This window comes from Balearica regulorum, chromosome 7, assembly GCF_011004875.1.
Source record: "Balearica regulorum gibbericeps isolate bBalReg1 chromosome 7, bBalReg1.pri, whole genome shotgun sequence".
NCBI classification, from domain to species: Eukaryota; Metazoa; Chordata; class Aves; order Gruiformes; family Gruidae; genus Balearica; species Balearica regulorum.
The window spans coordinates 19,406,543-19,550,721 of record NC_046190.1 but is presented as its reverse complement, the minus strand read 5'-3'; the positions used below and the strand labels follow the sequence as shown (position 1 = coordinate 19,550,721).

At 41.5% G+C, this 144,179-nt stretch overlaps 5 protein-coding genes and 2 long non-coding RNA genes across 18 annotated transcripts in view; 3 read left to right on the top strand and 4 right to left on the bottom strand.

Annotated features, from left to right (window-relative positions):
* The window catches only part of FAS (Fas cell surface death receptor), a 14,474-nt gene extending 3,503 nt beyond the window's left edge, over positions 1–10,971 (top strand). Inside the window, exons 2-9 of the mRNA XM_075758308.1 lie at positions 4,215–4,380; positions 4,963–5,097; positions 7,042–7,153; positions 7,651–7,715; positions 8,084–8,161; positions 8,280–8,353; positions 8,840–8,864; positions 9,694–10,971. Of these exons, the coding sequence (XP_075614423.1) occupies positions 4,215–4,380; positions 4,963–5,097; positions 7,042–7,153; positions 7,651–7,715; positions 8,084–8,161; positions 8,280–8,353; positions 8,840–8,864; positions 9,694–10,115 (1,077 nt within the window). The 3' untranslated portion in view covers positions 10,116–10,971. The remainder of the gene's footprint in view (positions 1–4,214; positions 4,381–4,962; positions 5,098–7,041; positions 7,154–7,650; positions 7,716–8,083; positions 8,162–8,279; positions 8,354–8,839; positions 8,865–9,693) is intronic.
* A 21,672-nt stretch (positions 10,972–32,643) lies between these two features.
* LOC142602604 (uncharacterized) lies at positions 32,644–40,709 on the bottom strand. The gene is made up of 3 exons (XR_012836351.1): positions 40,240–40,709; positions 37,677–37,782; positions 32,644–32,742 (listed from the first exon to the last, which is right to left on the bottom strand). It is a non-coding gene; the product is annotated as an uncharacterized LOC142602604 (long non-coding RNA).
* A 33,137-nt stretch (positions 40,710–73,846) lies between these two features.
* CH25H (cholesterol 25-hydroxylase) lies at positions 73,847–75,381 on the bottom strand. Its single transcript, XM_010306740.2, has one exon. The coding sequence runs from the start codon at positions 75,228–75,230 to the stop codon at positions 74,406–74,408; it is 825 nt and encodes a 274-aa protein (XP_010305042.1). The 5' UTR covers positions 75,231–75,381; the 3' UTR covers positions 73,847–74,405.
* A 3,222-nt stretch (positions 75,382–78,603) lies between these two features.
* On the top strand, positions 78,604–81,319 carry LOC142602603 (uncharacterized). Its single transcript, XR_012836350.1, has 3 exons — positions 78,604–78,678; positions 78,754–78,823; positions 81,226–81,319. It is a non-coding gene; the product is annotated as an uncharacterized LOC142602603 (long non-coding RNA).
* An 8-nt stretch (positions 81,320–81,327) lies between these two features.
* LIPA (lipase A, lysosomal acid type) lies at positions 81,328–95,911 on the bottom strand. 2 transcript variants are annotated; one of them, XM_075758305.1, is made up of 9 exons: positions 95,354–95,910; positions 93,527–93,647; positions 89,548–89,746; positions 89,039–89,148; positions 88,272–88,408; positions 86,460–86,606; positions 85,217–85,288; positions 84,086–84,157; positions 81,328–83,312 (listed from the first exon to the last, which is right to left on the bottom strand). In XM_075758305.1, exons 1-9 carry the CDS (start codon positions 95,456–95,458, stop codon positions 83,079–83,081), a joined length of 1,197 nt encoding a protein of 398 aa, XP_075614420.1. In that variant the 5' UTR covers positions 95,459–95,910; the 3' UTR covers positions 81,328–83,078. The 2 variants fall into 2 exon arrangements, with proteins under 2 accessions (XP_075614420.1, XP_075614421.1); XM_075758306.1 differs by lacking the exon at positions 81,328–83,312 and adding an exon at positions 83,911–83,990 and having other exon boundaries at positions 95,354–95,911.
* A 4,160-nt stretch (positions 95,912–100,071) lies between these two features.
* On the top strand, positions 100,072–103,650 carry LOC104637295 (interferon-induced protein with tetratricopeptide repeats 5). Its single transcript, XM_075758304.1, has 2 exons — positions 100,072–100,202; positions 101,672–103,650. The coding sequence occupies exons 1-2, from the start codon at positions 100,198–100,200 to the stop codon at positions 103,107–103,109; spliced, it is 1,443 nt and encodes a 480-aa protein (XP_075614419.1). The 5' UTR covers positions 100,072–100,197; the 3' UTR covers positions 103,110–103,650.
* Positions 103,651–105,407: 1,757 nt separating this feature from the next.
* On the bottom strand, positions 105,408–143,926 carry SLC16A12 (solute carrier family 16 member 12). Of its 11 annotated transcripts, XM_075758293.1 has the most exons (9): positions 139,475–141,346; positions 130,879–138,182; positions 127,776–130,318; positions 118,255–118,475; positions 116,056–116,159; positions 114,662–114,805; positions 111,671–112,262; positions 110,314–110,573; positions 105,408–109,216 (listed from the first exon to the last, which is right to left on the bottom strand). In XM_075758293.1, the coding sequence occupies exons 4-9, from the start codon at positions 118,362–118,364 to the stop codon at positions 108,954–108,956; spliced, it is 1,473 nt and encodes a 490-aa protein (XP_075614408.1). In that variant the 5' UTR covers positions 118,365–118,475; positions 127,776–130,318; positions 130,879–138,182; positions 139,475–141,346; the 3' UTR covers positions 105,408–108,953. The 11 variants fall into 11 exon arrangements, with proteins under 11 accessions (XP_075614408.1, XP_075614417.1, XP_075614411.1 ...); XM_075758302.1 differs by lacking the exons at positions 130,879–138,182; positions 139,475–141,346 and adding an exon at positions 117,486–117,654 and having other exon boundaries at positions 127,776–130,479; XM_075758296.1 differs by lacking the exons at positions 130,879–138,182; positions 139,475–141,346 and having other exon boundaries at positions 127,776–128,024; positions 130,213–130,479.
* Between the last annotated feature and the right edge of the window lie 253 nt (positions 143,927–144,179).

The following is a 144,179-nucleotide window of genomic DNA, read 5'->3' as shown; positions in this document are numbered from 1 at the left end:
AATCACACAGGTTTTCAAAGAAACTAAAGCTCCTGTCACTCTGCCCTGGGAACACAGATGAAAACAGGTTTCTAAGTCTCCTTAGCAGATGCCTGTTGGTGAACGCATTTTGGAGGACTCTGTAGGAGTGAAGGAGAAGGAGGTAGAAAGGTCTCTTAAATGGCTGGGCAATGCAAAAGGAGAGAAACCAAAAACTTTGTGCTCATTTGATAATTTTTATCAATTCTGCTAAGCATAGATATCCCCGCTTGATTGATTTTATTCCCATTGTCTGCTCAGTTCAGTCTAAGTCTTCAGTTTAGATATGACAACTGTTTTTTAGGTTAGGATGAGAAAGGTAGAATAGAGCCTCTATGAGTCATTTTAAGCTGAAAATATACAGCTGCTGTTTGAATGTACACATCACCAAAAAAGCACCTATCACCCGTGCCTCTGCGAAAGCCCCTAAAGCGTTTCCTTTCCACTAGCAGCACTCGCTGCTCAGTGATGAGGAAAGCAATTAAGGTGTGCACAGGAAGCTAAATGACTATTAAATTTTTTTTTCCTATAAGACATACCAAAATTTCTCTACGGCAAATGGATTGCTTTCAAGAGGGCGCAAATCCAGGAGAAGAAGAAAAGTTTGAAAAAAATTAGGGTGTTGCTTTGAAAGCTATAAAGTCTCCACAGTCTTCTCATTATTCCTTGTACAGGAAGATGGTGTAAGACGTCCCTGTGAGCAGAACCAACATAGGTGTTTGGTTCTGCTTAAACGTCAAATTCTGAGAAGTGATCCCCACTTCTTGTAAGTGTACCAGGAAGTTCAATGTGAGCAACAGCGGAGGGCTTCCATCAAAAAGCATTATATTTCTATCGGCATAGCTTGTTTGCATACAAGCATAAGCAAGAGGTGGAGAGACTTGCTCGCGTGAGGGAAGGCTGTTTCTGTGCATGCACTGTGATTGCAGGCATTCAGTAAACACAAAAAGAATGTCAGCTAAGTTTTACTGGTATTAGTCATTTAGAAAGATGTTTCCTTCTTTCATTATATCCCATTTTCTGCATGACTCTCTGTACACTTTCTTTCTGTGTGCGTGCTCTGTGCTGCACCAGTGCCGTTCAGTTTCTCTGTTGTGCCCAGGTACAGTTTGTGGGTGCGTTAGGGCTGTGGTTATCTTCACTTGCCCTCTTCTTACTGTTGCCCAGGGTCTTTTTTTTTCCTCCCCAAAATGGCTTGACTTCTCTGGTCTAAAAAGGGGAGATTTGGGTGCCAGAAGCAGGATGGAGAGTGTCCGCGTATGCGCGGCACTTCGCCAGGTGCGGCTGCGAGGGCGGGCGAGGAGGAGGAGGAGGAGCTGGGCCCTCGCAGCGGGTGAGCCGAGTGGGCAGCTTCATCAGAGCCTCAGCGGTGCTGCGCTCTTCACTCGCTCTGCTGAATCATAGTTCCTCCGTCAGCGCAGGGAGATGAAAGGGTCCTTTCCCCACCAACTTCCTCACCCCACAGGCAGCATTTGCATTGGCCTGCCATGTGCCCCAGCCGTGCCGCCCGCCTTCAGGGTTGGAAGCCATCTGGCGCCGTTGGCTTTCCTGGGGTGGCCAGAGATGCGTTGTGCTGCCTCAGGGCCTCCCTGCCCCGGCAACCACCTCGCTTCCGAACCCTTCTGCTGGCCAGGGCCTCGTGGTGGGCAGGCTGGTTGGGGTGTCACCATCCTCCAGCTCAGAGACCCAGCACGAAACGCGTCCCCCCAGTGTTGTTCTGTGACTGTCCCCTCGCTCAGCCCAGTCCAACATGTGGTGGGGGAGTGATGGAGGTGTGGGGCTTCACCCTGCTTCAGGGAAAGTCAAACCAGACTGAACGCATGCCTCTAAAAAATAATTACTAAGAAGTAGTCAACTGGACTTTCTATCCCAGATTTTAGTAAGACAGTTCTCCCAGGCAAAAGGAAAACAAAGCACGCTAATTTGGCACATCCAGATGACAGCTCCTGTTGTGGCCTTACATTAACTTTAACCTTTTAACATCATTACACCAGAACTTAGCGAAGAGCACCCTCACAGCTCGGGCAGCAAAGGAAGAGAGTCAGAGCACTGAACGGGGGAAGTGACGGGCTGAGCTTCCATACACACAGTTTCTCACGTGCTAAACTGCTTTTTTAGCAGCTGAACCTTCTCCTCCAGGTGCAAACAAAGGCCTTCTTAATTTCAGTCAAGTTCCTAATACTACATAATTTAAAAACAGATGGCTGCTAAGGAAAGAAGATGCTTTTCACCTTCCCATCTCTGAATAGACTAGAGGATCAAAAGAAGCGGCTACTTGTACAAGTCAGCAGACAGTGGTCATACTGGTTTCTTCAATTAATTAGCCACGGATAACGCTTCTGTCACTTAAGATCCCAGTTTGAAATCCAAAGTCATTTTTCAGTCAGTTCATATTTAAGATAATTAAAAATTTTTCTGCATCTAACTAAAGTTATGATTGGTATCCAAGCAGTTTCACACAAAATCATGAAGACTGAGTTAATCAGCCATTAAATATCACCCTCTGTCAGGAAAAAAAAACCTCGAGTGTAACAATAAGCAGTCCTCAAATTATTAGAAAGTTCCTTAAATATGTATATACCATGTCCCTTGCTGTTAAAATTAACAGATACATTCAAATTTGTATTTAGCTGCAATTCAAAAGTGTTCAAAGATAACCAACCATTCAGAATTAACCTCTTTCATATATCTAAGACAAAATTAAACATAAATTACTCAAGGTGTTTTGCATGCTGATTGAAAATGTGAGTGGATCTACAATGGGCAGGACTTTTATAGTCCATGCAGTGCACTGTTGGTATGAGGATTTGGCAGTTTCTTTGTGTTGCACCTCATTCCTCACTAATCTTTCCGAAAAAGGTACCCTGCCATCCCTCTCCTTCACAGCTTGGCCTGTTCTTTCATTTTGCCAAGGACAATAGCATTGCTTCATTTCTTCCCAGACATCATTTTCCCCCCTTCCTCAGTATCTCTCACAGTGCATATCCCCAAGTCTTTTGTAAAATACGAAACAATATTTTTTTATTTAAAGAGGAGCAAGAACAGTGAACGTAGAGATGTCAAGACTTCAAACTCATCAACACAAGGACTGTCTTAATTTTTTCTGTTACAACTCCACACAGAGAGTTAGTAAAACACAAGTAAAATAAAATGTGAAAATGTTCAAATCACTCCAAACTATCAGCAGAAACTGGGCTAAGTAAAGGCAGGCTGTCCTGCATCACATTTCTAGGAGGGAATCTAGTTGTCCAGCCAACAAGCATTACATAGCTCCATTATATTGACTTCTTCTACCTAGTGCATGCAAAGCATATACGGAATTCTCCACAAACCATTGCCAAGAGGAAGGCAAACTATAGAAGATCTGTCCTCATTTTCCCACCTTACTCCCAAAATAGGAAAAAAAGAATGGTTTGTTCTCTGGTCCATAGTGCTTTCTCATTGTCATGAAAAGAGGCAGGACAGCAATGGCTAGTAAAGTTACTACTAACAGGAAAAAAAAAAAAAAAAAAAAAAAAAAAGCACTATGCAATTTAACCTGACAGTGCATTTGGAGAAATGGATCAGGATGTAAATTAATTTGAAGGGAGAGTAGGACTTCTTTCAGGAATACGTAGGCGTCATATACTAAGGAGAAAAATAATTGAATTGGAAAACAAAGTGAGAACAAGATCATTTTAGAAATCAGGTATTTTTGGCTGAGATTAAAACATTACTTTTTTTTTCTTCAGAGATGCATTAACACTGTTCAGTTTGCAAGAAACAGTAGGGTGGCAAGAAATTAAGATATCATTGGAATTAAGGAAGTTCTCTATGAAACATTATTATTATTGGCTAAGAAAGGGCAGATTTAGGCACAGTGATCTGAGGCAGAGAAAGCTCTTCAAGAAAATAATGGGAGTTCCTTTGCTTTGCACTGTAATTAGGCATACGAGGTAATTGTTACAACTCAGATGTACGGGCCTGTTTTCAAACATTAATTTTCAAAGTGATCAGTGCCTGTAGTGGTAGGGTTGATGGCATTAAATCTGCGTCCTCATTGTCCATTAACTCTTCTGAAGTAATGAACAACTCTCATAAGGGAGTGAATATCAGTATGTTTAGTAACAAAGTAACATGTAACGCTGTACTAGTAGTAAAACACACCTATATTCCTTGACATTTTTTTTGTCTAATTCGCTATTCTTCTCTCCCAGGTGATTATCTTAATTATTGAAACACAGTGCAAAAATGATACTGCAGCTCTAAAACGCATAGTGCACAATAAATTTATTACAAGGAGGATCATTGTTAAGAGAGAAGATAGATGTCAGAAGGGTGAATACAGTTCAGGTGATCAGTGTTGCAAGAAATGTAATCGTGGTGAGTATCATAAGACTGTGTCGAAAAGTCATTAAGAGTGGAAACCACAGCTTACACAATTGCTTTCTGCTGGGATAGCTAAGTGGCACGCTGTGGTTTCCTGAATGTGATGCTTCATTCTAGCTGTATCTTTCTCTATTTGCAGGACATCAGACACTTCATAAGTATTTCTTGAGCTCAGCGTACCAATAACTTTTCACTACAGATAGTGGCTATCACATAACATGCTTGTCACAAAAGAGCTAAGCATTACATACATATCTTTGAAAGAGGTTACAGTTCAAGCACAGGCTTTTGCCTACAAAACTCTATATATTCATGGTTTTTCCTATTTTGCATGTACAGTTTTGTTTGGTGTGTTCTCCATAGTCCTAAATTGGAGGAAGAGGGGGGATAATCACATTTTATCTATACTACATTCCTGAAGAGCATATATGTATACATAAAGAATATAGATCCTGTCCATATTTGTAAATCAAAAAGTATTAGGGATTAAAAAGAAAGTCTGACATAGGTCTTAGAGCTGATGGCTTCTGTCCAAAGGTATTGCACATCTTCATTCTGGTTTTTCTGTCTCTACAGGTTTTGTTAAAAATATCAGCTGCCCAACAGATATTAACAAACACTGTGTTCCATGTAAGAATGGAAAGGAATACATACATCATGAAAATGATTTGGAGGAATGTATGAGATGCTCTTCATGTGACAGCATATTAGGTATGTCTATAGAAATAGCAACTCCAACAATGACTTTTTTGATACAGGATCTGACTGAAAAGTCACCACAATCCCTGAATAGTGGGTAGGATGCAGGTTAAAATGTTTTAGTGGTAGTACATGAAGGAATTTATGACAAAGTCATAAGTTTATCCTCCAGTTCCCTTTCATCAAGCACAAAGTAGGAAGAAGAGCAAGCTATGCTGGCCCATTGTTTTTCCTTGTATCTGTCTTTGCGCAGCAGTCCTTGCGAAGCAGACCCTATACAAACTGGTTAGAGTTAAGGAAGAAAAGCTTGCGCTCTCCTTCACGCTCTATTTAAAAGAAGAGGGGTGTTGTAAGAAGCAGGGATGGGAGAAGTCCCAATGGTTTCTTTCATAGCCTTTCATGTAATTAATAATATTATTTAAAATTGCTGGAGCTGATGGAGTGATGTCTTTTATACATGCAAGATGCCGTGTGGCATGTAGGATCAAATTATGAGACCACAAGGCATGCCCTACTAGGTCAGGCCAGCGGTCCGCCTACCCCAGTATTCTACCGTCAGCAGTGGAGGCAAGAGATGCTATTTAGAAAAAACACAAACAAACCTGTCTACTTTCTGTGGTCTGTTCCCTGCAAAGTCTACCAGCATCCACAGTTGTGGGAAAGGACATTAGAAGGTCCATCCCTACCTAGTCATTTTGTGAGCCCTTTGTGCATGAACCTGCTGGGGGACACCAGGTTCCAGAAATTCACTACCTGTTGCATAAATATCCATCATATTTTTTTAAAATCCATTGAACTGATCTCCTACCAGTTCCGCCAGGTGTCCTGTACTTCTAGTATTCCTGGATTTAGGGAATGATAGTTGTGCATTCTTCGTATCCAAATTCAAGTTTAGTGAGCAGAAACACAGCTCAATTCCAGTATGGTTGTACTCAGATCACCTGCTGGAACATCAATCTTTAGTGCTTTCCCCTTCCTGTAAAACCTCGATATACATAGAAATATTTCCTCATTAGGTACTATAGTAAGCATTTTTGGATGGGTAATGAAGTTGAGTAGGCAAAACAATTCAGCATTTTGTACAGTGCCACAAAGGAAACTATCGTTTAAACTGAAAGGGAAAGAAAGGGTAACGGGCTGACTAATCACGTTATCCCACGGACAATATTGTAATTGAAGTCAGTAGAAAACATTAGACAGGAGGAAAATTACCACTGAAGTTCCAGGAGAACCATTCTTAGGATCATTCATGTTTGATATTTCCATGAATGGTTTCAGCACTGATTTCACAGTACAGCTTCATCAAATTTTGTAAGATAACGTGTTTTACCATTACAGCAGAACACTGAATGTGATAACTCAAAATTTCACTTCTATTCTTATATGCCTATGAAAATAGCTTTCATAGTAGGTAGTTACTTAAAGTAATTTTTAATGCAGAAATAATTTTCCATAGATGGAGATAGCTTCATTGTATATGCTGAGGATAGAAGAAAATTAATTTACTTGTTCTGATACTTAAGCAGGGAATATGTTTTAGCTAACAGAGAGAGGGGAATTCCTTACCATTGGAGGTCCTCAAGAAGAGATAAATTTGTTGTCAGGGAGAGTAAAGAACTTGTCTCTGACATCAAGCAGGGAGATGTGTAACGTGATGATCTGAGTTTCCTTCTGGCTTTACATTTCTGAACGAGAAAAAGCAGCTCATTTGGCGCTGCCAAACGAGTCCTCTTCCAGCGACCAGTTTTTTGAGCTCTTGGCCAGCAGAGGTCTCTCCGCCATCTCCAGCACTCCGGCAGCAGGGCTCTTCCTAAAACTTACCTCGCTCTTACAAGTAAGCCCCACCAGCGTGGTAGAGCTAAAAGCACGTAAGTCTGAGGACAAGAGGTTGTGAGCAGAGGCCTGCTTTTAAGGCCTACTTTTTCAAACTAACAAACTTTAAGAAATTTATTTTAGGTTTGGAGGTTGCAAAGAACTGTACCCCAGAGCAGAACACAGAATGCACCTGTGCAAAGAACTATTTTTGCAATTCTTCTGTACCATGTGGGCACTGTAATCCATGCACCATGTAAGTTTATGCCTTCATCGTTAAATATGAAATTGTTAATATCATATGTTAGCATGCTTTTTTCCAGCCAGTTTCAAGACAGAGGCTAAGGTAATGTGTAACCTGAGGGAAAACATACTCGTTTTCTGCTGCACTTAGCTTGTTGAGCTGACTTAGCTCAGTCAGTTTAACTTGCATCCGTGCAGTTTTCCAAAAGCGTGCAGAAAAAACCCACCAAGTCTGTATACACTTTTCAAGAAAATGTCATTAAGTATCTGAGCTTTCCTGTTATCTTTGTGTGAACTACTGTTACATCTAGAAAATCATTTCCACACCTTTTTCCACCCCCATACCTTTCCATACTATTTTCAGACCTATTAAATTCCAAACTCCAACATCTTGATATATGAAATATTTAGCTGATAAAAAGTGTTAGAAGATTTTTATTTGCTCCATTGACAGAGTTTATAAAAGAAAGAAACAAATCCCGTAATAATTTTTGTTCATGTTTTCTGCAGATGTGAAAGTGGCGTAATTGAAAAACAATGTACTTCAACTTCAGACACTGTGTGCGGCATGGAAGGTAGCGTTTTAAGACCTAGCATGGTCTAGCATCTGCTGTATTTTGAGAGGCTATTGCAATTGTACTGTTCTACACGGTGGCCCATAGTGATTCCTGACAGCTAAGGGCATCATATCTTCTGGGCCCTGTACTGACCTGTGGAGCATGGTTGCTCTTTTCCCTTGATCATTGTGCAGATGTAGGAGCTATTACTCCTTTTTAGGGGCAGCTCATGATAGGTAAGACTTTAACAAAGAGGTAGCTTCTACTATTAGGAGATGACAGAAGTGCTCTTATAATCTGATGCAATCTTGTTTAAAATTTAGAGTGTCTTGCAGTGTTGCATTTCTTGACTTAACTTACATGTAATGTTTCCAATGTTCCAACAGAAACAGGATTGCAATGGTGGGCCACTACTTTGATCATTATGGTTCTACTATTACTAATAGCGGGAGCAATATTCTGTTGTAAGTGATTCCCTATTCCTACTATACTCTGAATAAGATATTCAGCTGCTTACTCAGATGAGTCCAGACGAGAGATACACTCTGTCCTAGATTTTAAAAATGCTTTTTTTTGTTTCAGACAAGAGAAAATGGAAAAATTGTACAAGGAAGGAGACCCTAAATGATGTAGTCCTCAAACCAGTTGTTTCTTATGTAAGTATTGTTGCTTAGATCACAAAAAATCTCAGCTTCATGCAAGGAACTTTGTTCCATTTAAATTACACTGGGATTCCCCAGGCATGTGCATGCCTCTCTTCTATGACATTAATGAAGTAAATTTCACCATGAGGACATTTTTGGGATAAGTAAGAGAAACCCTATATTATTTCTTCAGGATGTGTTGATGTGCTTCCTAAGTGACATGACCAGGATCAAACCTTCATAAATCATCAGGCCTCCACTGACCCAGGGTGCCTGTCCCCATGTAAACTTTTAAGCAATAGCAATTGTGAGGTGATTCTCTTTCTAGTCAAAAGACATCTGTCTGTCCTATCTGATTCCCTCGTTCATAGAACAGGGGAATCATGGAAAAAACTAAAAGAAAATTGCAGAAGTGGTGTGAAATGTGTTTATCCTCTTATACAAGGTTGGTGTTTTATGAAATGTTTCTGCTCATTTCTCTCTTGCTTCTCTTTTCAGGAGAATGTACCTCTCATACACAGAGGTAAGAGACAAGTAATTTCTCAAAATTCAGTAGAAGAAAAAAAAAAAAACCCGGACATGTAAATCCTACACTAAAAAAGGGTATTTTTGTGTAGACTTTGTCACTGCCTAGAGCCATCATTCTAGCACAACAGTGAACACTTATTAAAGAAATGCCAGTTCATATTAAGCTTATTAAGGCATTTAGTGGTATCATGAAAGTTTTGCCTCAGGAGGAATTTCTGTTGTATGGGAAGCAATTACTAATGAATAACAGCTGAATTTCTGTTCTGCATGTGGTACAGACACTAGGAGGCAGCAAGCTGAATTTTTAGAATCATGAATAATTACGATAATGGAGTAGTCCCACACCCAGCAGTGGGATCGCAGGAAGACAAACCTACCTCATGTTCAAGGGCAAATCCACAGTAGTAGCACACAATAGGAAGATAACAAAAGTTCCAAGCCTGTATCACAACAAAAGACCTGTTTTGTTCCAGGACCCTTACCAATGCTATTTTGAGCAAAAAAAAGGTACATGAGGCATGACCACACTCTAATGATAGAGGAGGACAGAACAGGTTACAGAGGGAACTGAGATTCTGTTTCAAATGGTAGAAAGCAATATGGATGCAACCCTAAGTATTTGAATTAACTAGCATTTGGCAGGAATATGTAAAAGTAGATCCGCTGGACATCATTGTAAAAAAAACACATATAAAACATACCATGTCATGAATACCTGAAACTTAATCTGTTTTGGATACGACAAATATCAATTCTGAGCGCAGGTAACAAAAAACCAGTAAGATATAAGTGCCAAGACCATTAATTTTCTTTTATGCTTCTAGATATTGACCTGAGCAGCCATGTTGCTGAAATTGTGGAGGAGATGACACTCCAACAAGTCAAGACATTTGTTCGTAATCACAAAGTACCAGAACCTATCATAGATCAAACTATTCGGGATTATTGGAATGATACATCTGAACAGAAGATTAAGCTGTTTCAAGTCTGGTACCAGAGACATGGGATGAAAGGAGCCTATGTAAACCTAATAAGAAGCCTAAGAGAGTTTAAAATGTGCGCTGCAGCTGATAAAATTGAGGAAAAACTGAAGGCAGCTGTTTCCAGCTGTCAGGAAGGGGGACAGTCTCATGGTGATGACACTGAGCAAAGCAAAACCTGCACTGAGGACAGCAGAAAAATTCTACTATCAGTAGATAGTGCTGAGCCAAACAAAACCTATTCCACTAGTTTTGAAGAGACATAGCACGGAGTCATTTGAAAATTATTTCTGAATGAATTAGTGTTTTTCTAATAATATAACAGCTTTTAAAAGACATTTTCATTGGCAGTTTGGTTCAAGAAGTTATATGAACAGGGAAAAGTTATGATTTTTGTATCAGTATCTGTACTTTAAAAAAGGTTTATCTTTTTTTTTTTTAGTTGTTAAGAACTGGGAGGAGAGGTTTTATGGCCTATTTACTAAAAGGTAAAATATAAGACTCCAGCTATAGGATTCACTACAAAAAGAAATAGTCATTACTTGAAGAAAAGGTTTAGTCTAAATGTGTGGTCCTGCATTACTTAATGTAATGTTTTGCTTACATTAAAAAATGCAACATCCCACAATTTTAAAGTGAAAACTCCGGTGTTAAGAGTCTTTGAAGTGTACCGGGAAGAATACTTGAACAACAACAAAAAATAACATACACCTGATTATTCTTTAATATAGGTGTTGCTGTATAATTAAATTCTACTCTGTTGTAAATGGGATTTCTCCCTTGTATAAAAGCACCTCTGTGTGCGCATATACAGAATTTTGTATATATGTATTTATATGTGTATATGTACATGTGCAAGTTTTCTATGCAAAAGCTGCCAGTGCTAAGTAAAAATGATTGTTTCCCTTGTTGTCTGCAATGATTGCGAGCCTTTTCTAATGTTAAAACCCTTCAAAGAAGCAGGAGCTGAAGCAGCACAGCATATCCGTGGTTTTTGGAAGGCAACCTACACAAGCTATGAAGTCTCCATCAGCCAGCGTGCAACATTAGCTTTTCTAATGCAGGAACTGATACAATGAAAACATCATTGTCATTAAAAAAATAATAAATCCATATAGCGCATGACTTCTCTCTTTCCTTCTTATCATGCAATCTATAGATGTCATTTTTAGGTTTTCTTTTACTCAGGTCAGTAAATCACAAAAAGGGAGATCACTCCCCTGAAAAAAACACCTTACCTTTCTTCCATCGCAGAGCGCTCAGTTCAGTTCCTAAATTCAAGGCTAGTAGTGCTGGGCTGCTTTGTGGCGAGGTCTTCCCCTGCTCACACACCCTTTATGCAAAGTCTCAGCAGAAGGGGAGACCTCAGTGGAAAGGTTTAATTTTTCCAGGTCACACAGTAAAAGCAGGATGACTTTCTTCTTCAGCTCTGCCATCAGTTCCCAAGAGAGAATCTCCAGCCAACATGTGAGGAGACCTACCTGGACCTGCTCCTGCCTGCCCACTGGGGCGTGCTGGGTGTGGGGTAGGGTGCCATTGCTGCCACCTGGCCCCGGGGCTGGGGAAAGGGCAGGGCAGGTCTGGCAGCAGGGTGCCAGCTGCCGGCAATGCTGGGCACCCACAGCTGCGTGGGGCTGCTCCAAATGGTCACGCTGCTGGAAGTGAGGTGCCTGGAAGGGTAGCACGTGGCCCTTGGAAACAGCTAGAAATGTGTGTATGGCATTTAGCAGGAGCCTGAAAGGAAAAGCAGGACTTATATTATCTTCCAAAACTTTAAGCCTTTCATAGACTTGACCCATGGAAGGTCTGAAGGCTACAGAACATGTTTTTTGTTGCCAAGCCCAGACCTGGTTCAGGTTATACAGCACTTCCCCAGCTCTCAAGCATCACATCGATGCTAAATGCTTGGAAAAACCTTTCACCTCACTTTGGACTCTCTCACCTCTAACCTTTCTGCATTTTCGAAGTGTCTAATGAATCAGCTATACCTCCAAAATCCCCACATTGTGCTGCTTTTCAAAGGAAAACCTTCAGGCTGCTGTAACTGGATGGTTTGATATCTGTGCACCAGACTTAAGCACATACGGGCTGATTAAGGCATAGCATTGTATAAATGACTTGTGTCTGTGCTATCTGTGTATAGGTCTGACATGCTGTGACAGTTGCCATGGTTTGGCCAGGCTCCACATATACAGGAGAATAAAATGCCTTTCGGAAAAGCAGCACGGCAGGGGTGTAGGCTGTGCCATCTATTCCTAGGTTGCAGTTATGTGGAAGCACAGCCAAGATGGAAGGAAGGAGAGCTCCATGCTCTCACAAGCCCTCCCTGTACCATGTCGCACCCAGGGAGACATAAATGTAGCTTAAAGGTATGTTGGCAGGTGCTTGACTTGAACCTGGGGCTTTCTTGGCTGCTGACTTTATCTCTCAGAGACTAGCCTCCGGTTTCTAGACAAGCAACTTGTCCACCTCTCAGGGCTTCAGTGGGTCAGTTTGTATAACTGGTCTGAACCAGACAGATGTTAAAATGGACACATCAAACCTCATGAGTTTGTGGCAGTGAAATAGCATGAGAAATTTTTCTTTCATCACACCGGAATTTCCCCAACCTCAGTACAAGGATGATTTAAAAAAAAAAAAAAAGTCCCTGAGCAATGAGTCATACTGCAAGGCTGAACCCAGACTGCCATTAACTCTAGTGGTTAGCAGACATCATAATTCTTTTTCTTAGCTAGAACACTGTGCATCAAATAAGAGGACTGATTATATTGTGTAGTTGGTTTTCCAAAGGAGTGCGTATGTGTCTGCATTGCAGTCACAGTGCAGCGTAGAGCTGTCTGATCAATCTTAAAGTACCTGGACCAGGGACGGAAAGCGATTTAGTTCTTCTGACCCACAGTCACACACCCAGCTTTCCACTGCCTCCTGCTTCTGGCCTCATTTTCAAACTAGGGCTGCACCAGAAAATCATACCAAGCAGGTTGTATTAGCGCTGTTTCAGCTTTTGCTCTCACCTTTACTTCTCAGAAGTAAAGTCCACACTGAGTCTCATGCTGATAAACAAGATGACTATCCCTCGAGGTATTTAAAAGACGTGTAGATGTGGTGCTTAGGGACATGGTTTAGTGGTGGATTTGGCAGTGCTAGGTTAACGGTTGGACTTGACGATCTCAAAGGTCTTTTCCAACCAAAACAATTCTATGATTCTATGACTGCCACTGCCTTAGCTGCTCACTGAAATACAGTTCCAGTATCTATGCTCAGCACTCCGCACATTTGCAATGACCAGCCCCTTTCTCCCAAACAAAAAGGCTGTGTCATGAGCAGTGTAAAATAGCTCTTTTCTCAGCTTAGGTAAGGGAAAAAAATAAAAAAGGAAAAATGAAAGCAACAGAAATTACTTTGAAAACCGAAACTCCTGTTTTATGGAAACCCAGCATCAGAATAGCAAGTGGAAAGTGAAACAGGAACTTGCCCAGGGAATGACTTGGCACATTTTGAAAAGCAGATTACAAAGGGGAAACTCCTTTTTCAGGAAGCCAACTAAAACTTTACAAAACACTAGCATTTGTTATTTAAATAGTAAAACCAGAACAAATGTAATTTAAAAATAACAACAGAAGAACAGGAACATAGAAATATAAGGCCAGAAGGATGATCTCACATCAGTCCCCTGCAAATCAAAAGTGAGCACACGAGTGAGGGGTCTGTTCAGAAATTCCACAGGCTATTTTGCTTGTGCACGCCCACCCCATCTGCTCACCCATGCTGCAAACTGTAGAATAGTTCCTGTTGCTCTGCAAGCAAACCAAACACCTGCAAGGAGACAGAAACAAGATCACCATTACAGCGTGGCACCAGAAGAATGCACAAGAGGTTTAAGACAGCTCTAGTATACAGGATTCCTCAAAATGAAATAGATTATTTTTAAAGTTATCCTGCAGGCTGCCCATTCTTGTAAAGACATGGCTGAGAAATGAAGTCCTGAGTACAGAGTCTGAAATGTTTCCGCACAGATAGCATGACAAGCATATTAAAGTGTGAGAGAGCCGTAGGCTTATTTCCTGTATGGAGAAGAGGGAAGGAAAACAATACAAACAAATTTGCAAGAAGAATAAAACTGTACTGGGAAAAGCCTTGGAGTTGGACAGTTTTCTTGTTTTGAGGGAAGATACAACCTCAAAACTCACATTCCTCTCTTACTGTCAATACTTTGATTTTGGACATGAAAGAGAAGTCGCATTCCTGCTATCCCCCTGCTAGCAGGAGGAAAAATGCCCACCATGTGTATCTAGCCTCCATTATGGAGCTGCGGTTATGAATTATGAGGGATGTGGGAACAATCACAAAACTTAATGTACAGTCAGTGTTTTCTGGATAGCTTTTCGGTGGTTTTAGTTCAAGTTCCCTTCCAAACTGAAAGCAAGACTTTTAAGGCAGACAGTGCTAGAGGGCCCTTTTCCGTAGCTTTAAACAGAGGTCTCTCGCTCCCCCAGTAAACCAGCAACTGTGACAAAGTGCTGTTTTCATAGCAGGCAACCTAGCAGGGAATCAGCAAAAAAATGTCTGTGATTGATTGCAGGGATGCTGAAAAGAGGTCCTGAACAAATGCAGGGGAGGAGTTAGTGATGGAAAGCAATGGCAGGAGAGAGCCAAAGATGCAGTCCTTGGAGGCACAGCCCTCAGCCTCCTGCGCCCCAGGGGGCGTGCAGCACACATTGGTCACTGACCCTGCCTCCCATACATCTTCCTGCAGTGCTGTCCGTACAACTGGCTCTCCACCTGTACGTGTGTCATTGGGATATGAACGAGAAAGGATGAGGCAGAAGTATCCAGTTTCAGTTCCTGCATATTTATCCTGCAGTCACCAATGAGGTTGATATATTTTCCAGATTATCAACATCTGAAGATTTACATTCTCTTGTCTTTTCCTGGTCCTTCCTTCATACTATATGAAGCTCCCTCTCCAGACATATGTTTAGGATAGCTGACGCTGTAGGAAACATTTTGTGACACCCCCAAATTGCTCTGATGCACTGTCAGCCCTCTGGCGAGGCAGCCCCCATCCCTGCTAGGGCTGGTTGTGCCCCGGCACCTCCCCTCTTCCAGGGGCAGCATGGGCCACAGTTGTCACTGGAGTTCGTGGGGAAGGATGGCTGTGATCTGGGCTGATCTCAAAGGGTCTTGAGGTCCAAGGTCTGTCTCTAAGACATGAGGACAACACTTAATCCTGTACTTTGGGGGACAGGGGGGCAACTAAATGTATACCAGACAGTGCCCCCTCATTTATCCAAGAATAGACAGTGGTCACTAAATAATTCAGGATTTTTGAACCTCTCAGTCAAATCTCTTCAGATTTAAATTCCTTTAAACTTGTTTAAACTGTAGACAACCACCCTGGGAGGTGGTCGTGGTTGTTTTTTGGGAAGAAGGGAGGTAACAGCTAGAGCTTGCCTCACTGTTCACAAAAATCATGCACCAAGCGCTGCAGACTGTCTTTCCCCGCCCCTGCTCAGCAGGTGGCAGCCTGTGTCCGCGCAGTCCCACGCGTGTCCCCTCCTCCCGGTCTCCGTGCACACCCCCGGGCTGGCTTGGCGGGGATGGACAGCCTGCAAGAGCTCCCCCGGCTCCTTCCCAGGCTCTCCGGCTGGCTCGCTCTCTGGGGAGATGAATTATTCTCACAGGAACAGCACATTTTGTAAATGAGCTTGCACACGAAGCAAGCAGCAGACTGGCTGTGACAAGGGCACACAGCCTTGCCCTGGTAGAGCTGAGCCAGTTACAACTCCAATTTTACATGCGATCCCTCAAGTCATGTTCCACAACATTTAAAAATGATACCTACAATGTCATAAAATGTTGTATGACAGCTTTTGTAATGCTCCTCAGATTTGAGGATGAGCACAGCCTGACTGCCTTCAACTAGCTCTAGGATTAAGTGGCTCGAGAAAGTCCCACACTGCAATGCCAAATTCTGCTGCAGCACAGCCGATGATCACCAGTTTTAAGTTTAATACCACATGGAAAAAACTGTGTCATAACAACACATTTGTGCTGCAAACGGAACATTCTGAAATCTGGAATTGGCACTGTTACTGAAGTACGTGCAACATTACCTGTGCCAACATGAATATGCAGTGCAGTAAAGTCTTAATAAACATTCACATATAAAATAAAACAGTTGAGAGTTAGACATTCACTTGATCGTTACTTATGCAACTGCCAAGATACCAGTCACAGGTAGGCGTTAGCAGTGGTTGAGAAAGTCTAGGAAAGACAGGATGGCTGTCCTGATGTTTGGCCCTCCAAAGGGTAGTCTTTGTATCACCGTAATCAAGTGAAAAAGCAACTGGTGAAGATGGGGGAGGAGAAGGGGTGGGTGGTGACAGCTTAGAGGCTTTCTGGAGGAACTGGCTTATGAATAATACCCTTAATTGCTACAACATGCTATTGTAAATGGTTTTGTCTTCTTTCTCTTTCAGGCTTGTAAGTTAGCCTATCATTTTAAATAACTATACATTAAATGCAGTTTTGACTTCTGGTCTAGCTATAGAAATGTTTGGAATAACCGCCTCAGTAAGCTTGCTGCCAAGATTTTCTTAATCTTATAAAATCTATGGCTGTTGCTTCCATCGGAAAAACCAGAACGATAATGAGTGCTTGAAAATATACAGCCTTGTACCATGAGACGTCAGAGTTTGCAAAGTACTCCATGTATTACACTTTTTCGTAGCTCTATGTATCTTTAGCAAACAGCAAATGAGCAACTAGCCATGCCAGGAACACAGCTCCTTTACTGAGATGTCTTTCCAGAGAAAGGGTCTTACTGTGAAAGCTTTATTCAGATCTCCCTACAGCACTCAAAATCCTTTCCCTGACATCAGGCACATGCCCATGAGGAACTTCCAAAGAGCACCCCTAAAGATGCTATAAGGAAAGAAATGAGGAATGTTACTCAATGCAATTTAAACAATAATAGGTTAGATGGGCAGGTACTCCTAGGCACCCTTTAGGAAGCCTGGGTTAAGTGATTTCTTGAGCAGTTACACTAACAGGTGCTTCCAAGGACTCCCGAGCTGTGGCCCCACTGCAAGGTACTTGGGGCTCAATGCCTATGGACTGCAGGACAGAGTTACATTAACCTGGTGACCACAGGAATATACACTGTAGGAGAGAGCCAAGGAGATGCATAGAAAATTTGTGGGGTTATTTCTCCTCTCATCGTTGCTTGCCCTTACAACTGTAAGACTCTATTAACCTGCTATTAGTGCAACTTTTTAGGCTCTCTTTCTATTTGTAAATGAAAACAGATGAGTAAATTCTTGAGCTGGAATTTGGGGGCTGGACACAAGATAAAAGCTCTGTTCTGTGTAAGGGCTGGAGTCAAACAGTCTTTGAGAGACCAGCTTCCTCCTCCCCCCTCCACAGGCATTCCGACATACCTCACAATAAAAATGCACGGATCCCCCAGGAAATGCAGTTTTCAACATCCCCTAACTCATCCAAGTCCAAACCAACTACCAACAGAACATGCAAAAGTATTGCTCAGAAAGAAATACAGTTTTCCTACTTTCTTCTCTTAGCTGTGGACCTATTCCAAAGAAAGATAGTCATGTATTTGTGTTTTACTTAAATGGAGGAAATGGTTCTTCCAAATGTGACTGAAAATATTGTTGGTCAAATCAATACATTATGTCTGGACAGCAACCAGGTCCAGAACATTTCAGCAAAGAAAAGAAAGCATTAGAAGCTGTAAGTAGTTCAAAACAGGGCTTCAGGTGAAATCCTACTCTACTTGAATCCAAGTTAGCAACTGAGATCAAAGGGGTAAACTATTATCACTAGAAAGCAAGGAGAATTTTTCTTTTCTAGGCAGCGTTCCCCCTGAGGATCTAATCAGTCATCAGCTTATACTCACCACTTACCCTTAACAAATCTGGCCAGACTTACAGACAACCTTGGTATAGATAAGTCTATGGGGGAGTCCATGACAGAGCCAAAAAGCAAAGCAGACTTTTTAAATCTAAAAATACTAGAACTGCCTTCTTGGAGCTAAAGACATAACTTAAAATAGGATGATGCCTATCTCTTTGGTGTCTTGCCACACTATCAAACACAGAAATGCAAGTCAGATGTTCTTCCTCTTTCTTCCAATCTAACCTTATACTAATTGGCGCAGTAGATGTTAACATTCACATGAGATGTGGCAGAATCAGGCTGGAATCCCCTTTTCTGGTCTGGAGTAGAAAATTGCATGCAAGTCTCCCACCTCCCCGAAGAATGAGTCTGGGCTATTTGAGGACATCTCTTTCCTGATCACTCTTGTTGAAGCAGTTCCACTATGTGTAATTCATTGCTGTGTAAGATTGAAATTAATTCTCTCTGTTCCAGGGGATGCCTAAACTATTAGGTTATTCACATCAGTTATCTAAAGGACTGCATACAACAGGAAAGGCAGCCAAGGAATCATCCAGTTTGTGAAGGCAGCTAAAGCACAGGGGCTCAGCACTGAGAACTCACTTGCAGATGCTGGCATCTACTGAGATATTAGGTACCTAAATTCTTCTATGGGACTAATTTTGGTTAGATTGCAGGAGGTAGCAAGAGCAAATAACATGCTGTGAAAGCAGTGTTACACGATAAAGCTTTTTACTTTGCCACACTACACTGTCCTTTGGGATTTTTTGAGGTTGGTTTTTTTTTTTCTTTTTTCCTAATAAGGTATTTGGGACTTTCTTCTTTGAGAATACAGAACTGTTTATGATATCAAACAGGAAATTAAGTCTTCTAGCTAAGGTGAAACCCAACAATTTTTCCTGTTGAACAATGGACTCCAGAGAGAGTTCCTATTTAAAAAGAAAGGGCTGGAAATTCCACCCACCTTAAAATAGAGGCATGTAGTCCTTCTGTTATAAAAGCTACTAGTTACTTTCTGAGACTTGTAAGACTAGAAAGGACTTTGAAAGGTTGTTTACTGCAGTCCTTTGCCCTGAGGCAGGATTATCTAAAATAGTTTTGCCCTATCTCCAGAGATGGAGACCCCAAAACACTCGAGGTAATTCATACTGATGTTTCACAATCTCTACTCTTAAAAAGTTTGTCTTAATATCAGAACGAACCCTTAGTGTATTTTCAGTCATCTGTCTTGCCATACCCCCAATGACATGGAGAAGAGGTTGTTCCCTTCCTTTTTACAACAGCCTTTCACATATTTGAAAACCATTATCATGCTTCCCACCTCATCTTTTTTGCTCCTGCAGGCTACACAGCACCACTTTGTTCAGCCTTTCATTGAAGGGCACATCTTCTGCACAATGACAAGCACACAAAACCGAAAAGAACATTTTTTTCTGCTTTTCTGCATGATCACATTAGCATGATTAAGCATGCTAGTTCAGTTACCCTTGAATTTCCCTTTGGTTACCTGTTTTTGAAACTCGCTAATTAGTCCCCAAAGTAGGAGTGTATTTTTACATGCATACATTTCTGTGTACATTGCAATCCAGAATTAAACAAGTAGGGACTTCTGACTCTCCCTCACACAGCAGTATGTATGCTTATGGGTATATAATGTCTAGTCCAGGATTCTTTTTGAAAATCTTTACGCTCAAAAAATTTCAGTCCAATTCTGCTAAATCTCCTGTATTCATTACCACCTCAGCAAAGGAAGCAGAATTTATGCAGTTAGTGCTTTAGTTCCACAAACAGCTGGCAAAAATATAATGGCTGACATGAATTTCCTTGGCCCCTAACCAGGCACCTTTTGCAAGTGTGAAGGTATTTTACGCATGACCAGGTTTGCTGTCACAACCAGAACTTGGCCTATTCTGTCTCATTTTCACATATCCTCTAAATATTGCTCTGTGAGGAGCCCCATGGAGTTGGGCTCTGTATAAAACCGTTGAGTATTACAGTGCTTTGGATTTCATTTCCAGGGAAAACTTTGCTTTCATCAGAATGAAGTCTGTATTCACCTAGTTTAGATATATGATCTAAAAGAGCTCTGTGCATCTGTTTCCTTTATTCTGCTGTCATGCTGAGTCTGCTGAGGAATCCTCTCTTTCCTGCCTCATCTTTATTGTAAGAAGGCCACAAATATGCAGTTTATTTCTTTAAATGGATGCCCTTTTCTATTATTATATATGCATTTCTTAACTTTTATGGGATCGTTAAACCACTGGAAATGTTCAGGGTTATGACTTCAAAATTACAATAAGAAGATGTTAACAACTTGTGCTAAGCAGAGTCCTTTAACCCCTGCCCCTTGCCGTAAGAGCTTTGCTGCTATACCCATTTTCTCAATATTTAGTTACAAGATACAGCCAGACCATTACCAGAAAAATTAATGTAATTGTGACTTGTCTAAAATCAGTTCTTTCCTGGAATTAGTCTTTAAAATTTAATTTCAACATAACTCATGTTTTTGTAACTGCAGCTCTTTCTGAATCATTGTAATGACTTTCTGAATCATTATAATTAATCAACTCCTTCTTCACTGTTGGGACATCGCAGGCAGACAAAAAAGGTGCTGAACCGTAATTTTTAAGGCATAACTCCTGGCGTGCCCTGCCTCTGCTGCCATCTCCAAATGTCAGCCAACACGCCATGCTCCACTTGATATCATTACTCTGCTGGCAACAGCACAGCTATAGGACTTATAGACAATAATAATAAATGAGACAGAAGAACAAATGAAATAGAAATATCTTTAGATTCAAAATTAAAGTTTTCTCTTGAAGATCAGTAAGGGTCAACCTCCTAGGAAAGAATCCCTTCCCTATTTTTTAGGCACTGTTCTTCAAAGCAGGTTTCAGGTTGTGTACAGATGGGAACTCAGCATGAACACTGCTCCGTGCCAGAGGAAGTCTTTTTAAAATACGTTCTCGCTTAAATAAAATCTTAATCTAAATTAGATGGCTGGATATCGATAATACTAAACACCTTAAACTAGGCAAGGTAAATAAGTACTTCTATCCCTGACTCAAAAGCATCATTTTGTATATAAATCTATTCTAAATGGGTTATGAGAGCACATGTATTGCCACTGTGTGATAATCTTGATAAACAAAACAAAGGAGGCGGCGGCTACTGGGAAACAGGCATCACATTCTCTAAATCTCTCATATCCTGCATGCCATCCAGTACTCGTGGGATTCCTTTCACATCAAAAGTTTGTCAACATTGTTGGTGTATTGATCACATGACTAAGACCCTACCAGTTTGTTGCCAGTATAACTTTGGATTCCAAACAATTTTTGGAGCTTGAACCTAGATGGGGATCTAATCTGCCATTTGGATCCACATCATTTGAGATGCTACGTGGCTCATCAGCTTGGAGATAAGCTCTATGAGCCAAACTAGGCACTGGCTCCTTTGGCACCTTTCCCTACACCAGCAGTCAGCCTTGCTGCATTCTGATGAAGTGAGGGGGAAAAGAAAAAGGAATACAGAAAATGTTTAACAGAAAGTTCATTTGAATGTAAATAAAGCAAACAGCATGTGCCACAGCAACAGAAAAATGTCTGGAAGAACACAGTGCTAGAGGGCTGCCAATGGTCACATAGCTAAAACACTTCCAGGATCTGGCACATCAGTCACGATGTTTATCATAAGCCAAAACACAGCCCAATTCAGCAAAACAGTCAATCACTGAACTCACCAATATCTAAAAAGTCATTCTGAGGACTCACAAGTATGCTGCAGTTTTAGATATGGTAGTGTTTGACAGCAGTTCATCTCAGCTACCTCTCTGCACACCCACTAACCTGCCAAAGCTCTACGTTTGTGGCGGCATTTAAACATCCATGTTTAAACGTTATTATAGATATTGCTGGAGGCTCCATGTGCTGGTATCCGATCCATGGGAATATGGTGTCTGTATGAGAAGAAAAGCATAGGTAAGTCGGGAAAGTATTTAAAAAAACCCAAAAAACCAAACAACAACAAAAAAACAAACCTGTAAATTAATGGAAGAAAGTAAGGGATGCTACTGCAGCACAAAACATAACAGCTTTTATGGCTTCCTGTAGGTTTAGTTGTCAGTTTTCTGCCTTGGCCTGACTGACGTCAGTATAAGGTATTTCCCATGTCATTGCTGTAGGTGCGCAGCTAAACACAGATAATTTTTGATATCTAGCTATAGACAAAAAAAGTGCTTCCTTGTTTGCAATGGGCACTAAATCAAGCCTAAGTTTGTTAAAGGGAAGATTCCCTTGGAAATTAATAGATTGAATTTTCCTCACATTTAGATGGCTGGCAGAAGTCATTAATTTCAATAGAATTACTTTTAATTTCTACCAGTATAAGTTACAGTGAAACTGTAATAGGAGGATGTCTCTTTACCGCAGGACTCAAACTAGATCTTCCAGACAGCTGGTAACACCTAATGGCTGCCCAGAGCATTATGCAGTGTCCGCAGAAACTTTCGGTTCCATCCGTGTGCGGAAAGAATAAAAATAGAGAACTGAAGAAGATTCTGGTTTTGAGATGTGTAGGAAAACGCCCAAACCAAGGACTACGGTGTGCTGCATCATAGTAAATCACAGGAAGAGAACTTCCTATTGCCCAATTTGGAAGGAGAAAGGAAAAGGAAATATAATATATACAAGTTTGATATTTAATGAGATGTTGACCCGAAATAATTACGGAATCTAAATTGAAATAGAAAGTTATATTTGTGGTTTGCTTTTATTAATTGGACAAATTTCAATATTCAGTTTTCCTGTTGTTTTAAGTTTTCAAAAAATGAAACAGCATAAAGATTTTACTATCTTTCAGAAAGCTAGACTGTTTAAACAGCTGCAGCCATACCACTTCAAGTGGAAGATGAAACTTTTGCACGATAAACAATGTGACAGTGGCTCCACATATGCTACAGCTGCAAAAATTTGGGTTTCCTCCTTCACCATTCAATGAAGGTGTCAAAAATAATAGCCAAGCTGCATATACGACCACATATCCTTCTCCCTATCCTTCACCTGCCTATTCTTAAACCTCAGGTTATCTCTTTTCTTGGCTATACTTAAATTTCTGTCATGGCCTCTAGCATCCCCAGTGTTGAGGACAGAAATACACCAGAACGTCTAAGCTTTTTTGGTCAGTGTCTCCTAGGGGTCACCAATTCAGTTGTGCCTTAAAGCCCACAAAGTGCTATGCTAGCCTTGTGCCTTTCCCTGAAGGTGCAGCTGCCTAGCCCTCAGTTTCCTTGCCACCCCTCTCTCGGAGGAGCAGGGTCGATGGCCCCGCACATCACCGCGTAGCACAGCAGTGCCCAGCCCTGAGCCCCCTCCAGTAAACCACGCACACAGATCTCCTTTCTCACACGACTGCGTCGGCTGCGCTGGGAACAGCACAGCCTGTTTCCACAAGAACAGGGGGCCTGCTGCTGTTGCAGAAAACTGGATTTGTTGCACACACATATAGACTGGGTGTGCAATGCACACACGGTCAACGTGATGCTCCTTGAAATCACTGGAGCTTTCAGGCATGGTGCAGCCACCCAATGAAGCGTGTGCATGCTCAGGGAGAACACCAGCAAGGAACAGGCTGCCGCTGCCAGAATAATGAGTGCAAATTACTGCCAGCCACCTTCTTCCTGAGGAGTAACCTGAGGACACACAGGGACTGAGCCAAAGAATTGTTCAGGCAACAGAAACAGCTTGAACCTTAACTTCTTAATTCCTCAGCCCCTCCTAAATGATATGTGCCCATCTTTTTCTATCTTGGAAACCACCGTGTGCAGTTCAGGATGACAGACAAGACAGTTCCCAGCTTTGTTCACACAACCTGCTGAGATCTACCTGGGGTGAACAGGAAGAACAGTGTTGGATGCTTTGCCTGGTCTTGAGGGCATCTGCTTCGCATCTGTCAGCAGTGCATCCTTGCCAAGGATTCTGTTCTGCACAGAAACTTTTCACTGATCCTGCAAGACTGCCTCTGGAAGAAGAGGAATTTTATCAGCCTTTCTTTGAGGTTCTTCATTTTTCTCTCCTCTGTCACAGCCATTTTCTGGGTCAGTAACTATCAGAAGGGATCAGAAGTCCTGCCTTTCCAGACACATTGCTTCCAGTGCTTGGTTGCTCTCATAGCATCCATCTTCACCAAGGGAAATAGCCTAGATTTCAAGCACCTTCATGGAGCATTTCTAGATGTTTGCTTTTCCACTGTGACAGCCTAGCATGCCTCTCTGCTCTCTCTCCCCAGGGAAAGGCAGTAATTCTCTATGCCTCACAAATTCATCATGGCCTATGCCACCAATTCATGTCCCAAAAAACACTCCACAAAAAGAGCTTATTCCCAGCACTGTTGTCCAGAGGGAGTTTGCTGGAGAAGAAACTATAGGCTGCTTCCACGTTTTCATAACTATCTTGTTTCCTGACTTCTCGGTAAAGAGGTCTTCAGGTCTTAAGACGTCTGCACTAATTGGGAGCAACAAGACTAACACCAGTGACATGAAATAAAAGACAGGATGTGTCTGTGGAGCAGCTGAAGTTGACGGCATCAGCTGAAACGGACAGAGTGAGCATTCTGGACAGAGAGATGGTGAGAAAATGAGTTGAGGAAACAGCAAAAGATGACTGATTGCATCATATTTCTTGGCTGTAGCTAACAGAGATGCTGTAGAAATGGACAGACCACTGCAAAAATGGAGGATCAGCTATACCCCTTGACTGGGACAATTTTAGAGTACATAGGCTGCCCTCCTGTCCTGGCAAAAAGCTCTGTGGTGGTGCGTCTTCTCATTTTGCCAACAAGATGCAGAGCATTCACCCATCAAGCAGCAGTGCCAGGCATGTTTACCCTGCTTCCATCATTATTTCATGACAGGGAAGACATGGATCTCAGCCCAAGCTCCTCCACTGCTCATCTGACCCAGCAGCACATCTTCCTCTTCCTTAAAAAGATGTAAGAAGGATCTTCCCCCTCTGCCTCTTAAAACCCAAACATCCGGTCACCCTAACCAGAGTTAGCTAAGTCCTTCCATCTTCCCACTCCACCAATTCTCACTTCCCCTCCAAAGCAGGGTTTTATAATTGTTGCTGTGTTCCACAGAGCTGATGGTACAGGCTCTTCCATCCCCCAGATATTCCACTTCCTGTGGCCGAAAAGGAAAGAGAAGTAAGATGTCACACATGCAATCAGTATTTGAAGGTCTCGTGTGGTGCCTCTTCCTCCAAACTTGACATGATGTACTGGCCACAGTTTCCAGGAGTGTTTACATGGAAGTGGTTTGGTTTTGTCTAACTGCTTGCTTGTCATTTGCTTGCTCTGTTCATCTGTTTTCTCCACTCTAAATTCTCATCCTAAGCAAAAGTTTTATTGCAGTGGTGTGCAGATCTTTTTCTGACCACTATAAAACCATACACAGGCTGCACCCCTTTCTTCCTGAGTCCGAGCTCAAATACCAACATTAACACACTGCAGCAGAGTATCATCTAAACATTACATAAAGTTCTTTTTTGTTTTGTTTTTAAACTGATCTTGCATAAGGCTGTTCAAAACCAGGGAACAGTTGCTTTATTTCCTCCCACCATATGCAAAGCTAGACTTGTTCTTTCATCTTCTTGCAGGGTGTGCCAGCTCCCTGCCCCTGGATGCCGTGCACCAGGAGATGCTGCTGGAGCCCCTGGCATGGCAAGCCCTGCCCAAGGCTGCTCACCGTGAAGGTGCCGGGCACTGACCTGGCACTGCTGCACCCACGCAGCTCTGGTTCAGTGACTCAGCAAGGAGCTGCCAACAAAACCCTGCACCACAGGTGCTGTTTCCACCAAGTCCCTCTAGCTTCTCTCGCACTTCAGGCTGGAGTTCTCCTCCCACCAGAAACTGGGGTACCCACACCTCCCCGAGGATGACAGCCAGCTGCTGCGTGACTCAAGGCACAGCTTTTCCCCTCACTGACCCACAGGGTCTGTGGCTGCCAACGGGGCGGTGGACCTACAGCTGTACATACAGAATGTGGAAGAACAAAACCATGTAGGCATCACTGAAAAAAATCATACTTATTGATTACAAAATTACTTATATGCAAATTTTACTCTCATTCACTGAGCTCACAGTGAAATCACTAAGACTTTCCCAGCAATCAACAGCAGAAGTAAGCCCAAAACCAATTCAAAGTTTTCAAATTTCAGAAGTATCTAAATTCCCAGCTGGTTAAATGGGAGAAGCTCTGCTGAACTCAATACATCCGCACTGATGCACGACAAAACTTCCTGCCCATATTGCTTAAACCTGTGGGCTGGCACCTATCTAAATCATCAGAATCTACATATACATTTTCTGTCCAGCCACCACTGAGAACATTCTAGTTCTTAACACCACGATGAGCAGACCAAACCCAATGATCCCTACAAAAGCTCCAACAAGCAGTCATGGGGGCTTGGGCCTTCATGTTGTAGAGATGTTTTCCTATCTCTGAGACTCTCTCAACAACAATTGGTGGTGGTGCATTAATGTCATGATTTTTCTTTGTTGATTAATATAGTAACTAATCTTCTGTGCTATTTTTTTCTTTCATCTGAAACTCATATACAGTGAAAATAGTCTGCTTACTGTTAATAGGGAAACTACTAGAACATTTGGTCAAAGGTCAGGAAGCAGCAGGGACTACTTAGGAGCTTTGCCATAGCAAATAGATTCAAATGGAAATGTGATTGGAAAATATGTTTTCTACCTCAAATAAAATCACCTGATCAGGAAGTCTCATCAGAAACAGAAGTATTCTACACTCTGAAACAAACAGCCAGGCAAGTCTAATCTTGTACACGCTGAATTCAATGGGAGTAATTCCAGTAGGTTCCCTGGAAGCAGAAATAGATCAAACCTACCCTGACTAATTATAAGCAAAATATAACCTTTTTAGTGAAGAATCATTGTTTTAGTAGAATGCCTTAAATTTTACTAATTTTCAGAAAACATTCAAAAGGCTGTGGAAGAGAAATTTTCATCTCCCCTTCCTTGCCAAAAAAAAATCCCAGTTTTGCTTCGGTGAGGTTTCCCTCAGCGCTGGCTCCTTGCAGCGTAGCCAAGGGTAGGGAGGTCCATTTGCACAGCAGACAATAGAATGACATGCCCAGATTTTATTCTGAACCATAAATCAGTCACCGCTTACATAAACACCCAGTTCTACTGATTACACCTAAGTTTCCTCCAGCTCCCAGAAGAATATGACTGGGTCTTACACAGCCTACAGCTCACTGAGCCTAAGGTTTTGTATTGCATACCTGAGAGGCACAGCCCAGAACTTTACCCTTAGACCTTCCTGAAGTTATTATGCAGCCAAAATGCTTTAAGAGTCTGCAAATGCTAACACAGATAACAGGGTGCCTGTAGTTGGCAGACTTCTTAATTTTTAATCTTGCATACTTTTTTTTTATTTTCCCCAAAATCTTGTCTCAGCAAGTCGGTCTGGACATACCATTCAAATTACAAAAAGACCCACAAATATTTTGTCTTCCAAGATGCCTTTAATGCTGTCTAACCTAGCTGGCAATAATGTCAATAATGTTATGTAAGGGTGATAAAGCTGCCTATTTGCCAACAGAAAATTAATTAGGCATTAGGGATTGTTCTGACACCAAATGGTGAAACTTCTCCTCAATTTTCATCCAACCTTTCCAAAGGGAACATGCCTGTGGTCTTGACAGGTGCTCTATGTGCTGTTCCTGGTTCGTGGAGACCTGCATGGATCTGCTGTGCATATAAATGGTCATTTATAAGACAAGGAGCTATAGATCTTATGGCAGAGAAGCAAACAGATACAAAGAAAAACTACTCAAAAAATGTGTTGAATAGGAAATAATTTCTACATATCACATTGGCTTTTCAGTTACTGCCATCAGAAAATTTTTAATCACTGTTTCATTTTTACTAATCTCACACACACAGAGTAAGCAATGCAGAGGATTGGAACCAGTTATAAGGCGAAGCCAGCAGAGTCCTTATGGATTCAGAGTTGTCCCCAGGGCTAGGCTAGAGTTATATAAAAGGATGAAGTCTGGCTTCTTCCACTCTACCCAAATTAAATCCAGCCAAGTACCATCAATAGGCTCTTTAATCTCAAAGGAAAACGTCAAGAGATAAGAGTGAACAGATGTTCAGTATGACCATGCTCATGCTGCTCACAAGGCAAGGGCTTCTGGGGATGGAGAAATTCCATGGAGTGACCTTTAGCTTCTTGATTCCTGGAAAGAGACAGAGGGAAAAGTCAGCAGACTTCCAACACCATTGTTCCCTCCTTTTTATAGCAACAAAGATTTAAGGGTTCCTGCTCTCCTGCAGATAAGAGCTCCTCAGAACTTGGAGGTGTCCCCAGAAGCAGAAAGGCAGAATACCCTGTGCCACTTGTAAGGCTGTGGCAGCTGCTCCTGCAGCCTGTAGCTGTGACCTACCCAAGAGGTTTAAGGCAAGGACTACTTAGCCATTGCCACAGGTAGGCAGCCCGCAAACGCCACTGTCTGCTTCGGTGGAGAAAGCTATCCAAAGTAGGCTTTGTACAGACTAGATAATTTCCCAGCATCACTTCCTCCGCTCCAGTTTGCCCCCCTTTCCTCACATCACAGGGCAGTAAAACTCACATTCAACAGAAAGGTTTATGTGATCACTCTGCCAGTGTATGGCAGTTCGTCTGTCTTTCATGCCATTGCCTCCTTTTCCCAATGGCTTTACACTCTGACCAATTTCAAGTAAATCTGACAATAGGATACCAGCCAAAGAACATACATTCTCCAGGTTGCTGAAAAACAGACAAGGAGAAGGTCGATTTTATAATGAAGAAAGGGCTACTGTGTGGATTCTACTTAGATTAGCCACTGGGGAATGTGGACATAAGCCATGACTCTGCAGGACTGGCGTGCCATTAACTCTGCTGCTTGTGCAACGCTTTGATGGTCATGCCTGCAGGAGCATTCAGTCCTTTGGTTATTTATCTAGGGAAAGTGGGTACATCACCAGTACAGGAAGTTAAAATCAGTTATTAATGGCATGGTGTTTTCACACCCGGGGAAACTTGCTGTCTTTAAGATTATTATACCACCATCAGATTTACTTGAAAGGGGCCAAAGAGTGGGTGGGAAGCTGTTGGGAAAAGGGAGTGAGTAGATAGCAGACAACTGTATTAGTCACTAACATAACTCTGTTTAGCCAAAGATTGCCAAAATATAACAAAAGTAATTGGTAAAAAGTAAAGCTCCTTCTAGAAGTGTTTACTTATGAAGCAGCTTCTGTAAACACAGAGTTTTCTCAGAACCTGAGTATAATGAATATCATAACATTTTCAGGACAGTACAAGTTTCTTATGCAAGCAGAAGATTGTTCAAGAGTTCTCTGTTTTAAACACAACAGCATTAGGGAAAAGTATACATTGTATGAGAAATCTCTGTAGAAAACTTTCTGTCTGTCAGCCTCCTGCCTTCCTCTACTTTTTCTGCTCTGACATTCAGTAACTAATAAAACATATAATCAGCTCTTTTGTGCCTGTAAGGAAGTCTATGTGAAAGAGAAAGGTTATTATAATAATTTAGTAAAAACAGAGAAGTAGTGCGGTTATCCGCCACCACGTCATGGTCATTCCGGCATCTGCAGGAAAATTCATATTATGGTTTTGTAACACAAGGCTTTGGTAGCAATAGTGCCTTAAAGGAGCCCTGCTCAGGCCTGCCAGTAACTTACTCCTGCCACACTGCCCCCCCACCACCACCATGCCAGACCATACCAAGGAACAGATTTGACTTTTAAAAAACTAAACTAAAGATGACCCTTTTTCTGTTTTCCCCAGAGTTGTTTTTCCAACTTCCAGCTTCCTGAGGCGGCACGTGGGATAGCTGGGCGAACACTTGGACCAGTGCTCCTGAAAGAGCAGCAACACACTGCAGGTGCCTGGAGTCTGGAGCAAGACCATCTTTGCTGATATGGCATTCAGCACTTCCTGCTGTAAAACCGCAGCCTCAGGCTCCAGCTCAACTGTATGCAAAAGCCAGCTGTAGTGCCAGATCGGGCATGCCACGGGCAGATCAAACAAGCTCTTGATCCTTTCTAGAAACATCACAACATCTCCAAAAAGTTTTGCTGATTTGCAGCTGTGCGACCAGGATTTATGGGAGCAGGTTCTGCCTGTGTGACCAGGGGCTACCCTGCGTGTATTTCCATCAACCCATTCTTTCCTTCTGGTGCCTTCTGCTCTTCTTTAGACACAGGTTTATGCCCTCTGTCGTCCATTTCAATTTTCACCCCATTTCTAGTCATTTACACCCAGATCTTCACCTCAGATTTCTTCTGTGACTGTGACTTTATGAGTTACTCATCTCAATCCCTCTCCAGTCTCTGGTTTTGCGTCCAGCATGCCATGTGACAGCATAACATCGGTGCTAAGCCAGAACCTCTCCGTCTGCGCTGCAGAGGCTTATCCTTCTGCTGGATCCCATCCCACACCACGAGCCCTGCACAGGAAACCAGTAGAGCCAAATGACCTGTCAGCACCTGTCCTGTGGCAGGACATCTCTGCGTGGCTGGGGGCCTCAGCAAGAGGTCACGCAGGTGGTTCAGCACGTGTACCAAAGGGGGCAGGCAGAGACCCGAGCCCAACGTGGGTCAGGACAGCCTGGGATGCCAAGGAGAGCTAGCTGCACACAGGGGAAGGCATCTGGGAGCTTAACCACATTCTCAGTGGGACCATGGGTCCTGAAGAGGCCCCAATGACTTCATGGGAGAATCTTAGGGCTTTCAGGGATAGTCTGTCTACCTAGGAGTGGAAAGGATTTGTGGGGGAGAACTTGGAGGGACAAAGAAATCCCTCATAGATAAAGACAGTCAGAATAACCTCGGTTCCCCAGTAACTCCAGGAGATAACTGAAGGTCTAAGTAAAAAGCTGCTGCCTGGCTAGTAAAAACATTGTCCTTCCCATCTATTTATGTTTCTCATTATTTTCTAGCTCTACAGCTGGAAACAGCTCACTCAGAGTGCTGCTGCTCCCCCCTCCTAGTCTGCTCTGGCCTGAGCCTCTTTGCCTGCTCAGCCTCTGAAGCAGATCATCACCCTCCGTGACAACTCCCAGCCTGACCTCACAACACACTCTGGTCCCAGATTTCATTCCTGCCCCACCTCTGGAGCAAGTCCCAGGGCCGTACCTCTCACCATGCCTTCCCAGCAGCCTTCCTCCCTGCCACACATACTCCTCCAGTTGCATGCTACTGGCTTCCACTGCCCGTTGGATTACCTTTTTCGGGAGGAGATGGGACTGACACAGTCCCAGCAATACTTGACTGAGAAGTACTTTATGACAAGGGTGCAGTATATACACCAGGACAGCAGGCTTCCTCATTAACCCTCTGGGGACACTTTTCCCTGTCCACATGGCCTGGACCCATCTGCTCTTGTCTTGGGCAAGTCCTGACATGGATGGGTGCTGTATTAAGCTAGCCTGCAGAAAGATACTTGTGGAATCTCCTTTCTCCATTGCATCTGACTCCCGTACTCCTTTGGTCCCAATTTTATCAGTCCATCCTGCTCACACAAGAGGTCCAGGCCAAGGATCACAGTACCACTAAAGCTACAATGAAACCATTCATGCTCCAGAAAAGCAGCATTCATTTTTCCCCAGACATACTCCACACAGGATCAGCACAGGTCTTGCACACAAGCATCGAATGGCAGCAGCATGTGGCAAGACAATGTTGAAGGCTGTGTGAGATGTAGTGCAGTGATAATGAGACGCCTGGAGCAGTCACCTCTTCACCTCTCCAAGGCCTGTACTTATCTCTGCTCCATGGGCCCAACCTCTCCACTCTAACATAACAGAATCCATGATCTGGTGGATGACCAGCAGGCTGCAAGACATACCTTTTGTCTGAGCACCAGCAAGACTCCATCTGTGATTTAATCCTGCATTGTAGCTCTGCAATCTCTCTGTATTGCATACAGTCTCACACTGGAGGAAGCCGATGGCCAGCAACATGTTTTGCTCTGTGCAGAAGCTGGCAGAAGCTTAGCCAAGACAAGATCCATGCTGCAAAGGTTACAAGGGAATGTCTGATTCCTTGGTAGTTCTCAGTAGGAGGCTGAAGGGGAACATTACTTTCACAATGACAGTGTGCAAATAATGACTAGCTCTGACATTGCTTAGAAAAGCTGCTTCCTGAGACAGTAACTGATCTGAGAAACAAGAGGCTGAACCACCAAGTAATCTGCCCAAAAAGCCCCACAAGGGAACAGACTATAGAACAGGAAATCTATGATACAACACATCCCTAACTCATGTCAACACAAAATCATCATTGTCATATAATCTTCAAGGCCAGGTTGGATAGGGCTTTGAGCAACCTGGTCTAGTGGAGGGTGTCCCTGCCCATGGCAGGGGGCTTGATCTTTAAGATCTCTTCTAACCCAAACCATGCTATGGTCTCATTTACTGGGCCAAAGGGAGTCAGATCCAACTACAACCACACCTTAAACTGTCTCAAAACTTTTCAGCTGTCAGATCTACCATGCACACATGTTATAAGTGCTCATAAGAGCAGATCCTCACTGATCTCTGGACTTCCACATGGTATGCAGATCCTGCCACATCTTCTTCCACAACTTTCTCAACTTTGGCAAGCCAATCAACCATTCAGTGAGTGTACTGTTTATCCCTCTAGGAATTGAGCTGCAGATCAGATCTTGGGTATTTTATACTGATTCAACCTGCATTAACAGGCAGGAATTCCAAAAGGGAATGCCTGGGTTTGCCAGGAATGCTGCCACAGGCATCAGAACAGTCACTGTCCTCCTATTGTGACACTTCTGCCCTTCACACGTACCTCTCGAAGCCATGGAGCCTCACAAACAGGATGTTCCTGGTCAATGTCCTCTCTTGTTCTTCTACCTCAGTCAGGTTTGGAAAGCTATGTGTATTGTTTCTGATACAACACAACAAAAGCAGATGGATGACTGAACCCATGGTATTTAATTAATTAATTAAATCTGGAGCATCACTGCAGATTTTTCATCCATCTTCTGACATAGTCCTATTTTGCAATGCAGAGAATGGTGACTTGTGGTAGTTGCCCTAGAATTAATGTTTAATATTTTTATATAATTTTGGGGCAATGAGATGATCTAGGTAGGGAGCAGAGATAGTGAAAATGTATTCCACCTATTATGCTTCACTTTGGCATTCAAGTTCCAAGTCCACAGATATTTAAATAAACACCAAATTATTTAGCTACCAAACATTTAAATGATTTTGGTGAGGGTTTAGGTGCCTAAGTTCCTCTGTGTGTCTCAGTTAAGCTTTTTTGAGACAGACCAACCTTATTATTTCACAAAAAAAAAAAAAAAAAAAAAAAAGAAGAAGATAACAAAATTATGTGATGGGGAGAACAAGAAGGAAAAGCAATGAGAGCAAAATGAGAGTATCATTTATAATTAACTATAATCAAAGCAAAGAAAGATGACTTGGAGTGTGACACATGGATCTAAAAGAAATATTTGGATTGCTAAGAACTTAGAAGTTCAGAACTTATCAGTCTGGGCCATCTGTATGTGGGCAGCGGGAAGGGGTCTGCAATCCTTGCTGTTCAAGCATGCACATCAGCGCTGAGCTGCACGCTGGGGAGATTGCCAGGAAATCCCAAGGCCACCAGTTAACCACAAGGCTAATAAAGGTGCACCGCTTACACTTTGGGCAGGCTGGAGAATGCACTAGAGAAAGCAGGTAGTTGTTGTGACAAGGCCATGTCCCAGCTCATCGGTTCCCTAAACAGATGGATGAAGAAAGCCTCACTGTTGAATAAACCTTAAACCCCGAGTCATCTTATACCAACACTGAGCTCAAGTCAGACTAAAGGTAAAATGCAGCTAAAAAAGCATTTGTTAATCACATCCAAGATGGACAGAAGTGTCTAGATTTTATAGAAATTACTGAGAGAATCAGAAAATTCTTGTTCTGATATCCAGATGATTTGGTTTTCAAATGTGATTAAAGTATATTGCCCGTGACTGAGACCAGATGCGACCAAGCAGTTCAGGATGATTGTTAGTTTGGGGTCACTGTTCCCCACAGTCTTTAAAACATGCTGTACCACGCTCTGAGTGTATTTAATGACATAAACTCCACACCATACTTTTCACAGACCAGTGGAAAACACCCAGGCTCTCTCAGGATGCACCGACACACATTTCGGAGACAGGAGAGTTAAAAAAATGAAAGAGGCAGGCATGTTTTCTATTCTTCCCACCAAGCACAGTCTCTTCATCTCACTCCTGTGTCTTTTTCCTTCCTGTCATCTGCTCTGACTCTTGACTCTTCAGCATTCAAATCAAGCATGGGGAACCGGCTCACAGTCCCTTTGCCTTTGTGAGTCAGAAAGGACCAAGTATGCCTGACCGCAAGAGACCTCCATAAAATTTTGATCATCTATTTTGAGATACTTGTCAGTGGCCCACATATGGGACTTTTTTAATTAGAAAAGCAACCTGCTTGTTACAGATTCAAGGGTCACCCTCTGCTGATATTTGAGGCCCTCGTCTGACACACAAGGGCAAGAGACCACCTGAAAGAAGGTATCATCGGAATAGTTTTAGCATTGCAAACAAACTCATTCTCAATCCCTAATGTAAACTTATCCCTTTTGTTTGGTATTATAGGACTCAATTAACTGTCTTTAGCTATTCTCAGTTTTATCCTACTAATCTTAAGGAACGAGTGACATTAAAGTATTTGGAGCAGATTTTGTGCAATGACTTTTATGAGGGACTAGCTCAGGGCTTTTACTTTTTAAGGTTTATACCAAAAGCAAAGCTGTCCATTTTGCAGTATTGCATAGTTTGGCAAGAGATAATATATCCTGTGTAAAGCTGCGTGCAAACATTTTAGATGTCATTTCTGATCAGGCTCTTGATGTCCTTAGTTAATAGTATGTCATGCGCGTTTGCACAGATATGTGTATATTCTATGTATATGTTCTTGTTGAAGTACAATTGCTTTTGGTGTGTGGTCTGCAGAGAAGAACTGTTGCAGTTTGGTCTCAGTGCAAGCTGTAAAAGCTTCATGTCACACAGCAACTAGGACAATAAATGGTCAACTACATAGTCCTTTTTGACATTAAAGTGTAGAACCCCTAATGATTCTCTCAAAAGAATTCTGAAGACATTTCCAGCTTTCAGCAGAGACAGTTTACAGCATTTAAATAAGAGGAAGGTCAGACAGACTACACTTGACACTGCTGGGAAATGACAAATGTTTTTGAGAAAAAACAAAAAAGGTCACTTAAAAAAAGCAGCTGAAAGACTCCCATTTCTTTACTACAATGGTAATAAAATGAGGTTTCAGAAACAGTCACAAAATAGAACAGGGAATTTCCCAAGATTTTAGGACTTTTTGCCCATCTATATCCCTGTTCATATTTAAATACACATTATGTAACAGAAGGGAGACAGTTATATATCACTAGCTAGTAGCACATTTCTAGCAACTGAATAAGAGATTATAAATGCAGAGAAATAGCACGAGAAATCTGCAACTCCAGCCAGTAGAAAAAGTAACTTAAATTCACAAGAGACCATTGTTTCAATCTTTCCACATTATGCGAGATCTGTTTGCCCAGATCACTTCAGCACTTGCATAACATGGTTGGGCTGTCCTCCAGCCCACTCAAGATTTCCTTATCTGAAGTAGAACTACTAACTTTCCCGGTTTACTAGTAATTCTACTTCTAGTTCACGTGTGCTTTCCTTTTACAGACAGGCACAGGATGAGCAGTTCACCAGGAACTGAACTGAAAGTGCCCAGAGGACAGGAGGAGGGGTGGTAAATGTGTGGGCACAGCAAGGAGTGGGAGTTCAAGCACAGGTTAAGAGTGGAGGTTAGCATGAGCTGTTTACAGGGCAGAAGGGTGCTCCACACAACATACAGCAGATCTGTGCTGCTGGCCCCAACCAGCCACGAGCTTCTGGTTTTTTTCCCAGGACTGTACAGAATTGAGCAAGAGGAGAACCCAGTTAACATGTATCTGTTAACACTCCCTGGTTAGGGCAGAATCACAAATCCACATGGATATCTCTGAACTGCTCTTTCTGATGGTGATGACTGAAAACCCTCCTCAGAATCATATTCCAGCCTTTCATGATCCTTACCCTCACACGTTTTGCTAAATATATTACATTTGCCTAATATCCAACCAAATCTTCCTTCATTGCAGTTGAAACTCACTGTTTCTATCCTACATACAGTAGGTATATACCTAAAAAAGCTATTGCTTCTATCTTTAAGCAGTCCTTTATGCATTTGAAGACCGGTAATGTCTCCCCTTCGTCTTCATTTTTGATTAATCAACTCCAGAGTGCCAATTTTTTCCCCTATTTCCTCATAGATCATGTATCCTAAAAGACTCCGTATTGCTGTCCCTCTTCTCTGAATTATCTCCAATCAGTCCACATCCTTCTAAAGCCATACTGCTCCAGCTAGACACAGTGCTGCAGCTAACATTCTGCTAATGTCAAGTGGAAAAACCTTGATTTATCCTGCAAGCTAAGCTCTTTACTTAAATACCCAGGATTTGTCATTTGCAGAGTAGAAGCACTGCTGATGCATTTTCACATTTTCACTCACTCAATCCTTTTTTTCTACCACTTAACTACTTGTTCCCCACTAAAACCTGTGACAGACTGCTTGATCTGTTTTAAAAATCACATCCTATTTTTATCAGACCATTTCTTCAATTTGTCAAAATAATTTTGAATTCTATTGTCCTTCAATTTACTGAAAATATTATCAGACACAAGACATGCTCATGAAGCACCTCATTCTTCCATTTTATCCATGTTATAGTAGATGAATCTACACTATGTTTCCCTGATTTGCTGATCTGAACATCAAAAGCCTCAGTAAAATCAAAACCATCTGAAACCTACTCTTTCCTCCATGTCCACGAGGCCAGCTACACAGAGACTTAGAAGAGAAATAGACTAACCTGCTTACAAATAGTTTCACAGTTTATTACGACTTCAATTTAAACTGAGCTGATGAGTCTTAGTCTTCAGTCCTTCTTTGCTACTTTTCTTCTCACTGATGTGGAGAAAATACAAAAAGAGGGTCTGAGTAGCAGATGCAAGTGTGTATTCAGCTCAGTTCAGAAGAATTTTGCAGATGAAGTCACTGAAGTCAGCAGTATACAAGGAGATGCCAGGAAAAAATTATTATAGAATTAAACATAACACTATGATGAGTTTACTGCAGCTATACAGGATCTACTGGAAAGTCAGAGACTTCATAGATAAACAGTGAATAGCTAGCGTTCAAAAGGAAATAGTAGAAAGCATCATCAAAAGTGCATGAAAATTGTTAGAACAATGTGAAAAATGTTTCTAAAGTGTAGTCTAGAAGTGAATTTAACAATTGGAGGACATCCTGTCATTTCCAGGAAGAGAGAAAGCCTGCTTTATCTTGGTTGCATATTCCTGGCAAGAAAAAAATAAAATCATATTTCCAAACTTGTTTTTAATTCAAATAACTTGAGAATTCTGAGTGGATACTTGTTGGGGGGGGGGGGGGGGGGGGGGGAGGGGAAAGGAGCAAATGCCTTTCTTAATCCAGCAAATTATTGACTAATTATGCCTGATCTGAAAAGTGATTTTAATGCGCTGAATAGGATTTCTTTCAACTACCTATAAAGAGTGCTTCAGTCATTACAGTTAAGTATGCTGATGACAAGGGGTTTTTTCATCCAGACAACCCTCTGTAGCTTCCTACTATTATGACAATGGAATATTTCCATTTTCATCCATTCGATCTCATGAAATCACTCAAGAAGTTAATCAGTTAAAAGATCAATTAACACGTGGTTAGACTCACCGAAGCAGGAGAGGACCTCTGAAAGTCGTCTTCTCCAACACCCTGCTCAGGGCAGGGCCAGCTTCGAAGTCAGATCAAATTGCTCAGGGTCTTGTCCAGCTGAGTCCTGAAAAATCTGTTTCACATTATTATTCCACTAGTTACCCACCAGGAAAGCCTTTTTTTAGGACTGCTGTTGCAATTTGTCATATCAGTTGGCTTTACCATGCATGCTGCACGTGGTACAGCCTTGTCCTCTCACACTAGATGCGACCAAAGTCAATGACTGCAGCATCAGTACTCTGTTTACCATGTACTTTTATATTTTATTTGAATAGGCACTCCTAAAAGAAGTGCTGCCAGCATATATGACATGAACTGAAATGGTTAAGTAGCAACCAATTAATTTGAGGAGTTTCTTGTCCTGTAATATCACCTACAAAAACCTTCCAAATGGTATTAGAACTACAGTTTCCACACATATTTATGGTAAAATTTAGTGAAGAAAGAAACCTTTTGGGGACTAATATAGAACAAGGGAGACAGGATTTGGCATCAGCAAGCTATTTGAAAAGCTGTGCAATTTTTCATAATGAGCAAGGAGAATCTGTCTGCCAAATAACCGTGCTACACGGAGCTATGCAAAGTGCCCCTGGGGGCAAGGATAAATTCTGGAGCACGTCACTGGTGGAATGGAAAATATGAATGCCTCTGAATGCTGACAAAAGCACACGTAGGAGTGCAAGACAATTATATTTCACTTAGTGAAAGTCCACAGGCCTACTTCGGTTTCAATCACCTGACGTCAACTAGTAGAAACAAGTCTAATACAGGCAGGTCTTCCGGTGACTTTCATGGCACTGCTGGAGGGAAGCGTGGGTGGATAACTGTTCTCATCAGCAAAATTTCCATTCATCTATTCAGCTTCAAGAAATGGGAATCCCTTACAAATCGAGAGGAATGCTCCTACACTCTTTCCCATGTGTTAGGGCATGCAGGTTGGCATAATGCTCAGAGCTCTTGGATTTAATTTATTTAAATTATCTCTTCTCTGTTGATCCCTGAGTAGGAGGGACAACCTGACACATGAGGAAAATATAGTATTGATGTGAAGTTTCTTCAATAAAAACTATTAATTGAAGCATACTACAGCTAATCTTACCACTATTTTCAGTCAACTTGTTTTATCCACTACACATTCATAGCAAAAAAGAAACCCTTCAAATAAAATAAAATAAAATTTACGGAAAAAAAAGTAGGAAGAAAATTGCAGAACTAATTTCAACATTCAAAAATCATTATTTTAAGTTAGATTCCTTTGCAAAACAATCCTATTCTTAATATATTTCATGTCTGATTGATTCTGTTACGACTTCACATGTTTAAAAACAAACACCCTGAAACTAAAACATGTGATCTACCACTAAGTAAATAATCTGATGGAAGTGTTTGCTGGGAGAAAAAGAAGAGATAACAGCGTGCTTCAGTTAGTCCAATCCCCACTTGCAGCCATGTTAATTTTTCTTTTTATACCCAAAAATCAATATCTTCTCACCACTGAACATCCCTGCCATTACTGAAACCAAAAATATATCTATGCAGTGCAATGAAGCATCCAGTTAGGTTTACCATGGCCCAGCTTCCTCTAAAGAGTAAAATGAACTGACTGATCCTGCTTCCAGCCACCCATGTCTGCTTTTTGCTCTTGCTGTTCCCAGGAGCCCAGTTAGATGGATGCACACTGGAAGTTTTCTCCCTCTTTGCCAGTGCTTACTGGCTGATAAGATATCCTCTCTTTCCACATTCATAGCATAATCCTTACCAGTGTTGCAATCATGTTACTCCATGGTTTGTATTCGCAGAGACAGACTTTACAGAGGCTTCCAGCCTTCTAGCTCCCTCCATACCATAGAGCATGGGGACGTATATGGGAGGACTGCTTTCCATTTAGAAGGGATTACCATTTCTCAAAGCTCAGTGGGAGAGTGGTACTGTCCTGGTGCCATGTTTTCACTGCCTTCATGTACCAAAGATTCCCTTCCTGAAACAGCAACGCTGGCATTTTATGCAACATCAAAGTGTTATTTCGAGATGGTAGGTATATGTTGCACCCCCCAAAATTATTCCATAATGAACTCTATTTATTTTTTTTGGCCAGACACTGGTTCACAGTGAATGCTGCAGACAGTCACAGATACAAGAACTACCAAAGCCTAGCTGAAGGTGACAGTTATGCTCGTGTTATATGACTTGCGACTAGCTCTAGGTCAATTCAATTTTCCCCAATAGTTTTTGCATAATTATGTCAAGTGGTCTTGTTTGGCCCCCATTTATCCCATCTACTATTAAAGTGTTGTTATGTGACTAACATCAAAGAGAGTTCAGGATCCTAGAAATGCCCCAGATGGCATACGGATACATGTTTTGCAACATAAATAATGGGCTTAGTGCAAACTACCTAAGGGAGCAATATGGAAATGAAGCACCAGTCTCAGGATCACCCAAAGTTTTTGGCTGCTCTGGGCCCGGCCAGCTCAGGTAGGACATAGACATGGACAGAAAGTCTTTGACCATTTGGACCTACCCAATGGAAGGAAGATGCCTGTAGGGACCACGTAAGGAATGGAGAAATCTTGTTTCTCTGGGAAACTGCTCTGAAGGGAAGGGCAGAAGAGGAGTTAAAGCAGATTAAGGGATTACAGTATTAGTTTCTTGGATAAAACTAGTAAGGATTATATGCATTCTAGCTATAGAAGCTGAAAGTAGAGGAATATATAAAGACCTAAAAGCTTAATGCTAGATGCAAAATCTGACACCTGTGAAGTGGTTTGAGCTCCTGAAAGTAGGTGTCAGAAGCTCAGATAGTGAATACCCCAATGAAGTAAATGCTATATGGCTAATACGTCACATGAGGAAATATCTCATTAATAACCTTATGAGAATAAACACTTATCCTGACTACAAAAGATAACTCTCCTCTGTACGTTCCAGTCACTCAGCTCTCACCACAAAGGAAACCTTTAATAGTTTAACAAAAGCATGAAAACTGAAAGGGAGAACATAATGACTCACCAAATGTGTTGAGATCCCAAAGAGAAGGGCATGTCCCTAGAGGAAACATCTGGACAGATCAAAGGCTTTTTACCTTGTTTCATTCTGAAAAACAATCTCTGAAACCTAACTTCTTCCCATAAGTACACAAAAGTCTTCTTAGTGGAAGACTAATTTTCCTAAGAAGTACTGGCTTAGTTATATTTGGTAAAGAAAATAAATTTACATATTACAATATGTGAGTGATACGGAGAATCTGTCAGAGATAAACATATGCCAGGGAAACTTCTTTATTTTTCTTCATTATCAGAATTACTTAATCTTAAAAGCAAAGGGTGTTGGGTTTTGTACAGTGAAAACTGAAAACAAATTAATCTTATTTTCTAAATCTCAAGACTTACTTGCCAAATAGCTCTGTCTCAGCTCAGACTTAGTAACATTTAATAAGTGATTGAAGAAACAGCCAGCTGGGAGTATGATGAATCTTTGAGAACTACAAATGAAGCAAATGCACACAAATTTCTCTGACTTCATAGTGTTCACTTCTCAAATGAAATTTAATTCGGTACTGACTAACAGCTGTCCCTGCATGTTTTTTTTATACTAGCCTGACCACTCTGCAAGTATTTTCAGTGATTAGATCCTGCTTGTTTTGCTGTTTCTCACAAAAAAACACTAACATTTTGGTTGTCCCTGCTGACACAGAGCACCAGGACATGTTCCCTGCTGTCAGAGTGGAACTGGTTGGCACATCAGGAGAGCACATGCACTACCTTTCTGGTCACACCAATGACTACCACTAAAGAAAAAAACCTTTATTCTTACTCTCAACTTGCTCAATAAATGTCACCATGGATTTTCAGCACACTGTAATGAACACCTGACAATTCTCAGACACACACACACACCCCCCCCCAAGCCGATACCAATGAAATCAATTATTCTTTTAAAATAATTGCCTGGCTCCTCCTTCGCACTCCTGAGTTTACCCTGTAACTTGCTTTGAGAGGAGGTATAACCACTCAAAAGAGTATTTCAAACTTGAAACTGGTCATCTCTGCTGTATACAGTGGAGAGGCATGCATTCAAATGAGTAGGAGAAAGTTTGAAAACGAAGCAACTGTTCTAATGAGTTGGAAATTATGGGTTATTGAACTGTATAATAAAAGAACCACACTTTGAAATAGGCAGTTGGAGTTCAGATGTGGAGTTGGCTACAACCTCCCCAAGCACTTGCTGTGCTCTAGGGAAAGCTGCATCATAGAAATAGGAACATATATGGTGTTTAATAAGTTAAAATGTTAAGTCACAACATAGGTCACTGTTTCATGTAGTTCATTTACAATTCATACACTTCATAATTTAAATAAAGGCATCCAATTTGTCAGTAAACATTGCCTTTATAGGAAAATGCAGTAAAGTTTAGCTTTTCCTGTATTTACATAACCATCTGTCCACTGAGATTTATTGTTGTTATTGGCTTGCCTGAAACTATTAATAGCGTAAATCACCCCCACTAAGAAATCATGTATTAGTCTTGAATAGACTCATTGCTCTTGCAACAACACTATCACCAGGGAGCCAACCTAAAGAAATAAGCTTCCAAAATAAGTCTGCAAGGACCACAATAAAATTGATACAAGATTTTGAATCGCCATAAAATTAAATAACATTGTAGACAACTTTGTTAATCTGATAACACTATACGTTTCTGAGAAAAAGTAGCATACTACATCAGTGTTTTGTCAAGAGGAAAACAAATAGAAGAAAGGATGCTACTAAAACACATTTGATACTATGAGCCTGGATGCAAAACTATAGGTCTTGTATATACCCTACATGTCAGCAGCCCTGGAATTTCCTTAAGAAACAGAATAAGGAAGTAAAACTCTGATAAAGCATGCTTTTGTTATCATGTCTAAAATGTCACCTGGAAGTCAAATAAAGACATCAGCTGTGTCATCTGCAACTGTGAGACTCTGAAATGGAATACTATCAATGCCCAAAGCTTTTGATATCACTAAATAGGACAAAATGGGACATGCTAAAAATTTAAGAATAAATGTGTGCTATCAATACTTATGCTTTTAGTTTTCCTCGAGACCTTCTCTTGCCCATTCTGATGGCCACCAATGCAGTCTGCGGAGTCCTTACGTCCACAAGGTAACCTCGTTAAGGGTAGAGGAGATTCTACAGGAAGCAAATACACATGAATAATATTTTAACTTAGATTAAGCATACGAAAACAATGTCTTCAGGAAGTGATTGCTAATAAAATAGTAATAGCAATAGTAGTGACACAAAATCATTACAGCAAAACTAATGAACAGTTTACCATCCAGGATGATTTTGTAATAAACTGTTCTCTGCACAGATGATTATTTTGAAATAAATTGTTGCTCCAGAAACAAGAGGTGGAAAAGCTTGCTGCCCTCACTACACCTTGCCTTTCCTTTCCAATGAACACATTAGCAAAACATTGCTTACCCTTCATTTCATAAAAAGGCACAATTTTAATAGCCTTTTGAATAGCTCCCAAAGTAGAAATCTTTAATGGTAGTAAGGTGTTCAGAACATCTGTTATACTTCACTCAAAGCCAAGAATAAAAACATTAAAAAGACAGAAACCAATCTGTATGACATAATGTCAAATGTAGTGATAGTATAAATCGATAGTATCCTCCTGTCCTTTATCCGCAGCCTAATATACCTCTAAATCGAGCTCCTGTGAGTTACTTTAACATGTTCAGGAAAAGGAGAAGAATCTACCATGTCCCTGAACTCATGCTTTTTTCCTCCAGAAACAGAAGTAATTCTCACATTCCAACCCACTCAGTTTCCACTGCACATATGACACAAGCCGAAGGCCAGCGTGAGGTCCCAATGCTGTTTGGTCCATTACTGTTCTGTCCAAATGAGGAAAGAGCCAGCCTGTGAGTCCTAGCTGAAAGGCAACCGACACCATGGTCACCAAGAGGCCAAGGTAAAACTAGCACCCAACTGCAGAAGTGCTTCTCCGTTATCTTAGGGATAAGTGGCACTGGGAAACTTAATCCATGCTTGGCTTGAACTAATGTGCTTGTTCCTATATGAAGAGAACAGAGAAGAGCACTTAAACAGTCAGATTGCTGTACTGGATATTAATTGCTGTAGTTTCCATTGCCCATGTTGGAAAGGGCTTAAAATACCCTGAACCAGTGCCTGTCGTCTCACACAGTGCTCCCAGTTGGCTTCCAGAATGGAAACATGAGGCCAAATGAGGTACCAAGAGATGGACCAGAAAAATTAACTACTTGAATGATCCACAACACAGCTCAGAAGCTGTGGCCTGACAGGTCTCCCTAGTGCTAAAAAAACCCTCCCAAAAACCAACCAACAAAAAAGTCCCAACACTTTACTTACCCAATTCCTTTTTTGTGGAATAGTTGCTGTGTATTCAACAGAGAGATGAAGCTGAAAAATGATCTCCCATCAAAGTCAATGAGAATTTTACTACACGACTCCAGCCGGAACAGAGCATTGCCCAAAGAGCTTTTTGGAAGTAGCCTTCTCAACACAGTTTTAAGGGCTATTTATGTGGCATATCTAATGATTGACTAAATTTCAGAAGTCTCAAGAAATGCATGAAATTGTTCGCTAATGCATGAAATTGTTCGCTAAGGCTAGCTTCTACAAGATCAGGCCAGCTAATTCACTCTTTTTAACCTCAGAAAAACTTTGGAGGCTGAGTGCTTGACTATTTTCCAAAGAAAGCCCTAAGTTCTCCTTGGAGGCAATTGAAACATTTCCAAGATGCACATACCCCTCACTGTTCACGAGTTCCTTGGAAGTAGAGCATTCCACAAAAATCTGTTTAGTTCAGGAAATACTGTCCTCTGTGAAGGAAGTGTTCACCTATTACTAATGGCACAAGTTTTGACACAGTAAATGAAATAATTTCCAACTCTTTCTGGAAAACAAGTCAGAGAGTTCCGTAGTTAGATGGCCACCTTCCTAGTAAGGACATGCTCAGGCATAAGTTATGCAGACCTCTGCTGAGGCACGAGCAGATAAGGTTTCAAGCAGTATACAGTAAAGTTCGCATCCTTCTTTTCTTCCAAAAGGCACACATTTAGTCTCTATTAGATTGAAAGAAATTTGTCTCTCTTCGGTTTCTTACTAGCTTTCTAAACAGTCAGAGAATGACTTGGATGTAGGGATTCAGATCTTTAACAAGAGAGAAAAGAAGTACTTTACAGAGTGTATCAAGCAGCCCAGCTGAGACATACAGATAACTGTGCATAATCATCATTTGGGCAAACACAGCTCTGAGGATACATTCACAAAACACACCTGCTTCACATTTTGTCAAGTTTCTTCCAGCTCTGCTGTCACGGCACTCACCTGAACACACTTATGCAATAACTCTGTCTCTGCTTAGGAAAAGAGGCCCATGTTACCCAAAGACACTATGTTAAATAAGGGACTGAAAGTATCTGTACAGAAAGAGATTTATGTTCTGGGTTTCTCTGAAGTACAGTTGGTTTCGATATGACCAGCAACGTGCAAGACTAGCTTTATCAGAAACTTGTTAGTAATCTAAATCTGAAGCCTGAATCAAAGTTGGAGCTGACTATCCTGTTTCCTCCAAAGCTAGAGTATTTCTTTCCTCTGCTTGTTTTCTTTTGTCCTAGACAACAAAAGGTCATAAGTTTTTACTTATGAATCTCCCAGAGGATGATTCATATTTATGTTATCCTGTGCCCTTCTCTGTAAGGGAGGGGAACCAGGACTTGAATCCAACATTCAATCATTTTGATCCCTGACCGCTTGAGATGTTTGCTCTCATTAGTACCATTGACATCATTAGGCCACATCATCTGACCTCCTATATATCACAATCCATACATTCGCTCAGATTGGTGCTGACCAAGAATGTCAGTCCTCTAAGATGACCCTTAAAATAGGTCCAGAGAACAGGAGAAATGAAGGGTGGTCACTGCTACTTGGAATGGTGGCACTAGGCAGCTGCAAGGGCTAAACACGTTTGCAGGTGGTGGTAGCAGCAGGGGGATCTTGAGGCACAGGGGATACTTTTCTCTCCTTTCATGCAGTAAGAGAGAAGAAAGAAAGAATAACATTGTCTTAATCCAAAATTGTCTCTACTATTAATTCTTTATCTCATCCTCAGATCCCCCTTGTAATGCCTTTTCTGTCTCTCAGCTTGCTTTTTATTTCACCCCAAACACCATTTCTCTGCTCCCAGCCTTCCTTCCCCTTTTCCTCTTCTGCTGACCCTCTTTTTGCTACTGCCAAAAAAATAAATCTGGAAGCCTCCAGCTTTCTCAGCATAGGAACATTCAGATTCCCCTACCCCACTAAAAAAATTTTTGGCTGCCTCTGTCAGCCAGGAGTTTCCCAGTATACATGAGACTTGAAAGTCAAGTACCGTTCATACCTACATTGTCAAAACAGATCTAAAAATACTAACAGAAGTTATTATTATGCTTCCACAGCAGAAACATTTCCTAATTTCCCATAATTATAGCTAAGCCTCATGCAGAGAGGGTATAATCAGAATAATAAAACTGCTTGTTGGAGTATTCACTTGGCAGGACTAAAGTTGCCGTTTTAAGCAAGACACTTGTGCTTTCTGAAAATTTCAAGCATCAATTCTTTTAACAGGAACATGGTATGAAAATAATTTTTACATAGTCATATCAAGTCAGTTTTATATTGGAAATCAGCATTTTTCTGGAAAGCAGAAAGAAGAGACATTGCAGCTCAACCTATTCCCTGTTAAGGTCAGCAAAGACTGAACCTTACTTCAGGCAAGGTGGTAAAAACTCTCCAACAGAAAGAAATCCATTGACAAGAGGAGGGTTCTCTCTAATCTGTGTAGAAATTAATTTGTGCTGTATTGTATGAACTGGAAAAAATGTATTTTGCAAATATGTTTGATACCGTACTCATGCCCCTCATATATAATTAACCACTGCCCTTATTTTTCAAAGGAACAAATTACGTACAGCAAGAATGGATTTGGCATTAGAGACAGATTCTACCACGTTATATCTAGCCAGGCTGGTTCTCATCTTTATTCAAAGTATTTCAAATAATTCCTGAAAATTCTCAAAATGACTGAAAAATTCCTTGGAGCTCCACTTCAACATCAGAAATGCTGTTTGTCCGATGTGGAAATAAAAACATCTACTAGATGTTCCTCCAAGAATCTTGGCTACCAAGAATACAATGATAAATCTTATCATCAGCAATGACTTGCACAAATTAGGAAACTACCTTCATGATGAAGGAATTATGTCAGCTCCTATACACTGACAACCTCTTCCTTCCCTCCCACACAGGATTAGTCTGCCACCTGCATAGCTCCTTCCACAAATGAAAAAATATTCCTACTACCCATATCCCACAAATATATGGAGGCTCTTTGTGTTGGTGAAATTGTAAAGTTCAAGAAATGGCAAGGCTGGTAGAAAACAAACATCACAGTAAGAAAGAGCTACAGCTTCAAATGTCCTGGAAAAAAAAACAAACCCTGCACTTCGAAAATCCACAGAAGGAGAAGTGAGTTACGGACATCAAGAAAACTCAGGCCAGCTGTATAAGGTAAGGCAACTCAATACTCAAGAGTTAAGTAAGGCAGTACAGTTGACCTTCATGTATCAAGCAGATTGGTTTGATCTGCATTTAAACATCAGTCATAGTTCTCTCATGTTATCTGGACCCTCCAGAAACTCTTGCAGATCTAAGGACATTGAAAGCTCAAATGAAAACAGTCACATCAGGTGCACACAATTAAAAAGGAATGACCAGCTATCATTCCAACCAAATCCACCAGGTTAACAGATCCTCCAAAACCCTGCCCTTATGCCTGGTACAGCTATCTCCACAGTACCTGAAATATGGCAGAGAACACTGCCTCTCACTTCTGCCTCTGCAGACACTACAGTTTCTGACAGTTAATATCATTTTACAGGCTCTGCTTGCTTGAAGCCTGTTTCTAAGCCCAAACCCCACCCTAACCCTTTCTCAGCAGACTGTGCATTCAGCATAATCTTTACTGGGCATAGAAGCTCTCTCTTGCTGCGTTACCATAGACATTTCACGATGAATCAGCAAGCTCCCTTTCTACACTTTGTTTTCTGCAGCTGATTGAGGTACCACGTGGTGCTAAAGCTACCTTGAGTTTTGGGACTGAAATTAGAGTTTGAGAAAGCAATGAGAGCCATTTGCTTTCAGAGATCCCAGTTTTCCTTTTATCTTCCCAGATGTTACAGCTTCCAATAACAAACTTTGCTCTCCCAGCCCTACTTCCTCAAATGTTGTCCCTGAACTCAGCTTTGTGCATACACTGCAGATATTTCAACATGTCCGAGACACAAGCATAAGGTATTTGTTCCCGGGTGCTTAGGATCGCACTCCACCTGACTGTATCCAGCAGTAAAACATCCTCTCTGGGCCTGGGTTTCTTCAACCATCTCCCTAACCACAACCCTAATTCACCCATCTCCATAACCAGAGATTAAGCGCTTCGGTCATTACCAAACCTAATACTTTCTGAAGCAGTCGGTCAGCTCTTTGTTTCTGTAGTTTCCACCAGTAAACCTTCCTCACCATTTCCAGCTGCCTCAAACGCTAAGCCTGATGCCAAACCACAGACTATGCCTAGGTCTAACATAGGTATCCCAGCTGGCCGTTGAACTTAGTGTGCACCACTCTTTCCCAGTGGTACGCCTTCAAAGCCTGTCTTTACAGGCACTACAGGCTTCTCCTCATGTGAGCCAGGCAGACTTGAGGCAGGGGAAAGCCATGCTGGTATCAATTGTGCGGGCTCTTCTAGGAACACATAAGTAATGACAGCAGATCCAACGTTCAAGAGTGCACTTTGGGAGACAAGAGATGGGACAGGAAATGAGCTAGCTCGTACGATGATGTCAATGTTAGCTTTAGTCAAATGATATAAGCACAATGCCCTTCTGTTCACGGAACGATGGAGACAGAAATGCTGTTCAGAACTTGTATGACAATAATTTCACTTCCTCGTTAAGGTTCACATTGCTGATTACATTTTCCCATTATATTTGCAGAGCCAAGCTTTTGTACTGCACTTGAAAGAACATGATTGAATGAAAGAACATGCTAGGAAACTTCCTGTCAAGTCATTAATGAAGAAGAAAAACCCCAGCCTTTCATTTCTGACAGTTGTTTTCTTTTTAAGGGAGTTTGTACTACTTTTTGTTTCTTTACCTGTCATAGCTAGGACAGCAGCAACAATTTTATAAATCTGTCCTGACGGTTTTCAGAAGTAAAGCTGTAAAATATCCCTTTGATGTTTTCTGCTCTCACTAAGTTTAGCTGCCAGTAAATTAATTCTCAGTATGTTAACAATTAAATTAAAATAAATTTAAATATTAAATATTATAAAGTACAGTATTAAGCTATACTATTGCTATAGCTATTTATAATATAATTTGTATAAATATTACATAATATATTGTATTAATAGATTAGCTATTAGTGTAAATAATATAGTAAAAATTATAAATAGATTTTATTTAAAAATTAAATCTGACTATGACATCCATCCTATGCCTGCCTGATCTAGAAATGTCACAAAGGTGCCTTTTTTTCTTACGTTTTGGAATCCTAACACTTTGACTTATCTATAGTTCCAAACCTAAGGATAAAACCCCCAAATAGCATTTTTGTGACAACTGAAACCAATAACTAATTTAACCAAAACCATGAACAGTTTCAACTAAAGAAGGCAATCGGCAAGAATGATTTTTGGAGGTCAAAAAAAGGTGTTAAGAGTCCCAAAGTTATTAAAAAGTAAGCAAAAGCTTGGGTTCTAGGTATTCATATTGTTTTGATACCAAAGTTAACTGTTACTCCGAAGCAATGTTTATTTCTATGTTTGAAAGAAAATAAACTTTATTTCATATCAACCCCACGTTACATATTTGGGTTTTGAACATCCTATGAGATTGAAAAAGCCATTATGTCAGGTATTATATTTTATTAGGCAATTCAAAAAACCAGGTTGTAGGTGTGTTACTTTCCAACAACATTGGCTGGTCTAGAAAAAGATAACACAACCTCATACACACTGTTACTCATTTTTATAAAAGTTAAATTAATTAGTAGTCTGCTTGGCTTCCTTCCCTTCTTCCTTGCTAAAATTAGTTGTTCATGCCTCAGTCCATCACCTCCCATCCTTCCTGAACCCAATAATGAAAGCATGTAATGTCTTTCTCCTTAAGAACATTCTTGACCTTTTCATACATAGCCTATATGCTATTTCAAAGTGAATTTCTTTCCTCTGCTTGAACTTCTCAGTCCTTTTTGCATCTTTCCTTTGCTGAAGTACATCAAACATAGACTCTTCATCTACCCCTTCAAGATTTTTCATAAGACGATCCATTTGTCTTTGCCATCTCTCATATACTATCCAGGTCAGATTTCAGCTTTCACTGCCAGCGATGCTTCTTGACTAATCGTTACATTTTACATGTTTAAACTTCTGACTTTGTGTTTAGATCCACTTTGCACTTGAAACTTGGAGGATCTCTCTGTTGATAATTGCAAAATTAAAATAACTACTCTCTTTCAAGTACCTGCTTAAAAACCTTCTCTTGTTGTGATACTTACAGAATCTTGAAAACAATTTGGTATACGACGACCACAGTCCCTCTTGGTGATCATTACTGCCCTGTTGTCTCTGCACATAGGGCCTCCAGACACTTGTGTTGTTTTATACTTAAACAGCAAGCTTGTGAGGCAGGAGACGCCTTCTTTGTGCTGCAGTCAGAATCCTCCTCTGTACCTACAGTTTCCTGGCATTGCAATAATACTGGTAGTAATAATAACAACAAATAAAATGCAAACCAGAAGATTTGTGAGCTGGAAAAGAATGAAGTCAACTGAAGAGAACATTCGGAAGATATAGCTCTACTCATTCAGCTTGAACTAAGGAATAGTTAATCCCTTTGCGTTGAGACAAACTGGGGTTTTTTCAGTTTAAATTTCTCAGTCTTCCATGGCCAAGAAGTTGGGTGCAATGCAAAAGGAGGACTCAGGACACGATTGCATGCAATCATAAAAGAGTTGCTCCTCCACAACAGTAAATTCCTCTAGGAGCTATTCTGTGAGAATATTGTAAAACCCTATTTCACAATTCTTCAAATAAGTAATTATTGATAATAAAGCTGAAGGAACAATAGATTTGTATGGAACAGAAGTAATTTTAGTACTGGAATGGGTGATATTCTCCAAAATAAGGGGCATTTAGGAGCTTTATTTTAGTTGCAGAGTGCTATATCCTTCATTTTATACATATCTGAAATCTGATATGAGAGCGAGGAGAATTTTCCCTTAAATGAAAACAGTCTTTGGGGAGTAGGGCTGGTTTGGTTTGCATATTTTAGCTGTGACCTTACTTGTGAGACATTGTGGTTCCAGCAGCTACATTACTGCTAATCTGTTCTGGAAAATTTAAAATCTTTAGTCTGAAAGGGTTATTTCTGCATTAATTTTATTTTTTCCAAAACCCTAAAGATATGAGAGATAATGAAGATCTTGGTTCATACACTAAGGGGAAATTTCTAAAACAATAATTTCAAGATAGGAAATGAGTGTGTATGACAGACACACTTGCAAAAAATTTAGTATTAAGAAGCGTTATGGTACGTCTTCAATATTAACATAATACTGAAGGAAGACAACATAATAAAGTAGAAAAGGCATATCTGACAAAAAACTAGAATTATCATGAATTAGGATTCTATAGTAGCTAAATATCACAGCAAATAACAAATGAAGCTTGCTTTTTGCCCCCTGTAGATTTTGGAAATGAATGCTTAATTTGGAAAAAAGGATTACTAAACAGAACTATTCGTATTCCTGAAAGAAAAATGTGCAATCCTTTTTTTAAATAAATGTGTTTCCAAAAGCTAGAATAATCCGATATCCATCAGGTCAAAATATGAAAAACAGAATGGAAAGGGGGAAAAGCAGCTTTGGTTACATTTTTACATGCTATATGTAACATAGACTGAAGACCAAGGCAAGTCTCCAGAATTGGTGAGACCCCTTTGAAGGTGGGACCTGGTACAATTACACGGGTCACGTGTCTCTAGGGATAACTACCTATATGCAATGCTCTATTTTACTCATCTTATTAATGGTCCACTGCATGCCAGTGGCCTAAGACCAGAAAGGCACTGAGATACACCAGGTACTGGTCACTTCTCTGAGATACAGTCTTGTCTCCCATTCCTGGAGTCTTTATTTTGAGACAAGTGGGTGGTAATTTTTGACAATGCAAGGCAGAAAGGAAACTTAACGGTATATATGACAGAATTAAAGTATACATAAATCGAGATTAAAGCTCAGACCCTTTGCAGGCGATTCATTCAAACCCATGTTCTGAAGAACTGCACTGATTTTGAGATCTCAAGTTCCCTGAACTACCAGGAGCTCTCCAAGAGCTGTCTACATTGCTGTGTACATAGGAGCTAAGATATTTTTGGTTGTTTGCCTGAGATTGGAAAGTTCACTCCCCCACATTAAAATAGTCACAGATGTCACCACAGCACTGACCTCACAGCAAAGGCAATTCTGACCTCCCTCCCCAAACCTAGTAACACTATACTAACCCATTAAACAATAAACTCAGAATCTATTAACACTAAAAAATAACACCAAAATAAAGGAAAAAAGATTGAGCTAGATTACAAAATATACCTTCCACAATGTAGGACAAGGAAGCAGAGAACATTTACGTTGCCGAGGCAGCCAATACGCTATACTTCCCAAGGTGCTCTGATGCCAAAGCGCAAACACAAACCGGGCAGAGTTGTGCTTACCACAGAGAGGGACCAGGCTGTGAAATTCCACTCTTGAAATAGCCATTTCTCACTGATTTGTACCGCATCCTCTATCCGCAAAGGTAGTCCAGAAGAATTTCTTGACACAAATTTACTACTGGGAAATTTTTGTTAAAACACAAAAACTCCTCCAGCTTGTACAGTGAAAACCGTAGCGGGAAATGTAACATAAAAGCAGCACAGTCAGTAAGTACTCTAGTCAGGGTAAAACCAAAAGAGAAGAAACAGCTTAGATGTAGGTTTACGTGCTATACCTGCCAAAGTTCCCACATTGGGTTTCACGGGTTTATGCTCATATTTTCCTTTAAAAGGTATTTTCTCCTTTCACTGTAAAAGAAGCTACACTGTCACCAGAGGAAACCAACCAGACAGAATATTTTCTTTACAGTCAAGCTTATCCTAAAGTCAAAGTGAAAAAAAAACCCTACATTGATAGTTTGGCTCTGTAATTTCTCCCATTTAGCTTATAACAAAAACAGGTAATGCAAAGTTTCATTGTTCCTTGTGGTTGCCGAGCTGATAAAGGTTACAGTCTCTAAATTGGAATTTGCCAATCTCTATAGCAAATGGCTTTACCTACAACCTGGCGTGTGTGAATTGTTAAGGTATCATCAGTGTTAAACATATCTGAATATGTCTAAACATGTACTTTGATTTTTTTTTTCTAATTTAATGTTAGACTTTACCATTGTGAGCTGCTTCTCATTTATATTTTTAATTTTGTAGCTTTGTATTTCTGTGGAATGCTCTGCATGGGAACTGAACCATCTCAAAAAATATACACTCTGGCTCTAATTCTGACCAGCAAAAAATTTCCAACTGTGAAATCAGGTTCAGACTCAGAAGGTTAAATGAAACTGGATCCCCCAATTATGGGGAGGGCATCTGTCGCTCCCTGCTTACCAGCCACCCAGAAATGGCAGGCAAGGGGAATTGCCTATGGGACTGCCTGAAGTGTGCTCATGTCATTGTCCTGATGAGCTCTGGTCTCCAGCACAGGAAAGGAGGAAATATGCTGCCTTATTTTATTCCCTCATGTCATCGTCCTTCCTTGTATTGTGACTAGACTAACTCATATGTCATCCAGAGATGGGAGACACCTCCTGTGGCTGCTGAATTCAGGGCCATGAGGAATTAATTGTCTGCCTGGCATCTGTCTGCCAGATGAGGGGGGAAAAATTAAAACGTTTCAACTCACCTTTAGGTAAGTATATCTTTTTAGGTTTATCCCATTACAACTCATATGTGCTGCTAGCTGATGAGTTGGTCCACCTACAAAGCCAGCACATACTTCAATTGCCAGACTTTCTCATGGGGCATAGAAGGAATTTTCTTATATGGGAGAATTTGCAAACTGCAGTGGAAACCTCCCAGCAGTACAGGCCTCTGGTTACATTTCCATCTGTCAGAGCTCTGGAAGTTGCTAATGCATCTGGCAAACAAACAAACAACTGTGCAAATCCATTATAAAAAACAAGACCTACTTCTATGCTTTTACTAAACCACTTCTTAAAATATAACACTTAAGTTCTAAAATACTGAAAAAAAAAATTTAATGTTTAATAAAATCACAGCAATTGCCTCTAGATGAAAACCAAGGATAGATGTAGTCTCCTCTGATATATATGGTGGAGATGATGCTGGGTATTCCAGTACACGAGGTGCAGACAGTCTGCTTAATGCAAGAACATTCCCTCCAAGTTTCCTGCAGAACAGACAGTTTCCTGTAACAGTTTGTGTATCTGTGAGAGGCTATCATCTTCTCAGCAGTGTGTCTGATGAAGACAACCCTTGCTAAAGAGAAACTGAGCCCCGCTAGGAAGACAGTGAGAAGGTCATTGCATTATTCAGCACTGATTCATCTAAGCCTTGACTGCTATCTGACAAACTACAAATAACCTAAAGTAAATTTTAACACTCTAATCACTTTCACTCTCATTACATTTGTCCAGATCAAACATAGGGAAAGAAAACGTGATAAAGCTAATCCTTAAAAAAAGCCCCTTCTTTAGATTTGCAAGTGGTACCTCAGTGCTGCAAACAAACACCACACTTCCCTTTTCAGAATTTTGGGGGTACGTAAAAGTACATTTAATTTTGGTTTGTTTCAGTACTGGGGACCAGATGCTCCAGTCCAGTTCAGAACTCTCTCTCTTTCTCCATCTTACGACTTCCACTGTTTTCTCTAAACTTGCCTCACACTCCACGATCTCTGCTTATCTCTTCTGCTTTTCATTCTATCCTCAGTGAAAACACCTGAAACACTTGTAACAAAATTAGCCTGCTCAATCCACCTATACTAAGTCCTTGTCATTTTCTATATTCATATGAGTCACTATTTTAACCACAGTCTATTTTCAGCAGATTTGACCTTTTGTATACCCTCCTTCTATCGCTTGTTCCTTTTTCTTTATGTACAAGGCACACCCTGATCCTATCCTCTACCTCTAAGTGTTGTTATCTGGCCTTATAATTTTACCAGACAACTTGGAAACATAACAGAAGTTTGTTGACAAGCTGCAATCTAATGTACGTAAAACTGCAAAGGGAGTTAATATATAATGGAATAGGGAAACGAGTTAAAAGGCAGGCTCATAACAAAACCCGCTAAGAATGTGCCATGCCAGAGTGCCAGTGAACTGTAATGTAGACATTGGCAAGACTATTCAATAAAAAGCTATTAAAAACTCCTCTAAAATAAAACCTGCAATCCAACTGTTTTCTTTTATCCAGACACGCTTCATTTTTAATCTAAGTCAATCCCCTATTTTTCCCCTGTGTGTTTTTCAGAGCTAGCAACCACTTCCCCAACTAACCCCATGTAAACACTCCAAAATACCAGTCATACATCAGATGTCACAGAAAGTGTTTGCTTCCACAGTACAAACTGACAGCTTAATTAATGTACTTGTTCTAGTTAGTTTTACTGAACGGACTTCTGCTTTTGAGAACAAAGACAAGAAAACTTCACTAAGTAGCTCACCAAATGGCTGGTTTAGGCTCAAAAATAATGACGGGACTATTGTGAAAGGAATAACAAAGGTCAGATATCTGATGCAAAGTATTCCCCAAAAAGCAAAAAGAATATTACTATATTTGCATCCTCAATAAACCTTTTAATTCCTTTTATTCTCCTGTCTCCTCATATGAAGCTTTTGTCTACTCAAAACTAAGGGAAGAGACTTAGAGTCTGGCTTCTCTTTGAGTCTTCAGGTTCAACCCACAGCTAAATCACAGCAGTTCTTTCTGTCTAAGACATTTCCTACTCCAGCCGGCCAAAAATCCTATCCATGTTCTCATCATGTCAAGTATTGCAACATCCTTTTCTCAGGAGTTATTAAATGCAGTCTTGTCCTGCTCTGATCCCTCTAGAAAGCAGCTGTGAAGATCAGCTCTCACCTTTTCTGCATCGCATCCTTCCACTGTTGGCCCCCATCAATACCACATGAAATTTAAGCTCTTTTTCTTCCCTTTCAAGGCCTCTTCTGCCCATCTAGCCGTCTATACAGAAAGATTAGCTCCCAGCTCCAGTCGACCTATTCATCACCACTGCTTGGCTCAGGAAGTCACCTCTGCAAAAACTCACACTTGTAACGAGCTTCTCTTAAACAAATGCAAGAGGATTTTGCTCTCCTTTTCCAAGGATACACACCCTTTTTTCCATGGTACACAGACAAGAGCGCTCACCAAAATTGCCTCCCTGCCTCCTTCTAACTGCTTGGACCTTCCTGTTACCCCATGCTTTATACTCAGTGCATACACTGTATCGGAGGGGGTGCGAGAAAGGGAAGGGAGAAGGTAGTAGGCACCATATGTTTACACAGTTCCAGTCACAATAGATGTTTTCATACATAAGTGCAGTTCCTAGACACTGTGATAATAAACAAACAGTAACAACGTGCCAGGCAGAGACAGGCTTCTCAATCCAGGCTGCGAGCAGCAAATCCCTCTCAGCACAGCGCAGATTTCACGTGCAGTTGCTAGCTGCTTTCCTTCCAGCCCGGTCCCCCTGCAGAGGCCGTTCCTGGTGCCCAAAGCACTCAGCCCCGCCTGGCTCTCACAGCCCCTCTCCCACCCTCGCACGGGAGCAGCCAAAGCTGTGACAAAGCTCCCTGGGCAGCTGGTGACTTGGAGCAGACCCCCGCACTGACACCCCTTGGCCCTTTCCTGGCTGAGCGGGTGTCAGGAGTTCCAGCGCTTGCAGCTGGAAGAAACAAAAGTGTGCTGGCAGCCCCACAAAGTGATTCACAGCTTCCCAGGAAGCGCTCTCCTGTTGGGATGACTGCGCTCCCTGCCTTACAAATGCTCTACTGACAGGATGCAAACAAGTTCGAAGGGTCAGCAATCCTGCAGCAGATGCTGGGGGAAGGTGAATGACAGAGCTACATCACCAAAAACGAGGAAGAGCAGTGCCAGTGCATCGTGTTGCAACAGGAGCAGGGAAAAGGGAGTCAGGACTCCTCTCGAGGAGCGTTGCCAGTTTTGAACAACATTGCCAAGGTTAAACACAAAGTTAATCTACCTGCTAGCAGAAAGTAATATAGAAGTCTCTGCGCTTGGGAGGGTGTCCTGCTGGGGTTCATTGCTCCTCTTCCAAGTGTGGAGGCTGAGCACTGGTAAGGGCAAGAAATACTGGAGGCGCAGCAGAGAGCTGGAGAAAATTTGGAGGCCGCCCGTCTCCCCGAAGAAGTGGCAGTGCCTAGCACAGACCAGCACTAAGCTGGCTCGTTCAGGCCCTTCTGGAAACAGAGGAAAGCACATAATTTGGGAAGCTGGCAGGGTCTCCTAGAGATCACCTAGTCCAGCCTCCTGCTCACAGCAGGGCTAGGTTCAAAGAGCACCCATAGACCTCCAGGAGTTCTTATCTCTGTACCAGCCTCGGACAGCTCATGGGTTTCAGCTCAAGTCAAATGTTTTAGTAATGGAAGCAGCTGGCTTAAAATGGGCTGAACGCACCATATGAATGCCTGTAGCACCATAATCAAAGGGACTGGGGATACCTCCACCATATGCAGACAACTGTCCTCTGCCCTTCTGCTCTCTCTGCATCTTCGGCCAGATGCAGTTCACTATCTGCTGGAAAGCCAAGCAGCCTCTTCATCTGTGTGCAAGAATAAAGAGACAAAGAGCCATGAGCCATTTGCACAATGAAGACGTTGTGTCCCAGACTACTTCATTATCTGTGCTGCTCATGAAGGAACTGGGGGCGGGGAGGACATCAAAACCCTTGGTATGGGAAGTATTTGAGTTGACATTCAAGTACAAACAGCTTTGCTCTATTAGACTTTCTGTGACCAGAAGTGATTACATCAGTCAGAATTTGAATACACTCTGACCTAGATTTTCAGAGGCCCATAAAGAAGACGGTTGTCCCGATGCACTTTCACAGGTATGTACTGATTCACTTAGGATTTGCTGTTCTAGTTGTTGAAAAATACAGTAACATAAATTTTAAAAATCGACGTATACGGACAGTAGATTGAGAGTTGGATTTTGGGTGAGGACACAAATGATGTAGTTAGGGAGTGGGAGCAGTAAGATTTTCCCCAGAAAATTCCTATCTTTGAGTATAAGCAGGAACATTGTAAACATTGATCTGATGAAGTCAGTTAACAAACATAGCAGCAGGACCAAGAAATTATCAGCTAATGTCAACTGATGTTTGGACAATGAGTAATCTCATACTCATTATATTTTGTTTTTCCTTTTTCTAAGGTTTTCCTTTCTTGCGTGGAAAGCAGAGCACACTGGGAACCTTACAGGAATCTTCTGCTGCTTCCTTTGGGAAGTTACCTGGCAGACCTGGGCCTCATGCTAGGTACCATCAAAGATCTGCTGTTGCCTTACAGAAATTTATGTAACGATGCATTAGTGAGGAGCCATAAAAAGCCATATTGCTCATAACATGAAGATTTAAAAGTATCAAAAATTTTCTCCAAGAAGTGTTTTATGTCAGAGTTTTATGTTGGCAAGGAATTTACCCTTTATTGGAGACAGTAAGTGAGATTATGGTGCTGATCCATTTTCTTTTACAATTTTTCAGTATCCCCTTTTAAGTTTTTAATATGTGAGAGGAATGTTTCTAATTAAACTGAGCTAATAGGGAACACATCTCCAAGCTCTGAGAAAGTGTTTCTATGAGCACTCAAAAATTACTCACCGATGCAGTCTACTTTCATTTTCCTTCTTGTGGATGTCCATGCCATAACGACAGGTTATCTTAGGCAATTTAGCAGTAAGCGATGGAGCCAGCTGTTACCAGCCTCCTCTCCAGCCCCACTAGTGATCCAGCAGCTCACCTTAAGCCACCATCCTCTTCCTCCATAAATCACATCCTACAGCCCTGCTATACCAACCTTCTTTCCTTCTGTACCGTACTCAGTTCCACTCCCAGTTCGTGATTTCCTTTGGCTCCACATCCCCCATGGCTCAGCTGGTTTCCCAAACAAAATAATCCAACAGGATTTTGTCTCCATCTGCCCTAAGGAAAATGACAGCATCTAAAGCTAATAAATCTTCCTTCACAGAAGCTTGCCTTTTTTTTTTTTTTTTTTTTTTTGGGTGGGGTTTTTGGTTTTGTCTGTAAAGAAAATAAAAGACAATGATGCCAGGACACACTGTCCTTCTTCAGTCTCACATTCAAAACATCTTTAAAAGTTGTGGAGCATTGTTAGGAATCTCAGCTCTGATTCTGACCACATTTCTTGCAGAAAGCAGTGTCCCAGACCACTGAATTCTATGTGACTTAAGTTCTTTGAAATACAGGCCACCCTGCCCTTCAGCCCATTACCAGCAGGCTGAGGTTCTACGTCTTCTCAATCCACTGCTACCCAGTTTCTTTGCTCAAACTCGCCCTCGTTCGTGCAATGCACAGTTAGAGATTACACTGGCCTTCAGAAAAGAACAGAGTTCAACAAAAGAGCTTTGTAGACCACACTCGTACAAGCTTTAGTGACCTCTTCAGTAAAGAGCTAACAAATAGTTTAAGTTCTGAATTTTATGTGATATTTTCTATGGGATCTAGCACCTACAGTTATGACTCCTGTCAAGTTAGAAGACATGTAATCAGAACAGATTAACCAAGCAGGAATGAAATTGCTTTGTATGTGGCAAAATAATTCTTGGGTATAAAACCCCACAGCTATTAGGGTAAAAAAAAACCACCTCAGAGTATGTAAAATAAACACACAGGGATGAATCAGCAGCAAAATGCAGAATGATGAACTGCTTTTAGGAGTGGTGGGATGCAGGTTTTTGCTCTTGCTGTTAGAAAACGGAAGCAGCATTTACAGGCTTTGCTTCTAGATAATCCCAAAACCTAAAATAAAAGTCTCAAGTAAAATGAGAGCCAGTTATGTCATTATTTTCAGCATCTGGTTTATGTAAATTCAATGTACAAACTGTGCACAGCACCTTCAAAATAGACTGCATTTTTCATTCCCTCATGACATCAAATCATCCATCCAAATACATTAAAGGATTAAAATATCCAATAAGCCATAATACACAGTCAGTAGCCCAACTAGGAAAAGCTTTTCATTAATGAGGTTATTACATGAAATAAATAATAATATGCAGAAAATACATGTCTTGTGTGCATTCTTGGTTGCTATACAATACCAAAAAGATAAGCCAGAGTAAAGCAATGAAAAGAAAGGAACATGCACTGTCTTTTGATGTCAGAGTTGAAATATGAGATCATATCCTCCAGAGATGATGTCATGCACCAAATCCTCACATAGCAGCTAGGTGGGTTTTTTCAGAATAAAATTAAACTTTTATTTGCTGAAAAGATGCCTGTTTGGATTACTAAAAACACCTAGGATGTTTATAACATTTTTTTCCCTGGGGCTAAAAATCTTTTTTTTTTTTTTAAGTAACACTTTAAATGATTCATTTCGATTCTTCAAAATTCGTTGCTTTTAGACTAGTTTCCAAATTAAACTAATAATTTGGGATTAATGTAAAACTTAAAAAATAGCAAGAAATAGATAATTTAACTCGCCTTCTAAAAATGGAAAGAAAAATACCGCACTTTGATTCCAAATGACTGTTTTTCCAAGTGAGGCAATTAAAGCGTCAGAAAGCTCCGCTTTTTCTGTGATACATGCAGCAGTTTCTAGCCAGCTCTGCACATCTGTGTGCCCCTTCCCATGTGGCCCCTGGAGGAGGGAGACCAAGGCTCTGCCCCTGCGGAGGAGGCAGGTGGAGACACCAGAGCTCCATTCCAGCCCTGAACCTGCCCCCCTTACAAGCTCCTCTGCTGCTATCAAGCTGTCTCCTGCAGAGCCGCCATGAGTTATGGCTACAGTCTGCTGTGGGTCCTGGCACGACGCGGGAGCTTGAGATGAGAAACAGCAGATGTTAAGGAGGAGAAAAAGAGTTTGAAGACAGAGGAATAAGATCCTGTGGAACTGGTCGTTAGGAGCAACATGGAGATGGTACAGGATGGGATAAGACGAAACAAAGAGAGAAAAAAAAAAACCCCACAAAGCTCAAAAAGACATTTTTTAGCAAGAACTTTTGACATGAAGTGCCAGAGCTTTGCATCCCAATGAGATCATAACACTAAGTCTCTGCTTTCACTTCAGAATAAGTTTTAGAGAATGTAATATAACTAAATTATTAATTAGATAAATGTAATTTATCTAATTCTAATTTCTTGCAGAATGTTTGCATGTTATTAAGCTGATATGTCCCAGTATTGGCCAGATTTATTCTCTTAGTCCTCAGCTTACCCGACTAGGAAAGGAGCAGGGAGACAGTCTTTCTGTTTCTGCAAGAAAGAGGTCAAACTGCATGCTAGGCACATTTTGTGCTCAAGCTGCAGTTTCACTGTCTAGCCAGAAAGGAGGTCCATCACTAGAAGCTGACCATTTGTGAGTTTCTTTCTTCTCAATCTTTTAGCCAGACACAACTGTAGAAAAATCACAGTCTTCCTTACAATTCTGGACCACCACATCATCAGCATTGCGCAACCCTCTTCACCCTTTCCATTCCACCCGTGGCCAGCCTGCATCTTGTAAAGTCAAATACATGTAGGCAACACCAGTCATTAGATCTACGCAGAATATATTCTACTAGGATTTAGTATTTATGTTGCTCATTACTTCCTAAGGGATCAGGAATGAACATTTTCAATGAAATGAAGTCCATTCACCTAACAGCTTCAATACAGTTTGGAATTTTCTTCAGTTGTGCAGATCTCCAAGAAAATCTTTCAATTACCCCAGTTTCCAGAAAAATATTCCAAAAAGTCATAACCTATCCATTCATTTAAAAGTATACATTAAAATAAGACTGCCAAAATCCTGATAAAAGAAAGGCTTTGATACACATTATCATACTGTCCTCAGTGTGTGATTAGAAGAGTTGTGAACTTGCATCACTTCTGACTGTTGATGGTTTCTCCATTTTCATTCCCTTAAAAGGGGGTCCAGCAGTAAAGTTAATCAAGAACCAGAAAGCTTTAGGAGGCACAACTAGCATTACAAAGTGGTATGGCATCACAAAAAAGAAGGTGGGGGAGGGAACCACCCAAGAGAAAGAGAGGATGAATAAGAACTGTAAGTACAAAAATATCAGTATTCAACACAGAGCAAGTTTCCTTGCTGCAAAGGCAGAGATAGTTAACTTTAGCCAGTGTTTAGACCAGTCATTTCCACAGATTTTGTTCTACTACCTTCACAATGCTGCTTGAGTTCTAACAGAGAATTTCACGTGGACAGGAAACTCCCCCTTTACCACAAGAAAAATTCCGCGCTCTCTGTCCTTAAAGACTGTTATTCCCCTTTCGTATTACAAAGTTGAGAAAACCCCAGAAAACATTTCCGATCCTTGTACTTTTGAGTAAGCTTTCCCCCCCGCCCCTTCCAGATTCAGATGTTAGTTTCAGCTCATAGGAAACATTGCTAAAGTCTTCATCAGCACTTCCTTTTTTCAGAGGGGAGGTTTTATCTTCATCTTGACATGCTGAAAGCCAAAACCAAGCTTTTACTTGGGAGAAAGGGTTAGGGTGCACTCAGGTGTGGGGGGTTTTTTCCCATTCTTTCTATTCCAGTTGCAAAACAACTTACATCAGCCGGGATGACACAACTCAGATCAATGCAATACCTGCAGGTGAGGAGGGATGCGTTCAGAGTATTGCTCAAGCAAAGTGAGTGCAGCCCATTTCAAGGGATCTCCAAAAGAGGAAGCGTTTCTGGAACTGGTAACAGGATGTTTTAGCCAGCTGTCATTTGCTCAAGCTAACAGCAAAATGTTAAAGAGAAACTAAACTAAGAAAAAAAAAAAAAGCAAAGAAAAAAAGCTGGAGTGTTTTCGTTTTCAGATATGCCGCACGGCTTGTTTTTTCCTCTGATGGGTGCAGGGATGTACTAAGCCATGTGGGAGCAGGAGAAGAGGAGTATGGGGAAAGAGCTGGAACTACCCTGTGCAAGGAGGCTTTCTGATGGGGGGCATGCAGAACTGGGGGGATAGCTGAGATGGATGAGGCTAGGGCTGGTTTTGCTAGGGCGCAGGATTCACAGATATTTGTACGATCAAGGGTGGAAGGGAGGAGACAGCATAGACTGCTACAAAGAGGCCTGGGTACACAGTTTGGGACAGACCAATGTGTTTGGATCTACAGGACAGTCATAAAAGAAGAAAAAGCCAGATGAACTGAGCCTACACATAGCTTCCTGACTAGCCTACTCAATTTTCAAAGACCCTACAGTTTTAGAGACAAATAAAAACAATTTGCAATTTGTAGGAAAATTCTTCATAGTGATTTCAAATCCACTTGATGTGGAGTACCTTACTTCTCAGAAAAGGCTACCTCATTTTATGATTAATGTCTCTACTCCCAGAACGTATAATGGTTTACATTGCAATCTTGAGTCTTAAAAGAGTCACTTCTTCACTTAAAAGAGAAGTGATTGACCTGGAAAAAAAGTTTATAATAATACTGCAAACATATTTTGGTGGTCACTGATGATTAAAGATACAGAAAATTATATAGTCATGCAATTAAATCACAACATTTCTGTGCCTTCAGTTTAGAATTGCTGCCATTCTATAGCAAAACTTCATTGGCTACAATTACCAGTTCTAAAATAATGTGGGCTCTGAAGTTCACAGGAGTCTTTCCTTCATTAATTTCTATAGACTTTGGAAGTTGGTTCTGTTTTTCACCACTTGAAATACCACTGATCCTTACAGCTGTGTTTCTGTCTTGTTCCACCTTGGTGTGGTTTCTGAAGTTGAGCATCCCTAGGCATACTGCTTGTCCTTTTTTTTCTTCTTTTTTTTTTTTATCTCCTCTTTTCTTTAAGTCAGCCTCATATTTGTTATTAAGCTGGTTGAGCTTCTTTTAGGCAGCATATTCATACTGTGATACATCACGCTTTTTGAAGAGCGACAGCAAATACATTAAATCATTCAAAGGCACTGTATCTATAATGCATTACACTATCCGAGTTAGCTAATTCAAATAGGTTCGCATGCAGTGAGACCCAAAATAAGAAACACAGCAGCACAGTTTTACCGACTAAAGCTAAAGATAAGAAGATTCCTGTCCTAAGGGACTCCTGGTACTGTAACACATCAGACTTCCAGAAATAGGTGTTTAGTACACACAGAATGTCTATCATACAAGCTACCTCCCAAAATTCACTACATGCTTCCCACCACTCGTTTTTCCATGTGGTCAGTCTGCCACCGTCTCTTCTGCGGCAGTGCTGACCAGCCCCTCTTGCCAGAGCTGCTCTCCCTTTCTGCAAGCAGGGGTCCCAGCTCTGGGCTTCACTTTCTTGTGAAGCTGAGCTTATCATGAAATCTTTTCTGGAGAACCGTTCAGTTTGGATTACGAGTTGGCTCCCTGATTTTATCACATTTATCTTCACATTTTTCAACAAAAAAAGAGAGGCATAGTTCAAATCAAAAGAAAGCACTTGCAAGTTGTAAATCCTTGTTTCCTGTGAATAATTGTCTTGATCAGTGATACACCACAACCACAAAACCCACAGAACCTCTGCCAGGTCCTCCCTGATGCAGCAGTATCTCCAGCTACCTCCAGGTTTTCTGTACTGCCCCGCACAATCCTCAGTGCTCTCCCATGTCCCGAAAGCTCACCTCCCACACACAAGCGTGACGTTGCAGCGTGTATCTCGTTTGGCCTTCAGCTAAAGGATAGTACAGGATGCAATTAATTCAGAGCTGTGCATTTGTGCGGGGGCCAGCAGACTGCTTTCACACAGAGTGAACGAGGGTTGGTTTCTCCCTGCCTCTTTGTAAATGGGTAAATAAAACATTGTAAGTATCTGTTGCCTCTGCCCAGCTGGTGATTTTCATAAAATGTGAGAGCACCTAATATCTTTCGGACCTCTCCTGCTCTGTCCGATTCTGCTGAGTTGTGTAACAAGTCCGCAAATTACTGGAAGACCCTGACAGACGCTGCAATTACGTAACTGTTTCCTTCTGAAACGGAGCAAAAAATAATAGCTGTCTTGTTCTCTGTCAGCATGTCTTGACTTGGGGAAAACCCTTAGGTTGCTCCTGAGATTGAGCATGCATGCCCACATCTCCCCATCAGTGCTCCCTCATGGTCCTTTGTGGAGAAGTTTGCCTCTATCAAATCACCAGCCACGACTCTGATACGTTGTTATCTCCAGCTTTCTTACACCATACCTTATATATCACAATGTGTGTGTATATATATATATTAAAAAAAATACCCAAACACATCAAGAAATGGGGCTGTGGCTTTATATATATATTACAATTTTTATATATTTAGTGCATATATATTTTATATATCTATACATATATATCATGAGCTACCTCACATATTGCTGGACAGTCACCAGGAGTGTCACATATCCATTTCTAATAATCTCATCCTGGAATTCCCACCCAAGCAGAATGAAAATGCCATTCTTCCCTGGAAGTGACTGGCAAAGGTATTTAGACTAAACACCAGTTACCTTTGTGTGACTTGAGTCCAAACCTTGTTTTGAATCCTGTATTAAGTTTTTTCTATGCTGCTGTCAGGCATTTTTACATTAAAAGGCAGAAGTAAATGTAAGTACACAGCTGTAAGAGCATCATTATTAGAAAACCCTTACACAACACTGAATTTTACACTTTTGATCACATGCATTGCAACAAGCAAAACAAGCTTCTAAACCCCTCTCCTTGCCACAGCCAGCTAGAAGCTTAGCAGGTGCTACATCTACATTAAATAATCAAGATTTGTAATAACAGCACTGGGAAATAAATAAACTCCCATTACTTGTTTTGTTTGGGTATTGGTGCTTTGTAGATAACACACACCCATAAGCTTTTCAGGTAGCTGAAAGGACCAATTACTGTCAAGTCAAATTTAGATGTTTGTATTGAGAAAGTTTTGATTAAATTCTTCTAACAAAGAAGTGAATACAGCTTTCACAAAATACATGTTACAGATTTCTTCACTCTTACCTCACAACTTCACTGTAGCCACCAGGAAGGTGTAGGTACCAAGAAAGCGGTTTGGCATAGCAGGGTAAAGCATAAAATTGAACTTTTCTGATAACATGCTTGGGAGGGAAAGAGTGAATATTTACATACCACTGCTATCATCATGTTTTTGAGTTAAAAACCTCCTACAGTTATAAGTTGAGTTTTTATTTCTTACTCTCAGACCTAGTGGGAAAAATACATCGGCTCACAGTGGATGAAGAACCTGTATATTGATGGATTTTATTCTTCATTTTGCTTTTCTGCAACTGTAATGATTAGAAACATAATTCATCCTCAGGGAATGCTTAGGACTCAGAAAGAATTTTGGCAGCAAGAAGCAGGTGCTATAAGTAATTTCTGAATCCAGAAGGTCCATACTATGCCTGTAACCTAACAGCAAATTATTAGGCTCTATCAGGATGGTTAACTTCTAGAAATGATACTGATGGTGGTACATGAGCACTAATTCATCCCATTACCCTATGATTAAGAGGTCTGAGAGGAGAGCAGGGAAGCAGTAAGCTGAAGTTCAATAGGCAAAATAAAGAAAACAGAGAATCAGCTTGTTATGCTGATGAGGCTGAGTGCATGTGCCTTTCCACATATAACATACTCTGCTCTTTTGTTAGCTGTCCATAGCTTTCAGAGGAAAAATACTGCTTTTCAGATAGCTGTGCCAAGCATGGAGGGAAATAAAATTCCTTCTGAAAAACAGTCCAATGACTCAGGATACAAACCTGAGCCACAAGAAGAGGGGGAAAAAATAAAAAAAGCACATATAACATATGGGCTAAACTATGCAATTAATTTCCAGAAAGAAGAGGACACAGAACAGTAGGCTTAAGTTTAACAGTGGTAGGAGTGGGGGTTTGGTTATAAACACAGCATCGGGATTTGCTGGAAAGCTAAAAACCTATCACTCGTGTTACTTGCGAAAGAGTGCCACTACATAGACTAAGTGTCTGCAGCCAGTTGCAAGCCAGTGATTTTGCTTCAGCTTTCTGGCTTAGGAAACATGCATGCTATGTAATACAAAATGAAAGTATCATAAACTGGAATTCCCTACAGGCGAGTCACAAGAAGCATCAGAAGCTGCTAAATCCAGAGCGAGCCATGGTTGGGGAAATAATCAAACCCACGGAATGAGTAATTAAATATTCTTTTGCTTTCCTCACCACATTAGTAGCAGAGCTGCTAAGCTATTAATCACTTTCTTGGGGCTTTAACTTTGGGTTGGGCCTGATCACACTGGAATTGTCAACTGGCGAGAAACTTGATGCCTTTGAACACCACATCCTGCAGCTCTAGGTCAGCATGGCTCTGCTGGCCCAACTGGCACAGACCCACCAGAGATCCTTCCCCTCACACATCATCAGTCTGCTCAGCTTCCTCACCAGAGGACCTGGCACTTGCTTTGCATCCAGGGAAAAAACCATCCATGGGATCACTTGAGCTACACCACCACCCACAAGCACACTTACCACACAGCAGTGACGTCCACTGTGAGTTAAGGTCACCTCAGCAAGCATAGCGAGCCAAACCAAGACCTCCCTGGACTGGGATTCAGGATGGAAAAGCCTTTCCTCTTGCTTCTTCAAGCTGAGATGAGCTGGGCTCATGTGGGCTCTAGAGAGGCAGGTGGGAAGGTCACAGGAGGCTCCCCCACAGGGGGAAAGACCCAAACAGAAAACACCTGAAATGCAAGCCAGCCTGCATGGAGCCGAGCAGGAGAGGGAAAGGGACAAAGCCAAACATTTGCCTTCTCAGACATAGTTTCCCAGGACAGGCTGTGACAGATAAGCCTCCATTTGCAGCAGGACATGTGCGTGCAATGTATTACGAGCTTTCAACTGATGCAGGCACAAGGGAGTGATCATCTGACTGCCTAAGTGAAAAAACACTGCAAACCTGGCAAAGCAGCTGGCAGCACTCAGCCAGTTTTCGTAAGGGAGGAGGGGAGGCTGTCAGCAGCTGCTCCAGGAAGTATTTTGGGGTTACCAGGAAAAGAGAATACCAATGGAGAAGATCGCTAGGATTAAAAAAAGAAAAAAAGAAAGAAAAAAAAAGAGGGAAGGCAGCTGGTAGGCATTTGCTCTTTCTGGAAGCTCAGCTGAGTAGGCCACCTCTGAGCTTGCAGGTTTTGTAAGCTGCAAGCATCAGAGAAGCACGCTCACAAGGTATTGAATCATTCCATCCCTTAGCACCCATGTATTTCCCATGTTCATTTTTCTGTATACCTTGGCAAATTCTGTTGTGTCAGCTATTTAGACTAGTTCCAGAAGTTTTGTAAATAAATCACTAAAGGAGCTTTGTAATTACTCAAGCATGTTGTTTCTTAGGGGTGCAATCTTCCACAGCTTCCATGAGTGTCTGAAGAGGTGTGTAAACAGCCTTGCGTCAGTACAATTTCTAGCAGTGCTTTTTCATATCCTTTTGATAAGGAGGGCACATCTTGCTCACCTTAAAACCAGATTTTCTATAGCTCATCCTAGACTTTGGGCCACTTAATCCCCTGAATTGTTTGCTGCTTAGTTCTGAGGACAAATAAGAGTACCTGCCATCTAAACTCTCCCTGGAAGTGTAAGTAATACATCCTTCCACATCCCTCCAAATCATGCATCTGTATTGAAGTTTCTCTCAATAGACTGAAACCAAAGTAGTCATGTTTCTGCCTGCCTGGCCTACTAACCATCCAGCTTGGTTAGTTAGCTTTTTGGTTTCCCACATGTAAAACCTGTTATCTCAAAACCAAGCATGGAAGAGGCATTCCAGTCCATGTGCCTGTAGATTATTATTTTTTTTAACTTAATCTTATACCTGATAACACAGAAGTATGTTTGCACTTATGCTAACCAAAGGCGGAGTTCCCTCTTGTGTTTTGCTGCTGTGGGAATTTCCAGAAAGAACTAGGTAACAGAAAGGAAAAGCAATGTGCGGATGTGGAGTCTCTACCACTCCAGCGGTAAGAACCTGAGGGCTGAAAGCATCTGTGCTGGGGTGGGGAGGATATGTCAGTGAGCACTCCATCCGTGGCCAACGGGTAAGGACAGTGGTGGAAGTGCGGACGCATTGGTTTCCTTTCCCTTTCTCCTTTCTCTCCTCCCCCCGTCCGCACCTACAGCCTTGATCATGGCAGTCATTGCTGTTTGGTGGACAAGGTGATTAGTAAGCTTTACAAATCTTCTTTTTAAAAAGAAGAAAGTCTGAAAAGAAGGATTAAAAATGCTCAGCACTGTTTTCCACAGCTAATGTCCCCTCTGCATTAATTCTGTTCCCTTTAAAGTCTGGAATGCTTGTGCTGGTTGGTTTGGGGGGGGGGGGGGGTCTGTGTCCTAAGCAACTTCAAATTTCCATAAATTAGAAACACATTTAAGTTTTGGAAAACAATTGTTTGGCAGTTGTTTTTATGAGAAAAACACACTGCAAACACAACTCCAGACTGTGCTACAAAGACCTCTCAGGTTGGATTGTACTGAGCAATATAGGACCAGCCTAAATATTTGAGCAAACTGGCACATCAGCCAAGCCCCAGACAGAAAGCCAGGGTCTTTGACGCAGTTTACATGTAAATCTGATAGTAGGCTCGCACTGATTAGTCTCTCAACCGAGGTAATCTGGGCATAAATCCACAGGGGTTTTGTATTTTGAGAGAGTCCAAAATCACTGATTTTTTTCAGATACAGAACCATAACTGGTTCCATAAGGGTTGCACGGATGTAGGCAGGTAATAGTGGAAGCTTAATACTTGAGCATGAAAGCAAGAATAAGTAAAACTGCTGAAGTGACTGCTGAGTCCACTCCTTCCAATAATGTTGAGGGGCAATGGATGACAATTAAGTATTCTGTCATTACAAATTGCTTCAAAACTAATTTAGAGATAGCATAGTCTGATAGTCCAAAGAGATACTAGTTTTTCATTTAATCCAGATAACACACTAGATTAACTGAGTCACTAAATCCATTAATGACATAGATTATTTTTCAAATCATAAAAAATCATAGCTGTAGACTGTGTTGTTTTTCCCCTGTAAAGTACTTGCATTTGATCAACAGGAACATGGACAAAGCCTTCCCCAGAAGTGCATATTGACTCAGCATGGCTCTACATCATTAGAGAGTCATGGCTCTACATCATTAGAGACTTCACAGCCTCTCCCCGAAGCACCTGAGGAGTGCACTTTCCAGCAGCACTGAGAACACACCCAGTAAGCAAAAACCTGTCCCTTTGCAGTGTTGTATACTGTTACCTCAAAATTGCCAAACTGGGTATCATTTAAAGACTCAGCCTAAATTTCAAGAGAAGTATAGTGCTAAATTGCCAGTGAGAATTTGGGAACTCCTGCAATTTGTAAGATCAGACAGAGTTCAGTATTTAACCATGTGCCTAAGAACTAAGATACAGTTACAAAGCGAAATGTATAAAATCTTACTTCTTTGTCCTTTATTAAATTAGAACTTTAAAGATATACAGTGGAAAATAGCAACATCAAAAATCTCATTTTATAGCTTCAAGGGTCTGTGCAAACATCCTCTATTTACTCAGAAATGACAACAGATTGGCTTTTGGCAGATTTGATAGGAAGACTGTGTGGCACATCATGTCACATTATAATGAGGAAGGAAGCTAGGAGAATTTTGGAATACAAGAGAGAAAGTTGGGTTTGGTTTTCTGACATAAACCCTTACAATAGAGTGTCATGCCATTCCATTTGTCTGGTAAACACTTGTGGTAAAGACCACGGGGAAATGCAAATATGGGAAGTAACATCTGTAAAATCCTGTTTTAAAATCTCAGCACCATCAATACACAGAATTCGCTGTGCTCCCACGCTCAGTGGTGCAGTATATGCTGAACTTTCAATGAAAACAGGAAAAAAACCAATTCTTATTTATTTTGTCTTCAGTATATGTTTTTGTCTGTATTTTGCTTTTCATTGAATTGCAAAGGCTTGAACTTACATGCTTGTCTGGGTCTTCTGCTCATGAGTTTTTCCTCGTACATAGACCTACAGTTATATTATAGTACAGAAAGTGCTTCAAGGTACACACAATATGCAAATGGTTTCAATCCCTCATAGTTTAGAGCCTAAGTTACCTTCAAAGCATTGGAGAAAGAGGGATAAGGTATGCTAGGATTATGTCATGATGACGAAGTACAGATATGTCTAGCATGGAATTCAAATAAGCCATTCCAGACATGTACTAGTCAAATTTTCATTTGACAACTAATGTTTTGGGGCCTTGGGTTTTTCTTAGTATTCCAAGATCATACAATAACGAGCCTTTAAACCGAGATTCCAGCTCTGATTGGCAAGAGGTTCAGTACAGATATAACCTGGGGGAAATTCCATATTTGAGGAAGTGCATTCTTGGTGTGTATCTGAAGTCATGCAAACGTTGAGGATGCGAGGGAGAGAGGAGTAGGCAGGATCATCATGCAGTACATTGCCTCATTCCTGTTGTCATTTTGATCATCCTCACTGCTGTTACGTTATGCTGTCGATGCCAAACGAGACTATCATCTCACTTGACTAGACAAGAACGAGCATAGGTTTGCCTGCAGCTGATGAGGACTCTTTCTCCAGTAGTAAGGTATTTGTTATATCAACTCTTAAGCTTCACACAAAAAAGCAGAATAATCCCTGCGGGCTCAGCTACAACCTTTCTTGTGGGATTTACTCATAGGCTTCTTATAGCAACATATCCACATACCAGTTAGCCTTAACCTTGCTTACTTCGAGAGCCAACAGTACATGAAACAGACCGTTATAGCATATAGTTACAATATATAGTTATAGTATAAGGTATAACCCATTGAAACCACAGAGCACCCCCATCAGATGCTCAGTATTTGCCAAGCTGAACTAAGTGGGATTTCTAGAACTGAGAGGATAACTTTGGGATACCTCAAAATGGCTAAACATCTCAAAGAAATCAGAGACTGTATTTTGCCTACTGCATTTGGCAGAAGAAGAAATACTTCCTTCTCTTTATAGCACACCCCAAAATACTTAAGATTATAATCATCAGAAAGATTGGGAATTCTTTCTTTCAGCTGAATAGATGCATGGCAAAAAATCCAATTTTGTATTCTTTTAAGCCTCAGTTTTTGCTCTCAGGATATGTCGTGTTCTTACGACTGAAAAGGAGGGTTTCTCTTCTGTGATATCCAGAGAGCAGAGGGAGTAGTTAAGTATTAAGATTGCAGCATTTTGTACTGTTTATGAAGATGTTTAGGAAAATTATTTCCTGTTATCAAGAAGATGCAGTGTCCAAAAGCACTGTTCCCCTTATAAGTTCACACTGCTGGAAATACTAAGGGTTCTCTCTTCTCCTGGACAAACAGCCTCTGTAAGGTCACACAACCCTCTAGACATAACATAATGACAAAGACATTTTTGGATGATGATGCGTAAGTGTTCATTACACACTCTCTACATTATTTGCACTTTCTCTGTTCCAATCACGATCCTGAGAAGTTTACTAGTAATACAGGATAGAAGATTATAAGTATTAAAATGTTAGGCAGTGGACATAAGACGTCCATATGGATCTCTGCTGAATGAGACATGGAAGACCTCCTTATCTCTTCATGCTTATTTCTTTCAGTATGACTTCTGTGAGACTACATGGCAATGTTTTATATATAACTGTTGTTCTAGCAACATGTGACCATTTTGTTCTATGGTCTTGGATCATGAAAGCTTTGATTCTGTTCCTCTGAAATCTGCTTGAAAGAATCATCTATTTTGTAGAAACCCTGTTTATATTCCTTCCCAGGTTTTTGCATGCCAGTAACAATTAATGGATGTGGTTGTAAAGGACCAATGCTCCCTTTTATTAAGGGACTGCTTAATGTTCTGCTCTCACACCATAAATTTAGTGAAAATTATTGTCGTGGTTTTACCCCAGCCGGCAGCTGAGTACCACGCAGCCGCTCGTTCACTCCCCCCCATCGGGATGGGAAAGAGAATTGGAAGAGTTAAAGTGAGAAAACTCGTGGGTTGAGATAAAGACAGTTTAATAGGTAAAGCAAAAGCCGCGTGCACAAGCAAAGCAAAGCAAGGAATTCATTCACCACTTCCCATGGGCAGGCAGGTGTTCAGCCATCTCCAGGAAAGCAGGGCTCTGTCACACGTAACGGTTACTTGGGAAGACAAACGCCATTGCGCCAAACGCCGCTGCCCCCCCTGTCTCTTCCCCCAAGCTCCTTATAAACTGAGCATGACATCATATAGTATGGAATACCCCTTTGGTCAGTTTGGGTCACCTGTCCTGTCTGTGTCTCCTCCCAACTTCTTGTCCACCCCCAGCCATCCCGCTGGCAGGGCAGTGCGAGATGCAGAAAAGGCCTTGGCCCCGTGTAAACACTGCTCAACAGTAAGTCCATAGAACAAAAACATCTCTATATTATCAATGCTGTCTCCAGCACAAATCCAAAACGTATCCCCACACTAGCTACTATGAAGAAAAATCAATCCTCTCAGCTGAAACCAGGACAATTATTCAAGCTTCTCGCAAATGCAATAATAAAATTTCACTATGGCTTTTTAAACTGCATTCTTCAATATTCTGTTTCTACAAAACGGAAAACTATTTAAAAATAACACATGATTCTGGAGAAAGAGTAATTGGTTCGTTTTTGAAATAACATGACAATATTTTAATAAGAAAAGCCTGAAACTCTGAAACTCAAATAAATGACACCTATGCAACAGGAATCATACCTGTTCCTAATATGAACAGAGGAATGAATGAAATGAAACAATATAATTTTAAAAGAATGACCATATTTATTTTCTATTAAAAACAGATAGTACATCAAGTTTTAAAATATAAATATCAAAATTATTGCACAGGTAGCCAACTAGCTTTGTTTGGCAGCAATATTTTACAACATCATTGTGCAATAATATGCTCTGGCAGATTAAACTCCACAAAATCCATGATGTGTACCTTTTCTGTTTACATCATGAATCATCCTACAACAGTAAGATAATTGTTCTGGCGTATGTATAAAACACCATACAGTAATACAATACATGCTTTATGAAAGCTGAAAAGAAGGAAAGAAGAGAGAATGTCTCTTAATGCTTCCCTTACACCTTTGACTCAAACAAATTTAAGCAACAGATATTTACCTTCCCATTTGCAGTCACTTAACATAGGCAGTTCCAAGTATACATACAAATACACATATATTAAGAGGATTTTTATAAATAGCTATTGCTTAGGCAGCTTCAAATATACAATCTTTTGTACGTCTTTCAAAACTTAATGTCCCAGTTTAGTCTATAAAAGATAAGAGTTCATTCACAGGTATATATCCTTAATTATAATGCGACTCTGTGAATGTCCCGAAGAGTTTGTCCCAGTGGGTGAAGTAAGGAGCATAGTTTGATTTGAATTTCAGATGATGGAGATCATGATGCGGTGCTCCTCCATACAAACCAAACGGCACAAGTCGGTGAGTTGACCATGGAAGGTCATAGCCTGAATGGTCCTCCACTGACAACCAAATGTTTACAAGGAAGAAAATCATTTCTGTCAAAGGGTGGCATCCGAGGAGCACTGGGTTGATAGCAGCAAAAAATCCCAGTGAGAGCAATTCCCATACACTGGAGTACTGTGTAGTAAGAGCAAACGTTGACACATGCTTGTGATGCACCTTGTGGAAGGTCCTGTAGAGCCAAGGCACCTTGTGATGAAGCAAATGCCACAGGAAGTACTCAAAATCAAACAGAAGCAGGCAAACTACTACTCCCAGCAGGACCTCAGGCAGCTCTGGAGCTATCACTGGTAGATTCATTGGTCTCCAGTACCAGTGGAGAAATGTCACCGGGAAGATCAGAACAGCATGGTGATATGCACTTTGAATAATGCAAGGCACCATCATTCCAAGAGTTGGATAGTTCTGTGGCTGGATTTTGTATTTTCTCAAGTTTGGTAGTCTAGTGCTTAAAAAGTCCAGTGCAATATATGGAAGACAGAAAGCCATGTATGCTGTAAAAGAAAACAGCACTGGAAAAAATGGTGACTTGATGAATGGCTCCTTTGCTGTGACAAAGTCCCAAAGAGACTGAAGGCACAACCTGTCCTGCTGTCCATCCATCGCGTAGCTGAGCAGCACTCTGTCTGGCAGGCTGCAGTTCATGCTGATTGCAGTCTGAGAGGTCTGTAAATCCTGCAAGCCTTTATTTAGCCTGCTCAAGAGAAAACTCCGCCCATCAGAAATCCTTCTTAGTAATACGTAGCTTTAAAGAGGAAGTTCCCTTTCCTGTTATACAGAAATGGTATAATGCATTACAATCTCAGAACAGAATTAGCTGGCCACGGTAATCACTGGAGCTCTACAAGAGACAATAGGAAAAATAACCAGAAATGCAGAGCTCTAACACTGGAATTCAGAGAAAGATGGTAGGAACATTTTCCACTCCACTTAGTGCACACACTTGAAAAACTGCTTTCTCTTACTAATTTTAAATTGTGTCATCCTTTGTTATCCGTTTACACTTATAGGTAAGGAAATACAACCTACTGTTGATTTTTTTATGTGACTGCTACCAAAGATGTACGTGTACCTAAACCCCAGGTCTGACCTGTGGATGTTTGGTGGGTAATGGACGTGTGCAAACACACATTTTCTTAACAATCCCTTGGGTATATGACAGGCTAAGTCAAAACCTTAAGGAGACCTCCACTATGCTTCTAGTCTGCATCTGGTGGCTGTGACTTATCTCCATCTACTTTTGAGGTCATATTCTCCTTTATGCTCCTGTATCTACTTGACATGGCAAAATCCACCTGACTTGACTAGATGCAAAATTGAGCCAACAACTTTTGAAGAATAAAATATCCCCCAGTTGCTGGGAAGAATACAAGGTAAAATCTCATTATGCTTCCAAACAGATACTTAGTGACAAGTATTATTGCATTATTACAATATTCACTCCACATCCCAACAGCTCTTCGAGCAATATGATATGGAAATCATCCTTTACCCAAGTATCAAACTAACTTACATAATTAGAAAATCCACTGCTTAGACCTATGTCCTTTAAAGGACCTTCCTTTGACCATAGGCAAGCACACAGCAGACAGAAGCTAGCAGGCTCGACTCCCAACATTTCTAATTTGCTAAGAGTATTTTAGGGGAAATGATGGAGGTTTTGATTTAACCACTGAGACATCACTGCTTTTGTGCTTTTAGAAAAAGACAAACAAAGCTTTGAACATTTAGGGAAACAGAGCTTGCCATCAGCTTCCTATGAACTCACCTCTTTTGTAGGTACAGCATTTATTCTAATGTTGGAAATGAGCTCAACTTCCTAGATGACTTTATTAGCTTGTTCAGACGATTTTAGTTCTTTGCTATTCAGAAAAGAAATCTGATGGGGGAGAAATGTGAGACCGAATTTCCTTGCTTCTCAAAAATTAAGAATGATTAATTTCAGTGACTTCTTCTGACCTATGCATGGGCTTCTCCTAACACTTAAGTTGGCTTTTAGTCTCAACTCTTTTCTCATCAAGAGATTCGGCTCTTAAGGAAGTGCAGATTTTGCTCTCAGACTTCAAGGAGTTTACTGAAACATTATCTGTGCTATTATTCAGGCAATCAGAAGTTATTTGTTGGAGACAGGTACAGTACAGGCTTCAAAGACTCTATGCACATACATTTTAGAAATTGATTGAGATTTTCTGCTGTTAGGAGACTGTTCTGTTGAACTCAATTCAGACTGTCGAATGCAGTGAAACTAAAACCCAGTGAGAGACACTAATTTAATGGATGAGGATCTATATCCAAGAGCCTCATTTCAATCTTCTGATGTATTTTATGACCTCCATTTCACAATAAGGACATGAAAAACGCATTTGTAACTCAATCACTGTATGGGTCTCAAAATATTCTTGAGAGGGATGCTTTCTGTTGATTTATGTAGTTACAATCAGAAATTAAGCCTCTCAGATGTGATACGTGATTCTCTATTTTACTAGAATTATGCAGGGAATGAATTTATTCTACAATGTATTCCAATTCTGCCTAAAGGGAGATTGACAGAAATTGCTCGGCTGCCCTAAAGACACTCCTCCAACTAATCCCTAATAGCCATGCGAAGTCTCGAGAAGTTTTAGCACCACTGCTGCCTATAAACTAAACTTTAAAGAATAGGCATTTTGCCTGCAGATTAGGTCATAGAAAAATATCCTTAAGTCCCTTAAGGAAAAATAACGGAATTCTGCGGTGTTATTACTAGTATATCCTGCAACATAAAGCCCAAGGAAGGCGCAATGCGAGCGGAACTTACCTCGGAGCCTGGCGCAGCCCCAGCCGGGCTCCGCACGCCGCAGGGCCGGCAGCGCCGCCGGCCGCGCTCCGCGCCCCATCTGCTGGCGCTCCGCAGCGCTGCTGGCCAGGCGTCCCGGCTCCCGGGGGCTGAGTCCGGCTCAGCACCTCAGTGGGCTCAGAAACAGGAATCCTCAGGCATCAGAGAGGGCAAACTCTTATTTTTCCAGAAACTGATTTCAAGCTGTTTGGCTTAGCCACCTCAAAGCAATTAGGACGTATTTCTGCTCCGCTAACTTAGGTTTCTTTGTCAGTGCAAGGTACAACGTGAAGAAAAGACAAAGTGCACGCAAATCCTTTCTGTACTTAATTCAGCAATGTAACCCCAGCTTTTTTCACTCAGCTTACAATGCTGCCAAACTTCCCCATGTGTTAGAAGACTCTAAATAGGTCTCAAAAAATCAAGACTCCTGCTACAGAGTTTAGGTTGAAGGGCACATAGTTTGGAATGAGGCCCCGCAAAGGGTCTAAAATAGATTCCACATGAGCACAAGACGCAAGCACCTACCCCAGGCTGCACTCTTAGGTACAAGCTATAAGGTAAACAGCAAAAAAGAGTAAGCGGGTAGGAAAATGAGGAAAAGTTAGCAGGAAGGAAAAACCAGGACCAACATATTGAAACTCACGTCACAGCAGCACAGGCAAAATTTCTTATTCCCTCCTCCTCTTCTCCCCCTCTGTACGGTAGGATTATTGTTGTGCCAGAGATAAGGCAACATCCCAGTGCATGCCGAGCCTTCTACCAGAAAGAGGGCGCTGGGGAAGAGGGTTGAGAACTCGCGGGACAGCAGCAGGGAAGCAGGATAGTAACCAGAGCAACGGCAGGCAGAGGCAGTCCCTTCTCTCATTTGACAAGAAACTGTCACCACGCTGGAAAAGCACAATGAATCCGAGGTCCTCGCACCCTAACTCACCTCGCCCCGAGGGCCCCGGAGCAAGGACGCAGAGCCCGGCAGCACCCGCGGCAGCTCCGCGGGGCGAGGAGGCGCGTGATCCGCGCGGGGCTGCAGCGGCCCCTCCGCGAGCAGCACCGCCCCCTAGCGGAGATACCCGCCGCCGCAGCCCCGCTCCCCCACGCGCGGCGCCCGCGCGGCCTCAGCCTTCGCCCGAAGACCTGCTCTCCGCGTCAGTGTTTGCTTCCTCTGCGTCACACTTGCCAGACAATATGTCTTAGACTTTGTTAAAATTTTCAGGGATAACAAAACGCGCACTGTTTTGCAGCAGGACAAAACGCTGGGAGGCATAGATCTGTCCGCAGGTCTTATAGGTGTCACGGGCTGGGAGGGAAAGAGGGAGCTTTGCGAACTTCAACCTATAGTCTCCTTGTGTTTAGGTAACCTGAGAGTCAAGTCTGGCATCTGAATTCAAAGAAGAGACATGAGGCTTTACTCTTCACATGCCAGGTAAGCAGGCTGAACCCTGAGCCCACGGGTACGCTGGGTGCTTGAGGATGAAGAACACGCATTCCTCTTCGGTTTTAATGAGAAACCTTAGCCTAAACACAAAATACTGAACAGAACTAACACATTCCTTAATCAAAATATTGTCATACCAACACTCCACCTCCCCAGCCAACTTCACTGAAAAACCTCTCCAACCAGCACAGAAAGAAAGATTAATTTTTAATGAATTCCTAACAAGGGCTAGGGATGGAAAGCTGCCAGCAAAGTAAATATTGTTAATTCTCAAGCTTTACCTTATCAGGATCAGTTTTCAAAATAATAACCATCAGGAAAAGATCCTAAAATTCTTTCATTCACAATTTGCAATTCCATAGTGAGAAACTGATTCACATCCTCTACAACTACACACATTCATCATTTCTAGAGGAGTCAGAATGTAACACAGATACTTTTCAGCTCGGTATCCTCAGAAAATCAGACTTAGGCATTCATGTTACAGGTGTGGCTACTGTCCATCCAACCTTCATAATTTTTTATTTCATTGATGAGTTCCATGAACTCTGACTGCAGGGTAGCAATGCCAGAAGTATTTTGTTCATATAAAGTTATTTAAAAATAGGCTATTAGAGAAGAGAGGTCATTATTAGCACTCTCACAACAGGCAATGTGGCAGCATTGAAAGGGAGAAGACATAAATGCTTTCATTACAGGACAATCTTCCACAAAGAGACATGTTTTATTATATATCAGAAAACCTATTCCTCCATCAAGGTTTCTCCCTCATATCTTATAGATTAGCGTAATTTGTGACTTTTCCTGTTATTAAGGTATTCATGTTTCCTTTTTTTTTTTTTTTCTGTATGGCACATTCACCATAAAGAGTAATTTATAGGAAAATGGTTTATTTTGTTCCCAAGCTGACAAAACTGTTTCTCTTACAGGGCCCCAAGGAGTAGGAGCTCTGTTTTACCACCACTTCCTATGCTGAGCTATGTTGTTTGAGTTGATGTGTAAACTTTTGCCAGTGCTATCACTAGCTACAGAATCACTAGGGTTAAAATGCTTGACATTGAGCTAGTACATCATTCAGTACGCACCACTAACGTACACACCATCTACCATCTTTAGGCTTTGTGCATGAGGTGAACAGTCTGAATGTATTTGCAGATGGCTATAGAAAGTACTTTTTTAAGTTCCAAGCACAACATGTGGACACAAACACGTGCCCTTTTGAGGCTTTGGGCAACATGGTCTAGTGGAGGGTGTCCCTGCCCATAGCAGGGGGGGTTGGAACTTCCAACCCAAACCATTCTATGATTCTTTTGTGTGCCTAAACCCTCATACACCCAAGTGTGTTGTACATGGCTAAGTCAAAGCCCTGGATCGTCCATTCACTTCAGATGCATGTAGGTCTATGAGTCTGGCGATCCATCAGCTAAATGGGAACTATTCTGGCTTTCTATCCTAGTTTGTTCACATCACTAAATGCTGAGACTAAGTCAGCAGAAAGTGTCTGATGCCCTCTGTTATGCTAGTACACTTTTATATTATCCAAAGCTGACGTTCAGCCAACCTTCAACATCATATATATACACCTATAACACAAAGTGGTCTATAAAACAGACACAATGTAAGATCTGCTTTGAGAAATGTACCATTCATCACTCACTGCTCATTCTTATTAGACCAAGCTTCACACTACTCTTCTCTACATTCAGGGTGTCTTATTCTGCACATTTCTTTCCACTGACACCTCTCCAAGTTTGTGTCACACAGTGCCTGTAACTTTAGCAAGCCAGGGAGAGCACAGCAGCTCACAATTCCCATAGCCAGCCCTCCTCCAGCAAAGCAGAGAAGTTCCATAATGGCTTTTGTGTAAATCTTCCACTGTTCTGGCTTTATTTCCAGGCACGCAGTGGGTTCATCAGCTGACAAAGCTGGCAACACATAGGATTTAATACACCCTACTGTCTTGACTGCACATCTACAGCAAGGTACAGAATGAGCATATTTATTATTGAAGATGACGAAGGTCAAAAGCTGGGTGATCACATCAAACATACCATGGCAAAGGTTAGTTCCTTGCCTTACTCTGTGGTTAAATGCTATTTATGAGATTACCAGACAGTATGTTAAGCAATCCAATTACCGAAGGTTTAAGAATGCAATACAAGAAGCTTTCCACCATGTCAGTGGTTTGAAAGAAGCCTCACCTGGAGGCTTAGAAAATGAGTCCATCTTGTAAGCAGTTATTTGCAATTGGTACTTTAGTTAAAAGTCTCAGAGAAGTCCCCTGAAATAACATGAATGGCCTTTTAAGCTCAGGAAAAGCCTCTTTCAGGACAAAAGTAAAATGGAAGCTTACTTGGCTATTTTACTTTTTTATTGTACTTGTTCCACAGATGAATAGTTGTGAAGAACAACCTCAGCCTTCTGGATTCTGTCCCAAAGACTCACATGCATTCATGAAACAACAAGGAGTGAAACAACACATCGCTCTGAAATCCAAGTAGGTCTCATGTTTATTGAAATATCTCAAGCTTAATAAATGTGATGCACGTGGCTCTTGCTGTATCACATACCCTCACAACTGCTAAGTCAGTCACTTTGGATTCCTACAGAAATTTCCTTTCAGCACAGCAAGGTGAAGCAAATGTGGCTGCTATAAATACAAAGCAACTAGGAATCGCAATTGAAATATCATGAACCACTTTTTCCTTAAACAATGCCTGAGGATTCCCTGAGTCTGAATTAGGAAAAAAAAAAACAAACTCACTCTAATTTATGACTTATGCATCTTTCTGCAACTTTTTTTTTTTTTTTTTTTTTTTTTACAAAAAAGTTTGCCTCAGTTTAAAAAGCACTATCTTCTATGCCATGTAGAAAAGGCTTTTTAATCCCATTGCAATTACTGACAGAAATCTGGATTGAATCCAACCATGGCACAGAAATTATCATCTGGACTGAGGCAACTGACTCTGGAGATTGTTCATACATCTACATTTGGCATGGAACTTTTGTGCAATTCAGAGGAGCCAAAGTCCTCTGCATAGTCAATGGAAAGAGCAAGGCACCTATACCACAGACAGTTACAGCTCCAAAGGCAGACCCCTGCAGCAGACGTGAATCCTCTCCCCCCATTAAATGGGGGCTTAGCCCCACATTGAAGTGGAAACTGAGACAAATGGAAACGGCCATTAATACTGCCAGGCTTCACCAGGGTGTTGTAGGGTTCCTGAACACAATGGTGGCAAGCACTGTATAAGCAGTGAAGAAGTGAACAGATCTTCAAAGCAGCAGATGATGATGAAGGGGAAAAGTCCATGCAAATTACATCACTCGAGCTATAGATTTAATGCTTTGGCTCTTCCCTTGCCAGTAGTATGCTGGGGGAGCTTGTTTTCTACTGGTCAGTGCAAAGAAAACAAAACACAAGTGTGTTACATCATTCTCCTTGAAAACTATAGCCTATTGACAAAGCTAACTGAAAGTGGTATTTCTTTTAACAGCTTCTCTTGTTCCAGGAATCTGCAAGGGCAAATAACAATCCTTATCCATAGTTGGTATGTGAAACATGAAAGGCTTCAGGGACACCATTAACTCAAGAAAAATGCAGCAATCAATCAGTCCCAAAATAGGCGATTTCAACTGACAGTGGTGATCTTCTCTGGCTTCATGACAATTCTCCTGGGCAATATTGGAAAAGAAGGTCATCTGATGTAGCTAGCTTATAATGCAATGGCCAAAACAATAACACAGCAAAAAGTCACCAAGTGCTTTTTAAAGTACCAGCACCAAATGGGTCACTGCAGTACAAGGAGTACTTCTGAAAGGTACTCAAAAATGGCAATGTACTAAGAATGGCAGTGGTTTATGTACAGTGAAATACTTATTGGTTTAATTGTCAAGCATCTGAGATGCTGAATGGACTAACTTGTCTTTCAGACATGTCATTAATTTTATATGCACATGACATATTCCTTTTGTGCACAGTCACACTGCTGGTTTGGTGTTTGTTTTTTTTTTTTGAGTACCATGCCACTGTGTGCAAAATCAGCAGGATATAATGAGGATTTCTGCAGGAGAGAGAAATAATATTGAGAAAAACAGCCATATATGAATCCAATTCAGTAGTCATTGCTGGCATTTTAAAAATGCATCATAAATAAAAAAATGTTAGCATTATTGCCAGAAAAGCATACGTTCCAAAAAGATGAATTCCTAGTGAACCAATACTCTGAAATACCATGTTGGTTTAGAGATATTTCCTAATCATGTTAATTATTTCATTATACATGCGGTAAGGTGCATCAAGGCCCCAGATGAAATCCAAGTGTTCCCATTCTGGAATATTTTTGTGGTAAACCAAGTTTGTGATCTGAGTGAGCAGCATAGCAACATCCTTTGGGTCTGCCAGCCAGTCCTGTCCACCAGTCCACACTGCTGTTGGTACAGTCATCTCTTTTATTTTGTAGAAAGGGGGAGTAGACTGAGAAGGGGGAAAGTGAAAACAAAAGCATTAGAAAGAATGAGTCTTCATGTGTGATACTCCACTGCAGTGCAACATACTAGCAAATGCAAGAAGAGTTTGTGAGATTCTCATTTTCTCTTCCTTTCTTGGGCAGCTAGACATGGAGTCCCCACTCAAAAGAAACGTAACTCCAAGAGTCCTGCAGTATTTTAGCACGCACAACAGTAAAGATGTGGTTTAAGAAGTTTACAAGACAGCAGGGTAGCAGAAGTCTCAGAGAACGCATCCCATTCAAGTTATTTCTAAACCTCAATCAAATACTGAAAGTGATTCCTACTCTGAAAGTGTGATACTGCAATATTTCCCAGTCACTAAAGTGACAAGGAGCAAAACATTCTTAATATTGCACACAACAATTTAGAGACAAACATGCATGGAGATTAAACAAACTGAAGATAAGCAATACACAGGAACTGACATTCTGTGCCTTATTGTGAGAAGTGCATTTCACATGAGGGTTCTCATGCTCTAGGCAGGCAGGACCCCCTTCAAGAAACACACAAGTGCCATCACAACTTCATATCCAACCATGGGCTCCACAATGACTTAGGACTACCTCAGAGCTCTATAGTCCTGTCTTTTTTTTTGGGGGGGAAGGCAGATCTGCAGTCTGGTTACTGGGTAACACTACTGGAACTGTAGCGTGCAGCATAAATATAACACCTAGAGAAGTGCCCAAGGACTTTTTTGTGACATTCAAGAACTATAACATATCTGTAAAAGATGTCTACCTGGTTGTAGTGAGCCATATTTGCAGCCTTGCTTCCCCAGTCATAAGCTTTGAGTTCCCCAGTCTTCACAGCCTAGAAATACAAAAATATTCACACATACAGCAACTGCAACACTTCTATTGCTGCAATAAAAAAGTGTAGGTCATCTGGAGAATTGGCAGAGGCAACTGACACAGTTGGCAACAGTGAAATGATAAGTATTAATGAAGACAAGTGTCACTGCTTTGCCCAGTGTCACAGGAGTGGGAAACATTAAGAGTCGGTAGCATTAGACTTTGTCCCTTGAGATTTCACACTCTTTCATAGCAACAGTAGGAAAGATTAAGGAAAACAGATTAGTGTACCCAAAGCCAGGGTGTGGCAGCTCCATGCTTACTTCTGAAATATTTACCTTGCTGTCCAAATGTATATGAACACAGCATGGAGCCTTCTTAGAAAAAGTCTACTCTGTATGATTTAACCTATCATTTTTCAGAAACAGAAGTCTATATAACAGGGATCGGGGCAGGGGGGGAATATTCTTCACAAATTTCTTTCCAAGCCAGCACTTGAACTGCTGTGTACAGCAGAACATGTTGTTTCTGAATTGGTGACCAAGTCCAGCTACAAGATCACAAGTAGTGATGACCACTGATTCCATAGCAAATGTCTTCTCTTATTTGTCAGCCTGCTGAGCATGCTTCAGGCACAATAGCATCACAGGCATGAAATTGTGCATTGAGGTGAAATTCAAAATACACTAATAAAATATAAAATGAAGCCAGAGTAGAACAGAATAGAAAGCCTGCTGCTTTTCACTGGTAACCAAAACAGGGTTTGCTGAAAGGGAGCAAATACTTGTTACAGCATCTCTCTGAGTTAAATTATTCCATTATATTGTTTGTTGGCCTGAAGTACTTACACTTAGCATATCTTCAAAGAAAGAGGGGAGAGGGGTGAGCTACCATTAAGTCAGTATCATCAAAGCAGCAGCAGTGAACAGCTGCTGTTCTGACATTTGGTCATTCCAGAATTTCACTTGGGCTACGCTGCATATATATTTTTGTCATTTTATTCCATTTAAATATCAGAGATGTCAATATCCTGCAAACAAGCTAGAGTCATGCACATTTGAGATTCTGGAAACTTTACCTGGCTCCAGTGGATCATGTTTTGTACAGATGTCCCTGCAGGGCAGTGTGTTGAATACACATCCACTCGGCTCTGCAACAAGATAATTAACATGTTTTACTCTTCATAGTGCAACAGTTTTATCCATTATTGCTTCTTGAGCAACTAACAGAAAATTTCCCACTCCTCTTAAAACTGTTACAAACGAAAGTTAACTGGAGTCATACATACAGATGAGGTAGAAGGTTCAAATGTTTGGGGGATTAATTACAATTAACTGCAGAACTTTAAGCTGAACTTTAAATCTAGTAACGATATCCCTTAAGCACTTTTACACATTCAGAATATGTTTTTTTAAAAGTTCTAGTATTGTAAAAATTGGGACCACATTAACTAATATATAGATGGACCTCTGGAGAAACCTTACATCTAAACTAGTAGCTGTCAGCCCAAAGTGATTCAGAACAAGTACAAAATACCCAGGGGAAACTTAAATCCTAGCAGAAAAAATAAATATTATCTACCCTTCAAATCATGAAAACTGTATGTGCTGGGCAAGAAAGCATCAAAAACCTGCACTTTCACCTTGATATAAAATACAAAAGATGTACATTTTTGCACACAGAATGGTGAAAAAAATAATGCTAATTCTATCTCACTCCAATAAAAAAAAAATTCTCAGCCTTCATCCACCTGTGGGTAAACTGATACCAGCTTCTACTGATTTCAGGAAGTTAGAAACACTTTAAGAATCATTATGAAAACAGGTGATCTCATGCCAGTTGCTGTTAGCTAGCTTTTAGATAACAAAATAAGTCCTACAAACAAGTCCATTGTAACTAGGACCACAGATGAAGCCATCAGCAGGGTCAGAAATTGGTCTCAGAGAAAATAATAGCACACATCCACCAAGAGACCACAAAACTTCAACAATTCTGTTGAAAACTATCTTTATTCCTCACTTCCTTGCAAAAGGAATTAAATACTTGCACTATCATATTAATTCACTTCTCTTACCCACTTCCCCAACAGATCTAAAAGAATGTATTTTAGCTTTCCAGTAACATTTTAAAAGGTTAATTCTATCCATCCCAACTGGGCAACTAATCTATACCAAAGAAAGATATTCATCCAAACTCAGTATGATGAAGAAGGCATTAGGGGTCTTCTAATTACACATAAAGGACAATCAGTACAGTGATACACAGTCAATACTGTGTTAGAGTTCACAATAACTTAGCTATTAAAAGTCACCAGAACATACCATATTCAAGTTTCTCTCATTAAAACCACACAGAAGAAAGAATATGTTGCCGCAAAGGTCATCAAGTATTCTGTGGGTGCAAACATGAGTAGCAAGCCACTTCAGCAAAGAATTCTGAGGGAGGAATTGTTTCTTTCCAAACATGTCCTACAAAATAACAAACACATAGGACAAATATGTAATTGCATAGAATGACCTGAGTTTAGTTTTTATACTACAACATTCTTGAGTTAATTATTTCCATTTGCACCGGTGACAGGTATGTCATATGAAAATGAGTTATCTCCTTATCAGTCTTGTTTTACAGTCCAGTGGGAAGGTCACAGTTAGCGCTTCTGCCACAACAATGCAGTCCATTACTCCCACAAAAAGTACACGGGAACTGGGACAACCTTTCAAGAATTCCAAATCTGACCTCAAATTCAAATCAATTTTAAGTTCAGTACTTTACAAGAATACCATACAGCTTCTTGTCATCAGAATGGTTTAAGGCTAAAATATGCTAAGCTGTGTTTGCTAATGTTAAATGGTTTCATAATTGCAACCTCCTGTCTTCAAACCACCTAAGAAAAACAAGTTGCACAAGCTGTGGCAGCCAATTCCTCTTGATGTTTTTTTGGGTTTTGTTTTTTGTTGTTGGTTGTTTTGTTTTTTTTTAATACAGAACCACAGAATGATCACAGAATGGTAGGGGTTGGAAGGCACCTCTGGAGATCATCTAGTCCAACCCCCCTGCTAAAGCAGGATCACCTAGAGCAGGTTGCACAGGATCGTGTCCAGGTGAGTTTTGGATATCTCCGGAGAAGGAAACTCCGCAAGTTTTTAAAACATCCAAGGATTCAAAAATAGCCTACTGAGAACTTCCTTAAAAGCAACACAGCTCTTTAAAGATATGCCTGACCTATGGGTTTGTCACTGTCATACACTTCTGCACTCCAGTTTTTTTGCAAGTCACCATGAGAATCAAGTTCCTCAGCACAACATGAACATCTGCACAGGGCACTGATCAGCTACTGTTCTCATCAAAGTTCCTTATGTGAGCAACAGGAGATCACAATTGTTAGTATCGCTTTTATGTTAACTGCCTTTGGAGCAGGGAACTAATAATGCAAACAGACACACATTAAATCTGTACAAGGTACATTAGAGAAGGATTTATCTCACAGAACAAACAGCTCTGTGTGGGAATCGCCATGGGTGGTTGAAAGAAAAGCAGTGGTTAAAAATGACAGCACAGCAGGGTGTTCACAATGTCTGACTTCAGGCACTTACTGCAGCCTGCCAGTCTGCCTACATGCCCTTCGATGCTAATGGAGAAAGGTAAACTCCTCCAGAGGATGATTCACAGCATCTAAATAAAGCTGCTGCTCTTAATCATCTTCTGAAGGATCCTCTTCCACTATAAATGGTTAATTGTGAAACAAATCTGTTAAAGTTCATGACAATTCAAAAGTATTCTGTATAAAGCTATCATATGACTCTTCAAAAACAGACCAACTATCTAATTAATCATGTGATTTCTGTAGCTTAAATACTAGAAACATGTAAATGGAAAACATAATAATTTTATTCCATCCATCCATGAAGTCGTAATTGTAAAATACTACTTTAAACTGATGCAAATTGTCTCATTAGACAGTAATAAAGCCAGAGAAGCCACTGCTGACTCCCATAGCATTATTACCAAAAAACTGGCACAGTGTTCTTGTTGAACATGTTAATCCACAGCTATTAACTTTCTTTGCTATGCTGTTTTCAACTAGAAAGGGGGACAACTCATTTGGCCTTAAACATTTACACTCAAATACAAACCTTGAGTAGCAGGTCAGGAAACACTCCCAATTTTGCCAGAGGGCTAGTGGCAAACTTGACTGTAGCTACTGGTGCCAAGGCAAAGAACATTTTGATTTTCTTAGCCAGCTGTGGCAAAGTTGAAAAAGCAATGAAAGCTGTAAATAATATGAGAATAGTTAACAAACCTCACTGACACAAGTTAGATGAGAATTTTACCTGGCAGTGATTCTATAAAATCTAAGATAAAGTGTGCAAAAGTATTTTAAGATTAATAGTTTGACTGTTTAGGATCAGTTTAGATATTGTAAATTAATCTAGTTACTACAGAACACAAATTAAATGAGGCAAATCAGAAGGATTTGTTTTCTTCTTAAAAACAAGTTCACGCTAACTAACCCAACACTCTCCTAGCTCCTTCTATTTGCAGGCCTGAAAGCAACCCAGCCAGGCTTTACATACAGAAAAATATTCTGGAAGTGGGAATCTTTATTCCACGTATCTGATGATTCTCATTTTATTGTGTGGAGTCCATCAATTTATTTTAATATAAACTGTACTGGTGACTACCTGTGACTTCAATTTATCATTTCAACAGCTTCCCACTTTAAGTAAACACAGAAGGGTTAAGTCTTTTCATTTTAATGTTGATGAATATTCCAGGAAGCAGCTAAAAACCAGAAGCAGTAGATTTCAAGCCTCCTATTTTTTCATCATTAAACCACATATGTGGAACCTGATACCATTTGAAACACAACATATTCTAACAAATGCATCTCTTCACGTACCCATTGTGGTGCCCTGTGAATGGCCAATGTAAAAGACTTGTTTCTGGCCAGTTTTCTTCAAAATAAAGTCCACTGAGGCTGGAATGTCATACTTAGCCATTTCATCAAAGCTACAAAGCAAAGACAAAACATCAGTTGTGTAAGTAAAGTTATCAGTGTGGAACAGCTGCACAGAGCTTTACTGTACTGCAGATGAGCTGTTTGGACACAAAGAAAAGCTTCCTTAGGATGAAGCAGAACACTCTGGTGATTGAATCTTCACACTAAGCACCAAACAAAGCAATTAACGTTCTACTGACCACCTATGAAGGCTGTCTCAGGACACTATACTGACCGTAAAACTCCCCTTTACTGCCCCTACATATGTGCCAGCACATGGAATCAGGAAAAAAAAAAACTTATACATTCACAATGTGACTAAACTGAGATGATGGACAAAGAGAAGAAGAGAAGCCTGCTTGTAAACAGGGTGTGTAGTTCCTCTAGTTTCTCTAGCAAGATGAGGATACCTGAAAACCCAGAATTCTTCTTGCTTCACTGTGAAGTGTGTATGTTTCCTGGACCAGGTGTTCCCTCTGCTGTTTCCCAGCCATACATCATAGCCAGCATCTGCCAGCATAAAGCCGAGGCTGTTGTAATCCAAATTTGTGATCCAATTGCTAGCATCTGCAAGCAAACCATGCTGCAGAAATACAGCAGGCCTTGGACCTGAAAAATAAAGCATTTATCATAGCTTCCTGTTCATCTGGAATTAAATGCCTAAGAATTCAAGTAAGTTATTGAAAGTCTGCTTTAGATTTGCACTTTGAATATTTAATCTACTTGATTTAATCATAGTGCCATGAAATCACATTTTCTCAAAAAGCTACGTTTTATCATTAAGAATTTTAAACTAGCAGCTCGTTGGTTTCCTCATTAGAGGAAAAGACTTCTTGAAGTTCAGAACAGACAGCAAATGTGCAATAAGCCAACATGAGAAAAGCAGGAACTACAAGAAAAATACAGGTAGCCTTTACAAGTGTTTCAAGCTCACAAATACTCAGAAAAGTGGCCCAAACACAGAGACAGGCAAACTACTTAGGACCCTTGTCCTGCCCCTGAACCTGGAGAAGGCATATATGTGCTATTGAGATCTTTGCTTTCCAGGTAAGACAATGCCAAACTAGGGTGCTGAACTGTGGAAATTTCTGCAACTGGTACTGATATTATCTCTACGCAACTCCCTTCCATCACCAAAGCCCTGGCGGAACCTGAAAAGCAGTACAGGTAGCCCACGAGGGAATCTCTATTTCAAAGGAATTTCTCCCCTTGACTTAAGTAGTTAGAAGAACCACAGTCAAGACTCAGCTGGAATTTAGGAAGCCTTTCTCCTCACTTCCCCATCCTGATAAAGGGAAATAACACCTTTATGTGGAATATAGATTAAAAAAATTGACGGTTCCTGCTTCTACACAAAGAAAATAACATGTAATCCTTGAGGAGGAACGTGGCCTTCAGAAAATCCAAAGAGCTGCCTCTAGATCTCACAGTAGCGCAGGTGTTTGGGGTTTTTTTTCTGCTTTAATAACAAATCTGATAACATGCTAACTTTAGCTCAATGCCAGAGATTACTCAGGAATTTACCTCCTCCGATGACACATCATTCTACTACAATACTAAACTCACACAATACTTCCTCCATTGATAATTTAGACTTGGATCTTGCAGCAGAAACAGCCAAATCACAACTGTTTCAACCACCTACACCTTCTGTTCCAGGTCACGTTCGCAAGTGTTTGCTGCGAGTTCCAAAATCCAAGTTAGCAATATTCCTCCCTCCTGGCAACCTTTACACCTGTGACAAGGACCCTTGTCAGTGCCCACTTTAACAAAATGGGAAAAAAAATACGTTGTGGCGTACTGTCCCTGCAATCAGCGCAAATCTCCAGCAGTGCCAAACTGGAGACAGTACAGTTCAACACTACTCTTCACTCTGCTGCAGTAATACTTCATTCCCGTATGAACAGTGCGCAGGATTTTCAAGCCCAACATTAAATTTATTGTCAGTAATGTTCGCTTTTAGCTTTGGTATCTTCTTTCCTTTTACTAAACTCAGATCAACCAACTTCTGATTTTTTGAAGAACAGGCTCTCCTCAAGCTGCTACTTGCATGATTCATAACACAGGAAGAGGTAAACTGTTCAACTGCTTTAATGCTTTCTGTTCTCCTACTAGCCTCCAATTTCTGCCAGTTCCTTTTTCACTTTACCAGTCACCAGATCTGCACATGAATTGCACAATCATATGACAAAATGACTTGAACAATAATAATTTTGTATCACCTCTGATCCTAAAAAGCCCAGGGGTTGGAATAAGAAAGGCAGGTCCTTGAGCTACCCTTTCCACTATAGAACATTTTGTTCTCTTCACTGCACCCCTAAGAAGTTGAAGACAGACTTACTTCCATGCCCTTCTTACCCATGCTAAGCAGCTGGTTTAGATTTTTGGTTAATACTAAAACCAAAAATCATTGATGTTTTGCTTTTAAGTTCTCCAGACATTTCCCTTTTTTTTTTTTTTTTTTAAAGCTGAAAAACTGTAAGTCTTGTTCCAAAACATCATGTGATACATAATTCCAAGAGATGCTATTCACATTAAGCAGGTATTGCAAAAGAAGCATTATGGCATATATACGCTAAGTCAGCAGTAACACATCATCGGTATCTTTCTGAGAAAAGATACCAAGTCTATAAAAACTGAAGATCAACATGAACTTTGAAATCTTCATTCTTTTAGGAGATCGTACTTCCCCAAATGTGCTCAGTAATCCTTGTTTTTAAAATTAAAGCACTTTGCAAAACATGAACTTGGGGTCGAGGGTTTGGCAAAGGGAATGTGCAGAATTCCCACAGGTCAGGAAACTTGTTTGCTTATGTCATCGATGAAGGATTCGACAAAATCAACAGGTACAAAGGCAGCCTGTCTTTTTCCTGTGGGCTTCTCTGAAATTCTTAAGTACAAAAGACACCTGCCAGGTTTGCCTGGCCTCGTCCATGCACTGATCTTTACACACCCACCTTGCAAGAGACAGCGGGCAGTGCAAACATCCTAACTCATACAAAACCAACAGATAAGGTCAGGAAGACTGTTGCTTGGCCTTTGGCAGAGGAGAGGGTTTTTCCACAGGTCATCTTCATACCTGTGGCTATAGGACAATCACTGATTTCTTTTGTGAGCTCCATGTTTTTACCTCTCATCCTAGGTTTTTTTGGTCCATTCGGTTCTGAGGCAGTCCTTAGAATATGTACAGTTTCTATGCAAACAGGCTGCTGTTGTACACACGTGATTGTCTGTAGGACAATCTTTTATAAGGGGTGGCAACAAGATTGATACCAAATTCAGACATTGCTGTTCAGATACACTGTTAATTCCATAAGCAGTGTACAAAGATAGCAAGGCAAAGGCTGCGTGTGTCTCCTCTTCCACATACATTTGTCTCATTTTTAAAGCATTCCACCATTCAGTCCTTGCAAAAACTTTTGCCCATGTTGCTCCCTTAAGTTCCAGCTTACATTGCTCCATCCTTCCTTTCCCCTACCTCCTCACCTAGTTTTATACCAGCTTTCGAAGTAATTCTTACAGCTTGTACCAGTGCTCTGGTGGCACCTGCAGATGCTCCTCCCAGTCCCCCTCCAAATCACAACCTGGTCTGGACTGCCTGCTGTCAACTACCTGCTAGATATCCTAAATTGCAATATATTTTTAAATGTATTGTACTCAATATGTTCTGAAGGGATTTTATCTTATTATATTGTTTTACCTATTTAAGCAGCTGCGTAAAATATGACACCCCAGTAGTATGCAGCATTGGTCTGGCTTGTACCTTACTGCAAAGGGAGCTTCAGAGAGGTAAAAATTAAGAATGAATTCTTACTTTATGCAGAAATCAGTCAGTAATTATTTTGTGAACATTCTAGTGAGAACTCTTGTAGTTTAGTTATTTTTCACCAAGAGAGGCATGAGAACTGTCCCTAATTTTGAAAATGGTCAGGAATTTTTAACAAAATTATTTGTTATAAAGAAGCACTTTTTAAAATGGGGTTTGAAATAACCCAACAATGTTACAATCAATCTCTTTTCAAGAGACTTTATTACTTAAAAAACCTCCAACAAATCTTAACACTTATTTTCCACTTCCTAGAAAATCAAGGCCTCTAAGCCCCTCAAAAAAACCCCAAAACAAACAACCAACAACAAAGAGCTTGTATTAATGTCACAAAAAGGCAATGCCAGGAAAATATAGCTTTCTAACTCCTTCTCCCTTCCTTTACTCAAGTCACTCTACATGTGCCTAATCTATTTTGGCCATAACATTCACCAGCGAAACATTCTAAGTGCATTGGTCATATAGTCTTTCATCTTTTTCTGCATTTTTACAGAAGCAAAAGTTTTATAAATCAAAAAGCTTTCTTGTGACTTCCCATTTTTCCAAGCAGATATAAATCTTACCTTTGCTCCTGTCACGGCCTTTTCTTCCATAAGGGATTCTGTTAACAGAAAGGATATACCCATCTTCTGTTGTCACTTCGTACTCCTCACTAGGGTATCCCCTGAAGGTAATAATTTGACTCTGAAGAAAGAAAAGAAACCACCTTGGAGTCAGACTGCCAGCCTCCTCAGTTCATTAACATGTGCAAAGTACTCTGGGTTCCTTCCAAAGATGGCGATGTGAAATTAAAGGATGTGGAGGAATGTGCTATACTACCTACCTATTTGATGCAGACAGGCTTTCTTATGAGACTTATCCCAGTATGGAGTCAGGAACTAGCCAGAGCACAAATCTTATCCTAGGAATTTGGGAGGACTCGTTAGCCTATCCCCATCCATCATATTAGTTACTCACCTGCTGCTTGCAGCGAGAAAGGAGATTAAAGTGTTGAAAAGGAGCTTATGACAACAGGGCAAAACACCGAGACGTGGATTTGGCAGACAAAAATTGAGACTGACTGCTCCCAAAGAAAGCAGTACCTTCCAGTAACAAGCACATGAGGACAACAAAAAGCCACTGGCACCACAGCGGCACAGGGAAGAAGAGAAAGAGGGAAGAATTCATCTCTCCTAAAGAGAAAGGCTCCTTTAAGGACGTTTCAGATCTATATCTAAACTTTTTGCCTAATTCTCTGTTATACAAAGGACACAATCATGTTTAGGCCATGTGCTGAAATAAACCAAAACCACAGCAGCTTTAAAACACTAATGTCACACTCTTTACATGGGTGAGCTGCTGACATTGCCACCTCAGCTCGTAGTTTCATGTCCCATTTCTTACTCACCTTTCTCCTCAAACCTTATGTCTCTTGCAGAGCTTTTAAGTGACTTTGCTGACAAGCCAAACAAGAAAATAATAAAACCCCCTACACTTGTTTAATACTATGATTTCATTAATAGATTTATCTCCCATCTCTTCTGTCTTGCATTTTATGTTATTTTCTTTTGATGCAACTCCATTAGGACAGAGAACTTACCATTTAATTGGTTTTATGACACTAACTGTGCCTTGAGAAAATGTAAGAAATGCAAGACATGATGGCAAGCTGCCAGGCAAGGAAGAGAAGGAGCATTTAACTAAACATGCTATTTCTTTTAAATATATCTTTAATCATCCACAGTGATATTAACATTCCAAAATGACTTTAAGGCTAAGTTCTATTCAAATGGTATTAGCCTTAGACTAAATGACTACTTTCAGTCCTCAAAATGATACTTAGATGATACCAACGACTCAAGCACTTCTTTTCTTATAGACCTTACGCATTTCAAGCTTCAAGTATCTTCTCGCACTTGCAAAAAATGGCACAGATGGGGCAGAGGAAAGAGGAACTAATACCAGTTACTAACAGCAACTATTTTCTGTAGTTGGCCATTGCAGCAGAAGGAGGATAAAGTTAAGAGAGTAAATACCAAATGGGAAGAAAAGCCGTAGTGGGTACAAACACAGGAGCATCATTCTAGCAGCACAAGTACCCTTCATCAGCGTGCTCTTTTCTAGCAGCTAAGCAAGAGAGTGACCTGACTCTAGCAAAAGCACAGGTCTGGATCAGAAAAGGAAGGAGGAGAAGAGAAAGACGACATGTAAGCAGAGGGCGTAAGCAGCAGCGGGCTGACCGCTGGCCAGTACCCGAAGCGTCCCGGGGCTGAGGGCGGGAGGCTCGCACCCGAGGAGCCAGAAAGGGGCCGCACGCCGCCGGGACCCCTCTGCTCCTCTCCTCGCCCCGCTGAGACCCCGCGGCCACACCCGGTGACAGTCTCGGGCACTTTTCCCGCCCCACCACTCACGATGTTCATGTTCGTTTCGGGGTCCACATTTCTCCTCCCTCTGGCCAACGCGCCCGAACCGGAGATGCTCTGCAGCAGCAAAGCGGCGACCACCAGGCCCCGCATCCTGGCCCTGCGGGAAGGAGGCGAGAGACCCCGGCTCTGCCGCGACGGAGCAAGACCCAACGTTGCTGCAGCGGCAACGAGCGGGCCCCGCCGAGCCTTATGTGCCGCCTCCGCGGGGCGCCGGGGCCGGCACCGGACCGCGTGACAGGGGCGGGGGCGGCCGCCCGGCTGACAGGGCGAGGACGGGGCCGGCCGCGGTCCTGTCAGCGGCGGGGAGGCAGCCGCGGGCCGGAGGCGTTGTCCAGCCCCGAGCGGCTGAACGAGCGCGGCCGGCCCCTCCGCACGGCACTGCCGGGCTGGGCGCCCGGGTGTGTCCCGCACCCCGTCGCGCCTCCCCTTTCGGGTGAGTGCGGACCGGCGGAGCCGCCCGGCAGCGGGACGGCCCGCCCTCCGCGGAGAGCTGCTGCCGCGCGGGGACCGCCCTGCGCCCCCGCCCGCCGGCGCGGATGAGCGCGGCGCGGCAGGAGGGAGGGCGCTAGGCCGGCGGCGCCGCTCAGGCCATGCGGCGCGGCCTATCGGCGGCGGCAGGGGCCGCCCGGCCCATCCCGCGGGGCGGGAACCCGCCCGGAGGCGGTGGCCGCCGACCCCCGCGCAGCCCCCCGCCGCGGGCCGTTGTGGCCTCTCCCAGCAGCCGGGCCCCCTCGCCCGACGGGGGTGCGCGGCCTTGGGCTGCCTGAGCCGGCGTGATTCAGCGTTTCTCAAGTAATACGTGTGTAGATCCCCCTGCCCCCCCGTACTCGGTCCTCGGAAATCTTTCAGCCCCGGAACGGCTCCCATGATCTTCGCTTCCCAGCCCTTCTCGTCTTCTGCGTCTGCTCCTCATCTGAAATCTCCAGAATCCTCACAGTGCCGCCCTGCGAGAGTGTATTCTATCTTCTGCCCCGACCCCGCCGCAGAGCCCGCCGCAGTCTCCAGGGAGCAAGCAGCAGCAAGGAGAGAGGGAGCCTCGGCCGCCACGGCCTCTCCCCGCCGCGGGAGCGTGGCCGGGGGCTGCCTCCCCCCCGTGCTGAACACCTGCGCCTCGACAAGAGCCCGTCCTTTGTAAGGACCGCAAAGCGTTGTCAGCAATCGCTGTTACTCTTACACGGACAGATCATCTATCTATCATCTTTGAGCATAGTCTAAATACATAAAATCTAATACAAGTGGGCTTAAGTTACATGCAGGTGCACAGTTCCAGCAGGGTTATCATCAGCTTCCTGCGAACCTGTTTTATCTTCATGCTCTGAGGCAGCTAACTGGCAGTGTATTGCATATCCATAATTTCCCAGAGAAGCGTGTCTGTGGTCAGGAGACGTGTGACCAGGCTTGCAAAAACTTGGACCAAATTCAATCCTCTAATATAAATATTCCTGTTACTATGTTCGTAGTAGTATCTTCAGACTAATACAGAAACCTGATGTAAAATACATAGTGGTAGAGCAGGAGTGCATTAAGAGCAAACATGTTTCTGTTTATTTAGAAAGCATTAAGATTTTAATTGAAAAATCACTGAAGTTTTGATAGCATCCCCTTGTTTTGATACATGGATACATCACTCGATACAAGTGACACTATGCAACCCTTTGCATTCCTGGATCCCATTTCTTCAGGTTGTTTTGTTTTAAAGAACTTAGGTAGCAAAAATATTGCTTAGTGATTCACTTGGATTTTCAGTCAAATTAATTACAGGGTACTCTTTCCCCCTAGGAGAAAGACCAAGTTATAAAATGCCACAACTGCTGCTGTCAAGCATAGTAATTATGTGCTAAACTAGGCTAAATCGAAACCAGCATAAAATAGGAAATTTAAAGTGGATCCTGTCATTTACTGTGGTGTAATTAATTTACAATATTTTAATAATGAAAATTGCATTTTAGGCAATTGTTTGGCTGGACTAATGCTACCAGGGGAGAATTCTTTGTCAGCAGGTATCCATTTCAGCTCCAAGGAAATGTACGGCTATGGGTTTTCTCCCTAAAATGGAAAGATATTTTTGAAGCCACTCCCAATTCTTGTATACGTACAGAACACTCAAGTAAACAAAGTCTTTGTATTCAATATGAATGCAGCTATTGTTTCCAGCCCCTTTCTGCACACGTGCTTTCCAAGAAGCTCTTGCATTTGCTGCTGTGCAATGCAGCTCTCCCTGATACTGGCCAGCCCAGCTGCAGCTTTCCCCAAAGTGAAAGCAGCAGGGCTGTAGAAGTATTTCCAAATTTCCCCGTGCTGTGCCAAGCAAGTTACAAGGATGGCTGCAGAAAAGCATTGCATACCTATTCTCTTAATTTCACTTACTCTATTTTAAGAGCTTTATTCAATAGGCATTTGTGTCAAGCCAAAGCATGTAGACGCAACTAAATTTGTAAAAATGTGGATACTAGGGCAAATTTTTACATTACAGAAGGAAAATTCCTGCATTTTCCCATATGTACCAAGCTAGGTACCAAGCAAACCAGACACCTGGGACAGAAACAGACAAGAAATCCAGATATTTACTGGCATAGTAAATAATTAGTGTCTACCTTTGATGTTGGCCTTGCAGAAACCTTTTAAATACGTATTTGTATAACTACCTGAAAACTTTATTTTCAATAAAATACATGAATCTATAGATACCCTCATCCTTTTTGCTTCCAAACTCACTGCCTCTATTCCCCGCTTATCAAATGCCTGATTGCTAGAAGGTTACATGCTACTCAGAGTAGTAGCTGCACTAACCTTTGTCTTGAGCTCTGAAACGTCAGCTCCAACAAAAAAAACACACACACAAATAATTTAAATTATATATGAGAGATGTGTGCAGTACTAAGGTTCTCCAACTTCTTGTAGAAACCAGAAGCTCTCCTATGCAATACTGTTTGCTCTGTTGTGTTTTTAAAAGAAGAGGAAAGGGAAAAATAAAATTTTATAAGTCAGAAGCTAAAAGTCTTGAAAACATACAAATAAGCAGTCAGTTATTATATATATTTATAAACAAAAAATGGAATACTGTTAATTCTTGTCTCTAATTGCAGAGATTGTACACGATGGCAGCAGCAGCAGTTCTGAGGCGATAATGAGGTTTGATATAAATGACTTTCTGGCTTGTTAGGACAGAGGGAGAACCTTGTGCATCCTCCACTAAAAACCTCACAAAACGAGGGGAGCTGACACTGTCATATACCAGGAACAATGACAAGCCTCGTGAGGCACCCTTGTATGCACTTTTATTTGCTTATTCTTAAAAAATGAGGGGAGGGAGGCTCAAATTCTACAGATATTATTTATGGAAGGACATTAGACAGTACTCAATTAAACATATTTCTTAACAAGATGCTCTCACATTTTAAAATGGCATGGATTCAAGAATGGAGACAGGTTCTGTGATGTTAATTTAAGAATCAGGTTTATGAGTAAAGAGCAAACCTTATATAGATAAGTAAAGACAAGAATTTTTTTGTTAGTATAATGAAAAAGTCTAATGCAGGAATTATCATTAGAATAGATCTAATTATTACACAAAGAGAATAATAATGCAGTTAAAATACTTATTTACAGAAAAAGCCATAATAATAGCAATATTATGGTTAAAATTATTACATCTGAATTTATATAGTGCCATTTATGTATGTTAGATACATTTTTTTTGATTTCTTTGTTACCCCTAAAATCAACTGTGCCAGCAATTTCTCTATTTGACTGTATCTAATTTGTTTCACTTTCATTTATCTTTGCACAGTACAACTGCAGTTTTACATAGCACCAATAAGCAGTTGTTCTAGGTTGGGATGAGATATTTAGGACTCTAACACAATGACATAGCACAGAGAAATACAGGTCTGGTGCAATAGCAGAGACCTCGCGATGTGGAGATGCAGGATGGGACATAGAGGAGTGCAGGCACAGGGCAATAATACGTGAATGTTATGCGGATGACACAATACCAATGAAGCAGAAACCTAAAGCCTGGTGCAAACTTGTGCAAAGATGCATCAGCAGAGGCAGGAGGGGGAACGACCCTTCCCGAGCCTATGCATGTGTCCTGGTTTTGGCTAGGATGGAGTTTATTTTCACCAGAAGCCAGGATGGGTGACCCAAACTGGCCCAGGGGGTATTCCATACCATACAACGTCATGCTCAGCACAAAAGAGAGCTAGTTGGGGAGGGGCGGCGTGGCTCTGGGATGGTCTGACTGTCATCGCATGAGAAACTGCATTGTGGCTCACCCCTTTTGTTTATTTTAAGTACTGTTGTTATTTCCCTCTCCTTTTGCTGTCCCAGGAAGCCATCCTTATCCCAACCCACGAGTTTTACCTTTTTCTCTGATTCTCCTCCCCATCCTGCCAGGGGGCAGCGAGCAAGTGACCTCCTGGGGCTCAGCTACAGGTAAACCATGACGGCATGATGGCCAGGTCAGCCTATACTAGCCTGAAATATTGTCCTTATCATAGATGCCTCTGGATTTGAACAAAGTAAACGGCGGGAGCTGTTAGGAGCCACATTCTCCACAACATAATGTAATGCATGGCATGGAGCCAGGCTGAAAATGCATGGCATGGAGCCAGCTCAGTGACTCAGAAGTTTCTATTACCCTGCTCGCGGTTGTTTCAGCTTCTGCAGATTCAGGCATAAGCTGAACTTTCAGTTTCTGGTTCCCGTTAAACTCCTCACAGATCACATGAGGGCTAGAACGCATAAAAGGGAAGTCGTAACAACAGTGAGCAGCACTCACTTGGCTTTGAAGCTACCATAAGACAAGTGAGCAGAGAAGGAAAACCATGAGGTAAGTGAGCAACCCAGTCTCTGAAAGATGCTTTTTTGCTATGCCATGGGAAAATAATGCTTATTATTTACATAAATGTAAGCAGTGAGGGACTTTGGGGATCCAAACAGCAGAAAATATTTTACAGAATATTTACAGGAAGGATCAAAATAAAATAAGGATGCTATTGAATATTGTAATGTTATTGCTTCTCCAACAAGGGCCAGTCTCCGTGAACGGAACTGACAGTCAGAAAAACTGTCTGCATGCAGTTCAGGGATGAAATCCAGGCTGTAGCTGGCGCCCAGCCAAACGAGCGACTGGCACCGATGCATTTGAGAATTTACTTTCTGATCTTTACTACTGTGAGGACCAGCAAACAGGGCAGTGCAGGCTCTGGGCTGCAGCTTAATGCTTAAGGGGGGGTAACACACATGCAGAGAGGCGCACGCACGAACGCTCAAATAGGGCAAAGTCAAGATGTTTATGGCAACTTTGGAAACTGCATTTACCAGTTATGTGTTAGGACTAAGCTAAATTGTATTTAATCTGCATCACAAACCTCTTTTTGTGACATTCATGAATATTCATTTTCCACACATGTCTTTTCATTAATTACTCTTCACTGTTGTTTTCAGCCATAGACATTGTCATGGTTGTCAGCTGAGGCAATGAAAAAAACAACACGCATTTAATTTTGAATTGAATGGGACTACCTAAGTGCTTCAAGCTATTCCTGGTGATTTAGGAGCCAATCTCTGTTACGTGGTGTTTACCTGTAGCCAAAGTTTTCTACCAAGATGATAGTGACAACAACAGAAACTTACTTTCACTTCCCCTTCATACCAGAGGAACTGTAGTTACCTCACGTAGAGCTTTCAAAACAGGAACTATTGTAACTACCAATCAAAAACATCAGTTAGGCAGAGGAGATTATTTGAGAAAGGCAAAGAAGTCTGTCAGACAAACTTATGCATTAACAGCATTTCTGAATACCGTTTCTTCCTGACCTTCCTCCAGTACTTCCGTGTTAGGTGGTTAGGGGGGAAACATGCATTCAGTGTCACTTTCCCCAGTGTCCTTCCCACGGTCCCAGAACCTTTATCTATATTTTGGGAGAAGTTTTTTTATTTGATCACCTCTTTTGGATGGGCTTCAGCAATTATTCCCAGCAGAGGAAATATGTTCCTGAGGCCCAGAGGTCTGCCAGCTTTACCATAACGACTAGCCCTCCTCTTTTTGACATCCAGACCACCAGCTCTATTGCTATGTAAGAGGTGCCCTCATACACTGGGAAGGAGAATTAGTAAAATAACTATTCGGCTCTTTAGACCTATGGCTTCCTATAGCTTTGTCTTGTATGAAGTATTGTTGACTAGTGGCACCAGCTGAGGTATTGCCCGCTTTTGAAGTACATCATGCCTGGTTTAAAAACAAGAGTAGCAAAAAGCAAATGGAGTATAAGTAAGTCTTTCTTTGATTTCTTTTAGTACGATTTCCAAGAATTCCTTGGAGAGCTCCCTGCGGCAACTAGAATGTCATTTTACATGGGATTTGCAGAAGCAGGATGTGGATCTCGATGACCTAGAGGAAACAATAGGTGATCAGATTGAGTTTTTAATGAAAGCCAACATCACAAATTACAATCTACTATCATATGTATGCCATCTAAAGAATATGAATGAGGAAGCCCTGAGGAATCTCCAAAAAGCTGAAGAAGAAATTAAAATAAATCATCCACATGAAATTGCCAGGAGAAGTCTTGTTACCTGGGGAAATTATGCCTGGATCTATTACTACATGGAGAGATACAAAGAAGCTCAGACCTATGTGAGCAAAGTGGAAAACAGCTGCAAAAAGCTTTCAAGTACTGCTCAATGGAAGATTCAGCTTCCAGAGATCTATGCTGAGCAAGGATGGGCATTATTAAAGTTTGGGGGAAAATACTACAAAAGAGCAAAGAATTGCTTTGAAAATGCTCTGAAGAGTGAACCCAATAATCCAGAATTTAATGCTGGCTATGCGATAGCAATGTATCGTCTAGAAGATTTTTCTCACAGACAATGCGAAGACGTAAGCCAGTCCCTCAAGCCCCTGCAGCGTGCAGTGGAACTGAATCCAAAGGATACTTTCGTTATGGCATTACTTGCATTAAAATTTCAGGACTTCAATAAAGTTAATGAAGGGGAGAGATACATTGAAGAAGCAATGCAGAAAACTCCTGATCTTCCTTATTTACTGCGATATGCTGCCAAATTTTACAGAAGGAAAGGAGAAGTGGACAAGGCACTGGAGATTTTGAAAAAGGCCCTAGCAGTGACACCAAAATCTGCCTTTTTGCATCACCAGCTAGGACTCTGTTACAGAGCAAAGCTGTTCCAGTTGAAAAAGACTACAAGATATCCACCTCAAGACCAAGTGGAGGAACTCATCGAACTTTCCATTTTTCATTTTGAAACAGCGACTGAGCAAAAGACAAAGTTTTTTTCTGCCCACATTGACTTAGCAAAAATGTATGCACAAGCGAAGAGGTATGAAGAAGCAGAAGAGAGATTTCAGAAAGCATTTCAGATAAATATTCTATCCTATAATGATAAACAAGAATTCTTCTACCATTATGGCAATTTTCAGTGTTTTCATATGAAATCAGAATCTGAAGCTATTAGGTATTACACAGAAGGGCTGAAAATTGATGAAGATTCTTATGCAAGAAATAAGTGCATAGATGCTCTGAAGAAATTGTTGGAACGGAGAATTCAGAGAGGTTTAGGAGATGCAGCAGATTTTGGTACACTTGGACTCATTCACAGTCTAAGTGGTGAGAAACATGAAGCAATTGAGTGCTACGAGACAGCCCTTGCATTGTCTCCTGACAATGAGAATTATCTGAGTGCATTATGTGAGCTAAGGCTTTCCATCTCAAGCTAAAGCTCCCAAAAATCCTTCACATCAAAACAAAACCCAAGCCCAAGGACATTTCAATAGACTGTCTAAACTTTATTCTTTTTTTTTTTTAAGGTTGAAGTTATAACCGGATGAAACATTTGTTTGTTCATTCACCAGAAAGCATGCTTGGAAAGATTAAATAATAGCCGAGCTATCTTAGTCTTCAACGCTAACGTTGGTATAAAGGTTGTGTTTAAGTGACTATCTGTAAAACACAGAACTTCTAAGCTGGAAATCAGATCTTACCTTCTACTGAGAAAAAGATAAGGGAATTCTATTGTAGTATTTTTCCTAAGTACTTGAAAGGCATGCTTGTACACACATGGAATTTCTGATGCTTTTTCAAATATTTTAAAAATGTCTTTTTTAGTGTTTAGAAGAAACTTTTGTTGAAGATTTGTTCTGTTTACTAACTTCTATGTTGTTTAACTATGAAAAACAACTACTGTTTGGCTACTTCACTGGAAAGCTTACAAAATATGTATTATTGTTGTGAACTATTAAAGAGCATTACATCCATCAACTGTTGCTTCTGGTACCTCTGCTGATGAATCCTTGTGTTAATAGATGAAGGAAAGGGAAATGGCCATTTGAAAAAGTAATAGGGATAAAGTTTTGGCAGGATATGCAAGGGTCGGGAGATGGCCTCATTTATTTTCCCAAACTCTCAGCAAGTCTGGCTTCAGAGGTGTTGCACCAGAGAATTAAACTGTGCACAAAACAACATCCGTCTAGTTTACCCAAAACTGCACTCTCAGGAACTGCTACAGCAAACGTCTGGAGAGAAAGAAAAGGCAGTCTTTGAGATGCCAGAGAGATGGCTATCTGTGGCCATGCTTGTGAAACAAGCCAGGGATAGAAAGCACACACAAGAAAGATGCTCTAGCTGCGTGCAGCGCAGCTAGAGCAAAGAGTTGCATGAGCACTGGAGAACAGGGCAGCAGAATGCAGAGGGCTGGTGGGAGAAGGGGTGGGTGCCCACAGCGTCTATGTAAAAGGAAGAAAGGTCTGAAAGGACAGAGAGAAGGTGTGGTGGAGGTGATTGTTTTCAGATATCCAACTAAAAGTCAGTATTCTTTACAACAGACTGACCTAATTCCACACTATCATACCTTGGTATAATCATAGAATCATTTTGGTTGGAAAAGATCATCAAGTCCGTGATAGTCTATAATAGATCATGGTGCTCAGGGAAAACTAATGCTGTACTTCCAAAACACTTCTGAGCCCTAGCTAGTAGCACAGAATGAAGCAAACTGGTGACAGAGCCCATCAAGAAGGATGCAGACTTTTGTTTCCAGGCATCCTGGAGCATTCCTGCCCCAAAAACAGCTGTCCCATGTACAGATAGGATGGCAGGCCTGAAGGAGTGTAAAATAATACTGAAACATCAAGAAACCTCTCCCCTCCCAGCAGTTCCTCAACAAAAATCTTTCTTAATACAAGCAACAGCAATCAGGAGCTTAACAGGGTACATCATACAACCACACCTTCTTCCTAAGAAAGGGCTGGGGCAAAATCCATCCTTGTTTTCCAGCCACTCGCCAGCTTTTCTCTTACAAAGGTGACTCTACCCACTATGGAAAGAGTGGGGAGGGACGAGAATAGGAAGGGCTGCGAGCAGGACTGACACACCACTCCTGAAAGGAACCACATTAGGCTTGAAGTCAGGAAGCCATGGTGACACACCCTGCCACCAGGGCCTCTCCTGCCTCTCTCGTGGAAAATGGATCTTAGAGAAATAAGGAGCAGCAGTAAAGGATTTTGAGAAAAAACGTGAGCCTGAACTTTTATGAAGAGTCAGAGCAGGTCAATCTTCACCACAGCAAAGAAATTCACTGTGAGGCGTAGTGATGCAAGACATCTATTCACCGTGCTTTACCTTCTTCAGGCTGTGGAGGATTGCACTGGACCGCAGTACTACCCGGGGACGCTGTGTGCAAACACTGCCTTCCAGTTCTTGCCTAGTCTTGTAAATGAGGAGAAATGTTATTTCCCACAGGGTGGTGCTGCTGCATTGCCTGGCGTGGCGGCGCAGGGAAGAGCCTGAGCCTGAGCAAAACAAAACGCGCATTTTGCAGCATGTAATGGACGAAACCAGAACCACACAGAAGCTGGACCCCGCTCAGTTTGCTCCCAAGTATGAACACATCACTGGGGCCTACACTAACGGCGCAGTGGAAAAAAGGAGTGAAGATGACCCTTCAGGAAGTATTCATTTATGAATCAAAAGCACCTTCTAAATTATACAGAAAACTCTACTGGAATACACCAGAATAGTCACTTAGAAGAAAGTACTATTTATTGAGGCGATCTCAACTAAGGACTTTGTTATGCTGACCGTGAAGTACTGTTACAGCTTAACTTAAGGTCTTCTTTCTCACATAAATTTGTAACACTTCAGAAAGCAAATAAGGAATTGTTGTGGCAACATAAAATATATTCACCGTATAGTAGCACAGACAACTTTTGTTTTTCAGGAGATAAATTATCATCTAAGCATGCAGAAATGTTTCAGGCTCAACATTTTCTCTTTTTTTCCTGAAAACAACAGTTATTTTTCTACAGAAGGTACTTTACTTCTCCAATGCTGTTTCACACAATTTTTCAAGGTACAATTTGTTAAATGTTCCAGAGCTGATCTGATAGAAATTCTCACTAGGACATAAGTAATTTCAAAAGAATTAGTATTTCCCCCATTTCAAACCTTATGGAATGGAAACAGATGGGATAACTTCGGCAGTTGTAAGCTGTTTCACTCACACTGAATTCCCATTCACTGCACGGAATAGAGTGTTATCCCAGGCAGGATTCATCTGAGGTAGGATCCATATGGTTTTGTCTTGGACAGACATTGCCCCAGCCAAGTCAGACTACGCTGTCCCGAGAAGCCAGACAGGCTCAGCGGTGCAGCGCTCCATCCAAGCTCTTATCCATCAGTGCTCAACAGAGCTGGTAGGAACATGCAGCGTTAGCCGGGGAAATTGTTCACAGCTAGCCCAGGTATCTCTGCTTACTGCTGCACCGTGCCTTGCCGGAAAATATCCTCTGTGGAGAGCAGCCTGAATATTATCATCTCTGAAAAAAACGTTGCAGATACATAAATATATTTTTTTAAATGGTATTATCCAGAGACTTCAATAATGTGCTGCCTGAAACATTTCGCATGGCAGGATGAAGATGAGCGTTCAGTTTGGGTTGTGTGGACCAGTGGGTAAAAGTTTGGCTTTGAGAACCTGGATTGTATTCCCATTTCTTCGACTTGCAGGTCAATTCTTGTGATGCTTCCTTCCTTCTGTTTTTGAGCAAGGGGGATTCATGACAGGCTGATATTTCACAATGTGTTTTATGAATAGAAAGCATCATTCTGGTATATAAGCTTTTGTCCATTGGCTTAATTCAGAGCAGAAACAGTGTTAGAAAATCCTGAAATAATTCTATCATTTTCTACAAAAGGTCTGTGTATAAAACCAGTTGAAAGTTTTCTGCTGAATTAGATACTTAAAACAAGAAATACTGCCTTAATTGTAAGTTAAACACAAAACAAAAGCCTATGAAAAATATCTCAAAATAAAGAAAATTCAAAAATGCTAATAATGTATTACACAGTATTGTTTACTAGGATAAAATGCATATAGTATTATTCCAATAGGCTTTTATAATATGCAGTTCTGGCACGAACAACTGCTGACGTGTCATGATGTGTAAAAAAACTAATTACATTTTTCTAAAGTAAATGACAGTGGTAATTTATAACTTGTTGGAATAGCTTATCTTCTTTGTAGATCACATATTCCCTACTTTTTGATATAAACTTTTAGCATTAAAAGTTAAAACAATATCTTCATCACTACTAATTAATAAAGCCAATTTTTTTTTCCTCCCAAATATGCATATTTTTCCTAACTCATTAAGAAATACTCATGGATAATTTTTGTCTTTTTTTATGACCATATGTTAAAAATCAAAATTAGGGCCCAGGACTCAATTGCCATGCAGAGCTGAAAAAAAGGCAATGGCATTAGTTTTAAGCAGTTTTGCTTTCCCATCTTTTAATCTGTGGTCTATGCATGTAAGTCATGCTACTGGCTCTGACCACGCTTGTGAAGCAGAGCAGTGAGAAATGCTTTGTTTGAGCGCAGACAACTGAAGTCAAACAATTTTAATATGTTATATTTGAAATATGCATGAGTAATAGAACTACTTGATATACATACTATTCATATATATTAAAAAATGCATTATACCACTATGGCTGTACTCTTGATCTAAATCAAATTTGTGAATATCAGTCTATTTTGCTTTCCCTTCTGAGGCACAGACTGGAATAGGGCACCATGAGTAATCACTGAATACACTGCAGATGATTAACAAAACTACTAGTTCAGCATCGATAACAGTTCTTTAGACTCTGATCAATTTGCTAATGAACAGAATGCAGCTTTATACAGCATCAAAACACAGAAGTGATTTGCATTGCAGAATGTGAAGTTCCTCCATCCCTGACACAGTTTCACTCTGGAAATGTAGAATTATCCCGTTATTTATTAAATCATCACATCAGTAATTTTACCCCATAGAACTACATTGAGTCTATAGTTCCCATGAAGCAGGCAGCTGTAGTATATTCCTCACACAAGTAGCATGAAACCATTGGCAAATCCCAGCTGTTGTGTTCTGGCCATCCAGGACAAGCTCTTCAGTTGGCACAAACGAGTAATTTGCATCATCTGAAGATGCAGCTCCTGGCTCTAAGAAGAGACAGACTTGCCACTGGAATAAGCAGAAGCAACTTTGCCAACATTCCTCTTTACTAACAGCCTGTGGACTGAGCAGTTTCTCAGTCATCTACTTGCACGGACTCTAAATTTTTTCTACAGCTGATTTTACAGGAGGAAGAGGCTTCTGTATTTGGAATAACATGAGCCTCTCCTCTGGTCTCCTGGGCCACCTTTGGGCTTCTTCCAACTAATGCAGCTAAAGCAAGTTTGTCTATCAGCATGCCTAGTCTGGCACAGATTTACTCCTCTTCAGATAGTAGAGGAACCCCAGCACCTCTTCCACCCTCCCAGACAAAGATCAGCTGGAGGATCATACCTGGAATGTCAATGTTTAGAAATTCAAGCTTTAAAGATAACCAGGAGAAAAAAGAAAGCAGCAACCACCTCAAAATTTTGCTGTAAGGTGCTTGGGAAAGTAGGTCTAAAACCATATTTGACATAAAATTGCAACTTATGTACAAAATTCAGGCACACTGTAAAAATTAAAGCTGCTCCAGAGATTCTTTCATCATAAATCAGAGTTTCCTGCCAGATTAAAAAAAAAAAAAAAAGGCTTTGGCATTCGAAAGTTAGAGTTTAATGCAGACCGCAGACTGATAGTTGTGAAGGTTTTTTGGTGGTGTGTGTGATTATTCCATTGAAACATAATAGACCAGAACACCAAAAAGCTTATTTCATTAATACCATTTTTTAAATAATTTAAACTCTATTGTTCAGTTTTAGTAACTGATTACTTTATCGTTTTCTTTTGATTATAGCCAATTATCATCTTTGAGATTACCTACGCAATCGACATACTGCCTTTCAAATAAATCTGTGAACATTTGTATCTACAAACTCTATTTTCAGTCTGGCTTTCTTCTGTTACTGCATTAACCTGACATTGCTGTTGCTGTGCGTAGATTTTAGCCAACTAAAACACAACAGAAAAATCTAATTGAGAGATGCCTTATTTCATAGGAGTAGTATCTTCAACAGCGTAACACTACAAAGCCACTTCCGTCTCAGTCACGGCTGTGCAGTGCTGAATCCCGAACAGCACTTGTCATCTGTTGCTGTAGCTGTTTGTATCCACAGCCAAAAATTCAATATCCTTTTGGTCTAATTCTGCTGTGACAGAATAAGCTATTGCTCCATTTGTCCAGATGTGCTGTTTGGTGCCAGTATCATTGCTGAGTGACTGCAAATGTGTTCTTTTGATTTTCTTTGCTAGTCTTGCAAAGCACAGTAACGTTGAACTAAATATCATAGAAAATCCACACAAGAGGAACGATGCAGTATAGCTGCCAGTTGTGTCCACAAGCCAGCCTGTAGGAAAACAAATCATGGGTTTTTAAAGGCTCACCAAAATTCTGATAATTTACAAATCCTGTGATCAACAGGAGTTTTATAAACTTCTGGCGTTATTACATATAAATATGGGTTTACATTGCCGTCACTATACTTTTACCTCCCGGGGCAGGGAGGGATTTGTCCTCAGCAGGTAGATAAGATTTTTATGGGCTTTTGTTTAGAGGTCAAACCCATGATAAAAGGCACAGCAGTCATTAGCACAATACCAAATAAACATCTTTGAACTGCATGGATTTCACTGGAAGTCTTTAGACATGCTTAAAGAGCCCTGGGATTAAATACTGTGTGCATGAGATCCTCATACAGAAACAACTAGTGAGCTATGCCCGAGGCAGCACTTCAAATAATTCCATTTTGCAATATTTTAGCTATGGAAAATTTAATTAAAAGCTTCAGAAGCAGAGATTAATTGGGAATTGATGTGAACAGCAGACAAAATAAGCAAGACATATATACATGGCCATTTGAGAAAAGATCTCTGTCCTTCCACATCATTCAAATCTGTATCGAGTTCTTTCTAAAGAATAGTAGGAGTACAGCTCTCATCCTTACTTCACTCTAATAGAACTGATGGGGAAAATGATGGTTAGCTATTACAGTGATGAGCCTGTGACCAAATAGTGGTAAAGCTGACTCACCCACCTGTTCAAAGCAGTCTGGAGATGAAAAGATCAAGCCCTCCGCACAAAAACCAACCTTGGAATGAAACTCTCTTTAGGTTACGTTTTCAAAATTGTGTAATTTCAGAGTGAATCTTTTGTTCCTTCTACTTGCACAATTTCTGAACTACATGAAGTGGTGATGTAACAGCTCCCATTCCATACTGTTTTGGTTTTTAAATTTCAACTCGCTTTATACGTAGACATCATCCCACCAAGATGGGGCTTAAGTGGGATCTAGAGCCTTATGAAGGTCTAAGTGTGTTATTTCCCTGCCCAGGCGCTACCTCCACATTCAGTGCGCATTTGCTGTCCTTCCTCTCCTTTTACATCACACCAATAGGTAAATTCGGAGTAATGATAAGATTCTAGAAAAGTCATTTGTGAACTGACCTGCAACAGGCGGGCTAACTAGATATGGTATGGCATGCAGAAAATACACGACACCCAGTGCTGATGATAAGGAAGAAGTTCCCACTACATCTGCCGTCACGACAGGGATCAGCGTTACATAGGCTCCATCGAAGTAGCCAAAGGTAAATGAGAAAGGCACAAGCAAGGGGAAGTTTTGGAGAACTGGCAGGAAAAGACAACAGAGGCCATCCATTCCCACAGCAAAGAGGTAGCAAAAGTGCCGGTGCTTCTTCAGACACCTGCAGATTTCAAAACAGGAAAAGATTATCACTGGATGTAGCATCTCAGTTTCTATGCCCTGGCACGCAGCACTTCAGTCTCTCTCCCTCTTTTATATAGCTCAAATTTTCTTACACAGTCTTCAAGATGTAAAGCTCAACTCTGACGAGCCGAGGTAGGGAAAGCTGCCCACCTACAGCTGCAGAAACATCTGGTAAGCAGCAGCCCATGCTGCCTGCCGTGTTCTTCTCGCTGCCTCTAGTGAGGGAAGCCGCTCCGTAGCCAGGATTTTGCAGCCTTCTGAAGTTTCAATGTTCAAAGCAGGATTCCATCAGGCTTTACATCCCAGCTCAGCGAGGTGCTCCCAGTATTACGCAAAAATATTACAGTATACCTCTCAGCTGTCATCCTTCACATCAGCCCTTAAACACTGGGGTTAGTGTGAGCTAAGTGAGATGGCAATTCCCTTTCTCCCTGCCCCACAAAACCAGTATTTGATTTTTCCCACAAACTGAATATACATAAAGAACGCATCCTTTAGAATCAAAAACCTTCTTAATTTAGCCAGTCTCTACTGACGTTACAGAGGCTGCATACAGATATTTGGAGTGAGCCAAGTTAGTAAAACATAGTGAGTTCTCACATACTGGAAAATGTATAACAATTTTAGGTCAGTTCTTCTGAGTATATACCTGACAGTGTTGGGCCAGCCCCTTGACCCTTTCCCATGACTTCTGTGCCTCCCTGGCAGCACAAAAGAGATGGAAAGGCAGAGGAACTGGAGTGAAATCCTCTAGAAAATAGGTACATAGAGGATCATACTCAACATACCTCAGGCAATGGGTTACATTTCCACTGTCAAATGCAAGAGCTTTGCACAAACACATCATTTCTTCAGGAAAAAAGAAATTAAACCAGCCAAATTGAGCAAACTCAGAAGAGACAAAAGACATTAAATAGTAAGCATTTCTGAAAGTTAGACTGTGTGGTTTGTTTTTTTAAAGTTGCGCATCCTACAGAAAAAGTCCCTAATGTTAACTTTTATATGTATTACACCTCACTTGCATCCAGCTTCCCACCAGCTAAAGCTTACACTTGCTTAGCTGTAAGCCATTACCTTCTGTCTGTTAGCCATCCAAAGGTGATATTACCAATGATGTCTATGACACCGAGTATGGACATGAGGAAGGCAGCCTGGTGATGACTCACTCCGACACTCAAAGCATAAGGCACTAGGTAGACAAAGAGAGGGCTACAGCCATATGCCATAAATAAAACTGACACTGCCAGCATCATGAAGCCTGGCATCAATAAAAAGTCATATTCCTTCCATGAACAGTAGCATAAATATTCATGAGACCACACTTTGATTAAAGGTGAACAGATGGACATTCGCTTTAAGTCTCGTTTCTGTGCTTCAGAGACATAATCCTGTTCAAGAAACTCAGGAGCAGTTTTACGGTCCTCCTTAAGAGCAATAGGCCGCATCAAAGCGCCACAGACACAGAGGTTTAAAACAAAACCTCCCAGGATGAGTAAAGCTCCACGCCAGGAAAACTGCTCGATTAAGAGCTGGACCACGGGGGCCAGGATGAAGGTACCGATTCCACTTCCTGACATGGCTATTCCATACGCCAGCGCTTTTCTTTTGTTGAAGTATTTGCCCACCATCGCGATGGCTGGAGAATAACAGAGTGCAAACCCAAGTCCTAGAAGAGAAAGCACAGTGCAGATGGCTTAATACTGAGCATGACATATGGAACACATTAAATTAAACCACATAACCTACTTTCATTAGCATAAATAAATAGGAAGCTTTTTCTGATTCTGTATCATGCAGCTCAGTCACAGTGTGAAGAGAAACCAGGATGACTCCTTTCTTCCACTGTCAGGGTCACTGACTTGACAAACCTAACGGATCACCATTAATCCATGATAACAAGGCTCAGGAAGAAGTGATGGTGTTCACTTAATAACAAGAACAAGGACGATCAATAAACATCAGAGAAATAGTGTGTCAGCCTCTCCTGGATACAAGATGAGGTCTTGCCCTGGGGTCTGTGCAGATGCTGGCACTGGGCACGCTGTTCTGATGAGGCACCACTTTGTGTCTCGGTCTGTTGCAACCCTGAACATTAATTTTCAGGTCTCTGAAACACAGTACAAAGAGTCTGTCTCTGTTACTAATATTCTACAATAAACCCTTTTTAGTCAGCTAAACGAACTCCACGCAGCAGCTGTGTGGAGTCCTGACCATTTTAAATTGCCGTCTACAAGAGGAGGGAAAGCCTCCGAAAACAAAGCCATGTCCAATTTAGTAAACGAACCAAGATCCATCTCTTGGACTGGGAAAAAGATTGTGGTCTCTGCTGCAGAACCAGAGAGCAGAATTTAATCATCAAATGCCCTAACACTAAAACATATAGTTCTGAATCCGCTGCAGAAATTAGTTCCTGCCTAGGGTTTTGGAGCATGCCCTACATTGAGGGTAAAACGGTCCCCACTGCCTTTGGCAGAACTTGCCAACAGGGGAAGTAACCAGCGTGCCACATCCTGCTCACAGGCTGCGCTGTGCCGGGCGGGCACTAAGCCTGCCAGGAGGGGATAACTGGATTAGAAGGGCTCCGGGCGGCAGGTGCCCGCTCTGGCACCCCTCGGCAGGCAAGGGGAGGAGCAGGGCAGAGAGCTGGGGCTGGACCTGTGTGGGCAGCAGAGCCGGAGGAGCAGCCCTGAGCTAGACATCATCACTCGAGAGCTGTGAAAACCATGCTGCATTTGGTGTACACACCATTTATTTTTTAGTGAGTTGGCAGGGGGAAATAAGTCCCAAAAAAGCCAATAAGTGTCCTGTGAAAAGTGGAAATCCAAACTTTGGGGCTGAAAACATTTTCATTCCTCTTAGAAGGAACTCTGCTACTTATTGCCACTCCCCCATCCCACCTGTTTCACTCCTCACAGTTTCAAGTCCTGCAGCTTTTATGGATTTAGATCTTCACCAGTTGTGCTCCCACCTCCTGTCCAGGTTGGGGCACCACCTCTAACCTTTACCAACAGCTCACCTCGCCATTAATCAGTCCCACAGACTAGAAGCTCACTGCTTGTAGAATTGGCTCTTTACAACTCTATGTACAACATGCAATTGCTTTTCCACCTCAATATTCACAGCAGTTCTTTCTAAGGAAGCCTCAGTGGCATTAGCATGGTATGTGGCACAGTCCCTCACGTTACAAGGAGCCTTTTTATTTGTTATGAACACATTTGTCAAAGATTAACATTGTAATACAGCAGTGACATTCACTAAAATAAGGATTTTATTTTTTTTTTAAACAAATAAGCTGTTGGCATGTGAACTGCAGTAATTCCACCAACTTGTTACTAAACAGCAGGGGACCAAGCACAAGGGCTTATATCACCGTGGCTACCAGGTCAGTATTAATGAGGAAGGAATGTCAGTGTGACCATGGGCACCTCTCAAGTTCCTCTGTGCAGAGCAAACACGGGGAGACAAGACAGAGCAAAGGAATTTGTAACCACCATACCTGAACGCAAAAGGAAGAGCTGCTACAGCAACACTACCAACCAACAATTTGTTTGCTTTTCAAATGGAATGTAATGCAGACAAAAATGAGGTGCACGGCTGAGGCACCAGGTATTCACCCAGTGCTCCTCTGCCCACTTACTCTTTTAATTTTATTTTTTTTTAATATGCAAATATTTTCAGGCAGTCTAGAAATCCCACCATAACAAACTCCTCCCAAATCACAGGCAAAAAGGAAACATCTTTGTGTATCACCTGCAACAGGAGTCCTTCCTCACCTCCCGTAATTTCAGAACATTATCCATAGTGCTCTCTCTAGCAGAAGTTAGAGTCGCTTTTGCAACACGCTGCGTTTGGGCTGTCTGAGAGTCACCGAGTACTGAAGCCCTCACAGGAGCAGCCAAAGCCTCTCTTTTACAATGAAGGGGACAGGTCTGAGTATCACTATAGACCAGTGTGGTGGCAATATGACAGGGGGAAGAGATCATCCCTCTTGAAAGGAAAGACCATAATTTTTAACATTCCTGTGCTGTTTTCCTGGCAGGAACAAAGGGGCTCAATGCCTCCTACCTGTAAGGACTCCTAATGATAAGTAGAGATGTTCCAGGCTGGTGGCGAATGAACTCAAAATTAGCCCAGTAGATGCAAGCAGGCCTCCTAGCATGATACCAACTTGGCAGGATACATGATTACTGATTAAACTCCCAAGTGGGGCTTCAAAGAAACAAACAAAGATGGTAGTTAATGGCAGGTCCTCAGACACAGTCTGTTGTAACAGTCATTAAGGAAAAGGAAGCAGTAGGCAAGCAGGAGAAAATGGTGATCACAGCTACACAGAGTGGTCTTCCAATATCCTCTCTATCACAATGGTGTGAGCACTAAAAGACTTCTGAAAATAATTTTCCTGAAAGTGAGGATAAACCAAATTTTAAGTAGCTTTCTTAGCAGCCATTTTAGTAGATCAAAGTCATTATGGGACACAGCTACTCTGCAGTTTTTGGGGTCAAGAGAGGCCACAGCAACAGCCCACACTGTTCATTACTTCACGCTTACAACACTGAGACCTCCCCCCACCTGGAATTTGCACTTCAGCCCTCAGTAGCTTCAGACATCCTTCCTTGCTCCTCCCTGGCCTTGTGGGGTCTGTGTCAGACCCAAACAGGAAAGGTCTCTCATCTTTTGGACCATCTCCAGGGCTGCTACCTCTCTCCTGCAGTTCTCCAATGCTGATGATTCCCAGATCACCCTGCCTCTACATGGGGTGGCATCACCAGCCCTCTCCCTCTCTGCTACTTGCAATGCCAGGGCAACGTTATCCTTATTTCTCTCTCTTTTTTTTTTTTTCTCAAGATAGAACCTGGCTGACACAGGAGATGTCTCATTCCAGCTGTGTCCCTGTGCCTTCATAGAAATTCTCATGGATTAACTCTCTTCCACAGGATTAGGGGATGGATTTTCACCTAGCCATACAGTTTTAAAGTAAACCCATGAGAAATTCAGTACAACTGCTGCATTGGTGCGTGTCATTTTTAGTAATACTCAATTTTCTTTTAAGGGAAAAGACCATTTGTAAACATACAAGTTTGCCAAAAGGAGGATGACTGTGTCTTGATCTGAAGGCAAGATGTGCATCCTGTGCTAAGTCTCAAATATGATTCCAATCAAAAGGCAAAAGAAACAAGTGCTCCGTTAGTAGCTCTCAAACACGATTTGTCCCACTAGACAAAAGTACATTTCTGAAAACTTAGATCATTTGACAAACAAGTTCTCTGCGTCTTTTCTATAGCATGAAGACACTCCCTTCTTGTACAACTATGCTGGGGGAAGCAGCTTGGATATACCATACCCCAGAGAACCCACAGCATCTATCTTTCCCAGCTGACTCCGCCAACTTGCGAACACATTAAAACCAGATGGAGCTGAAGAAAAAGCGGCCACATTAGTCTTAAAAGGGTAATACACACCACAGAGCATCGTAGCACAGTCGACAATGGAGTGGATCCAAGCCGTTCTGGCATAATCCTGCCCAAAGTATGCCTGGAACTCCACAAAAAAAATGGAGATGCACCTAGGAAAGAAAACATGAATACCAATCTGTTGAACATGGAATATTTACCTCACAGAAAACACCGGTCTCACTCTTCAGATATAAAGAGTATCCACTTGAAGGTCCTCTCCAGCTCCCAGGAAAATAAACCCTGTGATTTGCCTAAATCCCAACGAGATGGAGAAATTTTTAAACAGTTTCTAAGGGATACTAGAAATTAAGGGCTACCTTAACGCATGAGGGACAAGACATGAAATGATGTGTGCAAGTTGAATCAACAGGACTCTGTGTAAAGCACCTAGGCTAGGGTGATTCAATCAGAGAAGAATCCTTGCTTTGCACTAGCAACAACCAAATAACAAAGTGGTGTCCAACTATTATCCCGACAGTGGGATTAGACAATTAGGCTGATGTAGAACCTAATTCAGACAGATAACTACTCCAGATAGATTAGGAACATTATAATACCACATGTCTCTCATTGTGGTATCTGCTGCTAGATATTTATAACTCATAATAATTATAACTGGAATGAAATTTAAGTTGTAATTATCACCAGCAATGTATAGCCCACATCATGATGTTGCTTCCCTGGTACACAAAGCCCCAGATCCCCAGTTCTTCACTGACCTGGTTGCTTGCTAACAGTGGCATTCACATCTGCACAAACTGGCAGGGCAAGGCCATCATAGTCCCTATAGAGCCAACAGCACCTATAGCTGTGTGTTCATGGAAGCACAAGTGCAAAGGAGGTAAAAAGCAACTCCTCATGAGTAGAGAATCAAAATACAGCAGGAGTCCATGGACCTTCCAACAGTTTATTAAAATGCTTCCAGGAGAGGTTATTATTTTGCTCTGCTTAATGAGTTTACTATTCTACCTATCTCTGCAGGGGAACGGATTAAAAGGCTGCATAGTTTCATTCTGGTTTCTGGATCAGCAAGAGATCCCTTTTCCCACCGCTCTTTTTTCCTCTTGCAAATCAACAAACCACCACTTTCTTCAGCTTTCATCTTGCACACACTTCATTCTTGTGTATACTCTAGATGTGTGCTAGCCATTAGATGATTTCTTGGATGTAACACATTTCACACTTGAAAAAGGAATTAAATCCACTAGGAAATCTCTGCTGTTACTACAGAATTGGTACATTTGCATACATTAACTAACACTGTGTCAACGTTTCTATGCCCCTTTTATGCTGTTGACTCCAAGACCCTAGACTTTAGATCCCTAAACCTGGCAGCTTTATTTTGAAAGAAATTTAAAAATTTAGGTAGGAAACACTGTATTTACTGTATTATACTGACTGTCCAACAAGACACTGTCTCAGTGTTCCTCACTTACCAGGGTGCTTATCTCTCTGCTTAATATAGCTTAAATGTCCATGTTCACACACACCAGGCTCCTCTGTCTCCAGTCAACATCAAAGTCACCCAACAGCAGCTGTGGAAGCCAACTCACCCCAGATGTATACATTATGTTTATGCAAGGCAGCAGTCTATTCCTGTTCTTTCTATTTTTGAGAAGTATTTTTTGAGAAAAATATGTTCTGCATATTTTGGATACCGGAAGGGTATAGAGAGGGGCCTCTTCCTTAGGGCATGGGCCTTCTCAGGCATGATGGTACGTGAAATGTTTGCAGTAGGACAAGGGGGTATTTACAGGTTTCTCAGATAGACTCAGGAGCCAAGTAAAGCCACTGGGACTAGCAAAATGGAGCACGGCTGTGGGGTCAGAGGGACACATCAGACCTGAAGATTCCTCCCTCCCCAACCAAACCACCACAGCCTGAACTAATGCTGCCTGCCCAAGGCTTCAATTCTGAAAAAAAAAAAAATCAAGGAGAGGGTGTTGTGAGATAGGACAGCTGTCAGAGGAGGCGAGACTGAAAGCAGAGGGCTGGTAACCCCTCAGCCATCACCACACTCTTGGAGATTTCAGGAAGCCTTTAAAAATGTAGCAAGAGAGAAGTTTGTAACTAGCCAGAGTAACCCTTGCAGCTATGGGACGTTAGGGGACTTCCCAAATCCTCCTCCTGAGGTTAAAAAAAAAGAAAAAGGGGGGGAGGGTAATGCCGCAAACAGGTCAGAAGGACAAGAAGCAGCCCCTTTACCTCGTCACGGCCCTGGTACAGATGGTGACAAGGAAGCAGCCGGCAACGATCATCCACCCCCAGCCTCCGTCGGGAGGGCCGGGGTGCCGGCCCCGCTGGGGCAAGGCCATGGCGCAGGCTGGGGCGATTCCTCCCTCTTCCCCGCCTCAGTGGCAGGGGCCAACTCCGGCCGGCACGCCGAGCGGGCACCGGGGCTGCCTGGCACATGGGTTACTGGCCATCTGAAGGGAGAGAGAGAGAGAAGAGAGAAAAAAAACACAGGCAGAGAGGGAATTGGGGAACATCACACGCACTGTAAAACCGCATGACTGGGCTAGGAAATGCTGCTTTGGCTTTGCACTGTAAAAGTGAGGTTTATCTTTCAAACACAGTTTATGAAAATTTGTTGGAAGCAAGAGTGCCATCAGAATTTGGCCCCATGTCTGGTATCATTTCTTTCAGGGTAATTTGCCCAGCAGTGATATCCTAGCATGTGATACCCTTTTTCCCCACAAATGTTGTAGCACATACACGTAAGTCACATACTTTACTGGTGCCAGTCGCTCCAGCTCATTTACCTTCAGCAGGGCTCCCCTGCTCACACCAGTCCCTGGCCTGAACTGTGTTTTCGATTGCAGTCTCCACTCAAAGTAGCTATACTTCCTTGTACACAATTTAGTGCAAAATTTTTGCTTGAGGGAATATGATTTTCACCTTTGTATGAAAAGGGAATATTCACTGCAAAATCGGAGAAGATCTGATGATGAAATGACCTCCTTGTTCTCACAAGCCAAACCCTAGATGAAGGCTGTAATCGAGCAGGACGTTGTGACTTCATTTTCTGAGCATGGACAATTCACTGAAGGGTAGAGCTAGCCTGTCCCCCTCTTCCACCCACTTAAGTCAAAGTAGCGTCTGCATCCGGGCCACGGGCTCTACGTGGGCTCTAAATGCACACTGAGTGCTGCAGGAGACCAAATGACACCCACTGGACCCTGGATGAGTAACCATGTGTGAGAGTAGCTTTGCTAGTGCTGTGGATGTCACCAGCAGCATGGGGCCAACAGCCCTTAGTCCTCTCTGCATTAGGACGGCATGGCAGGGCTGGACTGAGGGGCCCGGGACACCCTGTTTTGCTCAGTGCAGGAACACACAGTGCTGCCTGTCACTGCTGAGTTTCAGACCATGTTTTTGCCATCACCAGAAGGCACCTAACCCCTGGATGAATCAAAGATCTATACGACATAAGCAAACTATCTGGGATGTCTTTCAGTTTGCTCGGAGAGAAATCTCCAGTAGCTTCTACATCACCTAATATGACAGATGCTGAATATGCAGCATTCCCATTGACAAGAACCACAGGCTTCCCGGGATATGTTACATGTTACAGCACTCAAAAGCTGCAGAGCTACTCAAAAGCACAACTCAAGAAGCACCTATAGGGCTAATAATGTGCCTTCTCAGTCCTTGAAGCTGCTCGGCCAGGTGATGCTCAAGGCTTGGCTCAGCAAAGTCCAGAACTTGCTGACCCAAAACAGCAAGGTACCCCAGATCAGACCCTAAATATCACCACAGGTGAACTGATAAGAAGTATTCATCAGCTGCCTCCCCTGAGATTTCAGAAGGTGCATCTCAAAACCATTACAAAATTATTTCAAGAAAACATATACACATTGCCAAACTGAAAGGTGAACAAAGTAGAAGAAAACAGGAATGACAAACAAAAAATCACAACATATTGAAAGCTTAGCTGAATTTCTACTAGGCTGTAAATAATACCCTGTAACAGCACTGTACGAGAGAATCAGTGGACTCTTTAAAAGGCTTGGTAGTCTTCTGATTTAAAAAGGATAAGAAGCATTATCCTAATCTACCTGCTTGGCTTTCAAAGACCGAGAATACAGGATAACATCAAGTTCTATATACTAATACAACTCAGTCCATAAATGTTAAAAAAAAAAAAAAAAAAAAAGTGTAATTTTCAAAGACAGGGGTTAAATCCAAAAGCCAGTGGCTGTGATGTTGTGTGAGGCACCTGAACTGCTACGGGAAGCGAACAGCGAAGAGAACGGTTCTTAACTTCACAACAAAACGCATGCTTGTCAATGCTTTTGAGCAGTGATTTAAGTTAATCATGTTTGAAACAAAATCCTTGAAAAATATCAGTGAATAAAAATATCCACAAAAGATGCCAAAACTATATTATACGGCCATCCAGTTACACAAGCTTAAAAAGCTACCATTAAATTTCTGTTCCAGGTCTTTGTGTGTTCCTCAAGTACCATTTGTTTTTGCCTCTATGCTAATCAGCCTGTTAGCTATCACACATTTTACTTTAGGCCAAAAGTGCTGTATACTATTTAGAAATAAAAATTACTGTCCTATTTTCTATCTTCATATAATAGGCTTTGCTAATATTTATTTATAAGTAAATATTTGTATAGAGCCTTCTCATGATTCAGAGCCCAAAGCAATGCCCATGATAATCATTAGAACAGGTACTAATGTTGTCTTTATTATTCTCTTCTCCTCTGTTGTCACAAACATCTGTTTCATCGTAAATTAAACCATATTATAAAGTCTTTGCAAGGTCTGTTTTGTTCTCTGTGTTTATACGCAATCTAGCACAATAGGGATCTTCACTGCAGCATGAAGTACTATCACAATATAACCCACACTAATGAATTAGAAGAAAACTCAGGCATGATATAAAGAAAATCTCTAATGACCTGCTTTGCTCGTCACTTCATGGCTCTTTGGAGAGATACACAGTGCTGTGCTCTGCCTGATTACGTAAATGCTTCGCTTTTCGTATAAAGAGTAGGCCACATCTCGGATGGGACATCTGACATAGCTACAGTTTGGGTTATATAGCCATGGTCATAGCGGCTTACAAAGATCACACAAGAATTCATGGCTGGGGTTACAAGAGCTTTTGTAAGCAGCCACCAAACCTGTTATCTCATGCACAGAGGCTCCTAAGTGAGTTTAAAGGGTCCCAGCTGGATGTAGCCTTTACAAGTTCATTCCTACAGCTGATTAGAAAAACCACACAAAGCAAATGATATCTAAATGAGTTTACAATTTCAAACCTCATCTTTGAGGTATTCAATGCTAGGACTTACGTACATAAAAGATCAATGAAAACTCTGGAATGGAGACCAGGAAAGTTTGCCTTTTCTGACAACTCTTTAATACACAGCAAAACATGCCAATGCAGCTGACAGAGCTTTCTGAGCAGCCTCTGCAGGTGCCCATATGACCCCAAGGACACCACTGGCCTCTTCACAAGCCTTGTGACGTTTTGCTTGAAGTGTAAAGTTCATTTTTTGACCTTACCTATTTGCTTCAGGACAAACACACAGCAGTGCCTGTGCGCACCCGCACCCTCCTTCTCCCCCCACTATGTTCTGAAACAAACTCTGACACACACACGCAGACAAATTGAGCGGAAAAAGGTACGAAAGATTGGCTGATGCAGTGCAATAAGAAAGCACAGGTGTAGGAAGTATGGCATTATTCACAAAATCTATGAGGGAGGCTGAAAACGCCTGCAGGCAAAAGTTAGAGGATTGCGGGCACATGGTACAGAAGACACATCCGTGGACTTGCCACTTGACACGCAGGTTCTGTGTTTGCCTTCCAGCACGTGCTGCTAATTTGTGAGCAGACCGTACATCTCATGTGTTGAATCCGTCCAGACGACAGACAATTTTGCAAGGTTTATGTTACATTTTGAGTAAGCTGACATGAACTAATCACTGATTCTTTTTTTTTTAACTATTAGGGTCAATTATACATCCCTTTCTGTATAGCTCCAAGCAACAACTGTCTTATGAAATATGTGCAAATACTGGATCAACAACTTACCTAATGGCTAAGCAGATGCTGGATCAGTGAATGACCAGATCATCAAGCAGTACAATTTGATACAAGCCACCACCACATCCCTGTCTACTTAGAAAGCAAAATTCAACATTTTTGTGGGTGTCTGCATCTAACCTAGCCACAAAAAAAGCTGATAGCCAATCTAGCATGAAGCCAGAGTGGCACAAAGAGATTATACCCCAGTTTGGCAATAAAGTTTCCCATTACATTATCTTGCAAAATTCACGTGAACAAGCAGAGCAAGTACCAGTGCTTTGCACCATGTATTCCCCACGCTTTGCATCTACACTAACAGCCTCAAAGGTACATTTATTGTATTATTGCAAGTTTAATATGCTAGGCTCAAATGCCTGGATGATTGAATAGCCCATAAGAATCCATGACAGCCACCTGAATTAACAGGGCACTGATAAAATTATTTTGCTTGAGGGTTTCCTGGCAATAACAAGTAATGCTGTTTGGTGGACTTTGCGTAAGCACATGATACATCACAGAGAGATCCTGAGCAATTCAGATATGCCTCTGCAGCACTTTTACTGTCCTGGCAAGGCAGGGCTTCTTATTTTGGATCTGAGCGGTATCTTTCACTGCCCCTTCTGGAGCAGTGAAGATTTTTTCAAGTTCTGATTATTAAGGGTGGAGGAGGAAGTTCCAGGAATGCCAGAAGGGATAACAGTAACCCTTCAATAAGCAGAAATATACACAAAATATTTCAGAGGAGTCAACAATCCCTACATACAGAGCCCTAACTAATTTTAATGCACATACAGCAATAGCTGGGCGCCAGAACGTCAGCCTAGATCTCCAGCCCAACTTCCCAGGCAAGCTTCAGATTGGGTCTGAGACCCTAGTTAGCATTTTAGCTGTACGTTAATGTACTTGGGAAGAATTTAATGACATATCAGTCTAAGCAAACATAGATTAGGTATTTGGTTACATGACCACTTGCTGTTGTTTTCACAGAACCCTGCCTGCCAACGTACACATGAACAGCAAACATTTAATGAGGTTATAAGCAACTGAAAACAACAATATTATAAGAAATGCCTGGCCAACATAGGAATAGGCCACCCAACCTCCCCATAGTAGGATCAGTGCAAACCTCATCTCCTTGACTTTACACTCGCTTCAGGGAGTGCTATGCCTGTCATAGCCACTCCACTAATAGGTAAATTAAATAATTACCTTTCTTGTTGCTACATGTGTCTAAAACACCTATCACGGCATCCTGGCAATTTTATTCTGAGGTTAGAAAACTTCATTTGCTTACACCCTGGTGCTGTTTTCTAATTACCCATATCCAGATTGTGGACTCCACAAATGAAGTCGAACAGTTGGAAAGCACGTACTTTGAGCAACCGTGTCCTCCACTTCCCAGCCCTACCTTGGTTTGCTCTCATGTTGCATCTTTTTCTTCACCTTTTTGGTGCAGGGTAAGACTCTTATTGCGTACCTGCCCCACCTTTAGCACTGTAAAGCCTGATCCCCCCTGGCAGCACCGGTTGCCATTGTAACACATCTCAGATATGCATAAAAGTCTCTGCTGCTTGAGATGGCTAAAGGAAAGCAGGGTTAAAAGAAAAGCTCATGAAAGAGCTCTGCGCTTTGCAACCTTTGGTAGATAATTTTCACTCAAGCATTAAGTAAATGCGCTTTGCTGTGAGTTCAAAGACGATGTAAGTGGGGTGAAGGTGGTAACAGATTCTGCTGACCCCTAAGAAAGCCTCAGTTACCCAGCGTGCCCTGACAGTTCACTTAACAGCGACTTTGCTCCCCAAGTTAATACATGAGGTTTAATTTGGCAGGACAAATAACCTATCAGTTACTTCGGCAGCTGTTTTTGAGAACCCTGGAAAGAAAACAGCTGCTCCTAAGAGCATCTCCCTTACTCAGTCTGCTCAGCCAGCAGAAAGGAGCGGGTAAGGTTACTAAAAAGGCACTACTATAGCCTTGCACCTCATCACGAGGTCCCTTTTGCCAGGGAAAGGAGCACAGAAATCCACGGCAGCCTAGCAACTGGCCAGCACAGCGACGGGAGCCACTGACCTTTTAAAACACGGCACGCAGCCAGCAAAGCACTCGCTGCCCTCTGCATCTGCCCCTCCTTCCACCATAAAGATTTTCTTCTTTAAACAAATTGATTCAATAATGATATCGCAACAGTGTGAAATGAAGACGTGAAGCATTTGTGCAACGAAGGACAGAGGAATAGCAGGTAGGGTCACACCAGCCTGCCCGGGGACCGGGGGGTCACTTTTTTCCTACCTTGTTCAGCTGCTCCATTTACAGCGTTAATGTACCTGGGCAGCTCCGTCACCTCAAGAAATGCTACCTCACCTGCCAAACAGTTTGGATGCTTTTTGAAAATGCTCCATTTGTAGTCGGATATGGCTTCAACCAGAGGAACAGGCACAGGGTCAGGTTTGTATCACAGCTGCCCCACGGCGGGAACACACAGCCCTTGCACCATACTGGGGCTCTCACCCCACTACTTTCTGCTTCTTCGCACTATCCTGGCTATCCAAAATTAAAATGGTTGTGCATTAAGATGCCTTTGCAATTTCCTTCAGAGCTGTATGGAAGGATCTTGTGCAGTTTATCCCAAAGGAGCTGGCCCAAATATGTATACCAGCATAAATAAGCACAGAATCAAACACCTTTACCTGTTCGCAGAGATGCACATGAGAGAAGAACAAGAACGAAATTTATCTAGAATTTTCTTTCTGGGTCAGTGTAAGATACATACATGCACACACATATACTGTACCTTCACAGCGATGGTGAGGCCCGAGAAGCTTGTGACAATCTCTGTGTCCAGAATGCCAGGACACACTCCCAGAACAGGTTCATTCACACCAATGGATTTAAACCCTATTTTTCTTGTGAACAACAATGTACACAGCTTTCATAGTCACTTTGAGAACATTCGTGCAGATGAATTTTATGAAGAACAAGTATAAAGCAGCTTAAGCATAGCTGGAGAAAATTAATTAATGCTTAGAGTGAAAGGTAATGGAATTGCATATATTTACTCCATTTACCAACGTATGCACCTAGTTCTAGGGCAGTCTTAATATTTTCCTATATTTACCCTACTCATGTAGCTCTACAACAGTTCTATTGTCTTTCTTATTTTCTTGACCTTAAGATTGTACCAAGCATTAATTATTTGTAGTCATTTGCTACATTCATTCATGTTAACCTCTTGCTTTAATACTCTTACTTTCTGTTCCCTTTTCTCCAACTGCTGCATCTTTAATTAAAAAACAAAACAAAAAACCCAAAATCCAGAAGAACTATGAACAAAAAATAATAAAAAGGGCACAGAATAAGTAGCAAAGGATAAAAGAACAAAAATGTTAGATAACGAAGAGAAATGTTGTATGTGTTATGTGAGAGTAGATCATAAAAATGTGTAAGATTAAATATTTCACGTGTTTTGAAAGAGTTAAATTTTTAGGTCTTGAAGGATCAAGGATGACCTTATCTGTAACAAAGTGCAGTAGTGAAATGAGCTTAAACCGAGTAGCAGGTTAAAGGGAAGACAGAAAACTGACAGAATACTGATTACCAATTAATAGTCGATTGCCTTGTCACAGGTTTCTCTGATTCCACAGTGTCAGAGATCTCCCTTCCCCACTGACCAGTGTCCTCCCCAGAGGCTTGCTAACCCCTTCACTCACTTCCTACATCTCATCAAATACAGCAGAGCACACGTAAGCGGGACACAGTATTTGAGATGAGCACAGAAGACGCCGACAGCTGCAGAAGCTTCTATCAACCGGACTGTCAGAAAACGGCACTTTTTCAGCCTCCTTTTGCTTCCCCCTCCCTCACCCCTAGCAACTGCGCACCGTGGTAGGCACTACAGTCAGGAGGCTGGCAGGCACCTGAACTCCAAGTTGTTCTTAAATACACGGGAAGTAAAGACTCACTAATTCTGTACAGCTCTTGGGATTCAAAGGCTGTTTCTAATCTATTTTCTCCATTAAAGAGCTGTGCCATTCTGCACCCCGTGTTAGCTTTTTAAGTGGAGAAGTACAGCTTTCAGCATAGACTATTTATCAAGAGCTGCATGATTATGACTTTGGCTTGTTTAAGAACAACTCAAGAGGTCCTTTCCAACCCTATGTTCCTAAATAAAAATAACTCCATGGAGCATCTTAAGGCTACTATTCAATATCCTCAGCTTTCTTCTCTGCTTAATGTATCTGTCCAGCCTCTAGATAAAACTGAAGTTTATGCTTTTCTGAGAAGATTGGCAGGTTGGTCCACTGAAATTTTCCTTGTGCAAGCCAGTAAGCCTGAGGATTATGTCTAAGTAGGACACACATTCGGCTTCTCACATCTCCATAAATTCAGTACCTCTCCCGCACTGTTAAAAATGGTTAACAAGAACCACTTACCTGAAAGTTCATTTAGGGAATTGTGCCAGAACCAAAGTAAAATAATAATAATAAAAAATTAAAACCAAACCCAACCTGACTTTTAATTGCTGTCACAGCACTAACACAAGAAGCATATTAAAACGGATTGTAATAACTTTTTCCAGTTTTTTTTATCTATAATATACCTACATAAATCTGGATAGTTTACTCTGAAAATCTTTAACCTCTTAACCTCTTTTATACTTTTAAGGGGGAGTTTCCCTATGATATGAAGGGCAACGTTAATAACCTATTCTATACTTTGGGATTTCTAATCAGAGAGTGGGTGTCACAGTGCTAGGCATCATACAAATATCTAATAAAACTTGCCCGCCATCCAAAACATATCAAGATAGAGAAGATGAATCATATGAGAGCCCAGTTTATTAACTCCCACCGCTATGCTGAGTGGCAAATGTTCTTCATTTGCTTCAGCTGGTGCCTATGAGGGAGGGAGGTGGCTGTTGAAGAGGACAGACCAAACAGAGCATAGGTGTGGGAACAGGAGAAGCAACGTGGAAACCAAAGGGATGTTAAACAGCTGGTGGAGAAGGGAGGTGCCAGAGAGGGGTATAAGTGTGTGTGTGTGTGTGTGGGGGGTGGTGTGTGCAAAAGAGGGGTGGGAGTTGAAAAAACTCCCTTTTACCCACAAGCAAAAATAGTCAGAGCAGAAACATGAAAAAGATGGTAAAAAGTAAAGGTTGTAGAACGGCACAACATCCATTTAGTCACTCCCTACCAAGAAGCGTGTTGCTGGGAAAGGAAGAGCCACGCGGGCCTCTCACAACAATCGCTTTGCAACACTGGCTCCTTAATTTGTCAAATTTGCCAGAAATTGCTAAACCAAATGGCATGGCTAGAACCCCAGCAGAAACAGTTACTGAGTTGGTAGCACTCAGATGAAAAACATAATGTGAACTTCTGTTTTCTCTGAAACCATTGGATGGGGCTAACAGAAAAACAACAGCCTGAGAGAATGGGTCTCCAGCAAAAGGTTAAGCAAATTATAATGGAAACCTTCTGGCCATTTAACATAGTTTCTGGCTAGGTTAGTCCTTAAATAATGCAGGTTAACTATAGAGAGTAAAAAAAATACAAAGGAATATTTTTGTAGAAAAAAACCCTTTATACAGAAAGCTTAACTTTAGCCTACTTAACCCCGCTTAGAAATGTGCATTTCTGATAGACGTTCTGAAAGTTTTTTAAACTAGCAAGTGCAGTGCTCACCATTTCACTTTTCACTGTGGTGAAAATAACAGAGGGCTCAACTACTTTCCTTGAGTACATGGTACTGAAATCCGAGCTGAGCCCATCAGCATGCACTCCCTTCGCAAGGTTCTGGTCACGCACGTTCCATCAAACATGTATTTTCTCCCTGAAAACACTACTAATTGGCTGATAGCCAACAGCCACGCCGCTGGGGGCAAGGGCATGCTACCATCACTGTCTCCAGTTTAACACCTTTCTTCCCCCTTCCTGCAAATAAGTGAGAAAAGCAAAAAATTGTTACAAAAATTTTCAGGAAACCTTTTGGGGAGGAAATAATTGGTCACTGCTGTCCAATAACTGCAATTATACTACAACAGTTCTAAGGCAATGTTTTGGAATTTTTAGTGTTGAGGGGTTGCTCATGATGTATCGGTATATATTGAGAGCACAAAATCACGTCAGAATTTTCTGATGCTTATTGTTTTTCTAGTATCTCTACATTTTAAAATATTTCTACATTTTCCTAATATTTCTAATAATTATTTTTAACACACGGTGGGTAGGCAAGAGTTGTGGAAGGTTGGTTTGTTTACAGAGCTACCTATATGTTTATTGATTTATAATTACATTGCATTTATCTGGGTTTTTTTAAGATTTATGACACATCATTAATGATGACTAAACATTTTCCCAAGCAATTCTCATTTACAGTTAAACTTAAGTATGTGATAGTCCAATCATTTTCTGAATCATCAGGCACTTATTAATATCCCATTATATACTTAAAGAAATATTAACATACCACCATAATTGTTTGAAAATGCTGAAAAAGGTTTTTACTCAAAGTGGTCTTCAGCTGACACTTTTCCTACATCTGGTATATTAATTTTTCCATCTTCAGGAAAATCTTGCCCTGAGAAAGAATACCACTGCAAAGCTGCCATGGGACATGCAGGAGTAGGACATTTTTTCTTAGACCATTACGCAGTCAGTCTGTGAAAATCACTACTATCCCCTTCTTCTACAGATTCTGCACCCCAGATTCTACTTTGGCGATAAGGATCCAAAAATCCACCTCTCAGATTAGTTGGAGATGACCTGGCAAGGAAGATACCAAATAAATGCTTTTCTGATCCCTCCAGAGAGAATCAGGAGGTTATCAGGCACCCCAGGAGCGCTCAGGCACCGACAGTGCCGCTGTGCCTGGATAAACAGGAAGGCTATGGAGACACATCTTCCTGCACACATCTGGAAGTGCCAAAAGCCACCCAAAAGCTGTGGCTGCTGCTAGTTTTTGTGTCTCATCCCTGATAAGAAATCAGTGCAGATGGACACCGGTTCCAGCATACATCCCTGGCGGAAGTACCGGCAACCGTTCTGTGGTGTCCCAGCGGAGCTGCCACCCAGCGCTCAGACACTCCTTGGCAGAGGGGAAGCCACGAAAGCAGGAGGCAGGAGCATGGGACACTGATGTGCCCTCATCTAGAAACCTCTGTGATGTACTTCCAGAAAACGTACTTGTACTTTGAGCTCTTTCGCAGTTGTCATCTTTACAGCCCTTCGGTTTACAGAAAAGACTTATTAGTTATGCGAAACTAATTTGGTTTATAATGTCCTTGAGGTTCCTGGCTGGGTTTTAGTAAAATGAGGAACTGCACTTAGACACCTTTTTTCCCCTATCTTGAAATGTTCAGAGCCTGAGTAGCACTGTTGGGTTTTTGACAATTCACATGGAAAAATATTTTTCACTGTTAATTTTCAAGATGTGAATCTTACACAAGTGCTTTCTAAAGGGGAAGATGATGACTATTTTAGAAAACAAATTCTGTACCTACAGAACAAGCTATCCAGAAGATTGTCTCTATTTATCTGATGTTCTAGGGCTGCTGTTAGTGTCAATTCATCATCTTCTCCTTCAATAGGCAAGATTTGTTTGCAAAAACTAATCAGGCATGAAAAGGCAAGGCAGGTTATTTCCTTTCATTCACACAAGCTTATGTTCTGAAACAAAGCTATTAGGATACTTAATGGCATACATGCTCTTCTAATGGACAAAACGCACTATATGATAGCAAATTGTCACTGTAACGATTATTTTTCTTGGGAGGTTTTCAGCTGAAACCTTGAACTCTAAAATTCAGATAGCCCTTCTATAATTTCAAAGCCACTATTAATTTTTCCTTTAATAACGATAATATATAATTATTGTATATACAATGGTGCAGTAATATAATCCCCAGCAGGAATGGAAGAAAAATCTCTAAATACTGGAAAGACAACAGGTTAAGACAAAAAACAGGACATCTGCTGTTTCCTGAAGCAGGCTTCCAACAGCAGCTACTGATGAATGTTGCGTTACAGGATTAGGTATTTCTGAAAAGTCATTGCACAAATCACATTTAGTCTATTAAAAAAAGCATAATAATATATAAATAATATAGCCATAGATACATACCAATGAACACACCTCTGTACAAGGAGGCTTATGTATGTGTCACTGCGCTCAAGCTTCAGAAAATAACAACAGGGAAGATACTAAGCTGGGAAGGAAACATCAAATACTAAAATGAAAGACAAGGAAACAGATGGAGGTCAAGAGGAAAAACTCTAACATGCCATAAAAATAAATCTCTGGCCAGGAAGAACATATTTGACAGCATGCACATCGTGAAAACATGCACCTACTCACAAGTAACAGTTTGTCTTAGGGAAATCACACACTGAAAGTTAACAAACAACCAACACGTCTTGGGCAGATCAGCACATTCTTCATGCTCAGTCAGTCTTCCATCCAGCCTCACCAAGCCTTCCATATTTCACCTAGATCCTTGCTTAATAGCTTATTTTAGCTTTAAGGGAATATTTAAATCTTTGAGAAAAATGCCTCAAGTTCGCTCTGCTGAGTGAATACTGGTGCAGCTGCTTGGTTACATCATTTTCAGGAATGATCAGCAGGAACTTTCCATGCTACTTAAGGGTGTACTTCTGCTAATTGGTATTGCAGCCCAGAAATACAGTTTCTCAATTTTATGGCAAAGAACATTTCTTTCCATAAAGAGTGTTTCTGTTTCTGTAAGTGAAACATGAAAAAAATCTACCTGTCCTATTAAGTACGTTTTACCTTTGCTCTCCATATTTCTGGTTATTTTAATTCTTTAAAAGTTAATTTCCATTTTCATTTTCGCTGGAGTTCCCATACAGCTCCTCAGCTTGTATCCTTGCAGCTCCATAGACACACAGAGCTGTCAGCAGGCAGAATATTACAGGAAGTGTTCAAACATGCCTACGTTCACATTTAAGGAATGGAGATGTAATTGGAGAGAACGCTTGAAAAAATATCTGACCACAAGAAGCATGGAATTAGCTTAACTCGTAAAAAGCACGAGACCAAGGACTCTGCAGCAAAGGACCCAAAGGTGCCTCCTGCAGGAAAACTAACCTGTAAGTGGGGAGGGCAGAAAGTTTTCAAAAGACAAGTTTGAGTTACATTAGGAGTAATGAGACAGTATGTAGAAAAACAGGAAACCAGTTTCCCCAGATTGTATCATGTTTGTCTTTTCTCTTCAACAGCTACACTGAAAAGGCAGATAGCTATAAAGGAAAGAGGAAAAGAGCCCATACGGAGGAGCAGTACAAGACGTTAGGGAGTCATCTTGTTAAATGTTAGACAGCAATGATAAATGAGCCCATAAAAGCGGAAATTTTAAAGGACTTGAAAAGGGAAAAAAGAAGGAGGATGATACTGTCTAAGAAAAAAAACCCTAGAAATTTATCTAACAACTAGTCATAAAAGAATTGATAAAAATGCTCCATCTCTTATTATTATTAAACTCAGTCCTAATTACAGCAGCTGAGAGCATCAGAGCATTCACAACCAGAGAACCAGCCCAGCCTGCCGAATCTCCTGTAAAACACCCAAACACTCCTATTAGCAAACTCGCAAATGGAAACACTTCAGAAGCAAACTATATGGGCTCTGCTGCTTCATGCCAGCCTACAGACCAGCTGCAGGCCATTTATCACAGCATCTTGAACCACTGCATTAGCAAGGTTATAAAAACAAACACCTGGCTAAGAAATTCAGGAAAAGATTGTAGAAATAAGTATAGGCTTTCAACCTGGTACCATGCTCCCATAGAGTCATGAGAAATTTGGGGTTTTTTTAAAAAAGTAGTCCTGACTCCTCTATCTCAGCTTCCTTATTGACATCACTGGTCAAGGAGCCATCGTGAAGAAATGCATTTGCTAGCTGTTCAGATGGGACAGTCATATAGAGTATCCTTTGGTCAAAGTCTCACCACATGTCAACCTGAGAACCAAAAAACAAGACTTAAAAGGAGGACTCAACAGTTATCCTCTTATCCTGTTATTCCAGCCAACCTTGTAATTGTCCCTTAACTAGATCCCATTATCAATAATCCTTTCAGTGGGATCAGTTTCACTTTAAACAGCTTATTACATGGATGACAAGAGGCAAAAATAATTCAAGAATGATCAGACAACAAAAAATATGTCTAAAACCAATGTTTATATCTTGATACACAGAGGATGATATTCTTTAAAATCTCCTCTAAGTGAAATTAAGTTTTTTCCATGAAAGAGAACAGGCTCTAGTGATTTTTTTTTTTAAAGAACATCTTCTATTTACAATGCAAATTCACTTCACCTAAGGAACAAACTACAATTATTATGATAGCATTATTTAAATTGCATCTTCTGAATTACCTGAAAGAATAACCTGGAGTATCCCAAAGAACAGCTGTTACAGGGAACTGTTGGTTCACCCATAAGTTCATTGACACCATAATAACAAAAGGATAATTTTGATTTCACATTAAAACTGATAAACAAAAATGAAGGTCAAATTAAATTAATATCTATTTCTCAGCTAAGAGATCTCTCGCTGAGTTTCCATTTCCAGTTAAGTGAAACCTGTGCATGTCGGTAGCCTGAAAAACACCTGAAAGATGTTGCTAACAATGTCTGCCTATGAACCTTCCTGAGCAAAGCTCTGTTGCACGCTCTAAATCTTGCATCATTAGATTGTTTTTCTTCTTGAGCAGGTACTTCACATTAGGGCAGGTTGCATTTGATAAATTTTAAATTACTACAAACTTCCAAATTCACCTGAAGAAAAAAAATCCCAACCAACTTTTAATCAGTCCTCAAGTGCTAGCTGATTTCCTTTTCCTCCTTCACAGCCACCCTAAATCCACTTGTTTCACACATTATCCTGCCTGTCACCACCTTCGCATTCTCTGGTTTTTGACCCATGTTTTCCCAACTCATTACTTAGTGCTTCAGTGCCAACTGCATAGTCCTTCCCTGTCAGGAGGCATTGATACATTAACAACATCGTATACATGCTTCCTTTATTCTCTAGGTGCAATAAAACTAACTGTTTTAATTTTCAAGGAGTTTGTCCAAGGAGTAGCTTTGTGTAGCAGGTTTTCACAACTGTCTCCCAAGACTTAGTTTCTCATTTGGGTAGAAGTAAAAGAGTAAAGTTGCCTGCTGAAGGAGTCTTCTGCAAAATACCTCTGCCAATATACCCGAGATGCCCGTGAAGAGCTCTTATTTGAAGAATTTTGTTATCCCACCTTCTCTGGCAAACAAGCAGAACTTGGAAACTCTGACAAGTGCCATTTTACCATCAGTTTCATGTAGGCTGTTCCTGTGTGGCGTGCACCATAAGTAAAAGGCAAAATTACATCATGTGGGTTGCAACTCCCCAGGATTACTCTCCACTCTGTTAATTTCATTAAGAATAAACTAGCTGTGTGGGATAATTCTTTTTATTCTTTCCAACTTGCTACCCCACCAGGCTAAATTAGATGGATGCTGATAGAACGAACTCTGACCACAAGCAAGAAAGAGATGAAACAGTCGCTTCACGAAGAGCAGAGGGAGGTGGATCAGGCAGGGGATGCGTCACAGCTCATCCTAAATTTCCCGTTCTCTCTTGCACTGCCTTGCTCTGCTGCCCTGCATACTCAGCATCTGAATCCCTAAGCAAACCAAAATGGTAACTGCTAATCTGTGCTGTGCACCACTGAGCTGAAGAACGGGGTATAGAAATAACAGTGTTTGCTTCTACAGGAAGCCAGCTCTGGCTGGGATGCACAGGGATGTCTCTGCTACAAAGCTTTTTTGCCCTGCCAATTTGCATTGCAGCCACATGTCAATTTGCACAATGAAAATGAAATTTGACCAATACAATTGTTCTCCAATTACATCCCATTTTTACTGATGAGATTTTCATATATTTAGGGCGGAAGCCAGGTCCTTCAGTACATAATGACACAAATTGCATATTTTGCTGAGAGCTTGAGGGCCCTTTGTGATCAGCTGTGATGCCACATTCAGTACATTTTTCATCCAATGCCAATTTCTCTGTTGTCATCAAATTGTATTTTATGGCATCTGCATTTCCAAAATAAAATATTTGGAACACTTAATTGGATGCACAGAGAAATAGTCTGAACTGTTTTAGATGAGGTAACAGAAAATATTAATTCTATACTTAATAATGAAAACAGCTTTTATACAAAACAGCCCAGATGCTACTGCATTAATATTGCTCAAGTGGAGAAATTACCTGGTCTTTGTGCCTAACTCAGTGCCTTCAAGAAGGGAAGTGCTGCTCCTCTCAGCTGACTCTTCTTGCTCAGCTGATTTTCATTTCAAAATTCTCTCTGCCCACAGGAGGACTTTTTTCAGTCCCTTTGGAAAAGGCACTTTTGCTTGCTACTGCTGATATCATGCTATAGCTGCTCCAAGAACCATTCAGACTAATTAAGTAAAGAAATTCTATTACAGAAGTTTAGCAAAGAGGTAGAAAGGGAGTCAACAGGCAGCGGATGCTTCATGCAGGAGCTTTCCAAATGCCCATTGCCTATATCTAAAGCAAGGAGTATTGGTTTATTAGCAGGTCAGATAGTGTAACTTTCAAGCTTTTATGGAAGAAAAATGTAATTAAGGGAATATTTGCATGAAAGCAAGGTTGCCAACAGATACAGTCAATGGGGAGAGAACTCTCCAGGACATGTTGCAGCACACGACATGGTTATGGTGAAAAGAGATGGGCAGTGGTTTGTTATCCAAAGTGGCAGGATCTCAACTGGAAGGCTGCAATGCTTAAAAAAGAATGTGAACTACCAGAAACGTTTCTTTCTTTCTTTCTTTAAAAAAAAAAAAAAAAAAAAAAAAGCTGCTTCTAATGAGAAATGTAACATAAACACATTCAAATGGGAATATCACATCAAATCAATTCCTTAAGTGCCAACTCAAAACATTAGGTTACAAACTCAGACATTAGCCCACATGATAAAAAAGGCAGCCCTCCTGCTCCCACCAAGTTCAGTGCTGCAACACATTTTAAAACCAGCTATGGATATTACTTGAACATTGATGCTGAGCCATGCCTGTATAGGCGATGCTGAGCATGATGCCCCTGGCCGAGGGAATTTCAGCCTCAATAGCTGAGAGACTGGATGCAGCATTTCAGTGCCAGAATGGTGAAGCTGGCACATGCCTGGAAAGTGGAACCATTTTGGTTTCGATGTTTATTTCGGCTCTTCCTTTCCCTGTTCTTTTATGGGGAAATAAAGGTGATGAGCTTGAAGGGCTGATTACAGGGGTCTCTGAAGGAGAGGAACAAACACAAAGCCAAGAAATTACCAATCTAAAATACCCCAGTACCTTGGGGGAAGCATACGAGTAATGCATATGGTTTCATGTGGGATCACGTAGTCCATCACGGTATCAGCAAATGAAGACAGAGCAGAGAGGAACTGGGACAGTGACCACAGACAAGCAGCACACAGCCCTGTACTACCAGCTTCTCAACTGGGCACCAACCAGCAGCTTGCCCGAACAAGCTCCAAACACTCCCTGTTGAAGGAGCTTGATATTGTCAAATGTGACAACTCGACAAGATAAGCCCCAAAATGGACAGGAGGAGGAGGTATTTGCCTGTATCAATGGACTAAATTAAGAAGTTTTTTGTGGTCTTCAAGAAGCTCTCAAAGCCAACCAAGTTTAAAATGCATGTACAATGAGCACTCTAAGACATGACTTATTAAGTACTGTAACAGCCCCAAAAACACTGTGGTGAGCAGGAAAATCATTTGAATCAGGAGGGACACATTAATTAAGAAACTCAACAGCACCACAGACTCTGAGAAACCCCTAGAGAGGCAGGGGAAAGAATCCCACTTCCCACATTTGCATTTCACATCTGGGAAATGTGAGTCATCACATCCACATTGGGAGAAATCCAGAAACTGAAGGAAGCTTTGAATTTAAAATAAGTGAAAGACAGGAGACTGTTTCCATCTTGAACAAAGGGAGAGAAAGAGGTCAGCACTGTCCTGCTAAGGTCTGAGGATGAGGAGTTAAATTCCCAAATTTAAAACTACTTTCAGGTCCTATTCAGAAAAGGGGATGCCGGAGTTTGGTGGTTGTTAGCCAAAACATCTTCTCAGTTTTTGTACTCAAAACTTGCCTCTAGGATATTCTGCAATGACTGGGAAACACATTTTTTAAATATCAAAGACAATGTTTTCTTCTTCTATTTGTCTCCTATCTGGAATTTTGCTTCCAACTTTGCAATCGAGAACTGAAATTGCTTTTAACATATTTTCATCTGCACTCTTCCTTAATGCTTAAAATGGATTCAAGAGAAGCTTTCAAACATTAGGTACACTGTCACCCCAGAAGAGATGGAGTATGAATGGTGCGTGTAGGCAAGGACACTGGCAAACTGAGGAATCCCAGAAGTTTGGTCATGTCTCTTGGCAAGCTATGAACATCATTTTGATGGTATCACCGAGTGGCAACACCAGAAGAGACGTTTTTCTTGACAAGCACAGGCCAGCTCTCATCTAGCAGAAGGAAAATTTATAATTCCCAGTCCCTCCCAGATCGCACAAAAAACTTGGAAAGAAAAAAGGTGACAAATTAGTTCTCCATAAATAACCTACCAGTGAGTTAAAAGAGCAATAATGTATATTATAACTAAATATCCACATATGGCCTAGAGCTGCACATTACCACAATTTCTGGACACAGTTATGACGATCCTCTGGCAGCAGTTAACGTACTTACCATTCAAGAAGCATTCAAGAATAATATTCCCCAGAAACAGAACAGATCCTTGTGACAACAAGAACAGTTCAAGAAAATAATTTTTAATAGTAAAAGGAGCCCAGTTCATCCTGGATGTATTGTTTTTACATTAATTTTAACTCCATTCACTTCAACACCATTACCCAACTTACACTTTGCTTCAACTTGCAAACTTGTTTCCTGGTGCATACAAGTGTGGAGATACATCCACAACATAGACCAGACATACAACACACAAAAAAAGACAGCTGCTTCATTCTTCTCCATTATTTACCTAACACTCTGAAACAGCATTCACGCCAAAGCCCAGAAAACCATCTTACAATAAAACACCAGAAAAGGGGGGGGGGGGGGGGGGGGGGGGAAAGACCAACAATCCTTCAGTGAAAACAGGTAACATTATTTAAAAGCAAACACTAAAGACCACTTAATTTACTATCTTCTCACTTCATTATGCCATCATATGAAACAAGCACAAACTAACAAATATGACACAAACCAAACAACAACAAAAAGTGCTACTTCATTTGTTTTAAGTCCCAAGGAAAAGCACCAAGAATCCTGCTTTGTGGATAACCTGCAATTCTCCAACATTGAACTGAGCTGAGAAACAACTATTCAATAGCTTTTGTATTGTATGCAAAGTAACTGATAGAGTTTTACTGATGAAGACTAAACTCATCCCAACTCACTAATAAAATATATTGTCTCATTCCCTCAAGCCAGTTCCAGAACTCGTAGCTGCCGCAGGCTCTGGGGAAGAAGTCTGCCACAAATTGCTGGCTAATCTTACCACTGAATAAATTGTCTTGCTGCCGAAGCGATGATCTGTTGCCTCAAGGGCCTGCACAGCTTAAAATGCTGCAGAGACAGAAGTGATGGATTTTGCCTTTACAGTGCAAAGAAAGATACTGTCGGCGCCTCCTGGCTACAGCTGCATTCTGTGAGATCCTGATCTGTACCTCCACGGGTGCCACCTGAGCAGCTGGGCATGCAGCACCACCCTGCCCTCCGGTACTGAAAACGGTGAATGCTTCTTCCAGAACTAGAAGGATGAGGGACCTGAACTCCAAAGATTTCGTACTCAGAAGATTATAGCTTGCCCTGCATGTAGTTGCACTCAGCATCCTACAAGCCAAAGAGAGACAAGGGGACAATCCAGAAAAAGACGGTCTGGATCAAGCAGCTGAATTGGTACGTAGTCCTGTTGGCAACATGCTCTTCCACTTAACGCATCATAGCAAGTGCAGGCAGCTTCCGGAGAAGAAAACAAAACTATCTTTGCAGCTCAATAAGCTGAATAGAAAACACCTTCATTTTCAGTGAAGAAAAATTGAGCGATTAGCCAGAATGTCTTTGATTTTGATTCTAAAGGATTGCACCTTTCCAAACTTCCCCATGCCCCAGGCTGGGAGCCTACCACAGCCTGCTGGAGCTGTAGCTTGCAGTTTTACTGCTCGCAGACACATCAATGTATGTCAATTAACACAGGCAACAATATATCACAAGATGTATTTGGCTCTCATAAGGCTGCTGGCAAGAAACCTCTTAGAAAGAATGGATAAAATGAAGATTTTTTTTTTTTTTTAAAATCTACATTAGACTAAGAAATTAATCCAGACTGCAGTCTGCCCCACCACAGGACAAATAATAAAGGTAACATTTTTCTTAACTCTAATACAGTATCTTGGTTTAGATTAAAAGAAAAAACTCTGTGATTTTTTTCTTGTTGAATAAAGACTGTAATAGCAAGTAATTACTCCTTCAAATTCTGCGAACGAGAAAGCATACCATCATTCTCTAAATACACACACATAATACACAGAAGTTGATGTGCTGAAAGCATTTTCTTCTGGCTACAATTGGATCACGACAGAGAAACAAAGTGTCTACAGTAAGAATGAAAACAAGTCCTAAAACAATGCACAAAAGCATCAATGCACTCCAGGCTGAAATAAGTTACAGCAGATTATAGAAAGCTTATGCTCCACTGACTTTTCAGACTCACCATACCAATTAAAACAGTGCTATTTGCCTAATCACTTCTGCCATTCAGAATTTAACAGCACGTCTACACTACATTCAAAGGTGTATTTAACATTACATGTAGAAGAGAGTAAATTGCATGCAGGTGACAATTATGCTTTCTAGGGTTAGAGGCACAATCTTAGAGGTGGTTTAGTCTTCCCTTTTAGAATTTTAGGCATCCACCTATCCAGCTGAATATAATCTGATTAATAAAACTGATACCCCTATGATGCCTAGGTCTGTTTTCCAGAAAAAAAAAAAAAAAAAAGGGCTTTTGAAACCCTCATACTGCAAGAGAGAATAGTATAGAAAATGTATCCCGAAATTATGCAATTATAGCTAATATATCCCAAAAGCAAAATCATTAAGCGAAAACTCAGAATTACAAGAGAAATACATTATCATTTCTTCATGTGTACAGCTAACTGCATTAAGATATCTGAGCATTCAGCTACATTTTCCAAGCAGCTGCCATAACCACATGTCATCTACTACTGACCACAATTTGATAAGCAATTACTTCTTTCAGCAGCAGCGATGCCAGCAGAAACAGCCCTTACCTCCTGCTCCCTGCCACACGTCCCCTCCTCCCAGGCCACACAGCAGCCACACAGTCAGGCAGGTCAGAGTTAAAAGTAATCAATAACCAAAGAAGAAAAGGCGTTTTTGAACCTGTGGCAGTTCCCCGATGCGGTTCACCACCAGCCCCACAAATGGTTGTACTAGTACAGCTCAGAGGGTGGCAGGGGGCTGCTTACGCAAGCACGGTTGTCTAAGGAAACACATGCCAAATTTCTCCCTGAGGAAGCAATTGTACTTGCATCAAAACATCTGAAAAATCTTCCCCCTTGCCGTGCCCAGTCCGTAGGATCTTGGCCCAGGAATACGGATCTGGAAGGGATCCCTGGGGGTCTCCTAGTCCCCTTTCTCGCAGTCATGGGCAAGAACCAACCCATCAAATCCAGTCAGGAGATCTACTGTAGCAAGCCATTCAGTTAGGTAAACAAAATACAGCTTGTAGCTGAAGTGAATATGCAAGCCAGAGGAAAAGAAGGTTTCTGAGGTTTCCCCCCTTTACGTATCAGGTAAAGCTTTGTAAAATAAATCTACACACTGTGCAATATCGTCTTTCATTGTCACTGTCCAACTTGAGTTTAAGGCAAAAGTTAATGATTGAATTTTAAAGGCATTAACACGGAAACCCCTAAGGGAAGCCTGAGAAACCTTCCGTTAAAATACAGCTTCTGTTACACTGTTGCAAAAGGTGGAAAAGTAAAAATTAAACATAATGCAAGTTAAAAAATATAAAACAAGAAGCACATAAAATAATGAGCAATATATAGCTAAAAAAATTCAAGTCAAAAGACAGTAACAGTTAGTGATTTGAGGTAATAATATGGCCCTAACTGAGGCATAATAGAATCACTCTGAGCAAAATGCAATCCTGTTTCACTTCATTAAGTTTCATGTTTTCCTCGAATTTCCCCGTGCTAACGGAAACGTTTCCTCATTGCCACTGCAGGAGCGGACTTACAACAACAGACAGACTCAGCTACCCCAACCAGCTTGTTAACTTAATGAAATCAATTCAGTCAAAAGACTATCATGCAACCCCAAATTCATCCCAAATACCCAACTAACACCTTACCCCTAGAGATATTAATCAGAACACTTCAATAAATGAGTGGCAAATTATCAGAAAGTTCAAAATAAGGTTAATACTCCTTGTATCTTTTGTTTTTTTTTTTTCTTCACTGAACAGTTTCCTGAACTTAGCGTGCCTCTGAACACAAAATTTGCTGTAAGACACATGCCAACAATACCACCTGGCTTAAGTATATTACTGCACGCCCGGTTAAGTCCTGCAAGGGACTAAATATTCTCCTGGAAATGAATTACATTAATATCGCAGAAGAAGTATCAAGGCCATTCAGGATAGGGATCACTGCGATTAGCCACTTTCACAGCTAACTATTTCTGTGGTAGATGGCAGACCAGTTCTTCCAGCCGGTCACTGAACAGTCTGCGCCTCAGTTTTCAGAGCTCTTTTGGGAGCCACTTCCACACCCACAGCAGCAGCCTGGGTAAGCCAGCATAGGTAACAGCCCGGAGGGTCTGTACGTACACTGACAGGGCGCACGCAGCAAAGCTTCGCTGCCATCTCTCACAGCCGTCACTGAACAGGTCTATTTTTTCTGCTTATGCAACAAAAAAAAGAGAATTAAGTTTTCCTCATACCATCTAGGAACTTGAAACGCTGTTTATTCTTTAACCGTCTGACTAGCATTTTATCTAACCAGTAGCTTCTATATATGTGCACATATATACAGTTTCTTAATTTAATAGTAGGATTAACTTTTTTTTTTAAAAAAAAAACGTTTCTGCAGTTCTAGGCTCCATGATGCAGGCAGAGCACGAAAGCCACCCAGCTGAAGCCGCTCCGGAGCGCTGCAAACCGCCGCCTCCGGAGAGCACCGCGCTGCCCGCCCCGCTCCGCGCCCGCTCCCTCGCATCGCCCGCGGCGCAGCCGCCGGCCCCAGCGATGTCCACACCGCCACCGCGGCACGGAGACACACACGCCACCGCCCCCAAACCCAGCGCAGCCCCCGGCGGGCTTGCCCCCTTCCCAGCTTGCAGCCGTCGGGAGGAGCCCCGCGGCCCCCGCGCAGCCCCTACCTGCAGGCTGCAGCCCCCGCGGCGGCGGGAGGAGCGCGGCGGCGGGGCGGAGCGGGGCCCGTCGGTGCGCGCAGCCCCCGCGGGCCCGGGGCGGGGGCCGGGCTTTACACCCTGAGCAGGGCTTGGCACCGCGGATCCCCCAGCACGGGGGGCGAGGAGGCCGGGAAGCACCGCGGTTTCATCCGCTCCGTAAGGAGCCCAAGACCCCGCAGGAGCTTCCCCGGCCGCCTCGGTCGCCCACCTCGTCGGCTGGCAGGGAAAAAGCTGCCGGCTGCGAGAGTGGCAGCCGGTTCCCTTCTGGCGCTGCCTCGCCGGGCTGCCCTGCAGCGGGACCCGGTGGGCTCCTCGGGGCGCTTCCCCTTCCCGTGGCTCCGGCTCCGTCAAGCTGTCATCAGAGGGACCGGGAATCCCTTCCTGCGTACCACCTTCGCCAACGTGAAAAGGGCGTCTTAACAGTGCCGTGGGAACTTTCATCGCATTAAGAGGGGGTTTCCCTCCCCCAATCAAGGTAAAGCCTGTACTGGCATTTCTGGATCAGTGCTCTCAGGCATTTCAGAAGGTATTTCTAAACTGTTCCAAAGTCAGGCAACACTCAAAGCGTGGAAGTAGCACCAAAACTCGTGCATATGGATAGCCCTCCATCACATACACCAGCCCTGCACGTCCTATACGCCATTAGGAGTCACGCTGCTGTTGCTTGCTAGTCTTTAAACTTTCAAACTCAATTCAAAGCCCCAGACCAGGGGCAGGACTCACACAGATTTCAGCAGGCTTTGGACCCTAGACTCTTGGAACAAGTTTCAAATTCCAGCAGCCTTTTGTTTATCCAAGGAAGATAAACCAAGTGGCCTGCTGAATACTGCATGGGTTTTCAGACAAGATCTGGAAAACAGCAGGTCTTTGCTCAGAAGGGACATTACACATCCTGTGACACTTTCCATGAGAACAAAGATAAAATGGGAACTTTTCTTACCCTTCCCAAACACTGTCACCAGACAAGGGCTGCCTGGTTCCTGTCTTTCACCCAGAACCTTTCAGCACTGCTATAAAGAGCAAGTGCAAAGCTCCCAGGAGTGCACAAGCAGACCCAGAGGAGAGGGTGGCTGGAAGGTGTTTGCTACACTGCTCTTCCAGGGTAAGTCCAAAATCCTTCAGTGTAAGGAAATACACACGATTTGGGTAAGCACAGCAGCTTCAGTGCAGATTATTAATTGGAAAAGACTCTCTTTTCCAGGTGACAGAGCTAGTCTGTGCAGCACAGGGGCGTGAGGTGTCTAGGAGAAACTGGTCTACAAGCACTTCCCCCTCCTTCTGCACACCATGGGGGAAAGCTGCACGCTGGGCAGCCCACACCACCTACACACAGCTTCCCTAGCACGAGTACTCCCCTTCCTATGGCACGGCAGCTCACGGCAGCTGTAGAGAAAAGGGGGTAGATTTTCCCCACCAACTGTGGGTAACAGAAACTTATTCTTGACCAAGAAAAAAAGTGCAGCTCTTACTTTCTTGTTGAGATTTTGGTTTTTTTCCTCTTTTTTTACAGTTCTGTAATATTTTTGAAAGATTTTTAACCTTACCTGGATTAAATGTTGAAAGATTTTCCTTGCCAAAATACACTGCTAATTAATTGCAAGAGGCTTTATTTGTACTGCGTAACACCACAAGATAATGGACAGCTCTGAACAAGATAGCCTGTGCATTGAGCTACCACTCAAGAGACTGGGGATCTCAGCATCGCAGCCAACTTCCTCTGCAAGTCTTGTTGGCAGCATCTCTATGACAACTCCCCATCAGTGATGGGAATGACAGTGGTTATCTATGTTGGCTCCTGACATTTTGACATCTGGGTCAACAATAGGTAATGCTTTCCTCTCTCTCATGTGGAAAGAATACGGTCAGAGCACCACAGAAGAACGCACAAACCACCTCATGTATTTTACATCCAGGAATACACAGAGAGGCAGTAATGCTGCTCATACTCTGCTGATCTGGCCATTGGCACCGTAACAACTTTAAAACATGCTTTCTTTGCTATTTGAATTTCATATAAATTCATTTTCAGCACTGGAGTATCACAAACTAGGTATCACCAAAACAACATGCATGACTTCATTTGGCTCTTTGGAGCAACACTCTAACAATAATAGAAATACCAGGTTTTTGGTTTACCTTCATGTTTTACACATTCATGGACAGGCTTCCTCTTGTCACTGCTAGAACAGATTTTTTCTCATGCAAGTTTCAACTGCTGACATCGGATAAATGATCCATTGCACTGCTCCATCTAGTAGTCTGACAAGCAGCACCGCATAACTCACCTGTAATGACCTTAATCCCTCCAGGGCTGCAGGAGTGTGCACGTTGCTCGTCTAGAACTGCTGTAATGATAATATCAAAGGAGTACATTCCCTCACCTGGAGCGCCTGATCAGGCGAAGACTGGGAATGGAGGCATTTTGGTTTGGTCCCTATGCACACAAGAATAATACCTTCACACTCTTTTACACTTTCCAAACCACAAAAATAATCAGAAACTCTGACACTATAGAATTTAACAGGCAAGATAAATACTTTTACAGTTTGGAGGATG

What these genes read in the sequence shown, in the direction of transcription:
- CH25H (XM_010306740.2), bottom strand. Translation starts at nt 75,230, where the DNA reads ATGAACTGCAGCCTGCCAGACAGAGTGCTGCTCAGCTACGCGATGGAT.
- LIPA (XM_075758305.1), bottom strand. Translation starts at nt 95,458, where the DNA reads ATGCGGGGCCTGGTGGTCGCCGCTTTGCTGCTGCAGAGCATCTCCGGT. An exon ending in GAAGAATTCTGGGTTTTCAG is followed by an intron (nt 89,149 to 89,547) that starts GTATCCTCATCT and finishes TTTGCTTTGTAG; the next exon opens with CTTTGATGAAATGGCTAAGT. An exon ending in ACATGATCCACTGGAGCCAG is followed by an intron (nt 84,158 to 85,216) that starts GTAAAGTTTCCA and finishes TTGTATTTCTAG; the next exon opens with GCTGTGAAGACTGGGGAACT.
- SLC16A12 (XM_075758300.1), bottom strand. Translation starts at nt 118,364, where the DNA reads ATGGCCTTGCCCCAGCGGGGCCGGCACCCCGGCCCTCCCGACGGAGGC. An exon ending in TGTACCAGGGCCGTGACGAG is followed by an intron (nt 116,160 to 118,254) that starts GTAAAGGGGCTG and finishes TTTCTTTCCTAG; the next exon opens with GTGCATCTCCATTTTTTTTG. An exon ending in AGTTAGCCCGCCTGTTGCAG is followed by an intron (nt 109,217 to 110,313) that starts GTCAGTTCACAA and finishes GTTTTCCTACAG; the next exon opens with GCTGGCTTGTGGACACAACT.